Here is a 131,499-nt window from a genome sequence, read left to right on the forward strand (position 1 = left end):
TAACTCAGTATGCATTTTGGACAAAATGAAGCACAGAGTATTGTTGTTTTTGAAGATGAAAATGCAAGGAAAGAGTTTGTTTTCATGCATTAGCCATGAAGCTTCATAGACAATGAGGTGAAAGCACTTGGTTTGCTCTCAAATGATCATGCTTTATTCATGTATGTAAAGTGCTTCAGTAAAACATTTTACTGTTGTAATCATCCTTTGAACTCTTATGTCACGTCTGTTGCAAAGTTAATTATATTTCATTTGACTTCTGAACCATTCAGATAAATCTCAGGAGGGCTTTAATGGGATTGTAACCGCTTCACACACACACAGGCCAGGGGTGTGATCCTGGGGTGTGCAGGGGACGTCTGGCTTGTTGTCAACTCAGGGAGCTAATATGTAACCTTTCCCACCATCTGTCATCTCTCTCTCTTTCTCTCTCTCTGTTCCTATCTTTGTCTCTCTCTCTCTCTCTCTTTGTCCCTATCTTTGTCTCTCTCTCTCTCTTTACCGGTATCTCTATATTTCCCCATTTATTTTTCTATCTTTCTAAATGTATGTACTACAGTCCCACAAAGTACACAGTTGGTCTCATGCAGGCCTCACATATTGAAGCTCTTGCAGTTATCCCACAGTCCATCTGCAATGTTCCCCTCTGGCTCTTATCTGTGCATTAGCATTGACCAAACCTTTGGATCAAACGCTCTTACACAATAGAACAAAGCATTCCAAGGACGTCTCGACATGACTCATGCTGCGTCGTCACAAAAGGCAGCTCTCACATATCACCGTCTGATACTCTCAGAACAGGAAGCAGTTTCTGGGGGTCTGAGATATGAAATCATACTGCTAGCGACACTCTAGTATTGACAGTATGGAAAAGGTGTGTATTTGGTTGGGACTCAGTCTTAGTCTCCAAGCTACAGGCGGTGGGGTAGGGGTGTGGGCTGAAGGGCATCATGATCTTAGTCTCCAGGCTTGCCCACAGCTATAGGGATCCCATCTGTGAACTCTGCCTCCTCACAGCTTGAGCCCACATACACCCCCCACTGTACCGCTAATCCCGGACTATTAACATTGCCGCGTAACAACAGGCGCTCATTGGAACTGACAATGGCCTGACAATATCTGGGTCTTGACAAAATTCTCTCTCCTACAAGTGGCTAGTGTAATCACCAGCTGTGGTTTGGTGACTAGGGATGGGGAATGGGAAGCGGGGACAGGCTCTGGGAGGGATGGTTTGATGTTGGCAGGATGCAGAGGATTAGAGCCAATCAGAGGCTGTCTGGAACCCCTCATGCTTCGGTCAAATGGTGACACTCACATTTGCATAAGACGTGGTTTTGTGATACTTATTGCGACAGTTAAATGTGCCCTTATGCGTGTATGAGTGAGAGAGAGACAGCTCATAGAGACAGGACAGAAGAGAACTCCAGAACAGTCATACTTCTCATACCCTGCCTCATATTTCACATTCCATTGCCATGTATGGCAGATCTACATCAGCTGCACTTCCAGTTGGAAACTGCTCAGTGGTCTTAGATGAAAAGCGCTTTAAAGTTGTCTTTCTTTCCATGATATCTGACGACAGTTTGTAGCCCTGTGCATCTTTCATCTCCCATTCAGGCCCTTGATATGTAACTCATTTGCTTTAATAAAGTCTGACACATGAAAACTGAGGTGGCTTCTCTATTTCCCCCTCTTCCTCTCAGCTGTCTGACTCTGGATTCTGGTTTGTGGGCTGTGATAGGAAATGCCATTGTGAGAATTCATGCACATACAGTAATTGCACGATGCACACTCTCACTATGACACATTTTACTGTTTTCATACTGTAGCTAAAGTAATGTTGGTCACCCCATGGTCATGGAATTATTTTTCATATGTGTCATGGCAAGACTAGAATACACACTGATCCACACTGACTGTTTTCTTTCCTACACAGGGGAATTTGTTGAGACCTCCTTTGATTTCACAGTATACGTGTAAAATGATCAGGCCTCAATGAGACATAGTAAGGTAATGATGACTCTATTCCTACAATCTGGATACTTTCTCATCTGCCCTTCATACAGGCCAACACAAACCACAACAAGGCTGGATTTAACAAAGGCTTCTTTTACTTTGTCTGCCTCGGCCCTTTGGAGAAGCTGAGATGAGAGAGAACTGCTCAGAGAGGCCATGCATTTCTCATCCACAGTTCCCCAGGGTGTGGTAAGATCTCACAGCGAATGACAGGACCCCTGCTCATCTCATCGACAGTTTGACACAGATGACTCAGAGACACACACACACACACACATACACACACAAAATGAGAAATGGTAGTGATGTGCAGAGATGGAATAAAAGGCTTTCACTGAGAAAAACCACATGAAGAGCACAAATGAGTCTGAATCCTCTTTGTGTGTACATGTGAGAGACTCCTTTGAAGCATTAGATTAGATTTGGTCTGAATTCCTGATGGAGATGCTGTTTAATTTAATATAAGTCATCATAAGCTCCCTGGGCTTCCAGGAATGAGGTGAAATGTAATACTTGAATGGGTAGTCTCTGGGTCCTGTTTTGGGACTGTTTTGTGTGACCCACCCCCCCACACACAGCTGTACCAAAGGTGATTCAGGGTGAAACTGTGTTGTTCACTGGTTTCTACAGTAATTTGATGGTGTAACATTTAGGAGAACACCAGTGCTTTACAATTCTCATACAGTACCAGGCCAGCACAATCAATCAGCCTTGAGATGGTCAAGAAGGTAGAACAGGATACATGACCACAGTAATTACAATAACCCAATTAACCCAATCACAAACCTATGCTACTTGAATAAACCTATTTCACTGTTTGCCCTTTACTCTGTGTATGTATGTTGGGCAACCTCCGTTGGTTTATACGTGCAGTCACGTATAATACATCCTGGGTAGGTAAAGTAAAAACAACAAAGACAGGCTTGAGTGTGACTCTGGCTTTCCATTTCCCACTTCAATGGGGTTGCCAGGTTTACAGTAAATGATTCCCCATGCAGTTGCTCTCTGTGACATTAACCAAATGGAGTCATGGGTTCACTATGTTCATTACATAGAAAGAGAGGGGGACTGAGAAGTGTGAGAGCGAGTGAAGAAGAGAGACTGAAAAAGCAGAAAAAGGACGTGCTTATGAGTTTATGTGTGCATGTGTGTGTGTATGTTTGTGCCAAAGGGTGCATTCCCAGTCTCTGAAACATACCATGAATCAACCGGACGGCAGTAAAAGGACAGGAGTGTCTCTGTGTGTGTGTGTGTGTGTGTGTGTGTTTGTGTAGGTCATTGCTCACAGAAAATATAATTTATATTCAGTGAGTCACCAATAGTTACACAGGGTTGCTGCCCATGTCTAAATTGTATATCTGACCCAGGGTGTGTTAACCAACAGTGAAAAGCTACACACAGGATGTTACCACTGCAGAAACACAACCCACCACCATTTTGTGAAACTTGTGATTTAGAATGAGGTGTGAGGGGAATATGTTCTTAATAAAAGTGTACAGTGACTTCTAGCATATTTATTTTCGCTGGTGTGTGTATGTGTGTGTTTGTGTGTGGCTGCACAGTATGTGACAGATAGAGAGAAGACACATCCAGCCTATGTGTGCTGTTGCACGTCAGTCAGTGACTCATCTCTTAATGTGAGGCCACATCTGCCCTGCCAGAATGTTGTTTTCCCTCTGCTTACTCTCTCGACTTGTTCTCCTATCACCACAGACAAACAGTATTGATTAAACACATAATAGGAACATCTGACAGGGAATAAAGTATGTTGTCTCGACAAAGTACATCGTTTTACCTCCATCTTGTGTCTCAATAAAATGCAAAAGGACTATAGGGCAGACAGCGAGCTATGACAACCATCTACCTTTAGCAGTCAGCCAATGGATTTTGATTTAAAACCCTTGTCATCAGACCACTTTCTCATTTGACAACTCTCTGGACAGGAGAAGAGATATAATTAAAATATAAAGGGTTTGGAGGAGCGGTAATGATGCGGAAATGCCTAAGGGTGGAGGGAGAGGGGTGAATAAAGGGTTGTGAGGTGTGTGTGTGTGGGGGGGAGGGGGGGGGGGTTGACAGCTGTCACAGAGGGACAAACACCTCCCTCTGGGAGAGTGGACATTCAGAGGATAGGGGCTGGATTGGTCTCCACCAAACAGCTGCCACAGACCCGTCAATCAAAGTGTTATCTAAGCCCACATCTCAACTGGATAATAGGATTTGTCCACTGTTAGAGGAACACATAGCCATCCTCCTGGTATGGTTGGCTGATAAAGACACCACCCTCAATTCCACACTAATGTGACACAGCTGTGCACTGACCAAGTTTGTGAGGTTGTCAACATTTAACTCTGAGGATTGTGTTGGTATCTAAATATTTGCTTGAATACTTGGCATTGATACAATTTGTTAAGTGGCATTAGGTTACATTTCTGGATTCATTTTTAGACTTCAGTGATGGGCACACATTTTAACAACCTGGTTTCATTGCAAACATTTACAATTATGGATAGCTTGATAGCTGAATAGCTTAATGATTCTGAGATCAATTCTGGTTATATCCACATCAATTTGTTAGATTTTTTTAAACGAGAAACATTCTCTCAGTCCAGGGGACAGACTGACATCTAGTGGCCAACAAGGAAAAGCAAAGCAATTAAATAGTTTGCAACAGTGTATGTGTCTAAAATGGCATACTTTTCCATTCTATAAAATGTATAATAGTAAAATAACTCATTTGTAATATCTCAGAAAAGGTCTGGGTTGTTTGAACACAACACTTGTGATCAAATCAAATCAAATTGTGAGAGAGAAGAAAGGAGAATGGCCAGTAGACTCCAGCAGCTGCAAATTTTTTTGTCTTTTGTTTTTTGTTATTCATTTATACTTATATGTATTGTATAGCTTGGTAAGTGTAGGTACCGGTATGTTAAATATCTCAATTATCACAGTTACACTGGAGAGGATCACTACCATCTGCTGGAGCATTAGGGTTACTACAAGGATTTAATTTGTCAGTGCAGACTTCTTCCGTATTAAATAAAGTTTGGCTAGACCATATTTAGCTTTAGTTATATATGTTAGAGTGTTCTTATATTATGGAATGTTCTGTTGATTTGTTAAGTGACTTCATAAGAAAGATGTGTGTAATTACTGTTACCAGACCCTGAAAAGCTATTTAATTAAACTAAGATACTTCTGTAGTTACGTTTTGTGTATAGAATGGATAAACTGGAGTCTTCAAGTTAGCTTGACTCAACGTTATGATTTCTATGTTCCTATGAAGTAAGACTTAAGCCCAAATCTCTCTCATGAAATGTGTATGCTAGAACGCTTAATGCAAGCCTCAGTCAATGCCTGGGAAGCCAATGTAAATGTTCACGTCACAAGCAGGGTTAGCCAATTATGGGAGGGTCACTTAACCACCTCCACCATGCAGACAAAGCAATAAACAGAGGAAGCCCAGTTTGTGTGAGACAGGGCAGGGTCTATGACTGACTAAAACCAGCTGCAGCACAAACATCTGTTGCTCACCCAGTGGACCAATGCAATTATTTGAAGTCTGGCCGAGCCAGGACACAGGCTGATGTCAATTACGTCTAACTCTGTGGAGCATTTACATAAGGCCTCTGAGAGGAGCACACAGAGAGGTCTGTTTCCCAGTTTGGCAGTGGCCGTTACCTAGCTACACAGACCAGTCTTCAACACCTTCAGGAGCTCACAAAGTCTCCCAGCAGAAGAGGCTAAATCCCCAGGTTTGTGTTGAACAGGACTTCTCATTAACAAAACGGTGGATCCAGAATGATTCAGGCTGTTTGACATGTTGCCAGTGGGGGTTTCAAACCTTTTCTTAGGGGTGAGCTTTCCTTTAAAGGATGAGGATGACAGAATGAGTCATGATATTCATCTATGTGAATATATGTACCCATAGTTCATTGCTTGAAATATATTTTGAAACATACAGTAACACTGTAGAGCAAGAACAACTTTTGAAAAAATATTCTTCCTGCCAAACTTGACACGCTTGTACGCTTGTACACGGGTCAATATGGATTTTAAAAACCATGTTTCAGCCAGTTCTTGTTGACAGCTACAACATATCACCTCTAGGTGGCACAAAACACAGGGACATTGACAAATGTTAAAGTGAAAATTCTTCACACCCATTACCTGTTATGAAACAATGAAACCTGTATTTGATTCTGTTTACTTAGTTATTTTCGTTTTCGTTTTCACATGAAAGGATATAATATGTTTACAAGGTCAAATGTGTATGTGTCTAATCTGCAATAGATCATTGAAATGTACTGTTTTCTTTGCAAGGATGGAATTTAATCTCTATACATGCTTTCACAAAAGATCAATCCATACATGACTATGCTAACATCAATATGGGCATCTGTCAGTGGAAACAAATCAGTCTAAAATCAAACTCCATCTCACCAGTCAATCCTTCTCAGTTTAAACTGATTTAGGTCACCACCAGCCTCTGTCGCAAAATAACTGACATTTGTCCCACAGGTTACACTGCTCCAAATTAACTGGAAAAGAGAGAGTAAATTAGGAGGGGGATATTATCAACCTCTCCCTAGAGACATCCAAAATAGGTCGACCTCACAGTGGGCGCCAGGCAAGCCTGAAGAGGGGGCTACAGAAATATGTCAGACATTTAAGGATACAGCTCAGGCAGGGAATACAGACTTGTGATCTGCCTGAGTTGAATCACGTGCAGGGTTAATTGTGACCCCTGGCATAGGAAAATAGGCCGTACTAATCATAGATATATATATCTATGGTGCTAATGCACTGTGTGTATGTGTGTGCGTGTGTCTGTGTGTGTTTTTGGTGAGGGAGGCAGTAGTGCCTCCAGATTAGCAGATAGTCTGACTGATCCTTTTTTAATTTGGTTTTTCATCATTGTTCTTGGTGTGATAGTAGTGAAATGTGCATTAACAACATAAAGGTTGAGTGAGTGAGTGAGTGGTAAACAAAGAAATAGAAAGCGAGAGAGAGAAAGAGAGAGAAAGAGAGAGAGAGTCACAATAGCGCATTTGGAAGGCATTTTCAGATATTCAAATACATACGCGGAAAATGGCATGTGGTTGACATGATTAGAGCAGCCTGCCTTCAAACTGCTCTGGAAAATGCTGGTCTCCAAACTGAAAACACAAAAAGTTAAGGGAAAACAAACTAGATATCAGGTCAAACAACCTAAACATCGCCCTTTCCACACAAGACTGAATGCTGTCAAAGCCATAAAAACACTCGAATCACAGCTCCAAAGATACAATAAAAAGGCTTATTATTTCCAGGTTTTTCTATTTTTAGGTGAGTGAATTTGAGCCGTGGAGGGATAGGGGTCAAAGTTCACATATTTGCTCACAGTCTGGAATTCCTACAGCTTTTTTTCCATTACCAGGAGTTTAGAAGGAGGGGCTTCTGTCCAGTTTGAGTGTTTTATCAGCAAATGGCCAACACACTCTCACGTACTTATAGTTATAAGCGCACACACTTGTACACACACACAGCCAACACACACATATATACACAGACACATACACACACAACTCCCAATACCCCTCCCTTCACACTCCTGAGGGATATCCCGTCCAGAGCTAACAGTGTAGTATTTACTGCAGCTTATGGAACACATTACCTGGGCTGTTATCATGTTGTGCACAGACACATATTTAAAGTGTTATTTTTAGGACCATTTCCACTGGGAGCCCTCTTCCCCTTCCCCGTCCTTCTCTCCCCACTCCTCCCCCTGTATGTTTGAATACTCAACGGAAAGGGGCAAAGAGATATTTTACCCATGGCAAAGACAAGCCACCCTTCTCTGCCAATATACTGTAAATTACAATTTACCAGCTTTGTTTTTCTTCTCTCAGTTCTCTCTTTCCCTTCATTCTCCCTATTAAGGGAACAGTTAATGGACTATTTTAACCCCTTCCCAAATAACCTCTAAAATATCAACTCCTTGGCATACAACCACAGCTGCACTGCGCTGACTATATTATGTTAACTCTACTTTATAATAAACATCTGTCAGTCCAATCAAGGACTCAATTCTTGTAGAGTTCAAACAGTTTACTGCCCTGCAAGGGTGCTTGGATTACAAGGAATCATGCAATAACACTCCCTAAGAAAGGCCATTGTTTGAGATTGGATGGTCTGTTCCCATAAAACTAGTTCTATTTGCACATGACGGCAGTGAACAGTAAGAGAATAGTGCAGTGCAGATAATAAAGAGCACCCCCCCCCCCGCACACACACACACACATACGTATCATGATCACACAGTGCACTGACTGTGCTTGACTTGAGGTATATGGGCCATCTAATGTCTGAGAGAGTAATTGTGCATGAACACCTCTTGTATCATTCCAGGAACAACATATGCAAAACAGGAAAATATTTTGGGGGGCACTGTCATGACACAGCAGATGGACTACAGTGAATGGATCTTGGTCTTGCACCCAACACACTTACACACACTTACACACACACACTTACACCCACACACACATGCCAGACACAGCTGTGGGTACTTTGAATAACTTGTTATGGCGATAATCTCTTTGCTCTCTTCAGTAAAATGCAATGAGCCATGTCTCTCCCCCACTAGCTCACATCCCTGAGGCCACACTGGTGTTGTGGATTGCCACTGTGTTCACCCCCAGGAATCTCATTCTCATGCTCCCTGTATGGAACAGCAGTCTGTCCACCATACTGTCACCCTCTCACATCAGAAGACATCTCTCCTGTACTGTCATGCGACTGACTTCCTGACCTCTTTCCCTCCAAGTCTCTATTGAGTCCACCCCAAATTCAACTTGATGCACACAGTCTACGTTTGTAGGAGTGCACCTTATCTACAGCAAAGGTATGAGGAAAAGCATATATTCAATGAACTGTAGGTTGTTTTTAATGCAATTTCCTTAAATTTCTTGAAGAAATAAGAACATTTTGAGTTTAATCCTGCTGTGTAGGAACAGCAGAGACAGAAAATTAACAGCTGAGTTTACACATGTGGGCCCTACCATCTTAAAACGGCTATTATCTTCTCTTCAGAGACAGTGTTATACAGCTGAAACAATTCACGACTCATTTTATTAAGAAGCATGAATAATAAGAGGTTGATCAGTTGCTGGGGATGTATCTTGCACGTTGATGTGCAAGATGATAGCAATGCTATGTATTTTACTTTAAGCAATAACCTAAACACTGACAGCCGACATCACATCGGCTACTATTTGTTTAAACCCATCAATGAAGTAACTGAAGGTGTTAAAGAGAGTCTGGGAATAGGCATAAACCAACTACTACGTAACGCTTCCACACAGCGTCGCCCTTTTAAGAGATCTCGTCTTTCCATTCGCTTGATGACGTCAGGGCCGTGAAGGACTCCAGCCTATCCTCCTCTCTAAACAATCAAGGCAATGGTCCTGGCAGAGCCGTGCTTGCGAGGGAGACTTTTTCACTGCAAAAGCCAGGGAAACATTCATCGTTGAAATGAACCAGAGCCCAGCAGTCGCTGTGGATTAAAACGGAAACTTTTACGATGGCTCTAAACGTAAAAAAGTAGCTAAAACAACACCAGAACGGACCTTTAGCAAGCAACTAGATGCACAGGCACAGCTCATATGCGCGAGCCGAGCCATCTCAACCCTGGCTGCAGTCCCAAATCCTCAGTATTTTAACCGAACTAGCATCCTAAAACATTTTTCGACTTTTGTTTGCTTTCTGTTTTACACAGTCAAAGTCCGTAACAATCTTTACTCTAAACGAATTATGGCAGGGAAGCTGACAACACAAAGCACGGGAATACTGCTCGTGACAGCCAACGTTGGATCGCTTTTTGAAGATGTGAGTTGCTGCGACGTGTTGATGAATGCTTTCTATTACAATGTGTCTTTGCAGCCTATGTGAACCTTGGTCTGTTGTAGCTGTAGCGTTGTTGCCGTTTCCTCGCGGAGATTTTAACTGATCCACCAATCTGTCAGATAGGTTGCAGTATCCTACCGTAACCACCTTACTTGTTTGTAGGCTACGAGCATAATCACAACGTGGGCCCGTCTCGGCTCTAAAGATTTTCGTTTTGCTGCATGTCTTTTCACGCATTATGAAGACATTGGTTTGGGTTTCAAGAACTTGATTAACCTCGTTTTGCCATTGATGTTGAGCCGATATGTTAATTAGTCTCCCAGTTTTAAAGAACATATGTGTTAACTACCATGGCCTACCTAAAACATTCTTGTGACAGCATGCCATCTCCAACGGTTTGAAGAGACAACTGGAAGATCCTTTTGAGTGTCGCCGTTCCTCTTGATGTGTTGACTACCTACATGAATGTATCTCCTATCTTCCGATAAATGTAACATATTATGGTATCTTATCAGTATGTAATTCATAAATAATACGTCTGCACCACGGTAACCCCAAGAAAGTGAAACCATAAGTCTACACTCTCGAGTAATGTGCCATTGAATTGTAGATGTGTTAAACTATTCATTACTTAGCATAGGTATACTTAGTAATTGTAGGTATATATTATGTAAAAACACATTGTTGATTTTATTTGAAAGATAGCTTTAGAAATGTTTCCCTTCAATGATAACTCTCAAAACAAGGGCACCATTAGGCTATAATAATTTTAAAACCACCTGTTGATATGTGCTATATTGCAGCATGAGAGAATCTAAATGAAGTAACCAACTGTGTCCTCATGGCTCTTATTGTTAACATGGCAACTCAAACACACACTACAAATTAATCTTAAATACTCATCAATCTACAAGTCATGTAAAGGTTTTTGTAAATGCTTAAATTTAACATGGAACTGTCTAGTAATAATATCACCTAGCGATTAAAAAAATCTTAACATAGACTAACTTGCGGGCAGTTCATTCCATTGTTGTTATAACTGAGGATACTCTTTCTTCATTTTTCACTGTATCTATCTCTATCTCTCTCTCAGTTTCTGTTTTTGACCCATTTGAACTCTTGGGGCCAAACATGAGAGGGAAGGGTTTTCTCTCTAGTGTTTGTATATTAATAGACTGCCTGTCATGACCACTGAGCTTTGGATGTCCTATGGACAGCTTTATTTTTCCATAGGCTAGCCTACATGTTTGTGCTGTGAGACAAAATGCGCAGCGTTTAAGCAAACACGTATGTTTCTTTTAGAACAGATGCAGTCACCTTTGCACAAAATGTGTCCAAACTCCACACTGCTCATGGCAGCTGAATGGACTCTTTGTAGATTGTTGTTTGTGGTGTTGTGAGACAAATACAGAGCCTTTAAGAGATCACAAGGTTTGGTGTTTTGGTTAGATGGCCTTTACAAAAAAATACAAATGCTGATGGTGTTGGAGGGTAAGGTCAAAGACGAGGAACATTTGCCTACTCAAACTAGTTGATCGGCCTCCATAGAAAGGATATTAATTTATTTTAGTAGTGTAGTCCTTTCCCAGGGTACCCTAACACAGATCCAGTGATCCTCTCAGGGGACTTCTCAGGGACAAAAATCACACCCTCTTACAATTGTTTTCTTGGTAGAGACAGTGACCATTTGGCTGCCTGGGTCCCTTACGTTGTCACAGCCTGTTGTGTTATCATAATCATTCTCTTGTGGCAACTGGTAAATGAAGGTGGAGTTGATATAGCCTAACTGTAGGACGTCAGGTGGCTGAGCGGTGAGGGATTCGGCTAGTAATCTGAAGGTTGCCAGTTCGATTCCGGGCCGTGTCAAATGACGTTGTGTCCTTGGGCAAGGCACTTCACCCTACTTGCCTCGGGGGAATGTCCCTGTACTTACTGTAAGTCGCTCTGGATAAGAGCGTCTGCTAAATGACTAAAACGTTAATGTCTGTTTTTTAGTTTAATCAGCGGCAAGGGAGACGTGTCCACATTATGCTCCTCTGACTCCCGTTAATGTCAAACATTTATAATTTGAAAGGGACATGTGGCAAAGTCAAACATTCATGGTTAGGCATGTTCTCAAATTAAGACAAACACCTCTTTCGAGGTGCATTTCAAATGTAAAGGTCAGGTGTTAATCATTATTTACATTTGAGAATGTCTTGCACGCCCCTTTTTCCTATTTATTCAAAGTTAGCTACTGTGTTAAAGGAAGTTGCGCAAGTCTTGGTTGTTATAATGTCATACAACAGGAGTGGGCTGTTGCTGCTGGAAAAAGATTAAAGTTAATGAAACAGAAGTGATGAAAGAGAATAACAATCGGTATAATTAGAATAACCACCTATCTCCTTACTGGGTAATAGCCAACTCCGCCATGGAAGAGTGATGGCCTAAACAGTGTGACATAAAGGGCATAGGGAGTGGAGTGTTTTCTAAGGAGATAGTTGCAATACTGTGTTTTTTCTATCTGAACTCTGGCCAGGGAACAGAGGGCACCTCTCTCACTCTGCCTCCTCAGATATAGGCTAGTCCACCATGCAGTTGGGGCCCCTCAATGGAAATGGTGGAAATCTCTTTAAAAAAAATGTGTCCAAACTTTTGACTGGTACTGTACATCACAACACTTGTGGACTATTGAGGACTTAGTCGAGTAACAAGAGCCTTGGACATCTGTTTAACCACCTGTTACCGATCCGTCCGCCAATCTGTGTCTTTTCTTTTTTACTGTAGTCTGTGAACCGTGATGTCATACCCTAAATGTATCCAGTGCTCACTCTGGACTTCAGTTACCCTGGAGATTGAGGCATGGTCTTGCCATGTCGCCATTTTTGGCTTATGTACCTAGTTCTGGCACCCTGCCTCTGCTTGTCTGCACCCACTGTTGCTCCCTCTTTTACCCCCCCCCCCCACTCTCTCACTCTCTCACTCTATCTCCTCTCACACTCTCTCTCTCTCTCCTCTCACACTCTCTCTCAGGCATCTCTCTCTCTCCCTCTCCCTCTCTCCTCTCTCAGGCATCCTCTCTCCCTCTCCTTCCCTCTCAGGCATCCCCTAACAGCTCGTTAGCTCACGGCATCACAACGTCTGCTAATGGATCCAGACCCCAGTATGCTGGCATTTATACACAAGTAAAGATGGCATGAAATTGAGGAGAACACGTTTTGGATGTGTGCTCCAGCTTCAGTCCGAATGTGTCCTAGCCACTGTAGCTTCTCAGCATCTGACTGAATGCTGCCCGTTACGGAGCACAGCGTGTGTGCGCTGCTCTCCAGACTCTCCTTCACGTCACCACTATAGGTGGGCACTCTACCTCTCTGTTAACAATGGGACAGGAGCGTGGACATGGAATCATTCTTTTCTGGGGAAAGGGTTCATTGCATGGTGGGTGCTCTCTAATGGGGGGAGAATTGAGTGTGGAGGTTGGAGGATAGACTGGGATGCTGGGAGATTCAGAACAGGTGAATTAATTAGGCCTTCTGTCTGTGCCTGTCATGCTTCATAAGGCAGGTTTCAGATGATCTCAAAAGTCTCTTGGCTTCATCTGTCTTTGTCCTGCTCAAGAGAGCTCCTGTTTTGAGTTTCATGCTGCAGCCAGAGATGAACGTTTATGAAAGGCAGATCAGACGATGCTATTTTGATGCGCTTCTTCATTCTAGTTCTGCCCCCTCAGGTAAGGAAATTCGATTTTCAAAGTAGAAAATGGAGAGGGGTGAAACGAGTTGGCTTCCAAAAGCCAGAATAATCAGCATTGAGTTTGCAGAGTCCTCTGAGACTTTTCCCCCTCACCTGATTCCTCTCCACTCCCATTAAATTACCAGCCTGGCCATTACCATTTGATAATGTTAACTGTTAAATATTAATGCATGGCTCAAGGGTCTAGAATATACCTTGATGATGCTGTGATTATGTTGATTTAGCATTAGGCTACAGAAATTTGATCTGTTGTAGATTAGAAGAGGCAGTTGAGAAGCACTCTGCTGACTAAGGATGGGTTCACATGGAGCAGTCAAGCTGGTTTTAAGCATTTTAAGAATGGAATGGAATCGGTTGCTAGTAGCTTACTTCATGAAGATCGGTGTTTAGTTTACAGACAACTTTACATTTGTCTAACGTAGGGTAAGTCCTGTCTTGCCCATTGTCTCCAAGTGAGGCATTTAGAAACCTCTCTAGGACAAGACCTAAGGTGCTTGTTGGCTCAGTGTTTACAGGATTGTTGAAATAAATCATACCTAAATGAGTTGTTCTGAGGGTTAAAACCAATTTAGTAAATACCATCCCACTGCAGTACCAACAGCCTTGGTCATAATGAGTGTATGTCAGAGCCAGAACCCACCTCTGTCTAGAGGAGCCCACGGGCTGCTGATGGCTTCAATATGGAGGGCCCTTGAATGAGAGGAGGTGGATTTGTTGTGCATGGGAGGTGTTTCCTTCGTTCTCTGCATCATGCAGTCCTCTCCTCCTCACCGTGTCATTCACACACACAGCTTGAATGCATGACTCAGAGTTGTCACATTCTGGCTGCCAGTTGGCAGCTTTCTGAAGGAGACCCTTTCCCACAAAGCTATTTTAACCAGATACCTCCCTGTCCTCCTCTATGGCTCCCTTCCCTTGTGGTTTTCTGTGACCATGTAAAGTCTGAAACCTCAGTCCAGGATCCAGACAGCACCAGGCCTCGGTGTGAGTTGGACCAGTGGGCCCCTGGGACCCTCCCAGTCAGTCGGGTCACTATGCCCCTGAAGAGCAGTAGAACTGGACAGAACAGCCAGGCCTTACTGACTGGATGATTAGCTGACTTGAGCCAGGCACTGATGGTTAGGTTGTGTTTCAAACTCAAGGGAATAAATTGTCCACTCTCCCCACTGGCCAGATCTGCTAATCTGACCTATGAAAACAAGCAGGCAGTCACTGGACTAGACTGGTGTTTACAATAGTGGCTCAGGGGAGTGATATACACTCACTCACAAAGACACACACTCACAGGCAGTGTGTACTATTTCAACCTGTCCCAGCAGTAGGATAGGGCAAAGTCATGACTGAGAGCCTTCATGAACCTTCCCAGAGTTCATTGACCCTCCTCAGGAGGAGTTGATAGTGGGGTGAGTGAGACAATGAAGGCCGGGCCCCCGCGGACACAGATTAGGACCTGGGATACAAGTGGGAGTGTCACAGAGGAGCTGGCCGGCTTGGGCGCCTTCCAAGAGCCATAATTATCCAGAATGTGAAAGCTTGAGAGAGAGATGCCCCTCAGTCCCCAAGCCCAAGGACTCATTCATGGAGTCTCTGGTGGCAGAGGAGGACTCAGTGCTATGATAACCCGTGTAGCTCAAAGCAAGAGGCTAAATCAGCAATGTGGAAGCCTGCTGTGTTACTGTGTAGTACCGTACATGAAGGCTGTATTGCTCACTGCAGTTTCTGCTGCTCTTGTTCAGTGGTTAGCCTACTTCATGAGCCAGTGGGTCATTATCAGCTAATAGTACTACTTTACTCTGTGGTATCACAAAGACTATTTATAAAACTGTGTTTACTTACAACAATTAATCATACACTATTAATATACCAGATAAACTAGTAACTGAAAGGGTTATTTTTGGATCTTGGCTTAATTGGTCGTGTTTTTGGATATAGGACATGTTATGGGCTCACAGTAGCCTCGCGGCCCAGTCTTACATTTACATTTACATTTTTACAGTCTTGCCATGACTGTCATGTTGAGGAGAGTTTATTGAAGGAACTCCCTGTTTCAGCCAGGCTACACATGGTGTTTCACCATGTCCGGGCTTGCCTGCCATGCTATCCTCTATGTGAAAGTGGGTGAAAGCAAGGTTTCTAAAAGTATTGAGAGTTGTGGGTGTGTGCGCGCGTGTGTGTGTGTGTGTGTGTGTGTGAGAAAGAGCATTGTGCTGTCTTATTTGTGTGTGAGAGTAAGAGCTAGGATGTGTTTTTCACGCCTAGCTCGGTGTGATGAGCCCTTAGCCTTAGGTGACATCAGGGGCTGTGAAGGGAGAGTGAAGGCCCGGGTTAAGCTCAGGCCCTATCTTCTATGTCAAGACTTCCTGGTTCTGTGCGTGCTAGCATCCCTACTGTCTCGTGTCAGTGGATGTGAGGCTAGCAGGGGGGGAGGGAGGGAGGGCTGCGGGGATAGGAGTGGGTGTTTCATGAGTTCAGGCTGGGAGTTCACAATCCGGTGTTGTTTTCCAAAAGAGTTTGTTTGTCACTTGCTCCTTTCCTTATGGTTTGCACAAATGTACACAGTGCAGAATGTCACTCAGCAACTTCAGTCATGAATGTGCGCACGGAAACATGCACTTAACAAGACTTAGGAACATACTGTACCTGCGACTAAACGTAGAATTACAACAGGCTGTTACCCAGGTCTTTATAAGGCATCCTGTCCTGCACCAGAACTCTGCATTTTTGGCTCAGCTCCCAGACTTACCGTGGATCTCTGAAGGAATCAATCCATGCAGGCAACCTCCTCAAACCTGTTTAGGAGCGTGTTAGACAGCAGACTCCACTGAACACTGCCCAAGAAACGTTTCCCCAAGAAGCGTACTTCCTTCTCCCACTGAGACTCCTCTCTCTGTGTTCAGCCGATGACATACAGTACGTGTCCAAACTCGGCTGGCGACAGGAATGTAAACACACAAGTCCCTATATTAGGCAGGTAAAGGAGTACCTGTATGGGGTGTGTCCATGCTTGTTTAAACTTAGCGTGAGCAGCATGCCATTCAGTGGGTCTAAACGTCTGTGTTGGGAGGAAGGCTGTGCCCCAGTAGTATCCTCTCTCATGTCTGTGTACAGTATGCTGCTCCAGGGAAAAAGGGTTCGACTGGATCATCACAGGAAGTCGTTTTGACAAGAGCTTGTTATTGGTTGTTACCACTGTGTTGGAATCAATCACAAGCTAATGTTTATCAAAGGAGTCTGGCAGCCACCTCCTTCTCTGCTGTGTAAACTCAGATGTGTGTTTTGAAGAGTTGCAGTTGTGTGTTTGTCTCTCAAAGTGCACGTCCAGTCTTGTGACCACTTGCGATGTCAGTACTGGCCTGGCACCTTGGATGTGTTAAGGACACTTGGCAGCTTGTCAGTGTTACACACAGCTCTCTCTCTCTCTCTCTCTCTCTCTCTCTCTCTCTCTCTCTCTCTCTCTCTCTCTCTCTCTCTCTCTCTCTCTCTCTCTCTCTCTCTCTCTCTCTCTCTTTCTCTCTCTCTCTCTCTCTATCTCTATCTCTATCTCTATCTATCTCTCCTGGAAAGCCGACTTGTTTAATAAAGGAGCAGGCTCTTCCCACGCGGCTGCAGAAGACGTCCCCTCGCCTCCCGGCTTGCCAGCCTGGCCCCTGAACAGCCCCCCCTCTACCGCTCCACTGCACAACCACACCATTTGGTTTATTTGTCAGCTTAAGGAGGTCTTTTGTGTTCTTCTAAGAACAGTGCATAGAATACTGGAAATAAAATGTCATCAGTGTGTGGCTAGACAGTATTTGTCACACCCAATCAGTTTTCTGTGGAAACATGGATTGTCTGTGTTGGTCTCACACTCACACACACACACACACACACACACACACACACACACACACACACACACACACACACACACACACGAGAATTGTGTTTATTTATTCAAGAGCTTGTGATGGAGAAGGCTTATTGTCTCCACAACCATTCCAGTGTGTCTATTTCCCAGCGAGTCCATTGTTTTGTTAGAATGTGCAGTTCAGCAGCAGTATTGTTTTGTTAACATGGCAGTTCAGCAGCAGTGTTGGGCTGTGTTGCCAAGTTATTAAGACGAGCTTGATGTGCCCATGAACACGTTGCTCCCCATTTGCTCATGTTCCAGCTTACTTTACAGACTTCCTGGAGAGAAGTAAACCTTACTTTATACAGAACACCTGGACTGTGTTAGCTCATGTTATCATGCTATTTCCTTTACCTTTGTGTGTGTGTCACATCTGCTAGGTTGGACAAAGAGATGTTGGTGTGCTTCTGGGCCTGGTTTCCCTCAGCAGAACCATAACAGAAAACTCTCTCCGATGAACATTAGTATTACGCTGTTTGACGTTCACAGGTGCCCATTTAAGGGAAGCGGTTCTCTAATGGAGTAATCCACAGTGAAACAACGCGCGTGCACACACCCACCCACACACACTGGCTGTTGGCACTCCCAGGAGAAAAATCCCCCCACGGCTCCTGTTTTATGTCACATGCCTCCTCAAAGAAGTTTAGGACTTCTCCTATGCCCGTAGAAGACCACTGTGTGTAGCTGATCCACAATGAAGATGTTTACGATGGTTGCCAGTTGTCAAGTCGCCAATGCTTGGGGGGGTTTCCTCAGTGGAGAGAGTCAGAAATCACGGGAGCCGGCTGTGGAGGCATGGAGGGGGAGGGTGAAGGAAAGAAAAGGCTTAATTAGCCTATCTTACCTCAACTATGCCTGTTCTCCTCCGGCCTGGAGAAAAGCTTTCACGGCCTCCAGTTGAACACCACACTCAAACCAGACCTGCTCTGCTTTAAGGTCCACCCAGTGCTTGAACCCTTTAAACGTAGCACAACCCTGGATGACATACCCATCCTGAGCCTTAGCCAAATACAGACTAACTCAAATACTATTAAGTTGGGGAGTAACTTCTGTTGGGGTGGGGAGAGTTAGTGTGCTTGAATCAAAGCTTGTTCTGGATAAAGGTGGAAAACGTGATTTTTGTGATGTCTGTAGGCTGTCTCCAGGGAGGCATCGAAGGAACACAGCATGTACTGTGAGCAACCATACTGCTGACTGCTCTGCTGTGTGTGTGTGTGTGTGTGTGTGTTGAAGCAGAGCTACGTGCCTGTCCATGTTCCTCTGTAATGAAAACACTAACTCTGGGATTTTAGGGAACGTGTTTTCCATTGTGCGTGTGTGTGTGTCCGGGGCTCTCCCTTTGGCTTATCTCCCCTCTGCCAGTTTACTGGGTAACTGAGGGGGTTTATCACTTACTTCTTTACCCAACCTTGTTGACACACCACACGCCTGAATTTCCATTCTGGAGGACTTAAACAATACACAACCCTCTGTGACCCCCCCCCCCCCCCGGAAGCCCCCCCCCCCCCCCCCCCCCCCCCCGCCGCCTGTCCCTCTCTCTCCCTCCTTCTCCCCACTGGGGGCTATTTTTAGCCCCGCTCCACAAATGTATCTTTGTTGAAGACATCCTTTTATTTCATTAGGGCCAGTGAGGAAAAGGACCCCTTTGGCCTCGCCTTGGGAAACAGTGTGACGGCAAAGAATCATTCCTCAGGCTCATTTCTTTTTCTGACGTTGGGGATGGGGGGGGGGGCGTTAAAGGTTTTGGAGTCATTGGCATTAAGCAGAGATTTGGGTTGTCCAAACTATGCTTCCTTGTTCTCGCTTGGGAGGATTTCCCTCTGGACTCTGATTGGTCACCCCCCTCTTCTCCCCGCATATGAATGCTTTACTTCCACATTCCTGCTCTGCTTCATTGAGAAGCCCTGGCCCAGCACATGTTTTGTTGAAGCTTTATTCAGGGTTTTCATCCCGAAATGTTTTCTTTAGTGATTGTTTACTGTGTAAGGCCATCTCCTTGTTCTAGAAGGCCTTCCACATGTCCGTGGGGCTGATTCTCTAGATCTACAGATCCAGTTCACAGGACTGCCGGGTGTATGATACAGATCAGTTTCCATTTGATTTAAGGAGCAGACAGACGACACCCACAAACATCCACAGTCTCTCTTTCACAAAGACACACGCACGCTTTCTTTTTTTGAAGTGGTGCCCTCTCCATCTGCCCCTGGTTTGTCAGAGCCTCTCCAGACAAGTGGCCACCACAAGGCTAGCTGACTGTGCCAGCCGTGCCGGTGCTTGCCAGCCCAGTCCTCATACCAGCCAGGCAGATGGTGGGCCAGAGCCTGCATGCGTTCTTACTGGACGTTTTAGGTAAGGAGAGGCAGCTTGACTGGAACAAGATAAACGTTATCTAGAACAGTAGCACTTAAGCCCACCTGCAAATACTCATGTTGTCACGTTCAGGGTTAGCCCTGTTTGCTTTGGAAGTGCATGATGGAAAGCAGGTAGAAATCCTGAAGTTGCCCACTCAAGCCTCACTACTTGATGTGGTTAGATGGTCAGTATTTTGTGGAAGAAAGGGTACCTGACCTTCGACCTCCCTCAGGCAATAATAGAAGATTAGCCTACTCATCATCCATCAGTTAAGTATGGTATGTGTGTCTAAGTGGTCCAGATACTATACAATTGATTTACAGTGACCGCATATATGTTAAAAGTAAATATTAAGACGAGACATCTCGAGTTTTACAAGTTTACCTGCAGCTTTTCCATGCCTGTGTCACAACATGTCCAGACAGGTAATACACATTAGAGGAGCCTCTTTACAGGTGGCTGACTCTGAAATGATGAGCGTTTAGGATCCCATAATGTCAGGTCCCTCTGGGTTCCATCTAAAGCCATGTCCCCCTCTTCCCCTGAGTAGCCCAGTCTCCAAGCTGAGGCCTGGCTTGGTAGCAGACTGAACTGTTTGTTCAGTGGCCTAATGTCTTGCTTTTATGACCAAGGGGCTGCTAGCCCGCTCCGCTAGCCTGGCTATCGACTTGCAGCCGGTCGGTGTCGCACAGTCACATTAGCGGAGGTCCAGACTCTACAAGGTGACCCAGGCGCCTGGCGGACACGGCGTCGACGCGGACACGGCGTCGACGGTGACGCTACCCGTCTCAGATCCCAGAGGAGCAGGGTGCCTTCTTATCTGATTGGCTAGTGGTGAAGCAAAGTGGAAGCGGTGTGAAATGAGCCCTCGAATGGATAGCTGGTGTCCGTTCCACGTCTTTCTTTCTATCTGTCCGTTTCACTTTCTCTTTTTGGTGAGTTGTGTTACTGTCTCACTGCTACAAATCACAACAATGTTCTGCGCTGTGGTGTCTGCAGCAACAGTTGTAAAAAGGTATAGGCCGCTCCCTATAAAGTGTGAGCACATCGTTGAGGTAAATCCTTGTCTGTGTTCTAGTTCTTTCTGTTCACAGGGTCAAAACAAATCCGATTTTTTGACCTGCAATCGTTTTGCAAGCTGTGATAAACACTTACTCACAGGTTATCTGCTGTACGGACTCGAAAAGAAGCATAAACATTATGGCCTGTGAGACGTCATGGGAGGTTTCTCGCTGCTTCAGAAGGTACGAGAGGGCTCCAGGCTGACAGCTGCTGAGGAGCCCAGCAGGCTTCCCTGGTCTGGCGTTTGTCACGTTCCTCTCAGAAACTCCCGTCTGTCTCTCTCCGCCGGGTCGGCAGGGGTGGGAGTGGCTCCCATGGCGGTCAGCGTTCGTTGGCACAGCCGGGATCTCCGAGAGCGGCCTTTATGTACGGCGGCAGCTTCTTGAGTCGACCTCGACCTGGATCTCAGCCCCCCCTCAGTCATAAGACAACCCCTTTTCGCAACTGGTCGAACTGTGGCTATTTAGATTTAGAAGGTGTTTTGACTGGATGGTGCCACTGTGACACGATGTTCTTTCACCAGGATGGGACAAATCACACATCTGGCTGGATTGGGACATCAACCAGCTCCAGAGACACTTCTCCCTGCTACTCCTCTTTTTCCTTCATCAACCCATTCTCTGTGTGTGTGTGTGTGTGTGTATGGGTGTATGGGTGGGTGTGTGTGTTCTTTTTGGAAGGGTTTTACATCTGGAACAGAGAGATTAGACTGCACTTTGTCTCTGAAATCCTGTTTACGCCTCCCTCATGATGTTTAGTGTGCACTCTGCATCCTGTGTGTGTGTGTGTGTGTGTGTGTGTGTGTGTGTGGGGGGGGTGCATGTGTGTGTCTTTCCTTTTACTCTTCATCTTTATCTTGTGAGATGGCCAGGGTTGTCAGGGAGATGTGTTTAGAGGGGATGATCAATGAGAGGAGACCTCTGCCGTAATGGGTGACAGTCTGGAACAATCTGGAGTATTAATGAGCCTTTGAGCAGAGAAGCAGGCTGCCGTGCAAAGTGACAGACAACAAATACATGGATCCCTGGAAACAGCAAACACTGCAAGGGAAATAAAGGCTTTCTTTCAATTGACTTCGCAAGGCTTTGCAAAATCTGCAAATATGATATATGGAAGTCACTAAAAGTGTGACACAATTTGAAATTCTCCAGAAATGTAGGCTTGCCCCAACACTTTCTCAACTGTTGCTTTCTGTTGCATCTATGCGGTTGCAAAATGCCTCCATCCGAATTTCTAGCAGTAATGGACAAGTGATCTCATTATCTATAGATGGACATTCTTGGCTGGACATTCAAGGGGGGAAATCCCTTGAGGTCACTCATGACACATTTACATATAATCTCTCAAGTACCACATGATTCAAATATTTTTTTTCTAATCGTCTGTATTCTTAAACTTCTTCTGGAGTTTCCCCCTGCTCTGAGTTCAGACGTTCTTAACAAGTTTGTGTTCAGATGTGTAGGAAAAAATATAGGAAATGACTGTAAATAGCTTGGGAGGGGCCAGAGAGGGCCTGGAGAGCAGAAATGATGAGGGGAGGGTGAGGGAGGATAGAGAGATGAGGGAGAGGGTAAGAGTTCAGTGACAGGACCGGGCCATGGGAAATGACAGTCAGGCATGGGCACACACAAGCGTACACACCCACACAAGCATACACACACACACACACACACAAAACACAACGCAGAGTGAGCACTGAGGAATAAACCCATCCCAAAGAGGCCTTGACCCGGCCTGCATGACTGACCATGTCTGCTCAGAACTGCCCAGTGTGTATTCCTCAAGTGGGTCTTATCCCACTGAGCTAAAGCCACAAGCTGCTGTTCACAGCCAGCTCAGTGGGTGATTGGCTGAGCCTTACTATGGCATGTTGTTACTAGGTTCAGTCTTGGCACAGCAACTGGGAACCTTACGCGTTGTCTTTGGGCTGTTGAGGGCATAAATCAGGCTCTCCTGGTGAGGGCTGGCTGCAACCCTGTGTTGTGGAAACCCAGTGGTTTCTCTTCTGTTTGTTTTGGGAGGTTTTAAGCCGCGTATCCTTAAGGTCACTGCCTAGGGGAGCTGTCATTTTAGTGGTTCTTGAGGGATTTGGAGATAGATAGCCATCCATATTTTCATCATATTTATTTGCTACTAAGTCCATTTTGGACCTTGGCAGAAGTGGATGAATTGAGCCTGTTTTTGTGATATGGACACCATGTTGATCTTTCTGTTGGGCCTCACAGTACCCTGATGGAAAGAGTTAGGGGGGTGCTGTTCGCCCCCTTTTAATGGTGTCATGGAAACTGCCCCCCTTTCCTCCCTTTCTATTACTCTCATTGTGGATGCACCATCTCTTTTTCTCTCTTCTTCTCTCTTGCTGTCAGTCGGGTTCTTGCTCTATATCGCTCTCTCTCCCTTGCTCTCACTCTGTCTCTATTCCTCTCTACTTCTCCCTCACCCGTCTCTCCCACCCTCTAGCAGGAAGAACCCAATTATAGAGATATCAGGTCCAGGCAGAAAACGTGATAGCCTGTGAAATGTCTTCCGCGACACACAGAGACAATGTTTGTCCTTCGCCAATACAAACAGGATGCTGCGTGCAAGAGAGCAGAGAGCGATAAGAACCCGTGGCATCTTGAGGGGAAGAAGGCGGCAAGAGACTGTTGGAGGACAGAAGGCCAGAGGTAGACTATACGGACAAAGACGAGAGGACAAACTTGAAGGGGATGAGATGATATTAGATGAGTCAGAAGTGGGGAGAGGTTGAAGGAAGATGAAAGTGTGAGAGGGGGGGACTGGGTTGAGGGTAGATGGTTAGCCGATTGCTCACCAAGAAAGGACGTTTAATCCACTTTGTTACCTGACAGGGAATGTGACCTTTGCTACAACCGTACCACATAGCATCTCTATCTTTCTTAAATCATTTCCTGCTTTGCATGTCCTGATAGTGAGATATGTAGTTCACTTGACTATTTACCAAGAAATCTAAGAAGACTTGAAAGACCTCTTTTTCTGCTCTTCTGTGTTCTCCAGCGATGCGTGTGTTAGGTGTGTGTGCTATACGTACATGCGTACATGTTTTTCTGGGTTTTAGGACAGGAATAGCCCACATGTTTGATATGGGAGGATTATGAATCTAGGACACGGCATTGCCAAATAAGAGACCTTATGTACTCAGACTTGTGATAGTAGACATAATCACCTTCACTGAGGAGCAGATTATGCACCTGTTTCAATGGCCCTGTCTCTCTATTCATGTCAACTTTTGTTCTCTATCAATATTATCTCCTTCTCTCTGTCTTTCCTACCCCCTTTTCTTGTTTTTCATAATCACTCACTCCTCCTCCCCTCACCTTTCATCTGTCTATCTCCTGGGAAAGCCTGAAAGATGGACACTCATCCAACATAGCCATGCAGGCTCCAGTGGAGACTGGAGACCTCTGTGTAACTTGTCAAAGCCAGAGAAAGTGGAGCAGGCTCGGTGACAGCCTGAATCTCTCTTCCTCGCATGAATTATGGATGATTCCAAGTATGGCCTTGTTTAGAAATGATTTCCGCTTTGGAAATGTGAGCAGAACTAGTTTTTGAAAGTCAGCGTCCCCTTTTTGTTGTTGCCGGTTGTTAAAGATCACACCTGTTAGTTGTGACCTTGGGGTTAAAGTTGAAAAGATAATGGGTGTGTAAACCGTCATTTCATCTGTACAGATGATGAAATGTGTTTCACCTGTTAGAATTTCTCTAGGACGTTCTGTGTGCAGATAAGAGTTTTCAACTAAGTTTATCAGGTGCTTTTGGTTGTTTATTGGGATCAGGTCACATTTGGTGTACGTGTGTGATTGTGCATGTGCTAGTTATAGGGTCAGGTCATCTGTTTTTTGACTTTAGGATGTCTTGTCCAGTTGAAGGATAGGCTCTTTGTTTTCCAAGCCAGTGGGGGATTTCCTCCTCTCAAGACACTTATCTTCCTGGTCTAAGAATGAGCTTCCACCAATCCGCTGCTAACAGGGCTATTTTTGTGTGTGTTGACATGCTATTGTTCTTCAATTGGTTGGTGTTGGGAATTTTACATATGCAAACTTAACAGCTTTCTAAGGTCAATGACATAACATGTAGGCCTTTAAAAAGTAGGTGATTGTAGCTGGAAAACACTGAACATTGTTAAGTCAAAGTGTGCTGCTAATATCAAGACTTTAGCGATAACTTCAGTTTCTGCTCATTCAAAGCAAGATACTTAGCAGGGTAGTAGTCTCTAAACACAGGGATTACACCTCAGACCTTTACCTGGCACATCGTCCAAGATCTAGATTGAACCTCTCTGCATAGTTTGTAGAAATGTAATTCATATGATTTGTAAGACTTGGCTAGTTCAGCAATCCATACGCCAACACTTTTTGTCAAGATGCTAAGCAAGTTATAGGCCTGTGCTACCTGACACGTTTGACTGTAGTGATGACCAGACTTTGTAGTGCGGCTTTTTTTAAAGATCACTTTGCCTGAAATAACATGACAACTATTACACAAGCCGTCCCTTTAGAAAACCCTATGAGTCTGGTCATAGTTTTCACCCTCTGCAAACAATAAGTCTTAGCCAAGAGAGAATTGAACAATTACGTTAGACAAGTGTGATCTCCTTTTGTTACATGGACAGTAATACAAATAGCTTATTGAGCCAGAGAGAACTTTGGCCGAGGTATTTAGCTGTTTCATGGTGGGGCATTGAGTGAGTGTGAGAGAGTGGGGCTCAAAGGCAGGTAAGAAGGAAGTCTTTTGCGGTAAAGTGTGTCTTTTATTTTCTCTCATCATGGTTTGTAATTGTGTTGCTGCGGGCTCGCTGATCTAAAACCAAGATCTCTTTTATCAGTTGTACGCCATCTCAGTTTCACTATGTATTTGCCCTCACAAGTCCTCCCAAACATCATGCATTTCTGGTAAGTCTAATGAATAGATGTGTGGCTTCCAGACACTCAGTAGCCCACTGCTAACATTGCCCTTTTCAGTTCAGATACTGTACTTAATTATTCTTCTCCCAGTGGGCTTCAATACTGTCTCCCTAACAGAGCCTGAACATAGGACCCTCGGGCTGGAGTGAGACTGGTTATTTGCCTCTTCTGGTCAGACATGCTCTCTCAGTGACTGGTCTGCACGTGCCGACTCCACAGTCTGCACCCACGCTCTAACTCACACACCTCTCTCCACGGACTTTCACTGGCTTCAGTCATAATGCTAACACCTAGAACCCCTCAGTCTTTTCTTACTACGATGTTCTGTGACTAAAGTGGTACTGTGAACAGCTGTGAGATGTAGAGATCTTGAGGTTTCAAAGTTGTGCTTGGACTCAGAAACCTCTGGTGATCACTTAAGGGAAGGAGACAAACAAGTAAGCCTCTTCATACAAGCATGTCTTTTTTCCCCTCAGAGACTCTGCAAACTCTTTTTGATGTTTTTTTTCATCTTGCTGTGGTCTGCAGAGGTGTTATACAGTAGCTGCCTGCAGCATGTTAAGAGTGGGAGACCTAGCATCTGTGTGGAGTAACACGTGGGAACTAGTGTGAGAGAAATACTTAGCACTCTTAAGATCCTTTGTTTTCCCATGTCATTTATCTAGCCAGTTCAGCTTATTTTTGTCTTATATTAACTTTTTGTTCTGTTTTCCCAAATAATGGTGCCAACAAATTATCCATGGAATTTGAGCAACAGTACAGCTGTGTGTGGGCTGAGTGCTGTTTGCAGACTGTGAGGTGGTGATGCAGACCTGTGCTGCAACCACGCAGCTGCGGTTATTCTGAGTGCTGTAATTTCCTGCCCTGATGACACTTATGCTCCCAGCCCAGCTGATTGCAGTATTGATTCCCTCTCAGGGGGTTGTGAGTGTGACAGGCAGCCTATCCCTCCTTGCCTCGAGGAAAAGTATCCTCTGACTTGAAAACCACTAAGTAACCTAAGGTAGACCTCCAAAACCCCAGTCCCTCCAGGCCTCACTGTTGTGGGGGCAGGGAGACCCCAGAGGAGACAAGCTCATTCCAACGTAAGGCCTAATTTTAAACCCTCTCGAAGATGGCCTGCTCTAATTAATTCTATAATGAGCTGCCTTAAATTGTATTGCATAATTGAGTGGCAAACCCTGTTAGGCTTGTCACTCATTCTCCTACTTGACGCCATTCTGGATCTCGAGGAGAAGATGACTAGTCGAGGGCTGTTTGTTGTGCCAATTAGAGCTAAGGACCCCCCTCCAACGCCTCCCTGTGGTCTCTGCTGGTAGTCCAGCTGGCTCCCCCAGTTCCCCCCACCTCCCTCAGTCCCTGCCTCAATCAAAACCCTTCATCTAGGGAGGTTATTTTTAGACAGCCACATGCTCCCCTGAAAGCTAATAACCTCCTTTTTACTGGTGTGTCAACATTCACAGGCTGTCGATCTGTTAGAGATATAGTGTCACATCCCACATTCCGAACCACCGAGGCATAACATGTTGCTACCATGATACCCTAATTCAAGAACATTATATTCAAGCATGACTGTAGCAATTAGCAGAATGCAGTATTTCAATGTAGTTTATTTAGTGTGATTTACAGCCTAGATGTAGATTGGCATTTACAACACTGTTCAAAATTAGCTGCAAATGGGGCTTTTTCTTCTGCATGTTGAGGGCCTTTGGGATCTGTTTTTTGGAACAGCATCGCAGCCTAACAAAAATAGATTCCCACTGTGAACTTTTGAAGACACTGGTTTTGCTTGGGATGCATTCCAAACATTTGTAGTGATGGAAGCCATTGGCAACATAGGCCTATTGTCTCATGGGAAATTCTGATGTGACAAGCAGATCCTTTTATCCATGTCTGTATAGAGGGAATGAATTTATTGTGCCATGTTAGATGAGAATTGATCCTTCCTCTGGACAGCGGATTTCGGAATGTTCCGTAAAGTCCTTTTAAAGGTGTGGAGAGAGGCAAGGTGAGAGATGGTCTTTCAACTCAGGAGACTAGAGAAGATTACTGGGCAGACTGGACCTGACGTGTGATAAAGGTCACATCCTCCAATCTCCTTTTCCTGGACCGAGGACAACAGACTCACTTTCACACCTAGCCTCTACCTGGCCTCACACCAAGCTTCACACCTAGCCTCTACCTGGCCTCACACCAAGCTTCACACCTAGCCTCTACCTGGCCTCACACCAAGCTTCACACCTAGCCTCTACCTGGCCTCACACCAAGCTTCACACCTAGCCTCTACCTGGCCTCACACCAAGCTTCACACCTAGCCTCTACCTGGCCTCACACCAACCTTCACACTGGCCTCTCACCAGCCTCTCCCTGGATGCACTTATCCTCCACACACAAGCACAAAGTGATTATTGGTCTTCTGTCTTTGCTCATACCTATGTATCTAAGTGGCTTATTTGAGGACTTTGCGTCTGCACATTTGCTCTGCTCAGCCATTGCTACCAGGGCTGTTTGCTGCGGTGGCTGAATAGAGGAGGGGGAAGAGGAGGGTGTGGTGGGCGAGGTGGAGGAGGCAGCAGCCAAGGAGTCATGTGAAGGGATTTGACTTTGCCCTCGACCAGCCTGGCCTCTTTTATAGCGTAAAGTGCAAAAATAACTCCAGTAAGAGGCTTTTATTGCATTTCTTACACCTTCCTCTGACACACAGGATAAACAGCTGACACCTTCCACTATTTCACCCAGTCGTTGCTCAGAAAAGAGGGAGAAGGGAGAGAATTGGAGCTGGCCAGGTGTAAGGGGGTGGAGGCAAGGGTGAGAACTGGGTTTTTCTTGAGAACTTGAGATGGAAGAAAAGCAGTGGGGGGGTGGAGATAAGTAGAGTTTTAGGGCAGAGATTGACGTCAACCAAAACGGGGGGGGCGTGAGATGGACTGAGAGAAAGAAAATAAGAGGAAGGAGTCAGTGACCTACGAAGCAGGAGCAGGCTCATGTGGTGCCCATGTGTTTCCCAGCTGACCAGCGGGCCCTCTGTCTGCCAGAGCTCTGTCGTCATCACGCATATCTAGGTCCGCTCCGTCTGCACCACAACCGGAACACTCCGCCACGGAAAGGAGAGCTCCTCAGCGGGTGAGAAGAAGACCAGGGGTCACTCGTGACCTGTGGATTTTGTCCAAATATGTTTCCTTTTGTCCAAATCGTGTTTTTTGTTTTGTCTCCTGCGAAGAACAATGACAGTGGGTGGACATACCGTAATATCGCGGCGCCTTGAAGCAGTAGCTTGCTTGTTGACGAGTGGGGTTTTCCAGGGGCTCATAATGGATCACTGCACGCTGTTCACTAAACGGAGGTGTTCCATGTAATTACTTTTCACATCTCATCCAAACCCCAGTAAGCCTGCTCAGCAGGAGGTTGCCATTCTGTGGTCGTTCCGTTCCGTGGCTGCTTAAAGAATACACCACTTTGACAACATGAAAGTAGATCTTCACCAAAGCTTGAGTTGAGTCTTTAATTCCCCGAGTGGTGGGAAAAGTAGGCCGTCGACTGCACAAACGGAAAAAGGGATGGGCAAAGAAATGAGAGAGTGGGGAGGAGATGGAGAAAGAGTCAGAGCGAGCGTGAGGGCCCTAAAGAAAGGCCCTCGTCTATTTTCACTCTGCTGCCGGTGTAGCCCCGTCTCTAATTAACGGAAAATTAACTTTTGATAAGCTGTGGGAGGGCCGCGGTGCAGGACTGCAGATTTAGAGTGCTGAGGAGAGGACCCGTTCCTACATTAGGTCCGTTCCTCTCTGGGGCCCCAGCCAGCAGAGGGCCTCCGGGGGGCCCTGGCCCTCCTTAGGGCCACCCTACCAAGGTCACCGTCTGTTCCCCAGGACCTGAGCCATTGCGCTCGGCAGAGATGGGTCATCTTAATTAGCACAGGGCCTCTAGAAAGAGTTCTTGTCAAACTGAGCGTGGAGCCAACTTTAGCTTGTATGGACTTTCTTCAAGTTCTGCTGTTGTGGTACTGGGGGGAGAGACAATTTTTTTGGCTAAGACAAGAGGGTTTGTTTGTAAAACTGTCAACAGTGTGGTTTTATTGTCTTATTAGTGTCTGACAGTCCCCCTGGATGAGGGGGGGTTACTTTCTCGTTGGTAACACACTACAGATGTGGTCAGGGACAGTTGACACTTTTTTGGCTGTGGAGGTTCAACGATAAATTTGACTTAATTAGTCCAGTGGAGCCGCATGCATTTGGTATGTGTGTGTACATTGTTTCTATACACAGGGCTCTTTGAAATGGCAATCAGCGTTCCTAGAGGAATCTAAACAATGGAAAGACCTATAAATATACCACTGTTTAGCAATGGCCTGCCATGGCGGTTTGAACCGGTGGATAGTCGTGTGGATCCGAAGGTCCTGCAGCTAAAGACTTAAAAAGACTGGGCCTTGACCTTGTTTCAAACCCACCCACGCATACACGCACAGCACACACACCTTCTTGTTGAACATTCTTCGACTCATACAGGTGCACATAAAGGTACGCAGGTACAAGTGTTTTTACCACCTGACCTGTCGACAAATGAGGAAGGTGTCAAGGTTTTGTTTCTCGATTTTTGTTTTCTGTGTGACTGTGTCTCTCTTTCTTTCTCTTTCTCAGTATGACTAATGACAGGGTCCAGTGCTCATGTCCTTATATAGCCCTATGATCTGATCTGGCTGAGACTGAGGCTAGGGCTGGGACCATGTCTCTCTCTCTCTCTCTCTCTCTCTCTCTCTCTCTCTCTCTCACTCACTCACACACACACACACACACACACACACACACACACACACACACACACACACACACACACACACACACACTTTATATCACTGTTGTCTCTCTTTCTTTCAGACACTTCTTGTCACAAGAAACACACACAAACGGCCCTTGTTCCCTCCCAGTTTAGGCCTACCAAGTGTAGACCTGGAGAGACCCAGGTGCTCCCAGAAACAGCCACTATGCCCTAACTAGGTCACACATGGGAGACTGTGACTTTTGCCACCACTGTGTGTCAGAGAGTATCAGCTCAGCCTGTATTATAAGTAAAACCAAAGGACTTGTTCATGATCGAACTGTGTATATTACTCTAGAGAAGGAGAATTATTTTTTTCCCCCCCTCAGGTTGCCATAGCGATGTGGTATTTTTAGAGTGCAAGATGTAACAGTATGATGCTCTGTTGCTGATGTGACCCAGAGATTCAGAGCTGCAGGTTGTGTTGTAGGCAGGCACCACCAGTCCAGTACAGATTGGACTCCTCTCCACTGACTGTTCTTAATATAGTCTCCCTTTGCCTCGGAATGAACTCACACACGCCAGTTCATCAGACCCAGTTATCGACATGGGGAGATCTTTCCTTAAATGGTAGACTGCCCAAGGCTCTGTCTCTGTTTCCACCCTGCAAATGAAATGAAGTCCAGGGCTGGGGATGGCCTTTTAAAGTGTAGAGAAAGACAGATACATAAAGGGAAAAAGAGAGAGGGAGAGTAAACTGTGGAGGCTGTTGTTGACATATACCCAGAGCTAACTGCAGAGCCAGAGAGAGATTACCTGATCATTGAGAAAAGCTACTGGAGGTGGGCTGCTTAAACTCAACACCATCACGCACGTATACACACATGACATTTTTTCACTGTGTTATTGCCATTGGCTGACGAGCTTCATTTGTTAGTCGTAGGTGCCCCATCTGGAGTGTGTGTGTGTGTGTGGGGGGGGGGGGTGTTTGTGTATGTGTGTGGTGCGTTTGTGCGTGTCTGCTTCTGTGTCTGCTGCTACTGAAGAAAAGATGCCTCATATTGTCACGGTTCAGTAAATGTGTCGCATTGGGGAGTTCAACCAAAGTGTCAAAGAAATGTTTTGTCTAAGAACAGTGGTTAACGGAAGTCTCTCTTCTCTGTTTCGCAGCCTGAAAACCTCCAGAAGACATGGCTGAGAGAGTTCTACCAGGTACGAGCACACCGCACAGGAGACACGATCACATAGAGCACACCGCACAGGAGACACGATCACATACAGCACACAGCATTAGTATGACCTCGTTTAAACCTGTGCAAGAACCTGTCTAGCACACATTTCAATCCAAAGTCACTGCCAGTGACAGAGCTGGGAGGAGTCTCTGTGCGCGCCCAGTGGTGCCACTCAGGATCTGGAGACCAGGACCAGGAGATGGTCGTGTTGGGACACGATCTCGACACACACAGCTTCCCTGTGACTGTGTGGTTGCAGGACGAGATCAGCCCTGTCATGAGGCTGGAACCACAGAGCGCAGGCCAGAGTCACATGGGGCTCTTTTCACAATGTTCATAGTCTACTGTATGGATGCTTTCATGTGCGCTGTGAGCCCAGTGAATGCAAGGGGCCGATGGCTCATTCGACGGTCACGTTTTTGTCACTGGAAACGGAATCATTGCACTCCTGACTTTTCCTGTCAGCTTGGCTGCTTTTTGTATCGGCAGTTTACTGTTGTTTCTCAAGTCTGACAAGTTCCCACTTGCGGTGAGTGTGGGCCAAATATTGAAACTCTAGCCGTTGTTACGTTGTGCTCTATGAATGCACGATTATTAAATCTCCTGCAGAGAGGATCGCTCTAATTTGACTGCGTATTGTCTTAAGTTGGAGGAAACGCAAGCACCGTCGTATCGTTTGATCACACCACAACATTTTTCCACTGTGGCAGGGGAAGTGAGGCTACCGTCGGTTTGACAGGTGCTCGCTTTGTGATGAGAAATAGAGACGGGCATCGACAGTGGCAGAGATAGGGACACTTGCAGGGGGGGACAGAGGCAGGGGGGGACAGAGGCAGGGGGGGACAGAGGCAGGGGGGGACAGAGGCAGGGGGGGACAGGGGCAGGGGGGGACACGGGCAGGGGGGGACACGGGCAAGGGGGGGACACGCGGGCAGGGGGACACACGGGCAAGGGGACACACGGGCAGGGGGACACACGGGCAGGGGGGGGGACATGGACACAACGAGGGGGACATGGGCATGACGGAGGGGGACACAGGAATAAGTGTATAGACAGAAAAGACACCAAGTCATCCAGTCACATAAAGAAGCATTCCTACCATTATTCCTGTAGTACCACGGGTCATTTCTGGCGGTGCTGGTCATGGCCTGCTGGCAGTTTGCCAGGGTCCTCAAATCACAGGGTACTGCCACAGGTCACCACTAACTGTAAGAGGATTTAGCCCGGGCTTATCCTAGGTTAACCGCATGAACACACACACTGTCACACCCACTGCTGCGCAGACTGTCTTTGCGTTGGCCTGGTGAGCCGAGGGAGCGCTTCGATGAGGTGTGACGGTGGGCATCAGCCGTTGACCTTAGAGTTGCTCCAGGGTCAGCCTGGTCTCCTGCCTCTGGTCCCTGGGGGACCCTGCTGGGCTGTCCTTGTCGGTGGAGGTCATATCCAGGATCTGTTAAGCTTAATTTATACTTCGGTCGCGGACACTTTTGAAATGGTCGCCGACGAAAAAGAAAAAAGTGTCGCTCAGGCTGCTGCATTTATACTTCGGAAAACAGTCGCCTGTAGAAATTTCTCCTGGTAGGCGACACTTCTAAGCGACGGTTAAAAGTGTCGACCGAGACGTCATTTCTGTCGGCGACCTTTTCAAAAGTGTCTGCGACCTAAGTATAAATTGGGCTTTAGGTGGAGGTGGTGACTCTCTACCACATAGCTAGAGGATAGGGCAGTTTGAATGACCTGCCTCTGCTATATTAAGGTCATCTGAGAGCGTGTATTTATCTGAGTTCTCAAGCAAACAAGTTGCAATCAATACTTTTAGACCTTTGTATCCACACTCGCACAGTAAATCATTTGTCTCACTGAAGGTATTTTATCACTCACTGAAGGTATTTTATTTCTCTCAAATGGTTTGAACAGGATGCAAGTTAACTAGGTTGGGCTAAAACAAACAAACAGATTTGTAATGTGTTGACACACAGGAACAACTTACATCAAATGTGTAAATGTGAAAGTACGTTGAGGATTTTTTTTTACACACAGGAAATGTGTGTAGTGGGTTTGTGTGTCAAACCAGCCCTGGGCTAAAACACACAGAAACCAACATGCATGTACTTACTTACTATAAGTCGCTCTGGATAAGAGCATCTGCTAAATGTAAAATGTAAAAGCAGCATTTCCCTAACCAGGATCATTTGACTCTCCTCTTATAAACAAGAGCAATGCCAAACATATCTGTGCAAATACTGTCTTTTCACCATTCGTTTTTTCATAAGTTGTTTTAACCATGTGGTTTTGTGACAAACATTACACACCTGGCCATGTTTGACTGAGTCAGGTAGTCGAGACGATGGTTCAGCTGTCTGTCTGCTCGTCTGATGGGTGCATGGACACTACTGAGTCTCACCACTCAGAACTGGGTCCCCCTGCTCTCAACCACAGCATTTGGAACCCTGGTCTGGGCCCTACATGCTCTGACGGGTTGATGGCCTCATGATTTAAATGTTTGTTTTGATTTGTATGTGGGAAAGGGAGGGGAAGAGAGACAGACACAGATGGGGTAAGAGATGGAGAGAGAGAGAGAGGGAAAGAGAGACAGAGAGAGATGGGGTAAGAGATGGAGAGAGAGAGGGAAACGGAGACAGAGAGAGATGGTGAATTGAGAAGCAAAAAAGGAGACAGGGAGAGAGGGAAAGAGAGAGGAAGAGAGACAGACAGACAGAGAGAGAGATGGACAGAGTGAAGGGGAATAAGGGGGAAGGGTGACAGAGAGAGAAAGGGGAGAGAAAGGAGGAGAGAGAGAGAGAAATAGAGAGCTGTGCCCCTGAGTGAACCAGCAGGCTAATGCCAGCTCGTTGGTGGGTGACGTCATGGAAACCAACACGCTCTGGACTGGCTGGGCTATTGGGAACACCACCACTGACTGAATGGCAACATCATCTGCTTAGGCCCCACTTGATTTAACACAGACAAACACAAGCTTACACACATTACAGATGCTCTACTAACACAAATTCACACTTCACTGTACCCATGCTGTTTTCTTTATTAGTTACTGGTATCAGTGCCATTAGTCATTAGTAGGACAAAATTGGTCAGAAAACTGCATTCTAGAACCACACTGCATACAAACACACTGGAAAGTCTTTACACTTGGACTGAAACATTTATTTACATTTACATTTATTCATTTAGCAGACACTTTTATCCAAAGCGACTTCCAAGAGAGAGCTTTACAAAGTGCATAGGTCACTGATCATAACAACAAGATAGCCAAAAAACATCGCGAGTAGCCAAAACATGAAGCACACATTGTGAACAACCAAAGTGCCAAAGGGAAGAACCATAAGAGCATGTAGTTAAACAAGTTACAATTAAACAACATGAACCGCTATAAGTGCAAGTGTAGCTGTGGAAAAAAGCAAGCAACAGTAATAAAAACAATATATCACAGCGAGAACAAAAATTTAAAATCAGTTACCACTAACCACAAGAGCACCTAGTCTCTAAGCAAGAGTCATTGTGATCCTTGAGGAAACTAACATCGGGTCAAGCGAACCATTCCTAAGTACCGTTGTACTCACGGAACAAGTGCGTAAAGAGTATCTTTATTTTGGCGTAGTTGAAAAAAACTGGGCTTCTGTGTAATAGTCGGTGATTCACTTCCATCCTGGAAAGAAGAGAGGAAATAGTTTGAATTGGTTTTTAGAGGTGACAAATAGCGCCTTTCTACACTTGCCAAGTGTGCGTCCAGTGTCTATTGTTTGTGTTGAGCTCCATTGTTTTCTTACTGATTCTACTCTTCCAGTAAGAGTATGTGAGTATGTGTCAGAAAGGCTAGTTAGTTGCTCCTTCTGGAGGAAATGAGGCACATTCTTAGGACTCATATTTAGATTTGGATACGTAACATGTTACACACACGCATACATAAAGGTTTTTACATTGGCCAAACAACCAAAGCCATGCCCCTTAGCCTTTTGTAGTGTATTTTTAGAAACATCCAGCAAATAACTCATCCATCAACCCACTTCTTTAGCATAGGAACCGGGGGCAGGCGTCCCCCAGCCTACAAATCCTCCAGGATTTATATCCAGATTAGGGTGGATATAAATGGGATTTTAGTGTAACAGTCTCCTCCTCCTCTAGGATTTGTAGGCTAGGAGACACCCTTCCCCCACCTCCTGCCAAAGACTTGAGTTTCTGTCGTTGCTTGGTGCTTCCTTTTCTAAAACCTCCTTGTGTGACTTCCTGTTGTATTGGTAGTCATGTCGATAAGTATTAAAATGTGGTCGGATTGGTTGTTCTTACAAGATGATGGTTGGGTAGAAGAGGGAATGTAGAGCTCAAGCTGCTACTTCTCCTCGATCTCTTCTTCCAGCAGTTTCTCTCTCCCATTTACAATAATCACAGTAAACTAGGCAAGATTTAATACCTTCAGTTTGAAACACAAATGTGATACTAATAGAGCTTATAGTAAGTACCTTATCACAAGTATACACTCTGATATTGAGTTGCAGTTGAACAATCACACCGTTTATTTGCATTGGAAAGCACTCTTACTACCACGGGCCAGTGGGTTATCGCCACTACTTTGTCTGTGTCTGTCTGTGTCTCTCTCACTATCTGTCTCTCACCTTTTTCACTTTTCACACTTGCTCTGTCTCTCTCAGATCAGACAGCCCTCCATCCTTCAATCACTCACTCACTCACTCACTCGTTCTATCAATACTCCTCCCCCTCCACCCCCCTTACTTCATTTTCTTTGCATTATTTTACACCAATCAGAGAGCGTGTAATAGGACTCAGCCTCCTCACATTACTGCTTATTAAATGCCCTCTGTCAGGATGTTCCTAAACACATAGGCCTGTTGTAGACTCAATGCACTGTGTGTTCGTGCTATTTGCACACCTTTGTATGTTTGCATTGCTGTTATGCTTGAATGCTGGTTTGTGCAAATGTTTGCAGTGTGGAAAGCATCAAATGGACAATCAATCCATTAAAAACAAGCCAATTTTAAATGCGCTAATCACAACGCAGACTTGTGCACATTTACACACACACACACACACGAATTGCGAGGTGTGGCGCTGATGCGGCAGAGCTGAGCTACAGTCATACTGATTCACTGTAGCCTGCTGCTGCCTTCCTACATTCAGGCTTCCCCAGGGACACCATCATAATCTAACTCTCTCTCTCACACACACACACACACTAACGCATACAGACACACGCACATACAGTCACACACAAACCCTGAACGACAGCACGCGCTCGCGCACACACACACACACACCTCTCAAATCCACACTGCTATTGAGAAGTAGGCCACCTGATGGTGGCAGAATATGATATTGGTAACCTCATCGAATCGATCCTCATTCACGATGACGGTCTATGATGATGACTATCCCTCTCTTAATGTCACTGTTGTTCGGCCATTTTGTCGCAGTATAGTTGTTAGCATTACAGTGCGTCCCTATACTGACAGGTCAGACAAGGAGCCTGTGGCTGAAATATTCTGACCATTCTGACACGTTGTTCCATGGCTTTGTTTGGCCATCAAATACAGCCTCCTAGTCCACAATCTTAAGTCAACTATTCCACTGAAGCGGGATATACCGCCCTCAGGGACTTGGGTGCCCCTTGGTATTCAAACACTGTCAGGATGGTAGAAGAGAAGTGTTAGGTAGTGGGAGGAGGAGGAAGTGGGGAGGGAGAGGGGGGGTGTGGAGGAACACCTCTTTGTCAAACATCTCACTGTCCTCACAACATCCTAGATGGCAGCAGAAGGGGCAGCGTCACTACTGTGCATGGTGTGTCTCAGAGGGAGTTCCTCCTCGTCAGCCAGGCTTCCTGGGTCTTAAAGCTGGTATGAGTGTGTACACAAGTTTTATAGCCTGGCATTTTACTGCCTCTGTGTTTAGGGCTATTAATAAAGGGAAGGCTATGGTGAAGCTTTAATGAACAGAAACACATATACCAACCGACATACTGTGCTGGGGCAGTTGTTTGGGGAAATCTTAAGGTGACTAGTGGGGCTTTAGTTGTTTTGGTTTTTGTAGTTTTTTTTACCATTTGTTTGATCAGACCAATGTTTGAATCGTTGATTTAATTAGTTTCTGATCTTGAATGTGTGTGAAGCTGGTTTTATGGTTTGGAAAAACAAACAGCATGCTGTACACTTGAGACACACACTCACTCACTCACACACACACACACCCACACACACACTGTATTGGTTAACTAAAGCTCCTTGAAGCTCATGACCTTTTCAGTTGAAGCTGATAGGTTCACTAATCTTTCAAATTTGAGAACCTGTGTTTCTACAGCCTGGTTCCTGGGTCATCCAGCTAAGTGACAAGCCATGGGTTGATGGAAAATCCATAGTGTTATTGCCATACATTACTTTGATTTGATTTGGCCTGTAGTGCATAATGCAACCTGGGGTCTTGGGGGTCGGTGGGGTAGGCCTCTGGTCCTGGGGCTGTCCCAGGCCTAACACCCCCAAGGGGGCAACATATCCTGGGTGACATTGATCTACGGCCCCTGCCCACTATCCACCGGCCAACTCGTGAGTGCCTGTAATTCAGTTCTCTATGGATTTTCCAATAATGGGTCGGCACCTTGGAACACTCGTCCAGTGCACTCACAAACACCTCGTAGTGGAGGTGGGGTGAGGGGGGGGAGATGGGGTGCATGTGACTCTAGAGCGGCCTTTCTGGTTATTGTTACTCATGGAAATTATTTTCTTTCCACCCTCTTAGTCAATTTGATCATAATCTTAAGCGAATGAATGAATAAAACGGCTTATTTTCCACCACATCATATTAAACCTAGTTTTGCCATTCAACCTGGGTCTGCATTCAATCTCAACACAGACCATCCGTATGTCTCTGTGTGTAAGTGTGTGTGTGTGTGTCTGTCTGTGTTTGTGGGTACTGTCACGTTAAAGCTGTAACACGGCATGAAGACATCACTGTAGCCCACCAGCTCCCACCCGTGGTGGTCTGAGCTGGTGGGGGGTACGAGCGAAGAGATCAGCGAGCTCCATATCCTGTTAACCCTGTGCCCTTTCCTCCTCCCCCATCCCAGACTGTCCACACACACAAGCCCCACTTCATAGCTGTGCACTGTCAAGAGGTCGGCGGCAAGAACTACGAAGCTTCCATGACACATGTGGACTGTTTCGTCAAGTAAGTCCCCTTCAATCCTCGTGTGTGTGTGTGTCACACCACATGGCGTTCTGAGGCTGCATCCACTTTCCTTCCATCTCTGCTAGAGACAGACTGGTGTCACATGATTATTACTCCCCCTCTGGTGACATTTCAAACACGCCACATACATTTTGAAGTTTGAATGTTTCTGTAGGCTAGGGTATGTTCGTATGCAAAGGAAGTTGCACGAAAAACACTGACATTCAGATCAACATCTGTTATTTGAGGCGTTTTGAATGTTGTGTTGTTAATAGTGAAGGTATGGTTTCAAAGTGATTGTCGATATAATCCTAGTAAATACGTTGTTTATGCAACTGTGTGTGTTTCCTCTATTAGAGAGCTGCTGTCCAGTGATGCCATGAAGGAGTACAACAGAGCCCGCGTCTACCTCGATGAGAACTACAAATCCCAGGAGCATTTCACAGTGAGTGCCACTACTCGCTGGTCCATATGCCACGCTGAGACCTTGTTCCTGCTTTTTGAGGGAAGGGTGGGCAACATCAAAGAGCACTTAGTTCAGCCACTGTCAATAATATCCATCACAAAGTCATACCAGATCATGAGTAGCAGCTGTTTTGGTGTTGTAGGGTTAGGGTAGACAGGTTTTTCCGGACATGCAGTAATTGTGCAGAACCACAAGATGGTGCTAGGATATTTCAAATGTGACTGAATTCTCCGAAATCTGCAGTTCATGACTTCGATACGATATTGCTGGGTAAATGTTTTCGTTGGATAGCACATACCTGTTTGCTCTCCAATCTTCATACCATCCTGCCTTACCAAACACAACAGGTCATTGCTCATATGTAGAAAAATGTCAAATTAAAAGCTTTTTATATTTTGTAAGTTGCATAATATTTTAATCAAGTTGCTACAGGCTTTTGACCAGTAACTTTTTTCCCTCAGTAAATCAGTTTGGTTTAGTCCTACTTTTTATGCCGTCACGTTTAGAAGTGGTGATATCACAGAGGCAGTTGCATGTGTTGGCCTCTTGGTGGAGCCAGATACTCAGTCATGATTCCAGCTTCAGCTGGAAGTCTCCTTTTCAACATTCAGCCAATTTCTCTCTCTCTCTCTCTCTCTCTCTCTCTCTCTCTCTCTCTCTCTCTCTCTCTCTCTCTCTCTCTCTCTCTCTCTCTCCTCTCTCTCTCTCTCTCTCTCTCTCTCCCTCTCTCTCTCTCTCTCTCTCTCTCACTCTCTCTCTCTCTCTCTCTCTCTCCTCTCTCTCTCTCTCTCCTCTCTCTCTCTCTCTCTCTCTCTCTCTCTCTCTCTCTCTCTCTCTCTCTCTCTCTCTCCTCTCTCTCTCTCTCCTCAAGCACCCACTTTATAACACTCTTTATTCAGTGCAGAATATGGTTTATCAGTAAATTTACCAGGAGACTCAGAGCAGGTGAGAGTTTAAGCCGCACGCCACAGAGGGAGCCGAGCAGATGAATTGGTGGGATTTAGATACTGACTACCACACAGTGTAGTCGTGGCAACTTGAACAGCAGCAGTTAGGATTCTTGTCAGTATCTGATATCACCACGGTACACTGCTCCCCTCGACAACAAACACTCATAAATCACACCGTCCCCCGAGACAAATCTGCTCTTTTCATAAACATATTAAGGGACGCATTACAAACGTTGGCCTTTTGTTGAAAATAATTAACTCTGTGTATCAGTGAATTGAAAACGCTAGCTGCTTATTTCAATTTGTTTCAGACTCACATTTACTTTTTAATTCCCACACCACGGACACAGAATGCAGTTGTGCCTCTGTAAATCAACTTGCGGAAGAGAGACACCAGATGTGTCTTGTATGATGTTAGATATTGGAATCTCTGGCGTTTGTAAATATGAAGAGACTCCTCACTCAGGGCCTGCCATTTAGCCTGGATGACATCACTCGTATTTGATTTTGCAACATTCAATTTTTCTCTGCGGGAGGTAGTTGTTTGTTGTCTGTTCCGTCTGTCAATTCTCGGATAATGTAAGTTGACACACAGCGTGTGTGTCGGGCTCTGGGTTTGTGTGTGAAGGTGTGTTTTCTTTGGAACTGGCATTTGTGGTGTCTGTGTTTTCTTTGGAACTGGCTATTGTGTGTGATCTTCTCTGGAACAGTTTGATTACATTCCAGATGGAAGCATGCTCACCAAACGGCTAGGTGAATGTGTCAGAGTCAAAGAGGGCTGTACACCCAGGAGTCAGGATATCACAGAGTAGGGACACAGGTGGCTCTGTACTGTCTCCTGGTGCATCCCTCACTACCTCAGGTTGTCAGGAGTCAGGTTGCCTCTTTTTCTGTCTCCCTGTTCCTCTCTCTCTCTGTCTCTGTTGGTCTCTGTCTCTCTCGGTCTCTCTCTGTCTCTTTTTCTGTCTCCCTGTTCCTGTCTCTCTGTATCTCTCTCCCTCCCCCCCACTCTCTCTCTCTGAATCCTACCTGCTCCCACCAAGGCCCGGACAGAGCAGGACAGAGCAGGACAGAGCAGGACAGAGCAGGACAGAACAGGACAGAACAGAGCAGGACAGAGCAGGACAGAGCAGGACAGAACAGGACAGAGCAGGACAGAGCAGGACAGAACAGGACAGAGCAGGACAGAGCAGGACAGAGCAGGACAGCTGGTACATCTAGCTGTGTTATCTCCAGCCAAGCATGGTTAATGTTGACAGTGGAGGGATCCAGGCCAGCCTCCACACTTCTCGTCCCCGGGGAGATGGGGGTGTAGTGGGGGAGGCCTTGAGTGACACGTCCCTCTCTGGCTACGTCCAGGCCTGGTGTTTTACAGCCCTGTTAAGGTATACAGCAGGTAAAATGTCAATTAGGAAAGCCCGCCCTGATAACTCAACTCCCAATCCACTTGTTCCAGGCCATTAATATTTATCATGGGCCCAGCCCTGGGGCCTCATGTGGAATGATGTTCACTAATGCGTATCATCGCCTGACACGCACACACTCACACACATAATACACACACACACACGCCTGTACCTGCATGCTTCTTTCTTTGCTCATACCTTCCTTATGGGGGGAACCTTTACAAGATTCATTGAATGCCCCTGCACTTTCTCTCACACACCACACACACACACACAGACAGACACATCCCTACATCCCCCCCGTACACTCAGCCCTCAGTTGTTCCAGGGCATTTTAATGGGAAATTAAAGGCGTCTTGGTCTACAAGACAGGAGTGAGAGGCGGCCGAGAGAGGATAAATCAGCCTCTGAGGTCTGACAAGCAGGAAGCTGCTTCGTTACCACTGTGTGTGTGTGTGTGTGTGTGTGTGTGTGTGGTTGTTCTCCTCCTAGCAGCTGTGGCCCGTCATGTCACCTTAATCAGTTTAGGTGGTGTGTGCTGGGTGCTGGACCTGACGGCCACTGTGTGGACGCTCTGATTGGATTTCCCCTCTCGCGCTGGAGAGACGCAGAGGGCAGGGGGGTGTTGTCACCCTGAGAGACGGCACTCTCCCATCAACTCTGTCTATCCAGTTAGTTCCCACACATGCACAGTATACATGCATAGTATACACACACACACACACGCACACACACACACACACACAGAGCGAACAAACTGTAAATGTAGGCCAACATGCACACAATCCACAAACACTGCAATCACTTTGGCTTATCAGCTTCAGTTTATTGTTTTTTCCAAGGTCTTCACGGTCTACACAGTGACAACAACAGGCACACGCAGCATTTAGTAGTCTTAGAACTTTATCTCCTTTTTTCCTCCTCAAAAGAAAGTACTTCAGTTCTGCCCCACGGTGATCCACAGCAGTGGTTAGGTCCAGCCACAGGCTCTGGCTGTAGCTGGGATAAAAGAAGTGTGTGTGGCCCTTTCCTCCCCGGGCAGTCTGGGATGGCGTGGCGGAGCGTGTCGTGTCGCGTTCGTCTTCCCTCAGTCCCAGGCTCGGTTCCAGCCGTGTCATGGCGCTGCCAGCGGCACCTTAGCCTGCCGCAAGCCCAAGGCCCTAATTCCTCCCTCCAGCAGCACGCTCTAATGCAATCATCAAACCTGCACCCCCGACGCTCGGCTCAGCCCACCACGGGAATTTATGAACACTTAGTGTCCCTCTGCGCTGACAGGGGCCTCCCTGTGTGTGTGTGTGTGTGTGTGTATGCGTAACGTGTGTTAGGGAGTGTGTACTTATGCGTTTCGTTCCAATTGTGTCACCTACACTCAAAGCGTATTTCCTCGACGCTGCCCTACCTACTTTTATACGAGCCAAGAGGGGGTGGTTCCCTGCTTTACCCTTTTAGAAGCCATTTAGACACACATACGTACGTGCGCACACACACACACACACACACACACACACAGAGTGGGGTCAGAGTGAGGGGGTCGCAACACTGGTTTTACACACGCAGGTTAACGAGCGAGACTTTCGGGGCAGATCCGCCCTCCTCCCCTCCCCCCCCCCACACGTTCTGCTCTCTGTGCGTTCGTGAGACTGTGCCGAGAGCATAAGCAGGTTAAAATATGGCTAACGAAATCTAAACGCTCTTATTTCAATATGGTGAGAAGTACAGAGCAGACCGAGGCAATTTGAATGGAGTAGATGTCAGAGCAGTAATATTGTTGGGCCATAACTCTACCTCGCCATCACTCATGCACTCAGGGCATGCACATAAGTGCATACAAACACTCACTCACCCTCGAGCGCACACATGCACACACACGCACACACACACACACACACACACACATACATACTCTCTCTGAGGATGTGTTGAGCGACAATCAATGAATCTGCCATCAGACGTGAATTATGAGGAAGGGAGGGCAGACTCTGGCTCCCTGGAATATTTTTTTGGTTGAAAATGTATATATAATTAATGGATTGTGTACAGACGCAGAGAAATTGATGCATTTATTACAAGGAGCCTAATCTACGAAACTGAGTCTGTGCCCTCCTCCAGCCCATCACCACGATGAGCATCTGACATACTGTAGAGACACACACACACACACACACACACACACAATCCACCCCTCATAAACTGTGCTCTGATAAAGTGTTTGTGTATGGTGAGATTGGTTTAGTGGGGGCAGCAGGATCTGACTGGGGAGTAAATCAGCTCTGTCATGGAGGTGTGTTTTTTAGGGTGTGTGCGTGTGTGTGTAGGTTGGGGTGGGGTGGTTGTTTGGAGGGGGTGGGGGGTCGACAGGCACAGATAATGATGTGATTCCAGCGTGCTGCCCCCCCCCCCCCCCCCCCCCCCCCCCACCATACGTTATGATGTGTTGCCCCACGGCAGGCGAGGGGGGCAGAGTGAAGGTGAGCCTGTCATATCGATCTTTTTAGCGCTAAAATATGAGCCACTTTACTCTGCTCCCCAGCGCGGTGATGTGAAAAATAATAACTCGGACCCAAATTAAAAATATTGATCGCCGAGGAGGTGTTGAGAGCAAATAAACACCCTCTGAAGGATTTTTTTTTTTTTACTTTCCTCCCTCCCTCCCCCCCCCCCCCCCCCACTCCCCCTTCCTAACCCATCCCCAAGAGACAGGGCAGGGTCAGGGATGCTGGTTGGCCAGACTGTAAATACATCTGCCCATCTCATCTCTTCTACATCCCCCAGAATCCTTAGCAGCATCTCACTCGACTGCCTGGCTATGTTCCCTATTGTTCCCTAAAATGAGCCAACCAGGAAGTTGCTCCTCCATCCACTCTGCTGTTGATTGATTGGGTCTTGATTGCATAATCTGGCTTCAGCTGGGCTCAGTTCAAGTCCCTCAGTCATAATTTTTTGCGCATCTGAGCTTGACTTTTATTTCTTGCTGTTTAACAGATGAGCTGCCAGTGGGCCATGGAACGGGTGGGAAAACAATTGCCACAAGGTTAATTTCATGGCCTGCTCCCATGCATTTGTGATCAGGCAAGAGGTGTCCCCTGTCTGGGTCCTGATGAATGGTCGGACATACCTAGTGAGCAGGAAGGAAAATGAGAGGGGAGAGGCCATGCATGTGGAAGGCCACCACGCTAAACCGCCTTGCCTCGCCGCAAATCGAAATAAGAATTCTCTGACACGTAAAAATTGGAACTCTAATATTCTTTGAACGATGTCCAGTTTTCATTGACGAAGAAGTGACCTAATCACTACCTATCTCCCCCCTCACACAATTCTGACCTGGGTTAAGTAGTTTCAATACCACATGGTGGGATGATGTCACAAATCTAAACCAAAATTGACAACTTCCTGGGAATTCTAAAGAACATGTCTCTTTCATAGTCAGGTTTGTAGATATTTCTTGGAACTTACAGAGGGGGTTTAGAACAGAAGCCGTCTCTGTGGAGAAAGAGAGAGAGGCATGGGATCACATGCTGCATACTGACATCAGGGAGATGATGGTTGCCAATGGCGATGTCTCCGGTTCCACGGTCCTCCTGTGGGGAACGGTCCTCCTGTGGGGAACGGTCCTCCTGTGGGGAACGGTTCTCCTGTGGGGAACGGTCCTCCTGTGGGGAACGGTCCTCCTGTGGGGAACGGTTCTCCTGTGGGGAACGGTTCTCCTGTGGGGAACGGTTCTCCTGTGGGGAACGGTCCTCCTGTGGGGAACGGTTCTCCTGTGGGGAACGGTCCTCCTGTGGGGAACGGTCCTCCTGTGGGGAACGGTTCTCCTGTGGGGAACGGTCCTCCTGTGGGGAACGGTCCTCCTGTGGGGAACGGTTCTCCTGTGGGGAACGGTCCTCCTGTGGGGAACGGTTCTCCTGTGGGGAACGGTCCTCCTGTGGGGAACGGTCCTCCTGTGGGGAACGGTTCTCCTGTGGGGAACGGTCCTCCTGTGGGGAACGGTTCTCCTGTGGGGAACGGTTCTCCTGTGGGGAACGGTCCTCCTGTGGGGAACGGTTCTCCTGTGGGGAACGGTTCTCCTGTGGGGAACGGTCCTCCTGTGGGGAACGGTTCTCCTGTGGGGAACGGTCCTCCTGTGGGGAACGGTTCTCCTGTGGGGAACGGTCCTCCTGTGGGGAACGGTCCTCCTGTGGGGAACGGTTCTCCTGTGGGGAACGGTCCTCCTGTGGGGAACGGTCCTCCTGTGGGGAACGGTTCTCCTGTGGGGAACGGTCCTCCTGTGGGGAACGGTCCTCCTGTGGGGAACGGTTCTCCTGTGGGGAACGGTCCTCCTGTGGGGAACGGTCCTCCTGTGGGGAACGGTTCTCCTGTGGGGAACGGTCCTCCTGTGGGGAACGGTCCTCCTGTGGGGAACGGTTCTCCTGTGGGGAACGGTCCTCCTGTGGGGAACGGTCCTCCTGTGGGGAACGGTTCTCCTGTGGGGAACGGTTCTCCTGTGGGGAACGGTCCTCCTGTGGGGAACGGTTCTCCTGGTGATAGCTACTCTGTCGTTGGTATTGATTCTCACCACAGTGTCGCTAGTGCTGGCGCTAGCAGTTCATTTGCATGGCCCAACTGACCCAGGCAGACACTGGCCATTATATCCCCATTAGCTAATCTCTCTGGTTTGATTTCCATAATCCTCCAGCTATAGAGGCCTCTAACAGCCTAGCACTCTACAGAAAAGACATACCCCCTCCTTTCAGCAAGCTCCCCAAAGACCTGCGATGCAACATTGACACACACACACACACACACCGACTTTGTCTCCCTTAAAAAAAGATATAGTAACCCTCTCACAATTATAAACACTAACCCTAACATATTCTAAGAATATACATATTCATACTCACTGTAGACATCTTATCTTGCACCTACTTTGTTATTGTACTGATGATATTCCTATCTTAATGACCTGCGTCCTGTTGTCTGAGTAACAGTTTCTTGTGTCTGTGCATCTGTGAGTGGACGATGTGATTAGGATGTGTGTGCCAGGCTGACAGGTGTTGATGTGTGTGTGTGATTCAGGGTGTTAAACAGCTCCTGTAAGGCGCCTTTATTAACATGTGGATCAGATTGTTTCTTATCTGCTTATGCAACAGATTACGCCCTCAGGAACGGCGTCATATATTTCACCCGCTCCCCCGCTTCCACGTTGTGTTCATAACGTTGTACAGCTGGTAGTGATCCAATTGATTGTTCTCTCCGTTTCCAAATGTCATTTTGATTTGTCTGCTTCTGTAATCCATTTGTTGCTGAGTTGACCTGTAATTTTGCTGATACGTATTCGTACTATGTCATTTAGCAGAGATAGCGTGCTAGTGGAAGCAGTGCTATGGATGAACTGTCCATAACCAAGGAAACCACACCTTCCTGTATCTCCTTTCCCTAGATGATCCCACTTGCCTTGTCCTGTTGCGGAAACAGCATCAAATTGATCATGTCTCCAGCGTCAAATTGATCTTAATCTCCTTTGCTGGAATTGTCCTGAAGTGACAGTTGGCATTGATTGCCATGGAGATCTTGCCACCCACAGCCTCTCCAAACGAGCTGATAATTAATAAGGCCTGCTCCACAAACACCATCTAACAGACACCATGATGGATCGGACTGCCTGGACGCTCGGCTGCGAGAAGCCCCCCTCTCTCCAGGTCTCTGCCAGGCCCCCAGGTGTCCGCTGGAACACCTGATCAGAAATGCAGAGCAGCGCCCCAGCTCATTAAATACCCAAAGGTTGCCTTTGTTTTTCACCGCACTGTTTTCTGTCTATTCCGTATTGGCATTGTCATTTAATAATTCATGGGGCTGTGGCATACTTGGCTGTCGCAGGATAGGAGCACTGAGAAATACAGGACGAACTAACCACAACAGTTTGTCCTGTAGTTCAGGGAAATATTACCAATCATGGTATGCATTTGAGCATTTACCAGGGCAAATCTGAGTAACTGTACATAGTACTGAAACACGCTACTCTGCCAAGAGGAATATGATGGAATGAGACTGTTAACCACTCATGCAGGAAAAAGTCTTATACTATGACAGTAGACCGGTATTATGGACACTGGGTTGTACAAGCTTATTGTGGTCAGCTGGAAGACCTGGTTTCCATGGGAATAGCAGTGGTGGGCCGTGGGGGATTGGACAGATCCAGGAGTGATCCATCGGCCTGTGCAAATGGCCTCCCTTAATCACCACATCCACTCTCTGTCTGTCAGCGCCCGCCTCGTTAGCAGCGAAACGTGAGATATGGAAGTGTCCTGAGCCGCGGAGGAAACTCTGTTTGGCTTCTGAGCTGGAGACTTAGTGGAGCTGGATGGGAACGTGCTCTGTGCAGGCTGTTTGGGGTTTCCACAGTGGAGGTGAGATTTCCTCTGTGCGTGTGCGTGTGTTTGTGTGTGTCCTTTGGGGAGTTGGCTTAGAATTCCCAGTGTGGCCCATAAGCAGTCAGATTGGTGTAATTGGTGAGTCCGGTTGGTAGGAGTTTGTGGTTTGGGGTCAGTCTCTGTGCCTGTGGCCGTGAGCTTCTGTTAATAACACTCTACAGTGTGATCATCTAATTTCCCCTTTCACTTACACACCACCTCACACAGATAAGACAACTGCCTGAGGTGCTCTGAATGCACGCACACACACACACACCCACCCACCCACACACACACACACACCCACACACTTAAGGAAGGTTTACGTTAGAGCCCATTTATTTCACTCAAACTATCACAATGACTCTAAATGGCCTTTCAAAACCGGGCGAGGAGGGGGACAAAAATAATCAAATCACACAATTACTGCTGGGCTTCATTTTGGAGTTAAGTGCATTTTTATTGTGTAACTTTTCTCTCCCCCCCCCCCCCCCCCCCCCCCCTCCCTGCCACCCCTTTATTTTTCCTCCTTCTCCAGCAAGCGTTCCCTCCCTGCCACTTCTCATCTAATATCGCCATAATTGGGTTTGGTTCTACAAATCAAATTTCTCCAATTGGGTTATCCTCCTCTGAAATTGGAGAGGTCCCTTGGCCAGCATGGACGGAGAGTTAATCTGCTTTTGTTAAGCCCCCCCTCAGTGGCAGCCACAGCAACAGGGGCCACGGTGCAGTTAAAGCATTCGCCTGTCACTGTGGACACGCACATCTCTCCCCCCCTCCCTCCCTCCCCCACCACCACACCCACCTACCTATCCCCAACCTATCTTAGACACACGCGCGCACACGCCCCAAAACCACCCCCATATTCCTCAGGTCCCCCCGCTTGTGCAAATAACGACATTTGAATCGAGCATTAACGGCCTTAATTACTTTAAAATTGTCATTTTAATTTACACTGATATAGTATTGATCACACAAGCAGAGATTAAGGCCCTCAGTGGAGCGGATGATGTGGAATTAAACAGGGCCGGGTGGCCCCCAGGGGCCTGCAGCCCTGTCCTGCCGCAGCCAGAAGAGGAATGATATCCCCTCCTAATGAACTGGCAGCATGCGCCGACATGAATCTCAGGCCCGGCGGAGAAGGAGGGAAATAATGGGGTTTGGGGAGCCATGGCGGGTTATTCATTCACTGCCATGCACCAATTCTCTCGTGATTCATCCCAGGGACCCTCCCAGGCAACCTGCCACCGTGTTTGCCTGCCACATTCTGCCCGGCTGACCTTTCTCCTGGCTAAGTGTATATATATATCCCCCCCACCCTCAGCGCGCACGTCCACGTCCAGGCAGGTGCCACGAACGCCACACAGCCTCGTGGAGGGGAGGAGGGGCGGGGGGGTTTGCCGGGGGAGGAGGAGGGGGGGGGGGGGTTATCTTCAGGGAGCCATCAGTGTCTAATCCAAACATTCGCCCTCGGTGTAAGTGTCCATCGTCCGTGATGCTCCCTCTCATCCTGGCTCACATCCTTTTCCTTCGTGTGAAATTGATCTGAGCCACCGCACAGCATGTCACGTACGGCTGGTTAATATCACAGGAGAAATCGTTAGCCTAAATCCCAGCAATTTCTCAGCCAGGTCGAGGAGGAGGATAAGGGATTTCTTGAGCTAGCCTCTTTGTTGTTGGCTAATTCTAGTACACGAGACAACCTCTTGACACCTGTCCAGAGAGAAACAATCTCACTTCACGTTCAAGTACATTCAAAGGGTGCCACTTAAAGCTAGGTACCTTCTTGGGATAAGACTTCTGTTGTCTGCACACAAGAGGGGCTTATAGGATGTGTTTCAATACAAGAGCAGATTTATCTGTGCATTTTACTAGATTATTAGTAATTAGATTGTAGAAGCCATACTCAAGTCACTTCTGCAATGCAGAGAATTGTCTGTTGCAGATTATGCTTTTGTTAAAGAAAGATTATTCCTCTGACTATTAACTATTGCCAATAACTGCCCACCCTCACTGTCAGATATCGCAATTGTAGTTGTAGGAATTTTTCTTTGCTTTGAGGTAAAGGTTAGTCCCAAGTTCTGTCCTTGTAAAAGTTTACAAAAACCGGTCCCTACAAGCCAAAGGTCCCAAAGCAGATTGAAAATGGGGGAAGGGGGAATGGGGGGGATGCGTGCACGAGGGTCTCCTTTCATCGTATTACCTACCTCACCTAGGTATCGAGGCGTGGAAGCCATTCCAACGATGAAGGGAACAAACAACACCTTTCTTTTAGCGGCTGCCGTATCTACCTATGGCGGCACTCGCAATGTCTTCAATACACATAATGGACTTGGCAAAGGCCCGGGGGTGGTCGAGCGCACGCCTCTCTACTCCACTCTGTCATCCAATCACCTTATTCTAATGCTCTTGCATTGTTTAGTGAACCAGCTGTCCATTTACATCAGGCCATAAGCACAGCTCCCCACCACAGAGGCACTTAATAGAATTAGTAGGTATTGTGCAGCACATTTCAAACACGTACCTACTGCGCCCGCTCACTTTCCCAACTCCCGCCCCCCCTGCCCACTTCTTGCATGTAGCCGTGCAAAGCTGGGCCGCTTCTCAATGTCGTCACATGGTGTTATATTTTTAATCTCTGTGTGTTCAACTGGCTATGAATAAGGGGAGCAATTTTTTGTTACGTCCGCATGGTCGAACATTTGCGGTCATAGGCAATGTTTCTTTTCCTTTCTTTTTTCTGTCTTGTCACTTCAATGCTGTCTTTAAAAGAATAAATTAGACTCACATGACACACCCCATGTGAATATAGAAAGATGAATGCCTATAAAATAACCCAAAATTGTTTTAGCCCCTCATATCCTAACAAAATTAAACAGGGCACATGACAATTGATTCAGAATGGCTCTTAGAGCGGGTCAGGGAAATGAACAATTCCTTTGTCCCCTAGCCGCCACTCCTGTTAAACTATTGGCCATAAAAGAGCCGTGCGCTCCCAATGAGGGGGTGGGATTTGGGCAGGTCCAATAATGAGGCTTTTCTTTCCCGCCCGGGCCTCATCCCAATTGATTTTTGTCAGGAAAATTAATACAGTCTCTCCAAGGTTCCGGAGGTCAGCTGGAGAACGGGTCCCTGCAGATGAGGGGCGTCGCTGGGTGGAAGTAGAACAGCGACATGGTGCTGGGGAACTTGTGGAGCTTCCCTGATGAAAGCTGCGGGGGCTTGGTTAGAGGGCGGACCAGTCCAGTTTATGATTCATTGTCTGGGTGTTGTTGTCAAGTACAAAATACATGGGCAAGATATTTGACCCTCCAAAGTCGAGACCACTAGTCAAGACAAACATGCCTGCCTGGAATTGAGGGAGTGAAATGTAACTTTTTATGTGCAGTAAATCATTGAAACAACTTGATTTAGCATAATTTGCACATAGCAAAGCTATGGAGGTTTAGACTAAACATATTGAGCTGCAGGAACCTCTATGTGAAACTGTGTAGGACATTGATTTGGTTTCTTATAAAGCCGTATAAAAAGAAACAACGGTATTTCAGTAAATAATGTTTTCCCAGTGGGCTTTAATCTGACGCAAAGGCTTCCCCAGTCAACAGGCCCGATGCACAAGTTCACCCACAATGCCTTCTAGTGTGCACCACTCCTTAGCTAATTACCAGCTCATTAAAGAGTGCTGTAATTAGATTGGATGTTATGCTCTTTTAGTTAGATTCAACCCTCTTAATTTTAACTGCCTAATTACATTCCTGTGCTTTACGAGAAACATCTTTCAAAGCTGGCGCTTGGCCGAAGATGAAGGGTTTTCAGAGGGTCCCCTGAGTATTCCCGAAACTGTCTACTGTGTGTCTCCACTTGTCCCTCTGTGGAAGATGCATGTGAAGCAGTATGTTCCTATGTAAACCCTACTACTGACTTTTGAATGGTATGTCACACACATCAACAAAAGCCCTCTGTTTAATGGGGATGTGACTGCTGCAAGGACAGTCAAGGATGAAATAGATTCATATTTGTTGTCCGGAGACGCAGCAAGTTATCCGAATCCAGCATAGACATACTGTAACCTCTTAATCTAATCATACACAGTGCCTGAGAGACATCTGTCCTGGTCGCAGACCTTGGGGTCCCCCCTTGAACAAGGGCCCCCTGAAAAATCCTCTATTCTCCCAAGTGGTGAGTGTTTTTATTTCCAGGAGAGCAGACGTGGGTGTGTTGCCACTCGGGCCCCTGGCACAGGTCCTCAGCCCACTCCCCTCTCCAAGCTGCCTGCTGAGGGGCCCAGGAAAGGGCCGGATGCTGCGGCTGTACTTATAGAATGAACATCTGCGAATGAAACGTCCTCCCCTGCACCGTTTTGGTTATTTATTATTATTGTAATAATACAACCCCCCCCCCCCCCCCCCCAAAAAAAGGCCCCATGACATAATTTCTGTTATCTAAGAAACTGAGGCTGCATTTACATTTGGCTTTTCACACGGGGTCCGTGGAGCTCTTGGGGCGATGCACTGGAGTATAACTAAGCTAGCATGGAGGATATCCAACCATTTAAATCAAGCCCCACAAATTTTACATAACACATCATCGGCGAGCATCGGTTTTTACATAAAGACAAAGAGGACGACAAAGAGCAAGTGGACTGGGTCTTAGCCAGAGACGAGTGGCTGCGTGTGTTTTGCCGGCTCCTCTAAAGCTTCACGGTCCTGTGGTCACTGTTTGTGCTCAGAAAACGCCTCCGACTGATACCCAGAGAGAAAGCTGCTTATTTCTCCCTCCCTTAAAAAAAAAAAACAAAAATGATTTTTTTGCCTCTGTACTTCACAATGGAACAGCACTCCTCGTTTTATGGTTGGTACCATTCCATCCGGCCGTTTGAAATGGGACCGGACCTCGCGCCCAATAAGAGACAGCATCCTCATTTCTGATCGCGTTTGACTAGTCCACTGTCATCGAAGTGTTTTATGAAAGGCTGTAGGTGCTAGACGAGGTTGCCTTCGTTTGGAAGAGTTGTGTGTATATTCAGGGAAGAGGAAGGGTTGTTGATGCGATGGGGAACATTCTAATAAATCCCTCTCCGAAGGGACAGATGGATTCAGCAAATATGCTTCAAACTAATATATTTCATTGTGGAGCTTGGCAATAGAGATGTATCTCATTGGACAGCCAAGGGTACCACTTTGTCATTGCAAGGCCACATGGGCCAGCCAAAGCCAGTGGGGGACAGTGACCAAATCAAAGCTGCCTCCGGCCACGCAGTGACTGATCACCTCCCCAGGTGACGTCACAGCCCTGACAGCTATCCCAGCATCCTAAGCGGGATGGCGAGGTGCTCAATAAACATTATTGATAAGCAAGTTGCCAATGTCAGTGGTTGGAGAGAGGTTTGTGTGTGTGTGTGTGTGTGTGTGGTTGTATGTCCCGTAATATATTAAAATGAAGTCTGTTACACTTAGTAAGCTATTGAAAAGAAAAGAAAGTATGCTGCCTGCAAGCGCTTAAAACGAAGTCCGTTGGTTGCTGTGCATATGTGATCCTAATCCAATAGTCTATCACAAATGAACCTAAATGAATAAGCGAGATATTAAATCACATAATAATCTAGATTGATGAACTGTCTACGACAACATTAGTAGCTTTGTCTAAGAGAATGAGGAAAAATCTATGGACTCAAAGACCTGTCATTTGCATGAGCCTCTTCTCCCTAATGGGAACTATAAAAAAAAACGTTGAAATATTCTTTTTGATTATTGGACATCCATAGCAAAATATGATTTACATTAATGAGCATAAGTATATTAAGGCATTTTATCCCCCAGCATCCGAAACAATTGAATAATGGCCTTGGCAGCCATGCAGGCGCAGAACAAAGAAGGAGAGGAGGTAATGTCATTTTAATTACTAATGGAGGCCTCAGTTGTACAGCCTTTGATTTTTGATTCTTAGGGCCAATCTAATAATGTAGATAATATTCATCATCTTTGTAACCTTTTAGTAAGATGATCTTGTTAGCGCCAGGCCACATATTTACTTAAATAAAGTAGTTATTCACCACACTGGCCTTTTAGATCAGTGGCTTGTTTGAAGATGTGGGTTGAAAAGAGAGAATTTCTTCTCATAAATATTATGTATTTTCATGTCACTTAAAAGATGGCTGCAGCAGCCAGAAACTCTTGCTTCAAGTTTGTTTTTCAATGTTGTGATGTGTAATTTCCGCTGCACCTCATTGTAATTGTTTTGCAAGCATAAAACAGCTTTAACCAGAAATGTAGAAGCATCTGTCCATTAGCTAGCATACTGGCTAACTGTGAAGGGTCAATAGCATAACAGGCACCACAGGTGTAATCTAATTAGCTTCGATGCCCATCTTTTATAACCTCGTTAAAAAAAAAAATGCTGAAGTAGCACTGCTGTATTAGCAAATATGCAGTTCAAATATACAAACATGAATCTTTTTTTACGGGTCCCTGCTAACTTACTGGAAATGAGGTTTCATGTAGAAGCTAATAAGTAAGTGTATGTCAGAATAATGTTTTGATTCAAATGAATGTAATGGGTACTTTGAGTTCAAGGATAAATCAAGGATTTAATCAAAAACACACATCAAAATGGTTATGCTGTCATTTTCTGATTTTTTTTTTATGACTTTACCTTAACAGGAGGCATCGAACCCTTTCAATTCAGTTAACAAACTTCTCAATCTGTATTACAGCGTAGAAACCAATGATGTTGTACAGGGAGAACGGGCATTCTAAAAGGCTCTTTTAAAAGTCTGAGTCACATCATGCATTCCGTTTCTCATTTTTTTCATCTCTGTTGAATGTCATTGCCATGACAGTTTTATTGCTTTGGACCCCTCCGGCAGGCAGGTTAGGGGAGCGACGGTACGACTGATGAGCATGGCAGGAAATTGGCAGATGGAAGCATCCATTTCACCGCTAATTAGAGGGTCCACCAGCCTGCCGACTGACAGGGTTCAACTGGGCAATGTAGTGGCTGCCAGCTCCCATCCCGCACGCTTTATAAAACGCTCTTTAATTCCCAGGCACAATATCATTAACTTTGTAAGTGGATGAACACAATGGACAAGCAATTTAATTAACTTCTACCATTGGATGTTGGAGGGGAGACTAAATGAAATTAATGCACAATATTTCCCAGGGAAGCAGCCAACCTTGGGAGTGGGCTGGATTGTTGGCAGGTCAGGCTCCTGCCGTGGTTTGGCCAATTACGCCTTGTTTAGACCCATCCATAATATTTTACTCCAAAAGAATAATAAAATCATCGGTTTGAAGATCAATCATGCTGTGCATGTTGCTCGCGTACTGGGGGATTTTAGAATAATGAGCAGGAGGCTCGGTCCAGAAGATCTCTATGGTACCTACGGAATGGTAGCAACTCTTGTAGGAGGGATCAGAAAAAAACTTGCTGGCAGCAATTTAAGCGTTTGGGTATGGGTTTTTTTCCAATGAGGAAATCAAGACCCAACTTGTGTGCGACATAAGAAATACAGTATGGAGATCTTTTATTGCATGGCTTTACTTTTATATCTGAGGTCTCGTTTCTGGCTGTCTGAAACTCTCCACACTGTCAGCCTCACCCCTCAACCTGCACCCCACCCTCCCCCCATAGACGTGGGCTCCTTCAGGGAAATGATCGATGGAGAAACGTCCAGCCTCTGCTTTCAAATAAGAGGAGAAGAGAAGTGACAGGATAAGTTTTAATGAGAGTTTTGTCTGTGTATCCAGTCAGGCCCCAGCACCAGCCAATGAATAATAGACACAGTGGCTCAATACTCTGAATACTCAATCGATGGGTCTGCGAGTGGCACACGTGTGTGTGTGTGTGTGTGTGTGTTTGTACGTACGTGTGTGTGTACTATGGCTTCTCGATCCGTATCTCTGTTTTGAAAAACGGAGTCCTTCTCTATTGACGCTTCTCCAACCGGGTGTGTTTTCACTGCAGCAGATGACAAACACCTTGTTTGTGCAGTATTGGAGACTGGTGCAGAGGGCCTTCTCACTGTAACACTGCATGGCACATGAATACCAAGTGATGTCTCCCTGGACCATCAAGCCTGCTGGGTAAACCAGGGTTTAACCCCCCCTCACCCATCCCCCCACCCATAAACTTATCAAATGGGTGATGTCCCTGGATCATGAAAGACATGACATGATAACTAAACACAGTGATATGATCTATGGCATCTTGGAGATGACGGATCATACCATGGCAGGTAAAAAAAAACGGATCTCCTTGGCAACTAATGATGAAATGGTTCAGACATCAGTCAGTCTCCATGTTTCTGTGGAAGCCTCTGTCCTGGCCGCATGATGATGCATCGTAACGTTGGTCCTTCATGACGGCGTGTAGCCGACCTTTAACATCTGAAGACTCCATTCATGTGTGTGCATGTTTAAACGACACACCTTTATATGCTGCCGTCTTGAAGTGTGTATTTATTCGCACTGCTGTGTGTTATTTGTCTGTGTGTGTGTGTGTGTGTGTGTGTGTGTGTGCATGCATGAGTGAGTGTCTATCTGTGTGTGTGTGGGTGAGTGTATGTGTGCGCTATTTGATGAATGGCAAATTTTCTGTGGAGGGTTTTTATGAAAACAGAACCGGGCCCGTTTTCACATTTCATCCTCGCTGTCTAGAGGACTAATATTTTAGACGGGGAGAGCGAAAAGGCCTTTGGAGGCCCTAGGGAATTTGTCTCTGAGCAGGGTACAGTACAGCATTCATAACACGCCTAGTCACATTGTCCCTCTGACAGCACTGTCTGGGTTAGGGACACACCAGATCTGTCTCTCTCCACTAATGTATCCCTCAGAACCCTCTCATCATGTTGTCCGTGCTCTAAACACTGCTCACATACCTTAGTGCCAGGGGCTTGAGGCCCGGGATGGATTCTCTGGGAGACAGGAGCAGAAACTCTCCTGGGACAGACCGAGCTCCCCCGGGGCGGAATGGAGGTTAGACCTTGCACAAAATTATTACTTTTATGTTTGCTTTATGGGTCATTTTTCACATTAAATGCAGAAAATCCATCCGAAGGTCAAGGAATGCGTACTTCTTTCGCTCTGTCCCAACTCGTTTTTTCGCGTGCGGGTATTGATGAAGCACTCAGTGGAGCAGGCCGTGCAGCGAGGCGATGGCCCTCTGGTCGCTCCGTCTCCTCTCGGGCTACAGGGACGACTGGAGCTCCGGTCTGCGGGGGGGTTTGGGAAATGTCAACTGCATGTCCTCTTTGTCTCTCTCTCTGTCTCTCTCTCTCTCTCTCTCTCTCTCTCTCTCTCTCTCTCTCTGTCTCTCTCTCTCTCTCTCTCTCTCTCTCTCTCTCTGTCTCTCTGTCTCTCTCTCTCTCACACACGCGCACACCCAGGAAGACGTGGGCTTATTTCCTTTGAGTGGTGTGTGTACAATACAGGTCCTGATAAGAAATCGCATTGCCAGAACGGGGCAATAAAACCTGGCTTTTATGGTGCGCTTATTGTCTTTCTGTCTACAATTATGGCGATTACTCATTTTCCTGCTGCCTCCCCCTGGCCCTGCAAGTCGGCCTTAATAGAGTGCATTTTACTAATGGAAAATTAAGTAGTGGCCATGGCCGAGGGGTTTATAAATATGTAAAATATACTTTTAATTATTTCAAGTGAATCTGGCAGGTAATCAATAAAAGTGGGACGTGACAAACATACGCTTGACACAGGCCATTGTACAGCAAGTGGTTCAAGATAAGGATGGGCTGTCAGCACAGCCCTACTCTTATTAATATTTGGAGCCTGTCATGTCGAGAGACAAATGGATTAATTGCGGCCCGCTAATATAATAGATTCTTCATGAAGAGTGGAGGGGGAGAGGGAAAGACGGTGAAGCAGCCAGAGTTTGAGCCCCAGCGTCATATAAATATTTACTAGGGTTGGGGGTTAAGTGGATTCTTATGATTACATAGATAGTCACTTAGGCACAATTGTTTATCATTTATTTGAGAGTTGATTAATTGCGATTTGTTTAAAGGCATCATATTAAATCCAGTTATACTCCTGGCGTTTGCTGGGTTTGAGGAGTAATCAATGTGCATTGCGCAGGAAGGAGTCAGGCTGTCTTTAATACAGCTGTGAGGCCTGCTGCTGCTCTCCTGCTACACTGGGACTGGAAATAACGAGATACTTTTGATGTTTTTATATTTTCAATTTGATTTTCTGTGCACGTCAGTGTTTATCTTGAGCATAGTTTTAATTCTCTAATCATGAAAAAACTGCTGGTTTAGTAATTGTGGTGTTTTTATTAAATGCATCTTTATTTCTTGTCACAATTGTTGCTTTCTTTTGTTAAGCTTTTCCTTTTTAGTCATTTTGAGGAAGGAAATTACCACCACAGATAAAAGCTCTGTGACACCAGTTGAACAAATAACGCAGATTTTATTTTCATCCCTTGTCTTTATCATTGTCATCCCTGTCTGTCAGTGGCAGTTGGAGGTGAAAAAGAACATAAAGAAGCACAAACACAGATAAACAAAGGGGTCTTCCTGGAAGCTCCTCCACTGCGCATGGAAAGTTGACCTTGAGTCCCTCTATCTCTCTCTCTTTCCCTCCCTCCCTCCCTCTCTCTCCCTCCCTCTTTCTCTCATTTGATGCCGTTCATCTGGTTCCTGTCCTCCTTCAGAAGGAGGGGAAGAGACTGAAGGAGTGCAGGAGCTTGCTGTGGCTTTGGGTCACCAGCCGCTGTTCTCATCAATTAAATGTGCGACAGTGTTTTCCTGTTGGATGAACTTATATGTCAAGGAGATGGGCAGGACCTCATGTTTGTGCTTTTGACAAATCAGCAAATGTTTAATCTCAAGATGCGCCCGGACTCATAAATAATGCAGGGGACGGGCGGCGGGCGAGCCTAGCCTAAACTCTCTCGCTCTCTCTTCACGAGGGTGTCTGCGCCTCAAAGGGACGCGAGAAAAAGACTGCAGGGTAAATCCTCCGCTGCCGCCCTTCCTCTCCTCCGCCCTCCGTCCCCTCCACCCTCCGTGGAGTCCTTGCACGGCTCCCTGCGCCCTTCCCCGCCCCGTCGGCTCTCTGCCTGGGGCCGCACGGCTGGGAAGACGGGGGAACCTTCCCTCCTGTCCAGGGAGGTGCTCTCCGCTTCGCACTGCCGTTTCCACCTCATTCAGTCCTCTCTCCCCCCCCCCCCCCCCCCGCCTAATAACTCTTCTTCACCTCTCTCTCTGTCCATTTCATCACCCATTTCACACTCCTTCTCTCTCTTTTCGTTCCCTCCGTGCCGTGCGATGGGAGGATAAGGGAAAAAAAGAACACACCAGGAGGACCCATGGTAGAATGACCACAAGGCGAAAGCTGCGCTGCCTGAAAGACACAGTGGGATTGAGAGCTGGCTTTCCCGCCACGGCCCCAGATGTAAAGAGGGCAGCAGAAAGCAGTGTAGCAGACTGTGAACCGCATCAAATCCCCCGGGCACCATTCCACCTCTTCCCACACAGTTTGTTTGGCTTGTCCACAGACTGGGAAAGTTGACCGATTGTTCTCTCAGAAAATTAAGATTTTAATCCTATTGAAGTAAATCTTTGGTTATTCAAAACTCCATCTGAATGTGTTCTTTGAAAGGCTAAAATGGGTTATTCTTCACGTCGGGAGGCTTTGAGATGAGTGTTGGAGTATGCGCTGTTGAGTATACAGTATTGATGGTGCACTACTCTTGATTGTGTACTAAACACTAAATCCTGGGCTAGTGACCTCCTATTAAAGGAAGCAGTGTCTGTGACCGGTTATGGGGGAGTGGACTCAGCCAGCAGGGGGATCTTTTTCCAAGGAGCCAAAGTGTTTAAACCCGAGTTCCCTTTTGCACGTCAAAGCTCTATGGAAATTGAGCCTTTTACTGTATCACCACAGATCTAAGCTCCTATTACACAATGGTATTATGTGCTTCTGCGTGAATGTGCTGGGGTAACCAAAATAATCTGAAAAGGTTTATGAACAATTCTTCTAATCTCATACCCCTCTTTCTCTTTTTCTCTCTCTTTTTCTCTCTTTCTCTTTTATAGGCACTAGGAAGTTGCTACTTTCTCCACGAATCCTTGAAAAACATCCACCAGTTTGATTTCAAAGGTGAGTCCAGTCCCCGCCATGGCCTCAGCATCTCAAGACCTCATGTCGTTCTATCCAACCCCCCCTTACACATCACACCCCAACCCCCCCTTACACATCACACCAACCACTTACAGCCCGGTCCTGGTTCCATCACCACCAGCAAGCAGAAGATTGGTCCGGGGAAGGTAATGTAGCAGCAGGAGAGATAGAATGGTAATACTTATTAATATTAGGATTTAATTCATGAGATTTCGGGCCTGTGGTAATTGTGTACGGGGGTTATTGGACAGTTACGGCGGTCTCATCAGCCGGTGGTGTCAGAGGGCCCGGGGGTCCGGTGGAGCCGCTAATTAAAGAGTGGATATAGATGTAGGAGGGCCGTCGTCCCATTAGGCCCGAGTCAGCATTAGGACGGGGCTCTCACCCCAGTGAAGGACAGGCTGAGGGGACAGACCCTCAGAAACATAGTACACACATACAAGTAGTCCCACATACGGTCCACATCCACAGAAAACTGAACCATACGTTCACGCTGGAACCCTGTTCAAACTGTGGAAGATGTTAGAATCACCATCTCCAGACATTTAATTCAATCTCCTCGCTGTATTTGATGACGAAATGCGCGTTCAAAAAGTGGTATAAGATTCAAAAGGATGGTTCCACTAAGCTAAATCTGACAAATGTTTTTCTTGAGGGAACTCATTGTTTCCAGCCTCTGTTTGTCCCCAGTGTGACTCCAGCGTGTGTTGCATGCTCCCAGGAATGTTTGGATCCCATCATCCTCCTCCAGACTTAATCTGTTCCCACCGCAACAAACCCACTGAGAACTCCTTGAAGATATTTTCAGTCTGTAAATAGTCTTAAACGACTCAAACAAAAGGCTCTTTCTGTTACATCAAAGGCAGGCATAATTAACACAGTGGGATCCAAGAGACCTTTAATTGGCGTGGAGAATCTGTTGCTTCCTCACCCTGGCAGACTCCAGAATACTTCCAATGTTCTCCAGCAGGTGGAGCAGTTGTCTGAAGAAGGCCCGGGGACAGGACACACAGCACAACCCTGTCATTTCAGGCTCCTTACACTCTGACTCATGGTCCCTTAAAAGATGAGCTTTTGTGGCGGTGACACTCTGTCTCCCTTTGTTTCATTTTTTGTTAGCCAAGAAATTCAAGAAGGTGGTCGGGAAGGAGATCTACTCAGACACACTAGAGAGCACGGCCATGTTGGAGAAGGAGAAGTTCCCTCAGGACTACTTCCCTGAGGTGGGTCTGACTCTCTGACTGCTTCCTCTGTTTCGCCGCCGTACTTCCTGTTGATCAGGCAACTTCATAGTCCAGAGTGGTGTGTGCAATAAACCTGATTTAAAAGTTCAGTTGAGGTATTCATGTTAACTGAAATGTGCCCATACAATTGTCAACTTGAGTTTCAGTATTATGGACTTTAGGGGATATTTGTGTTTACTAAAAATCTTTCTCTTTTTTGAACTTTAAATTAGATTTTATTTATTATTTGATTTCATCTCATCAGATTTGAACAGAACAGAACTTTTAAAACATTGTAGATTCTTCCATATACAACACACTGTATATTTATTTATCTTCTAGAATGTTTTGTGCTATTTGCAGAATGCTTTTAATCTTGAGTTTTGAGAAAAGTCCAGAAAAGCTCTTTTCAGTTTCATCTCTTTCATGTAACACCTCAGGATAGTCTCCCCTCCAGGAAGCACACGGTGCTTCTGTACACTCAGTTCAACACGTTTTAGATCTTCTGTTTGAGCACAGGCCGCTGTGCTCTGTGGAGCGGTGCGAGCGTGTGTGTGTGTGTGTGTCTGGCTCCTCGTCGGGAGGGAGCAGTGAGCTCTGCTGATATAGTAATAAAGAGAGACAGCGCTGTGGTGTCATCCCCATACTCCCCGCTCATCTGTCAACCATGCTCCGACGGACACCTTCGCAAATATATGCAAAGGAGATGGATACGGCCCCCTCTCACAGACGGCTCCCAATTTCGTCTTTTTCACACGCGCACCCTCACGCGCGCATGCACGGTCACGCGTGTGCAAACTCACTCCGTCTTGCGCTAGCTCTCATAGCACGCACGCACACACACACACACACACACACGGGCGTATGTGTGCACTTCACACCCACTTTGGGTTGCCCGGTTTGCATGTCGTAGAGGATCTAATACCAATTACATCGATTAAAGGGGTGAAGTCATTTCAAACGATAGCTCCGAACTCTTGTTCTGCATTCAGGGGGACAAGACAGGAAAACAACAGCAAAGTTGTCACCTAAATGAGGGAGGGGTCGAGCGAGAGATGGGGCAGATAGATGGGAAAAGTTTGGCCTGTGATTTATGCCTCTTTCCCGGCTGGGTTATGAATCTGGGATGATGCTCTTGAGAGCAGCACTCCAGATAATGTTAGCCCATTTAAAAAGAGCAGATTTGTGTAGTCTATCAGGCCCCGCTATTCCCCCACCCCCCCACACACACACACTTCTCACTGCCGGCCCCGTAGTGAGAAATTGGTTGTTATCATAGATCACAGATACTGCTCAAACCTCTTATGAAAGATGAATTAATTTCACTAATGCTTTAATGCAAAGCTCTCATGAGGGAGGCAGGCTGGCGATAACCCCTGCCTCGTCCCCTCTTCCTCCATGGTGATTTATGCCGTCTTTTAGTAGATGAAACCGCCTGGATTCGCCATCCATCTGCAGCCTTAAGGAATCCTATTAACAGGAGATCTGGGACAAGACGGACCGCCACACGGGCCGGACGGCTCTCTGGGCCCGTGTCGCCGGCTTGTAAAACTACGCTCGGAAGCACGGACTGAAGTTTGAGCAGCCTTTGTGCAAACAGTTCTATATTCAGCCAAATCAAAAGCTCGCCAGAATGTGGGGCATAGCTCCCCGTCACGGGTCTTGGGTAACACAAGTGATTCTTAATTTGGAGTTAAGTAGTTAGGTCGGGAGGATGCCTTCTGTTGACGTTTGTAATCAAACTGATATTTAAGTCAGGTGGCTGAGCGGTTAGGGAATCGGGCTAGTAATCTGAAGGTTGCCAGTTTGATTCCTGGCCGTGTCAAATGACGTTGTGTCCTTGGGCAAGGCACTTCACCCTACTTGCCTCGGGGGAATGTCCCTGTACTTACTGTATGTCGCTCTGGATAAGACGTCTGCTAAATGACTAAATGTAAATTAGTCATAAAAAAAAAATTAAACAGTTGAACGTGACAGCAGACGGTTTAGCAGGTTAGCGTGAGACTACCTGGCTTTCCCTGATTGGGCGTTACCTTCACAGTCGGCCATTAACAGCTTGTGACAAGGCCAGGGCCGATGACATCATCATGGTCAGGGAGTGGATGTTTAGGGTTGAGTGGCAGGTCTGGTTAAAGAACAGCTACGCTAACTGACCAAATTCCTGGAATCTCTCGGACCGCAGTGCGGTTGAGCGGGTATGCACCGAGGTACTGTTCTGTCTGGTCGGCACTTGAAAATACATTTGACGGGCACACGTTAGTGCTACTGTGGTAATGATATGTTCAGGATCTGACCTGCCTACTCATGCCTCCCCGCTTCACACAGACAGACACGCACTCCCACACGCACACACAGACAAACGCGCGCACACACAGACACACACGTACACACACACACACACACTTGCTCTTCCTCTCTCGCTCCCTGTGTTAAAGCTCCTTGTTTCCCAGGAGGGCTAGACAGGAGCCTCCTGACCTTACGAGTTCTCCAGGTTGACTCAGTGGAAATGACAGTTCCTCCCTCTATGCAAAACCCCAGCCCTGCCTCCAGACCCGACACTGTGAGTTATGGCTTTAAGTGGAGGGGAAGGGGGGGCTGGCCGTCATTAATTGAAAAGCTGAATAAGAAAGGAACTGGACAAAATAGCGGCCACATTTCTTTTGAAAGGTCGACGTGATGGATTTGGCGGCCTGTCATTTCTCGTTGTTCCGTCAATCCTTTCAACCGGCCGTGAGCATTAATATATTTATTTTGTTTGGTGCAGCAATACATGCTTCCAAAAAACATTGCATCAGAAGGATTTGTCATTGCCTTATATAAATAAAGTATACGAGTGAGACCTTAATGTCCCCTTGCTATTGATTGTTTGCACGGAAGTGGAAAAAAAGAAAGACAGGCTGTAGATCACCATCCATGCATGCTGGTGTTTGTGGTTTGGCACCATGGGTTTGCTCATAAAAGCATTGCTGGTGAACCTCCCATACCCTTTTAGTGCCCTCTGTGGTATGATTACATGGTGTTGTAACCTTGGTGCGGTTTTGATTCATATCCATTGTATTTCCAACCGGAGCGCTCAGAGCCAAGTCCAAGCAGTTAATGAGGTTGGAAAGTTTGGATGTTCAACTTGACCCAGTGTCCCTGTGCCTCTGTGTCTTTCATCTCTCTCTCTCACACACATACATACATATACACATACTGGTCAGTGAGCCCTATAAAGCCCCCCCTCCCCCCCCTCCCCCTCATAACAGACCCCCCCCCCCCCCAGCCTGAGGGGGGATGATGGAATAAAGATAAATGCAGAGGGGGGTGGACTGCATGGGGCCAGATCAATCAGGGTTTGTGTGTATTACTTATTACTCACAGTGCATTTCTGTCACGGGCCCCCTGTAACCCTGTCCTGCACCCCTTCTGGTCCTGCACACCACCACCCCCCCCACCCCAAAGCCCAGCGTTATTTATAGCTGGGGGTGGTCTCTGAGTTGAGGTATAGGAAAGGTCATTGGATAAAAACAGACAGGGAAGGGGGGTGCAGGTTTATGGGTGATGGGGCTCCTACGTCTGACATTTGATGGAAGTGAAAACTTCCTATGGACACAAGTGGGCTGTTCATGGAGTGGCTTTCCTGTAATGGGGAATCTATTTGATGCCCCCCCCCCCCCTCTCTCTCCACTCGTCCTGTCCTGTCTCCGGATTGGTTGGCAGCCCTGGATACGGCTCGCTCCGCAACAGCCTGTTCATCACTGTCAGGGGACAAGCCGCCGTCCTGTGGAAGGTCAGCCGGTGTCACCCCCAGCCTTCTGACCTTTACTGCTCAAGCTCCCCCGCCCCCTGGTCTGGCCCCCATCAGAACCCCCCCCCCCTGGTCTGGTCTGACCAGGGATCATGTTTGAGGGAGGGATCTGATAATGGTACCTTCTAAGCAGATTAAATTTAACTGGACAGCACCTGTGCCAACAGCACTGCTTCCAGTGTCAGCTGGTGTAGATGATAGTGTTGTTTTGGTCTTATCACTAATAGGCCTTCCAGGTCAATGTTTGTGATTGTATTGGCCAGCTAGATGGAGGTCAAGGCCTGGATCATTGTGGATGATCTCTCATGTTCTCTTCTGTTGGAAAAGCAGAAGTTGTCTGGCTGGCTGGCTGTCATTATTGGTCATTGGTGAATCAACGTAGGCGGTTTCATTAGAGTTCTGTAGGAATGAACAAACGTTAAAGAGTGCATGTGTGTGCTGTGACACTTACTCATACTTGTAACTGTGGTGCGTGTGTGTGTGTGTGTGTGTGTGTGTGTGTTTATGAGCAAGCATTGAGAGGACAGATCAGTCATACATGGAGAAGACGCGGCCGTCAGAGGAGTGATGGATTCTAATGCTGTGATGGTAGTTAATGGTTGTTTAAATGAAACCTCAGATTAAATCTCTGTCTGGCTGTGGTAGTACACCATGGATATGTCCCTATGGGGGGGAAGCTAACCCACGTCTCCACTAGCCTTTATCCTCCTCTTCCTCCTCTCTTCAATGATTCCCTTAAGTCATTACATTGGCATTATGTCAACACTTGCAAAAATTGACAAGCAGCACATTCGGTCTGAACCTTCCATGCCGCTGGAAGAGCATACTGTTTAACTACATTTACTGAATGTAAAGTGAACCAAAACATCTGCTAGCCACGTCAATATAAATGTGATTACTGAACAAATTTCCTTGAAACATATGCTGCGTTTTGTTGGATGTATTCCAATTTAACATATTTTTATGCATAATAATTTTCACTCCGAACATTGTTAGAATTGTAATCGATAAAAAATTAGAATCGAATCCAACTACCTGGGACATACACACACACACACACACACACTGAATTCAAAGTCTCAATGTTCGATAGTGCTGTGTAATTGGAGCCATACATTCCGCCAGGCGGTATGGATTAATTCAAGTATGCTAATGTAATTCAATTTGATACAGTTAATCTTGTACTAATGCAGATTGAAGGATGTGAGGCGCAATCAAATACCTCTCAGCCTTTAATTTGCATCTAAGTTTTTAAATAAAATTAGTCAATTTGTAATTATGTGACCTGGGCCGTAATTAGTTTATTCATCACCGTGGTTAACTCCCCATTAGGGGCCTCAGAGAAGCCCTTATTTATTTGTTTATTTCTGTATTCAAAATGAGAACGCTTGCAGCATCAATTTGTCTCCTCATTTAATAACCAGCTTCATGGTGAATCATGTGCTGCTGTGTGAGATCTCTGGACTTGTGATTGGATAATCCACTCAGACCGCAGCTCTGTGGACTGCCCCAGGACCAGGTGGCTGGAGAGCTCTGTGCCTGATGTGAAACCACCCACTGGGCTACCAGCTGCAAGTAGCTTTCAGATGAGATCAGATTGAATTTAGATTGAATGCTTCTTGATATTGAAATGTGATCCCAGGTAGTGATTGTCTTTACAGTTTTATGATGGTCCCATGACCTCTGTTGACTGATGGCAGTGGTGGTTAATACTCTGTGTGTTCTCTGTATGTTCTTCCATGCTAACCTGGAGTATGTGTCTCACTCTGCTGCAGTGCAAGTGGTCCAGAAAAGGCTTCATCAGGACTCGATGGGCCCTGGCTGACTGGTGAGCCCTCCATACCACAGCATAGTCAAACTACATTTCCCATGTTACCCTCACCCTGTTTCCCCCGTCACTCTAACTTTGACGAGCTACACTTTAATGGTCTGGCAGGATCTGTCACTTTGATTTTTACTCGCGATCCATATCGTTTCTCACTGGGGGCTCTGCTAATCCCTTGTCTTTGTAGACAGCCGAGAATCCTCTAGAGAGAAAGAGTCAGAGAGAGAGAGGGAAAGAGAAAGAGAGGTCTACCTTGACAGCATGCTACAGGACCAGGCACGATTGGGTTAGGCATAATCACGTTAGTCAAGCAGTTGCATATGACAGATGACAGAAAACATTACCTGCAATTGAACTTGTGGAGGATGAATACAAACCTTTGCTTTTGGTTTGAGTAGAGGAGGAGGGGAAGGATTGTAATCTAATAGAAGGATGACATGGGGACAAAGGGCTAAAAACGTAACACTCTAATAGAGGCTCAATGCTAGACAGGGAAAGAGTGAGAGAGAGGTGAGAGGGGGAGATACAATTATGGTTTGGGCAGTGGGGAGGTAGAGAGTCCACTACTGACAAGATCAACAGGTAAATCACCTTCACTTTGTCCTTAGATACTGGGCTTTTAGAGGCATGTTGTTGGCTGTTGTCAACAAAGAGAGAGTTGGGTTCATCTCCTAGTTTGGTCTGGATATTCGACTTGTCCACAACCAACTGGGAACAGCCAGAGCCGTGGGCTTATCATTCACAACAACCAATCGCTGCTCTGTTGGTAGATCTCTACCTGTCTGTGTGTTTTGATGTTAATCAGCAGAGGACACAGTTACTGTATATAGGCTTCCAATTTGAAACTATTCTCTTCCTCTTTCCTCCTTGTAAATGGATGTTGTAGTGGATCAACTTATTTGGTTTCGAATTTTGGATCAGCGTCACTGTACCAAAACAAGCCAACTGTAGGTCTGCTTGCTCATGCTCTCCCTCTCCTCCTCTCTTCCGTCCTCACTCTGTCTCCCTCCTCTATCCCCCATCCCCCCTCTCTACGCCTACTCCCCAGTGCCTTCGACCTGGTCAACATCCACCTGTTCCACGACGCGTCCAACCTGGTGGCGTGGGAGAAGAGCCCGTCTATCTACTGTGGGACCAGACAGAAGGCTCTGGGCTACGTCCTGGACAGGTACCGCTCTGCCCTCCGCCTCCTCCTCCCATCCTCTCCTCCCCTCCATCCTCCTGTCCCCCTCCGCCAGACTGAACCACACCCGTTCTGCATCTCTCCGCCCCTCCCTCCGTCCCACTTCCTTTGATCTGGTGGCTCGACTCTTTGGTTTCACCCTTGACTACATCACCGCTCCCTCTCATCATCCATCCCTCTCCCTCCTCCATTGACAGGGTGAGTTTTCAGCTTGGTAGCTGTTTAATCAAGGCAATAGGCCATCTTGCTGACGCCACTCAGTCTCTATATTCCACACGAGGGTCTTCATATCCTAGAAGGAAGGGATGAGACCTAAGCTTTCTATATATCAGAGGACTCATACCATGTAAGGCAAGATTGAGCTGGAGCCGTTGGCTATATGGGTACTTGTTTACTTTATACCCTAGAAGGCAGGAGATCTATATACTACAAATCTTCATTATTTGTCCTTCTACCAGCTTCACAAAGCTGGTAGAAGCTGATCTTGATACTATTAAATCCCTCTTATCATTTCTTTATTTGAGCATCCAAGTTCTCCCTCGGCTATCAATTCTTCTTCAATATAAGAAATCCTCATGACATCCATCCTTGGCATCCTTACTCATGCTGTTCCTGACTCTCTCCTCTCCTCCCCCCACGCACCGTAGGGGCAACAGACTCACCCTGACCTTTATCCATCCTCTCCTTCATCCATCCTCTCCGTCCCTTCCCCTCCTCTTCATCCTTCCCATCCAGCCCCTGAGCACTCCCCGGCAGAGAATCCTTCACCCTTTATCCAGGCTCCCCCCCTAGTCAAACATGAGAGCCCCTTCTCAGGCCATGCTAATGTGATTTATGGGATATCCATTTACAGTGGGGGGCAGAATGATGTAGTGTGCTAGGGCCACCCCTGCTCTCTACCTGGTCATGCAAACACAGAATAAAATCCCCCAGCAACATGTGAGCCCCTCCATTGAAACAGCATCAGAATGCACGGCGCCTCTTATTGCCTCCACTTTGAATAACTACATGCATATAAGGGTGGCATATATTATCAGGGCTCTGACACTCGTGAAATACGAGACGGCCGCTTTAATGTTTCCTCAAAGATCATATTTTTCCCCTCCTTCATTCCGCGTTTGATGAAAGAATGGTCTGCCTTTAATGGACGGGGAAGTGGGAGTGTTTTAGGAATATGGCAGCTTTTACAATTTTTATGAAGCCATAATTTACCTGGATTTATGGGCAGCAATGACGTTTCTAAAGGACCCAGCTTGTTGCTTACATTGAGGGTTTTGACCGTATTTTTCTCCACTTTTGTCGTGCTATCGAAGTTGATTTATTTTTAAAAGTCACATCGTAAATAGCGCTAGCTAGATGGCACAGTGCTGGGGGTTGAGGGCGTTGAATGTTTTTCCCGCTGAGCTGAGGGGCTGTTTCCACGCTCCCACACTCCAAATCCCTCTTGTGTGTGTCGGGGAAGATGTCCTCCTTGCTGCTCATTCTTGGGTCCGTATCATTAGAACGCTGACAATGGCCAATGGATTTGCACTTCCCTTTTTTAGGTAGGTATGGGGGGGTGGGGTAGTTTCTGACTAGAAGCAGGGGTGTTAAGGGGCGGGGTGGGGGTAGGTGGGGGGGTGTTAGAGGTAGGGATACGGTGCATGTTCAGGCTGGTATGCCATGAGGAGAAGGGGAGGCATCGCGCCTCAACTGCTCACTTTGGGGAAACACTCAGGCGCGGATCCGGACCGCTAGAGTGAGAAAAATGCTCGCCGAGACTCGGGTGGGGGGGGTTAGGGGTTGGATGTGTGTGTGTGTGTGTGTGTGTGTGTGGGGGGGGGGGGGTTGGGGGAGGGGGGGGGGGGGGTACTGGGCTACACAAAGGGTCCCCAGCCTCTGTAGGGGCAGTGAATAATGGGCTGGTCCTTTCACAGGGGCTGCTAACCTTTTGGCAGCCACCAGCGAACTCCATTCTCCTCCACCGATCAGGGAGGACAATGCAGCCAGGACCGGCTTTGAATGAAGCGCTACCACCAACAGTGTTCCCATTCAGACGCCGGGTTGGGAACCATCTTTTTGGCCATTGTCCTAACTCTGACTCCTACCCCCAGAAAGAGAGCAGGAAAAGGGAGAGGGCTGAATATCCATAGCCCAACCTCCCCCCTTCTTCCTTCTTTCTTTCTCTTTCTCTCTCTCTCTCCCTCTCTCTCTATCTCTCTTTCTCCATCCCTCCCTCTCTCTTCCTCACTCGGTCTCTCTGAGCTCTAATCTCTCAGTGAGGGGAGGCCAGGGTGGACGTGGATGGTGGGGAGTTAGTGGTTGGTCTCCCCACAAGCCGGGATCCGAGGGCGCTGTTGGTTGGGTTGCAGGAGCCTGGTGGAGCAGCAGGCCTGCTGGGTGAGCTCCGCGACTGGGCCCTCCCATGTCCAGCAGCTTCTTATCTGAGGTCTGGGGCTTAGTAGTGCAGCTTACGGCCCATTGAGAACACATCTGATAAGCCCTCTTCCTCTGTGGCCCTTTTAACTGCTAAACGGTGTTTATCTCCAGGCGGCTACAAGGCCCCCCGGGGGAACAATGGTGAGAGGGAACAGCGTTTAGGCGGCCAGAGATCTCCATTGAGTCCCATCAAGAAAACAAGCAGTCCTTTAGCCTGGGCTAATGCGCGGGCCACTTCTGTGAGGGCGAGGGAGGAGGGAAGGCTTTTTGAAATGCAGCCCCGGCTTGTTTTTGTATACCTAGTCCTCTCTCTTTAATAGTGGACATATGAGCACCCACATAGGAGGCTTTTTTTGTTGATTTTTGCCTTGATCTTTAAGGATCCTTGTTTTAGGATTATGTAAGGTGTTTGAAGAATTGTTTGAACTTTATGCCGTGATGTGATTTTGAAATATTCTGTCTTGAAGGATGATCTCTTTGAAGTCCTGAACTTATTATCGGCAGAGCTCCCGTCATGGTGAAAACCAGCTTGTGTGTATGCAGTATAAAGGAAATGCTTAATTCATCTAGGTACAATTGATCTAAGAGAAATTCCAAGAGTGGCGTTCTACTTTCAAACCTTCAGAGCGAGAGGTTGATGGGAGTCCAGGCTGCCAAGAGGCATGTGAAATCATAGAATATGAAATCAACACACCTTTTCCGTCCCCCTCTCTTCCTAGAGGATCATCTTTTGTGTATTGGGGTTTGTTCCTTTTCCCTGGCCCATTCAAAGGGCCTGCTCTGGTTCAGGAGAGAACAGTTTCACATTACAACTGTGAAATCCTGGCATAAAGGAGGCTTTGTCGCCCCCTATTATTTTCACACAGATATAGTCCATTGTCACACAGCTGAAGTTAATTTGATCAACATTGGGGACATTTAACTGTTTTGTTCCCTGAAAAGGCTTGTTTCATGCTCATTTTCGGGGCATTGAAAAGCAATGATTGGCAGAAAAATAATGTTGCCGTTAACAATTCAGAGCAATTAGTTTCCCATGGGGAGGCACTGGGCCGAACTGGCCGCCACACAGCGATTCTTTGTCATTTTATGGACGGTCATCAGTCAACTGTCAGCTTGTCTCAAAGAGCTCTCCAATCTAAATGTTTCCCTTTAGGCTTTTCCCAGAACAACAGACTGAATGAGAGGCGAAAGACAAGCCAGTTTCCAGGCAATAGACATGTTCAGCTGGAAAAGGCCTGAATGATAAGAGATCCTTTTGCGAAGCCGGGAGAAATTTGTGATGCAGGAAGAGTAAGAGTAATGCATGTGTGAATGCAATAAATACATAATGAATCGTCGATCAACAATGCGGAATATTTGTTTTTAGTTTATTGCTTTTGAATGTATTTAAGCAGGCAAATGGGTTGACAGTGAGACTAAATAGCTTTGAACACACAGCTGGTCTGCTTGGGTTAGCTGAAACACTCAACGAGACTGTAGTGTGCGAGGTGCAAGTTGGGTGTGTGTGTGTGTGTGTTTGGGAGGGGGTGGGTGTTAGTGTGTGACTCTGTGAACTGCCTCCTCACCCTGGGAGGCCTGGGGCAGCAGGGGTTAATCCTCTCCACTCCCACTGGGCTCTCTGTCTGACTACAGATCTCTCTCTCTCTCTATCTTTCAGTCTCTATCTCTGTCTATATCGCTCTCTGTTCATCCCCATCCCTCTCCTGCACGGCCCTACCCCCCCCCCCCTCTCTCTCTCTCTCTGTACACTTCTTGGTGCAGGAGGCAGAGTGACAGATGTCGGTGTGACTGTTGTCAGTATCTTGTAAGGATATGGATAGTTTATGCCTTGGTGAATCCCCAGGTGTAACCAGACTCGCTGTGAATAGATGCGTCTTCCTCTAGACCCTGTCATCTGAGCGGTTGAGACGGAACACTAGATTGCCTTAAACCACACACCACTACCCGGAGTGAACTTCCTGTCCCCGCTGGCTTGTTCGGGGGGCTCAGTCAACGGCGTCGTGGGTTTGACGTGGCCCGGTCGGGTTGGCTTGTCCTCTAACCTCTCAGTGACCGCGCCACCCCCCCAACCTGACTGGGCGGGGTGGGGTGGGAGAGGTGGGGAAGGAGGGGTGGTGGTCCTTAGGGGGTCACGGGTCACAGCGAGGGCCACCCCCATCCCATTCACCCAGACGTCAAGCAGCACATTCTTCACAATGTTAACATTCTCCCAAATCACTCACAATGGATGCGCCGCGAGAGATGAGCAGCATTGTGCTGTCGAGTCGTGCAGAGATGAATTTGACTGGCCAACTAATGGTAAGTCGTCCCGTGGTCTCCCAGTGACATGGACCCTAGTAAGACCCGCTATCACAGAGCATAATCCTGGAAGCTCGTCCATTATGACTCAGCCTAACTGTCAGTCATACTTAATCATGGGACTGGTGTTGTGTGTGTGTGTGTGTGTGTGTGTGCATGCATCCAAAGGACAGACAGACAGACAGCCTGGAAGACTGACAGATAGATCGAAAGAAAGAGTTGCTATTTGCTCGTACGCGGGTACACATGTGTGCGTTCTTGCATGTGTGCGTTTTTTATGTGAGCAGGGAAGAGTGTGTGTGTGAGAGGAATGTGCTCCCAGTGCTTTGTGGCGAGGCTGTAGGGGGCCTGGGAGCAGAGTTAGGGGCCGTCTTATAAATTAGCGGCTGACCCCCGTCTTTGTGTGGCCCCAGGAAGGCCTGATTCACGGCCCCCCCCCTCTCAGTGAGAACGGCCCCTAAGAAGAGACTCTTTCAGGGGTGTCACCGCGCGATGAATTGGCTGGGGGGAAGCATGTTTATAGACTGTGTAAAGGAGTGCGTCTTTGTGGGGGAATGTCGCTGACACTGTTACAGTTTGCCTGAATGAACTGTGATGACGCGCCTAATGGGGCCCCAGCTGGGGGGGGCTAGCAGGGGGGCACCTAGGACCCCCCACCTCTGTCCCATTCACGCCCAGTCCACTGTGGCTAATGTGGCGATTCTTCGGGCCCCCCACAAAGGCCAAGCAAAAGTCAACTTTCACACCAGCGGGTCACCACGAGTGCTTTAGGAAATGATCGTGTAAACAGAGTGTTACCTTCTGACCTGCGGCTGATACCTTAGACCCGCAGACAAAACGGCCCGGGCCCACGTATTAGACATGGCTATTAGCGGGATAAAGCTGTGGGCTCTATCCCCTTAGGGGGAGAGACATACACACACACACACACACACACAGACAGACTCTCTCTTCCTCTCACTCCCACACCACACTGAGGAGCGAGGCATGGTCCTACCCAACGCTGTCTTTTCCTTCTCGCTCTTGCTTTCCACTTCTCCTCTCCTCCCACGCTCTCCCCCCTGTCCTCCCTCCATCTTCTCTCATGAGGCTCTCTCTCTCCTCTCCTCTTCACCCTGCTTCCTCCTCTCCCCGCGGCTCAAGTGCCTCCCGTGGGAATGCCCTCATCTTTACCTCACCCCCGAGATCAACGAAACAACATGTCTTAAAGATATTGCTTCCATCCGAGATATTGAAACAACATTTAGGGCAAGACAAAACATTGATTTGGATAACATTTCACGTTTTAAATAATTGTTGCTCATACTTTTCAGCCATAGATGCATAATGTACATTATCTTCATTGGCACACAAAGTCCAGCATACATTCTTTTGCCAACACATATATTGGATTTTTTCATTTTATTTTTTAATTCACTTATTTTCATCCATTTCCTCATTTCAAATACCATCTCTTCTTATGTCCAGTCCTTCAGCCCCTTTTAAGTGGGGAAGGTCATTTATGACATCATCAGTGCTGAGTGTATTAGTGTACTAAACCTCCTATCCCTTGAAGCACTTGGCTGAGAGACAGGTGCATGTCCCCCCACACAACAAGCACCTTTCCCAGCCTCCTGTGCCCCTCTTTACCCCCCCCTACCTCCCCCAGAGAGAGCCACTGTGTGTGTGCTTTTACGACTGAGGACCAGGAAAAGGACCCACCACGGAGAAAAAGAGAGAGAGAGAGAGCGGGTGGTTGGGGAAGAGTGAGACTCTTTTTACTGCCTCATAAATATATTGTTATCAGTGGCTGGGGGAGTCGAGGCCAGAGATTTATCCTCCCCGATTAGCACAGCAAGCATCCTGAATCATTAATTACGCACGGAGCAGGTCTACCTTCCTTTTAATTTCTTATCTCTCGTCTTGTAGAGGGGCCTCTTCTAAGTAAATGATTAGGTATGAGAGTTAATTATACCTCGCTTAAGGTGCGTTTGAACCTCTCTTGGATGCCGCTGCTCCCGCGAGGCTGGTCTGGATCTGGAAACATTCCATGACACGTCGAGCCGGACTCCATGAATCCTCACCCACAGGCTCTGCTGCTTTGCTAAATCTTTACTACATGTATAAAGTAGTGCATGTTTCTCTTTTGTGATAAACATTGTTTTTTTTTAAAGCTGTGCTAGTAAAAAAAATTCATTTCCTAAAGCCCATTATAGAACAGAGCAGATGGTATATTATACTAGTAGACATACAGTATCTAGTAATTAGTGCTCTTATCTACTGGATTGAATGAGTCACTCCCTCGTACAGGTGTGAGTACCACCAGGTGGCGCTGTGCACTTCAGAAATGACATGAGGCCCAAAGGCCACCACCAATCAGATAACAGTCACCAGCACTCCACTGAGATCAACCTAATAACATGTGGTCCCATTGTTTTACAGGATCACTGACCAGCGGTATGAGAAACTACCATATTTTGTCTTTGGGGACTTCAACTTCAGGTTGGATTCGAAGCAGGTTATTGAGGTAAGAATTCTGTGCGTGAGTGTGCGTGCAAGTGTTTGGTGGGTCATGTATGTCTGTGTGTGCATGCTGTGAGAGTTCATGAGTAGGCGCTCGTGTGTGTGTGTGTGTGTGTGTGTATTTGACTCTGTGCGGTTAAATTAGCTTGAGGAAGAAAAGCGGCCCTCCAGAATTATGGCTCATTATTTGCTCCTCTGTGGCCAGCCCAGCTGTGTTTGCCAAGCAGCCCTCCAAGTGCATTGTTATGTTACGGTGCCGTTCCCTCTCTATCACTCCCTTCCTCCTTCCCCTCTCTCTCCCTCCTCCTCCCCTTCTCTTGGTGTAAATGAGGCCACAGTGGCCCAGTGTAGTGCAGTCATTCAGCATTCCTCATCATGAGATAGGGGGCTAGGACAACAAGCCATAAAGACCTGACGCCACGCACACACCACGGCGGGCCCTGTGGGGACCGAGGACGAGACGGAAGGAGAGGGAGAGGGTGGACTCTCCCTGCCAGACACAATAGCCCCTCAAATCACCAACCCTGCTCAAGGTGTCGGCATTGTCGGTTTGGGAGCCGAAGCTCTTTGAAAGGCGGAGGAAGAGGAGGAGGTGGAGCGCGGGAGGTCTTTGGAAAAAGGAGCGTCTTGCTCAAGCGGTTCAGGAAAGACCTCGTCCTGTGAGGTGAGGGGAGAGGGGGCCTCGTGATGTGAAACGCAGTTCAGCCATCCAGCCACTAGAGGGGCCACTGAGGGTCACACGCGCTCATTCAACCCAAACCGTAATCGTCGGCAGATAGTTGGGGGGTCATAAGTTGGTGCGCCCTCATTCAAGCCGCATGCGGCTTTGGCTCAATGATTGCTGTGCGTGACCATAAGATGTTTGTTTTTGCACTGTGCCTATCATTCGCATTGATTGACGGAATTCTATCATCTCCCACGGTACATTGGATTTCACTGGGATAATTGGGTCACATTAGCGCTGATCATGTGAGAAATATATGAGCTGCTTTTGGAGATAATAAGCCCACCGTAGGAGCGGGACGAGCAGATGCTGCAGAACACTGGGACCATTGAGAGGGAAGGGTCGGGATCCGACCATCCTCCCCCCCAAACCTGGCTCCCTTTCATGATGATATTTGATGACTAGGATGTAGTTAACCGTTAGCGCGACTGTGATGAAATCACAACATGCCATGTCGCGGACATTAGGGGGTGACAGATTCCACTTACAAAGTCATGTGAATGTCACCGTAGAACGTCCCTGTGTGTGTGTGTGTGTGTGTGTGTGTGTGTGTGTGTCTCCCCCTCTCTCCAGTTCTCTGTGCTAGGTGAGTGTTGGCTGCTGTCTCGGTCTCTCCCACTCTGTACAAATGCTGGCCCAAGGGTCGTGACCTTTTTTTCCGGGGACATGCGAGGCTTGCACCGGTGTGTGTCCATCTCAGAAACACCCTTCCCTTTCTCATGCATCTCCACACACACACACACACCCCTCTTTCGCTCACGCACACACAGAGACAGACCCCTCTGTGTCACACACACACACACTCACAGACACAAACCCCTCTCTCACACACACACACACACAGATACAAACCCCTCTCTCATGCATGCGCGCACACACACAGGTCCCATCCTCCAGTTGTTCTGACAGATGTTTCTGATTGATCTCCCCTGCTTGAAGGGGTGGTTCCGGCACACAGGGGGCCTCTTTACACTGAAGAGACACTCAGGAAGTCAGAGCCGTGGGCCATGAAGGACCCCCTGGCTCTTGCGCGCACACACACACACACACACAGAGTCCCATCTCCTTCCCCCTGCCTCCTCCAGAAGGGTCCTCATAGCTGCTAAGCGTTTAACGGGGACTCAAGACACAAACGCGGGAGGCTGATGTCATCCGGCCGAGGCGCTCGTTAAAGAGCCAGCGCTGGCTCGTATACTGTAAAGCAGTCGGACTCGGGTCCCCAGAAGGCTGATTTAATGGTGGCTTGGACGTGGTCGCGGAGGAAGCTGTGATGTCACCGGTAAACAAATGGGTGCGGGGTCCGCTCAGATCTAACTCACAGCCTCAGAGCTGTGTCAACCCTTTAATGACAATTAATGTCAGCAGGACAATTAGTGCACCTCCAGGAGGGTACTTTACTGTAGATGGGCCACTAGTGTATCGATCTGGCATGCTTATCTGGAGCTTGATTCAGACAGTCAGACACATGTTCTCTCTCTCTCTCTCTCTCTCTCTCTCTCTCTCCATCCCTTTCTCTCCATCTCTCTCTCACGCACCTCATCCTTTTCAGGGTGCTTGTACATACTGGTTGGCAATGAGGAATTAGAGGATACTTTTGTCAGTGCCTGCCCACACCTCTTTATAGCGTGATCCCGTCTGTGTCTATACTAGTCACACAATCACACTGGACATTCTATGTCACTTCCTTTTACCCAGCATGGCGAATGGATGCGGAGGAAGTTGTGAGTGTGTGTATGTGTCTGGTGGTCTTCTGCCCCCTATACGGGAGGGGGGGGGGGGGTGGACATTGTCCCAGGGTTGGACACAGGTGGCAGATTCCTGGCATGCTTGTGCAGCAGGATCAGTAACCAGAGGCTGTGGCCGGCCTCTCCGTCCCCCCTCCGTCCCCCCGTCCCCCCCGTCCCCCAGGCCCGGTCCCCCCATTAATTGTGTCCGACAGAGGGAATTGGCTTCAATTGACCCCCATTCAGCGGCCCTTTGACTGGGGGACAAAGGACACAGCCACGTGGAGACTAATGCTGGAGCTGAGCTGCCTGGAGGTCCCCCACCACCACTGTCCCTCTCTCTCCCCCCTCACCCTGCATCTTTCTCAGGACCCAACACCCAGGGCAGGGAGAGGGGCACAGAGAGGGTTAGGGCTCTGTGAGACCCGGTTAGGGAGACATTCAGGTGTCTGGATGGGGGGGGGGGGGGTTTGGTGGAGCTGTAAGGGTAATAGTGGGTGAAGAAGGTGGTTTGATGATGGGGTTTGCCCGGTCGGAGACGTTTGGAAACCTGAACAGCCTATTGAAACGTTTTTCTCTGCCTTACAATCCGATGTCTCGACACGTCTGTCGGATTGACGTTGTGTTGAGCCCGCTTGGCCCGCTGACCACTTCACCCAGTTTCCGAGCGTCACCACAAAAGAGACGTAGGCCTACAGTAAATACCAGATTGCATGATGGGCCTTCGTTTTAGTGCAGCCCTGTGCCCTGTGTGTCCACAGTTTACCACAGAGGACAGTCTGGAGCCAAATGACCCCCTGTGGGGCAGGACATCCTGGCTGGGATGGGATTTGAAGAAGAGGTGCATGATGGTCTGCCATGTTGGGGGGCCCCAGAGGGCTGGCGCTGGCTGTAAATCAACATGCTCAGTGACGGCCGTGCGGCTCCGTGCCTGGACTCCAGTATATTTAAAATCCCTCCTAATTAAACTTAATAGAATGTAAATTTAATATCTGCAGAAATGGTGTAGCCCCTGGCCGAGCTGATCCAATCCTGCGATTGATAGGGGCCAGCTGGAAGGTTAATTGCTGACTTGATCTACTGTCCCCGTGACACAGCTTGTGCCTGTTTTAATTGGAAGTGATCTGAACACTACATGGAGCCAGATTTCATTACGGTAGCCGCGGGCTAATGCTAACGCTCGGCCGTGGGAGCCGGGCCTCAGTAGCGCCCCCTGTCTGTGTGAGGTGGGACGGTGGGGGCTGGCCAAGGCATCAATCTTCCTCCCTTTGTCCCTGGCCCCTTTCTCTCCCTTGAGCAGCATGAAATTAAAGGTGGGGCCGTTGGCTCGAACCACACCAAATGAATGCTGTAAAATGCTCATTAATGACAAGTGGGGGTAATAAATATTACATTTTTCATGCTTTGAAGTACAGTGCAGCTCGCAGTCCGTGCCTGTCAAAAGTGTGTCAGTGTAGTGGGTGTGTGTGTGTGTGTGTGTGTGTGCGTGTGTATTAGCAAGGCATTGTAGTCAATGTGTACTTATACAGTACAATATTTCTGTGTAGTGTTCCCTAATTGTGAGTGTGTGTGTCCACAGGATGCACACTATTGTTCAAGTAGGCTAGACAGGGATTAGATGTTGTTCCTAGCCATTGTCCTGGCTCGTGAACTTGTGCTGGCTAAATATTTTTTGCCTCTTTTCCCTTTTCATCCAGGCTTTGATGAGCATGTGTGGGTCTGGCTTGCTATAAATCAAAAGCCAGCCAGTGTAATTAAGTGTACACTACATTAGTCAGGCTAATTAATTTTGGGGGCCATCCATCCATTAGCCAGTGGGCTAGCACTGATTGGGCCTCTGTTCTGTGGGACCTGCCGACACCAGGGACTGTGACCCTCCTTGGCTGCTGTCCGTTCCCCAGACACACACACACACACACGTATACACACATACACATTTCTTAATTCCCCAATTCCCATATCAGCAGAATCTCCATAATTCGATAAAAGAAAATCGCCGTCAGGACCTAGACATTGAGATATAAACCCTAATGATACCTCAGTGTAAAATCCAAGGTTACATATCTATTAGTGCATCTCTTATGGCCACAATGAAGTAGTCCAAAGAGAGTGATTTAATATAGCTAATCCACCTTATCTTGTGTGTATGGCACGGTCTCACAGGAGGGTCTTGGTGTATTTGCTGGCCTGTTTAAGCACTCGATACCAGTGTAGCTCCAGATGAAGATGTTCCCCGGTACAATACAGTATCATTATGTGAAAAGAGGAGTCTAATTGGACACAATAAGGCCCCATTATACCAGAGATAACCCGTCTAGATAGAAGGAGATTATACCCACTGAACAAAAGACACTGTTCTCTCTTCCTCTGTTTGCTTGCCATACTAATGAATACAGAGAGAGGGTGGGGGGGGGGGTTGGAGGGGCAAGTTCAGTGATGAGGGTGGAACGCAAGCGATGTCGCTTTGATCGGAGTGCCGTCCCCGTAATTAAAAAGGCGCCCCGAGTAGAGGGGACAAGCAGGGGCTTCTGTTAGTCTCGCTCATTAACAACCGCTCGTTTGAGGACGGCTGCAGCGCTGCAGACCCATTGTGCTGCAGGCTGGAGCGACCGGCAGCTGGACGCGCCACGCCAGCGGTAGATGGTGTGACCGGGGGGTGAGGGCAGCGCCTGGCACCGGTAGCCCCCGCTTGCCCCCTCCACCCCCACTCCCACACTGAGATTGTGGTGCCCCGGTCTCTGAGGCTGGACAGGGTTTCAGCCCTGATGACCCCTCGCATCCTCGCTCCTCATTGGCTGTGGCTGGCTGGAGTGGACACTTTTACTGGCCACACCTCTGGTCGCTGAGGGGAGTGTCCTTCACTCACCTTCCAAGGCTCACTCACTCGACATGTCTCTCTCGCTCGCTCACTCACTCGACATGTCTCTCTTGCTCGCTCGCTCGCTCGCTCACTCACTGTCACGCCTTCACACATTCTCTCCCAATCTCTTTCTCTTGATCTCCCCCTAACTCCCTCTCTTTCTTTGAAAGCAGGCTTTATTTTTCCTCCTCTCCTCAGCCTTTCTTCCGTCTTCCTCTCCTTTCTCTCGACGGACTCCCAGCATTCCACAGCTCTGATCGCTGGTCTTTAACGGCTCAGGGAAGGCTTTTCACACACCACAAAAAGTAGGAGCCAAAACAGGAGCAAGCAGTTTTGTCTGGAGGAAGGGAGCTTTGGTGTTTAACTAGGTCAGGAAGTGGATTATACAGGGGGTGTTGGCTAACAGAAAAGAGTAGAGAGACAGGTAGACAAGAAACAGGCAGGCAGGCAGGCAGACATTATGAGTTGAGTTGCTGCCAGCATGACGTTGTGTTCCGGGATATCAGGCTGTCAGTGTGTACATGGGTGTAGACCAGACAAGCGTTAGCGTGTCTGAGGAGATGAAAGTGCTTCCGTGATAACAGCTTTACACAGTAGACAAGGTCCCACATATTTGCTTTGAAAACAATATAGTTAAGTTATGGCTATGCCCACTGATTCAGTACAATCCCAAATTTGATTTACGGACTCGTTTTATCTGTCTGTTAACTTTGAATAACTGCGGCGGGTAGCAACAAGGTCCTTACGACCTCTTCAAATAATTCCGTCCTGATCTTAACTGTTTATCTCCAGCAGTTCATTATATGGAGGCCCGTCCCCAGCTCTCACCTCCACCTCTGTCACAGTGCAGCTTGGCCTTGCCTTTGAAATGGCTCAGAGGAACAACAAACCGCTTACAGTGGCTATTTTGATTTAGTCCAAACGAAATGTGGCATAAACTGTGGAGGATAAGGCTGTCTTTGTGCCTGGCGCATAGTGGCCTGCTTGTATGATGTCAGTCTATTTTTGACTAATGCAGTCCGCTGCCGTTTGCGGGAGAGAAAACAACAATAATCGTTTTTTTCTTGCCATGGATTGTGACCGGGGTGCCAAGCAGGGTCCCAGGACGGTGCGTGTTGTCTCAGGGTTATGTAATGGAGACGCACACACACACACACTCACCATGTCGTTTCTACTCTGCCGTGGAGTTTACATGAGGTAGTCAACATGTGGCCTGCCTCAACCCCTTGTCAGACAGTAATTGCATTCTGTATTAGATCAACATGTCATGTTAGATCCAGTTCCTAGAGGTCACATTTCAAGAGAAATTACATTGTTAAATCAATCTTATTATAGCACACATATCAAGCATACATGTTTATGAGAGACTGGAGGGAAAAAACGGACCAATGTCACTTTTTATGTAAGCCAGCATATATTAAGCGTATAATAAGAATTGAAAGAAGGCATGAATACAAAGCTGATGAGATGTCATGATTCAAAGAGCAGCTCATTGAGTTGTTTGTCAGCTAGCGTCGGTCCCAGGGAGGTGGCCCACAGAAGAGCTCTTTGTCACCCAGCTGTAAAGCCAGCCTTGGCACCCTGGGCCTTTAAACAACTCTGGCCAGCAGAATTAAGAGTCACTCTGCTCCATTCACAGCCCAGCACAAATATCCCCATCATATTTAAGAGGCCCATTAAGTGGCACATTGAGAATTCATGGGGCTCCCCCACAATTCCTTCCTGGGTGATTTATCTGTGACGGCCATATTGCTCCACTCTTTCAGAGAGAGGGGGGTGTGCGGGCTCCTCTTTTTGTCTTAAAGGAGGCCCAAAACAATGCGTTTCAGGCCCATTCCTCCGACAAGGCCCTCCTTTCAGGGGGCTGAGAGGGCCGGGGCCGGCCTAACATCTGTTTGTGTCCCCATCCAGGCGGGACCCCAGCACAGCGCGCCTCGGCGGCCCCCTTCTCCTCGCCCCGGGGGTCTTTGTTCCCGATTTCATGCTATCAGAGGGGCAGCATGTTTTCCTGCGCCTAGCTGTCAGGGGCATAAAGGGCCCGCTGCGGGGTCACACCGAGAGGGATGGGCATGAAAAATTGGTAAAATGTATCACAAAGCCCACCCACAAGACGGTTGCCTAGCGCGTCGTGGCGGGGCTGTAGCCCTCCACCTACCTCTCTCTGGCCCTTTCCACCACCACCTCCCTTCCTTGGCTGAATTGCTCCCTCCCTCCCTCCGTCCTAGTATAGCCCCGCTGGACAAGTGCATCATTTAGATGAAATGGTGCAAACAAATTAAAGGGTGGAGCTCTCCAAATGCATCATTGTTCTTTGTCTCCGGGGGAGGGCTTTGTACCGGGGTCCTGGGTCCTCTCATCGCACTGTACGCTGGGAGGGGATATAGGCAGCCGTCGGCCTGCATGAGGAAGGCATCAAGAGATTGTGAGAGCCTCCTTTGTTTTTCAGAGCAGGATAACTCTGTAGGAGCCGTGTACTAAGAGACTTATCTGACGTTTCTGGGATTCTTCAGCATTGTCCTTACCCTTATTACTTACATTATGGGAATTATTGCATTCATTTATTGATTCCTATCTGGACTGGATACACATGATCCTTTTTGGGGGGGGGGGGGGGGGGGGGGGGGGGGGGTTCCAGTAGCGGCCCAGAAATCTGAACCTTAAACATATTCATGGGCCTTCCAGGCTTCAGAGACCGTCAGTCATAGGGAAGCTAGATCATAACCTCTCAATCCGACGGGGACTATTAGAGTTCCAGAGACCAGTCCCAGTGAGAGCCCTGGCCTGGCCTGACCTCTCCACAGAGAACTGGATCAGAGCTTCATTCGTTGTTCAGCTGTGATCAGTATTGATCACCACAGTAATGAACTCCACCATCTCTTCTCTTTTATTGGGCCAACACTAATCACTAAGCACTGGTCCTGATTCCTGATTGGGTTTTCGATATCCTCCTAATTGACCCAGCCGACAACAACCCTAACCCCCCTCCACACGGTCGTGTGCACACACACGCACACACACTCCTGCCTGTTTCTTTCAATTGATTGCCAGCTAAAACCAGTCGAATTTATTGTGATTTAGCAGTTTGCCCGGAGGCCCTTAAGTGATCAAAGCCGGTATTCATCTTCTATCCATAGCAGTCTGTCTCCTTTTGATTGTTAAAGTGTGCTAATGAATGTTCTACAATCGTGGCTTTATGATTTGATTCCTCTTTAGTTATCATTAAACAGGATTTATTTGCCTTTAGCTGTGGTGTGAAAACAGCATTCACGGTGGAAACATGGATGTCTGTTGCTAACATTCTCTAAGCTGCTGTTCGGAACACAAAACGGCATCTAACCACATTCAAATGAAGCACAATCTCAATAATGGAGGTTGCGCCAGTGAAAAGCAAGGGTTTGAGTGCATTGGCCTTTAAGAGGAGCTTTGGGGAAACTGGTGCGTTAAACAGTCTTGCAGACATCTGCCGCAGTTGGTTACAAACTGCTGACTTAAAGTGGCAGGGGAGGTTTTCAGATTAAATCTCTCATTAGGTTCTCTTTGTACAGGTGGCAGTAATGTGTCAAGAGTTTGGCCTGAGACAATGGCCTCTCTTACCCTGCCTAATACGCTGAGGAGTGGCTGCCTTCGTTTTACTGCTGCTACTTTCTACACACACTCACACGTGCAAACACACACACACAAACACAATGAAGCATCTGGTGGCCTTTTCCTGTTAAGAACTCTCTATTTAGCTATTGTGTTTCTAGTATGTGTGTGTGTTTCTTTTCAATTTGTGAGTCTTAACCTGTGTGAAAGCTGTATTGTAAGCAGTTTTTCCAAGATAATGTGTTTGTGTCTAAGTTTGGTATACCTTGAGTATTTAGACCAATGGTATGGTGACTGCGTATCTGCATTATTTGTGTATGTGTGTGAAATTAAGGGAAGGTGGGGGGGGGGGGGGGTTGTCCAGCATTCGTGTGTGTGTGGAACCCCCAGTAGTGGGAGGTCAGGGGGGTCAAAGTGATGAATTTTTATGGGCCTGTTCCCTGTGTTTCAGCCCTGTCCCTTTCTCTGCGCGCTGCACTGCCTCTCAAAGACAACCAAGCAGGGCAATTTGTCCTGCGGGGCCCTAGAGAATGGGCAAGCAGAGGAGTTAAATACCAGGGGGGATGAACACACACACACATACTCACACAGACACACACACACCCACACATTCACCCCTCCATCCTGTTGTCCTGGATGATTTGTGGCCTGTCCATTATCCTCTTGGAGAGGACAAATGCGTGCAGGACAAATGCAAGGTAGCACAGGGCCAGGAATGGCAGGCCTCCCAAAGCGGCCCATTGTTTTAGAGAAGTTTCCCAGATGTTATAATGCCCAAGATAAATAGGGCATAGTGTCATTACCTCCATTTACCTCCAGCCCTCGTTTCACGGTGGGCGTGGCCAGCTTGGAGACCCCCTACATCGAGTCCCGCCATCCAGCCAGCTCCAGCTCTCACATTCTGTGGCGAGTGTGTGTGTGTGTGTGTACACGTCTGTGTGTGTGTGTGTGTGGTGGGGAGTAAGCACAGACGAGGCAGCAAGGGGTCAACCCTCTGACTTGTGATCAGGGAGCACCCTCAGGCTAACCCCCTCTGGGAGTCTGGGTCTCCGTGGCTAAGCTAACGCTAGCATCTCAGCACTACACTCAATCCCAAGAAGAAGAATCCTTTTATCCATCTCACATTTTGTGGAACACACACACGTGCAGGGAGTGGCAGAACACACACTGGCCGAACACACACACTAGGGCATCCGCCTCTGCGTTTGACCCATCCTGGTGTCCTTCCTCCCAGGAGCAATGGGCAGCCACATCCGCTCCGCCCAGGGGCCAAGTCCTTTCGCACACCCATATCCTGGCCAGGGACATACAGTCCTGCAATCTGGGGGGGTAGCCCACCTGAGCACCGACAAGCCCCAACACGGTAATTGAATCCAGGACCTTCTTACTGGACACCCCCATGCTACCACTGCTCCCGCTTGATATGTGTACTGTACGCGTCACGCACATGCTAAATCCTAGTAGTGACTAACTCTTGCCATGGCATTGATGAATCCACAGTGTTTAGTGGGATTAATTAGCAAGCATGAGAGTGTGTGGAACTTCCTGGCTGGACTCCAGAAAGCTGGGGGGGGGGGGGGGGGGGGGGGGCTGATTTACAGGCCAGCTGTGTAATGGCTACAGGGGAAGACAGCAAAATTTGTTTTCCCCCACTTTGGACACCCCCTTTGCCCAAGGGGGCAGAAGTCTCAATCATGCATGCGAGGCAGGGCTTGATGAAGGGAGGAGGGAGGAAGGGTGGTGACAGGAGAGAGGAGAGGGAAGCGCTAAGCGCCTCGCTCAACCTGCCAGCCGCGTTGGCACCTCGTGGGGATGGCTGGCAGCCCTCCTCAGGACGGCGAGAAAATAATGGCAGGCCGTGACAATGCCAGCGCCCCGGGTGTCACAAAGGGTAGCCCCGTCCCCTGTCTGGTAATGGAGAAAGAATACTCCACTAAGAGTCCTGTCTTCTTACTGCTCTCTCTTATTCTCTCTCCCTCACTCCCTCTCTCTTCTCTCCCTTCACTCCCCTTGTACCTAACTCTCTCTTTCTGCCTCTTTCTCGCTCCCTTCCCTTAACCTCTCTATTCCTCCTCTCACTGCCTTTTCTTTCTGCTACCTTCCTTTTTAAGTGTGTCCCTCTGTCTCTCCCTCCCCTTCCACCTAGAGATCGAGATTTAATCGCTGATCTCTAAAGGCACTCAGCGAGTTATTATATGGGGCAGAATGATTGTATCGTGAACACTGGGCTGGGAATTGATCAGCAGGGACTCGCTGTAAGAGGGTTGAGGGATGGGAGTAGGGGCCCTCTGCCTGGCCCACGTGGGCAAAACCAACCCACAGGACAGCTGGCACTCTCTTTTGGAGATTCTGATGCTGCACACTGTACCTAAAGGGAGGGATGCTCTGATCGACCACATGGCGTTTGTGTTGGGGTTAAGTGCCGGTTGTGTGGGACAATGTTGTGTTTAAGTTAGGATCAGGATCTCCTCCATCTGTTTTTAAGACAGGATCAGTTCCAGAGAAGGAAGGGACACTGTGTATGTGTGTGTGCGTGTGTGTGTGTGTGTGTGTGTGGGGGGGGGGGGGGGGGGTGAAGTGGGACAGATTAGTTTAACCTCTCTTCCAAAAGAGAGCAGCTGGAATAGTGAGGTCCTTTCAGATGTAGCTTCCTTCTCCGACAGTCATGAGATTACTCTATTCAAGCTCTAACCGTCTCCCAAGATGCATCACCACAACCTATCGTGTGTGTCCCCCATCCCAGACTCCTGCACACAGCACTGTTAACTCGACCTGTGACCCATAATGCAAAGCGCCAGTGGGAACAGTGGTAGCAGAGCGTGTCAGCAGTGAACACGTCCAAGACGTACGCTGCACAAACTCGTTTTCCCAAACTTTTCACTCCTGATTTCCATCTCGCTCTCTCTCTCTCTAGCTGTTTCTCTATCCCTCTCTTTATCCCTCTTTCTCTCTATCACTCGGTTTCAAATGAAAATTGCAGTCAGACAAGTTACGTTAACGTCATTTCGGGGGGTCAATGAGAGCATGTTCCGGCTTAATGTGTTTAGGCGCGGGCGGTTTGATGGGACACTTAAAGAGGAAGCTTTGTTCCAAGCCCCCCCTCCCCCTTCCCCCTCCACTCTCCACCCTCCCAACACTCACATTGCCCCAGCTCGCCATTACCACATGCATGACCCACAAGCCCAGGAGGGGCTGGCTGAACTCGTGGTCCACATCCTGCCTCTCCTCACTAGGCGAGCACCTGGGCTTCCCTGGCAGAGGGACAGCCTCTCCCCATTGACCTAAGGCCCTTAAACAGAGGCATGGGCTTCTCATTTGTCCCTGCTCTTCGTTAGAGAGAGAGGTAGAGCGAGGGAGCGGGGGATGAGCGCAGGAGGGGAGCCAGCGTGGGGTGAGATGGGAGGGAGGTTGTTTTTAGCTGAGGCATCCCAGGACGACAGGAGAGCGTCCGTGATCAATGGCGTGCAATCAGCCGCCTCAGACTGCTGAGACACGCTGATCAGTCATAGTCAATGAACACATGAATGAATCAATCTGTCATATGTCAGGGTTCATCTGCCAGCGAGCTTCTTCTCCACCACTGGGGTCAGACATGTATGCCGTGTAGAAGTACACAGTGGACCCATCTACTGCACCCACCGAGTTCTATTCGGGTCATTTTCATTGTAACTTTATTTCCGACACACGGTATGTTTCAGTCGCCCCACGGCAGGCTGAGGACGGTGGTCTTTTCCCCACGCGTCTGTCCAAACTGACTTGACGTGTCTCTAGTCATTGATGTTTGTCTGTGTTGGACTTGAGGTTCAGAGTCGGAGGGCAGTTGGCACAAGGTGTGATATTCATTCCTATCCATTGTGGACAAACAACCTCACTTAGTATGATCTCATTCCCTTATTCTTTCAGATGAAACCAAATAAAAGTGTGTGTGTGCGTGTGCGTGTGCGTGCTTGTGCAGGTGTGCTTTCGACAGAACATGAGGTGGGGATAAATTCATGTAAGCGCCAAGTAACATTGACCCTTGTGTTCAAACAATGTATTTTTTTCCCCAGGATTGTGCTCACTGGATTATAGAAATAATTTGAACATGAATGGAGAGTCCATTCCTGTCCTTTTAGATATCCATGTTTTTTTGGCGGCCAATAAGCTGTATGGCTTCCTGCCTTCAGTGCCGAGTATAAAGTGGTCTGGGGATTTCTGCTTGGCTGGCTTCAGGATTTTGCAAAGCCGACAGAAGGGCTTCTGGAAGAAAAAGGGTGCCAAGCACTTGTAGGAGCTACTAACATGAAAGCCTCATTTGAATAAGTTCTGTTTTTTGTATTTTCCGTTCTTCTGGGGCATGATGACTCGATCTTTGTTCACTGTTGTTCGCCGTTTAATTCCGATGGCTGTGTCGTCTCCACACAGCAGGAAGAAGATGAAGAGTGCCGTTTGTGCATGTTTGTGTGTGGTGATGATCACGGCGAGAGGATGAGAAATGATTTTTTTTTTTGCCTGCAATTGTCTTCCCTGAGTTGCAGCTACAATGACTTTTTGACAGGGAAAGTATCTCTGCCTTGCCCTCCTCTGGCTCCTTCTTTGGCCTATTCATTGCACAAAGCTGCTTAAGCGCACTTAAGCGCATTAGCATTTGGATGCCAGGGGACCATATTGACCCTGCATTTGGAGGGCCTAAATGAGTGAAAGATGGAGCGGTTTGTTAGGGCTTTAGAAAACAGCTTCTGGAGGGAGGGGGGGGGGGTGCGCGTGTGTGAGTGTGCGTTGTCTGTGTGTGCGTATGTGTTTTCTGTGTGTGTTGTCTGTGTGTGCGTATGTGTGTTTTCTGTGTGTGTTGTCTGTGTGTGCGTGTGTGTGTGTGTGTTGTCTGTGTGTGCGTATGTGTGTTTTCTGTGTGTGTGTGTGTGTACCTGGAGGGGTCGTTCCACTTTCTCTTACCGGGTGTTTGTTCTAACCGGAGCAGGGTTTCAGGGGCCTAGCCGGACTGATTTGTGACATTTCAGTCTAAAGGGCCTTTAGCTGCCCGTTATATTGGCTTGACCCGATTATCTAATCTGTGCTTTGAATTTCAATCAGGCCACTGTCTCTGCAGTATGGTATGGGAACCACTGGCTGAAGGATTACCTCATTCAACTGTCTTCAAACACAGATGGTCGAATGTTTAACTAATTGTTAAAAGAGTTCACAAAAGGGAATTTAACCATGCACACGGTCCACAGGGTCACTACACAGAGCAGAATAATGGGGGGGACAGTGACACGGTGCATTTGAGGTGGTTCCTCCAAAATCATTCAAATGCTTACCGTGTGTGTGTGCGTGTGTGTGTGTGTGAGTGAGGACTGGAGAAGGGCCCACAGGCTGTGTTACGGCGCGTCTGTGTTACGGCGCGTCTGTGTTACGGCGCGTCTGTGTTACGGAGCGTCTGTGTTACGGAGCGTCTGTGTTACGGCGCGGCTGTGTTACGGCGCGTCTGTGTTACGGCGCGGCTGTGTTACGGAGCGTCTGTGTTACGGAGCGTCTGTGTTACGGCGCGGCTGTGTTACGGCGCGGCTGTGTTACGGCGCGGCTGTGTTACGGAGCGTCTGTGTTACGGCGCGTCTGTGTTACGGAGCGTCTGTGTTACGGCGCGTCTGTGTTACGGCGCGTCTGTGTCTGCCCTCTAAAGAAGTGTGGACGTTGATGTGTGCCCATGTGTGAGTAGGAGGGACCAGGCATCCAATTTATCAATTGATTTATGACCAGCCCTGTTCCCAGTTTACACTACAATCATTTGTGAGAGTTTCTCATGTCTAAAGTTCTGTCACTAAGCACTCGCCCTCTCCCTTAACCTCCTCTCTCTCTTTCTCTCTCTCTCTCCCTCTCTCTTTCTATCTCTCTCTCTCTCTCTCTCCCCACAGACTTTGTGCACCTCCGCCACCCTGCAGACAGTGAGAGCCGCCGACACCAACGAAATCGACAAGCTAATATTTCGGGAAAGCGAAAACGATCGAAAGGTACTGTGAAGCGTCCACTAGCATCCAGGAATGCGGCGTCCTGAAAACACGAAACCCTTTTAGATTGAATACAAATACAGTTAATTGTTCATTAAATACATTCAATCACATCTGTGCTAATCCCCCCCCCCCCCTCTCTCTTCCCCCGCTCTCCACCTCCCAGGTTTTACTTCAACTTGAAAAGAAGCTTTTTAGTTACGTCAATCAAGACGTTTTCCGGGAAAACAACGGGACCTCGGTGAGTCTCTGCCTGGCTCCTCTCAGCCTGCCACTCCAGCCTGGCTCCCCTCTGTTCAGCTTGTGTCCCACCGTCCGGGTCTCTGTCGAGGGGGGCGTTCAGGGACGGCAACAGTAGGCAACACTTATGAACGAGTGCATGGAAAGACCTACATGAGCTCCAGCTGCAGGGTTAGATATGTGGATTTGGGGCGGAGATAAGATGATTAAGCGGAGACTGTGTGCGCCATTGTGTTTGGGGGAGGGGGGAGGGGGGTATAGATTGATACCAACTACCACCCTCTTTCCTCTCACATCATAGCCACACTCAAGCAGCTGTCACATGACTCATACATAACTTCCTTCCAGAAGATTCCTTCAGAGATCATGATCAGATCTGATTATGTTTAAGTGTCCACCATGTAAAAACTCCTCATATGAACTTCCCCTTTAATAGGTCTCTTTATTACACAGTGGGCGATTCAGAGCACACAAACCACACACTCACAAACACACACACATCACAGATAAGCTTTGTGACATCTAGTCTCAGGTCACGAAGCATCCTGAATGGACTGTGTATGAATGCAAGTGGTCACCTACAGCAGGAGGTCTCTCGTGGGCCCGTGTGCATGTCCTCCTGTGTGTAAACGTGTGTCAAACTAAACGAGCGTCCGTTTGTGTGTGCTCCAATCTCTGTGTATCGGTGTCTACAGCCAGCTGTGTATGTGTGCAGTAGGTTCCTGAGCTCCTCCCCTCCCCTAACCTCCCCTCCCTCTCCTCCTCTCCTCCAGTCCTCTCCTCCCCTCCCTCTCCTTCCCTACCCCTCCCCTCCCTCTCCTCCCCTAACCTCCCCTCCCTCTCCTCCCCTCCCCTCCCCTCCCTCTCCTCCCCTAACCTCCCCTCCCTCTCCTCCTCCCCTCCCTATCCTCCCCTCCCTCTCCTCCTCTCCTCCCCTCCCCTCCCCTCCCTCTCCTTCCCTACCCCTCTCCTCCCCTCCCTCTCCTTCCCTCTCCTCCTCTCCTCCCCTCCCTCTCCTTCCCTACCCCTGTCCTCTCCTCCCCTCCCTCTCCTTTCCTCTCCTCCCCTCCTCCCCTCCCCTCCCCTCCCTCTCTACCCCTGTCCTCCCCTCCCTCTCCTTCCCTCTCCTCCTCTCCTCCCCTCCCTCTCCTCCTCCTTCCCTACCCCTGTCCTCTCCTCCCCTCCCTCTCCTTCCCTACCCCTGTCCTCCCTCCCTTGCTTTCTTCATCCCCCTCTCGAGCCTCCTGGCAAGATAAATGGCGTAATGGGGCATCAGAGATAATCTGATGGTCATGGTCTAGTTAAACACACCGTGTTATGATCCTTATAAAACAAACTACCTTTCCAAAAGGATAAATGTGCTCCCCCCCCACACACACCCCTCCTGAGAGAGAGCGAGCAAGATAGAGAGAGAGATAGCCAGAGAGAGAGAGAGAGGGAGGGGGAAATCCATTGCATCCTTCATCAACTACTAGACTTGTACCGGCTTGACAGAAATTTAATTCGAGGCAGCTCTTGAAAATAATTATTGTATTTTGAGAGGAGTAATCATTGGACGGGACATGATTGAATGTGTCCATGCCTATTGACTTTTGCTATGATTAATAGGTTTGTTTAGTCGATATCCCCATCGAAATTGTATAATTAATTATCCCCACCGCTGTCAGGCCGGGCACGATGGAGAGCCCTGATGAGTATTTGGGAAGATTAAATTTTCCGGTGGCTCAACGCGGCAAGGGGGGGGGGGCGCACTGGAGAAGGGGAGAGTTTGCTCTGGTAGAGAGATGGGGGGAGGAGAGAGGGAGAGAAGGGGGAGGATGCTTTACAGCCACCCCCCCACCCCAAACAAACCCACACTTCCACCCACTGTGCAGAGAGCGTCCACATCCTGTACCTCCTCCCCTTGGGCCCCTCCACTCTCTATTCTCTCTCTCTCTCCCCCCCCCCCACCCTCCTCCTCTCTCTGTATCATTGATTTTGTTTCAGTATCTCTTTATTGTGACTTTATCAGTGTGGTGTCCGCAGACGGGGTGGGGTGGAGGGGGATGTGGGGGAGACGAGGAGAGGGGGGTGCGGAGGGTTGTCCTGTTGCGAGTGATGAACTTTTCTGTCAGGGCCGCCTCCTCCTTGTCATGCTCGAGGTGTGCAGCTGCGGGCATTACTCAAGCGCCCGCAGGACTTTCAAAGATGAAGGAAATAAAGAAATAAATGAGAAACTCCTTCCCTCGCTCTCCGGCTAAACTTTCTTTCATATTTTACCTGTCAGGGCTCTTAAGTGGTAGTACACCAGCATGCTAAATAGAAGCTGACCTTACTGGATAGGTAAGCGTTCAGACTGAGGAGAATTGGCCCCCAGACTGTCTCTTAATGGCCAAGTATTGATATATATATAAATATACATACTCCGCCTCATGGCTTTCTGCCTTAAATATGTGCCTCAGTCATAGGTGTGGTGAAAAACGCACGTTTTGAATTGTTTGAGAAAACAAGCTTCGAAGGCCGGGAACAGGAATACCAACATAGGTCGATTCTTGTTGTAAAGTGGGTGCTGTTTTTGCGGTGTGGGGAGCAGATTGTGGGTGTTTTCCACTGGGACGGTGTTGGCTTGACCCACTCAGCCTCCCCCTGTCAGTGACAGTTTATCGTTTCCACACCAAATAATGAAGATCTCATAAAAAGAAGGAAAAAATATGGCCCTCGCAATGAAAGCCAAGTGTGAGGTGTAAAAATCAAATTAAATGACCTTTCACCTCCCTGTTTATTGATGGTCTTTAATGGCAGCAGGTGTTGTCGAAGGGACAGTTGACAACGTGTAAATCAAAGCACAATTATGAGCCCTGGCCTGCTCTGGCTGGGTCAGATGGCGAGTCTGGACAGTTTAGTCATATTCCCTCATTCCCCGCCACTCGTGCCGTATAACAATCACAACCAATGTGATTTAGTTTTGCGCTTGTCCTGGCAAAGTAAGAAATCTGAACCCTGACGTTTTTTTTTTTTTGTCAGGCGTTTCCTCATCTTTCTCCTTTCTACGATATTGCCAGAGCTATACTGCCACCCAGCCCCCCTCCACAACTTCAAGGTCATTTCTGGCTGACAAACTACTCCAGCTTTATAATGCGATGGGGCCTTGAACCAATATAAGCTGGGATTTTTTACTGCTGACCTACCAGACCAGCAAATCATTATGCTTAATTGACCCGGGATGAAATGTAGTGTGAAATTTCAGCCCTCGGGTTTTCCAGTCCCCTAAATGAATTACTCAACATTCACTTAGGACTCCTCACACGTGTGGAAAACACACGCGCGCCAAACGCATCACGGAAACACCCTGGTGCTTTGTCGCCCCTGACGCTGCTCATCAGCTGCCTCTTAATAGGTGTCACTTCGCAAGGAAGGTACTTTAGCTCATGGAAACACACCTGTGCACACAGAGGCATGCTATTGTTGTTCTTTTTTTTCGGGTACATAAAATGCACGCGCACGCACATACTAGCAATATTGATGTCATCAGTTAGAGTTGTATTTAGATGTACAAACACAGACTCAAACATTACACACACTCGCATACTCTGTCGGCTCATGTTACAGTATATCTCAGATGAAACACTTTATAACACTAGTGTTCAACCCCCTCCCCCCCTTCAAACACACACACACACACACACACTCTCCTGGGTGTCCCTCTCTGGGAGCGTGTCATTGGGAGGGTGTGTGTACAGCAGAGCGTGGGGCTCGTCCTGCTCCCCCCATCCCTCATCCACAGTGCGGGAGCCTCTCCCGTGACCCCGCATGTGTGAGTTTGATGAATGTTGCACATCTGCCCTCCTCAACCTCCCAGACTCCGTCTGCGTGCCCCACTGCCTGGGAAGTAATGACCACTGTTCTACACCACTGACACACACAGACGGGCACCCACACGCACACACACACACCCACACGTTCACTCGCACATACAGGCGTGCACACGGCACCAGATGCACGGATGCCAACATACCTCCCCCCCCCCCCCCCCCCCCCACGAGCGCACAACCTCGTGACACGCTTCACCCGCGAGCATTCGCTCATACACGCATGCATAAACAGCCACGGACACACGTGTATGGAGGTCGGTCAACCTTCTATCCGGACCGCTAACATATTCATAGGAGCTGTGGATGAGTGGCTGTCGTTGTGCCACTGTAGGAAGACAATGGACCAGTGCTCGGACAGGCTCCCTCCTGTCCTGGCCCTCACTTGGTTGTTGTGGATGTCTCCGCCATCTTGTCATTATCATCCTAGAATGAGATTGCATTATGTTCCAATCACCACATTGTTTCGTGTTGAACAACAGGGTAATGGCATCACTGTCAAGTCAGCTTTCGGATTCCCTGACAACCTCTCACAAGCTGAGGGGGAAGTCTTCATTAGACTGGAATTGTTGTCTCGTGTCAAACTCACGCTGAGCGGTTCATTTTACCGCCAACAGGAGTGTAATTTCCTGATTCTAGCCTGGCTGACAGAAGGGGCGGGGCCAGTGGAGGGGGGGGGGGGGGTCCTCTGGGGTTCGGAGTATACCTGTCAGTCTCTCAGAGGGGCAGCCATGCAGGTGGCCCGGCTACCTGTTCATCTCCCACATAATTAATGTGTACAAGGAGCTGCTAATTGCACTTTTCACTAATGATTTATGGGTTGTGTGTGTGTCCGTGTGTGTGTGTATGTGCACAGTCAGAGGGATTGCAGCTGGGGATCGAGACATGATTGATGAAGAGTGTTTGGATCCACTGTCAGTGTGGACAGACATAGAGACAGACCCCCACCAGGACTAACCTAGAGGGGCCTGACACACACACACACACACACTCACAAACACACACAATCAGAGAGATAAGTATTCACTAGTGCATCGCTATTCTGTACATGGCCACGTTAAATATTGTCATTATTGTGTATGTATGCTGTGAAGTGGACACTCTTAGACGCGCACGCGCGCGCTCCCATAAACCGTCTCATAGTTATTCACTCAGTGAGTGATGACTGACATGAGGGATATTACTTGCTGTAATAAAGAAATGAACCCTTTATTTATGACTGTCTCTCCCCCCCCCCCTTTCCTCTCTTCACAGCTTTTAGAGTTTGACAAAGAGCTGTCCATGTTCAAGGACCGACTGCATGAGCTGGAGATATCCTTTCCTCCCAGGTATGGAACCCCCGCAATATTTATAACGGCATATGCAGTACTCTGTCAATCTACACACCTTAGAGAAAATAGAATTCACAGGACATATATTCATATCCACCCCCCATTTATGATCTTTATTTATGTCCTTAAATTGGTGTAGTTGAGAGGTCAGCTCTTACAACGGGGCACGACAACCCATTGGGCCATTAACATCTTTAGGCGAAGTGAATCCATCGCTTCTAAGTGTCTATTACCCTAAAGAGTCCAACTCTCATTCTAGTCTATGGCCCGGTATATGACCTGGTATATAACCTGGGATATTACCTCCTGTTTCTATTACCCCTCATAGGACTATTTAGTCTGTCCTTGAAATGGCTGTCCACATAGCTATGGCTCTCACAAACTAACTCGTAAGTTCGTATAAGCAGTTAGTCATTCTATGTACTGTTTGGATGTTAGCAGACTGTATGTCAGTCCATCATCATCTTCTTACTAAGTCGAACACACAACATTTGTTTCAGAATTGGCCACCAGTAGAGCACATATCTTGACTGACAGTTCAGAAAGGGCATATGGGTCCATTGTCTCAGCCATCATTAGAATTAGACCTTTCTGTTCACCCGCAAAGCCTTCTCGCTGAGCACAACAGCAGTTCTATGACGTGTTTTGATCTATTAATGAAGCAAGCCTTCACTATCACTCAATCAAGCCTCATTGCCGCAGGTGGGTGTCATTTGGGCCAAACACGCTTTTGATGGTTATCAATTGTTTAGTATGATTGGACGTGCTCCCAAAAGACTCCCCTGTATGCGCGTGGAGGCGCATTGATATTCCGCCGCGGTGGGAGTTGGGGGCGGGAGGCTGGGGCGAGGGGTTCGCTCTCCTCGTCCTCAAACAAATGCATTTGCAATTAGCCCTTTCAGAGGAGAGGGAGGGCAAACAGTCAGCCATGGTGGAAATATGTTTCGGCGCTCGCACGATAATGGTGTCTGACCTTTGCCGTCAGTTGTGACTCAATCAGTGCAGATAATGAAACGCTGTAATCAAACAATAATTACTTGATAAACTGCTCTAGTGGCGGGCGCAGGACCGGTCAGGGACTGTGTGTGTGTGTATAACTGAATTAGTATGTGTGTGTATGAGAGATTGAGCAAGAGAGTACCTTGGTGTGGGTGGGTGTGTGGGTGGGTGTGTGTCAAAGTTCCAGCACTCACTGTTTTTAAATGACTCGGTGTCTTAATCAGGGACCCCATTTACATCACTTTGCATAAGTGACAGGTAGATTTATTGTCCTTTTAAACCGTGTGACTTTAGCACCTATCTATCCATATAATATTGAATCATCTCACTGCGAAGTGAATGAACAAGCTGCCACCCAAGAATACAAATTATTTTCGCATACTTGGGAGCAGGATGAATCAAAGTGATGGAAGCCGGGAGCAGCATATGAAAGCTGATTTGATCTACTCACCAGCCTCCACAAGCCATATCATTGTCAGTGGTGAATGAGTAGAAATGGCCTAGTTAAACTTAAACAGCCCCGCTAACCCGCTCGCCACATACACACACTTAACACATGCTCACACACACTTAATGTGGCTATATATACATACACTACACACACACACTTGTCTCCCTCCCCCTGTCAGATGTGTCTTGTGCTCGGTGAGCAATCAAGCCCTCAATGATTGTTCTCCATCACGTAGCTTTCTCCGGACCAGCCCCTCACCATCTGTGAGGTTATTACTGCTCTTTACACAGGCCATCAGAGGCCCTCCCTCCTCACACACACACACACACACACACACACGCGCACACACACACAAATGCAAATACACCCACACACAGATGCTCGTTTATGTTTAGTCTATAAATCAATACTGTGGTCACTCATTTTCAATCTATAAGTTAATTCTACTTGTTGTCATCTGGGTAAAGTGTAATGAATAGACACACTGTAGGCCTATTGGTACATTGTTGTCAGGTGCTAAATTAGGCAAGATTTCCAATGATAAAGATATACCTCAGACGTACATTTTTGACGGCTGTATTCTTCTCTAATTGATTTGAAAACAGACAAAAGAACATGCGTGGATCCCTTCTTGCATCCACCAGGTTGCAGCAGAAGCTCAAACGGCCATAGCCAGCGTCTCTGTTCCATTTTTAGAAAGCAACACAGTCGTGTTGTTGGCATTTCGGGGTGGGCTTCAGAGAGGTTAGTAGGGTCTGTGTTCCATGCGTTGTTGTGCATGGTGTTTACATTCATGGAATGTGCTACAAGCTGTAAATTCATATTGCTCGCCTTCAAGAAGTCGTCTGTCAGAGTTGCGTATGACATGTCTAAGCACTCAGCCACCGGCGTGTGGAATGTGGCCGTACCACGCCAGAGTTGGACCTGGTGCCAGTCGGCTGCAGTGTGCTGATAGGCTGCGAGACCGGCCGCACACACAAACACGTATCCAAACGCACTCGTTCAGGGCTGGACTCGCCATGTATGGTCAAAGGTAGAATCTGTTGGGGTTTGGGAATTGGAAGGGGGGGGCCACAGTCCTTTTGATATGAGTCTATCAATCAGAACCCAATCACTTTTATCAAACTCAATTACAGCATGCTGGCCCAAAACAGCATCAAGGAAAGTAGTTGTATCAGGGTTTAGACCTGTCATTCAAGGTTTTACATGGCCATTATCTTTGTCCAAAGACAGCCCAATCGCCTTCCGACAGAAAATAACGCTCTGCTATATTACAATATTTCTGATTTCATAGCTGGAATGGCATAACTGAGGTAATCTCCCCTAAAAACCTCTAAAGATCTAGAGTAAAATATTCATGTATTTTGATTGATTTAGGAGAATGCTTTTAGTACTGCCCTTATCCGATTTCTTTACTCTTTTTTGCGTAAAGATCGATGCAAAAATTGAATCGGGAGCGCGGCAGTGGGAGAGGCAGTGGACAATGAGGGATTTGTGGAAGAATGTCTCCCTGCCCTAACTTGGTTACAGGGAAGGAGCTCCAAGGAAGATATTGAGGGACATCCGACTGGGGATATAGAACTCCATCAATGTACAACTCTGGAGTTCACTACAGAGAGGAAAAAAGAACTGTGGGGGGGGGGGGAGGAGATTGGGGGGGGGGGAAGTATAGAGTGGAGTGCACAAAAAAAGGTTGAAATATGGGAAGATGCTTTAGAAAGAGAAAGGATGGCTCCAGTCCCATGCTTCTGTGTTTGCCAAGTCTAGACGGGGGCGGGAGGGGAACCGGGAGAGAGAGGCAGCCGGGGGGGGGGCGGTTGTAAGGGGGGCGCTGATAAACAGTTCTCTTCACCGTTTGGTGTTTGACAGGAAGCTGGGGAGCGCCCTGTGGACCAACCTTGGCACGTTAGCATACATTTTCCAAAGGTTGCAGCTCTATGAGGATGGGCTGAAGAGTGACTGCCTCTGGGAACAGATGCACCGTTCACACAGCAAGGCAGAAACTAGACCTGGGTCTGGATGATGAGGTTGAGCTATTCAGGCTAGTTTTAGAGGCTGGTGCTAGGCTAAGGCCTAGGGCTAGGGCTAAGGCTGTGGGAAGTAAACACTAGAAAAAAACTTTTGAGGGAGGACAGAAAAGCTTTTGGCCCAGTGACATTAGTTTGTCTACCTTTGATAAACTCTCAAAACACTCAATCCACCTGCTCTGTGACCTGCCTGCAAAGGACAGAGAAAGATTTAGTTGTTGTTGTGGTTTTGTTCATTTAGCTTGATGCATGGTCTTACCTATAATATATCTTACAGGAATTTCCACTAGACAACTAAGCGCTCCAGACTATAGCCTCTTAAGTAAGATGTCATCCCATTGGACAGCAGAACAGGAAGCTTGCAGTCCACTGCACAGTAACTTTCATTGTATAATGATGAAGACCGTTCAGTCACACACCCTAGGCGCTGAAGTTGGAGAAGTGATGTCACTCAGTGGGAGAGAGAGGGAGAGATGATGTGTCCGTGTATATCCTGTACTGGGGCCTGTGTATGTTTGAGTCAGAACCATGTTTATGCGTGTGTGTGTGTGTGTGTGTGTTTGCAGACACACGTGTGTGATAGATAGTCCTGGTGTGGCTAAGTGAAGGAGGCCTCTTGTTCTGGTCAGGGCCAGTCTGAAAGCTCCCCTATCCTCTGGTGAAGGCGCGTGATTCAGTTTATGGAGTACCAGATGTCCTTTAACGGCTGTTACATTGAAGGGAGAGAGAGAGAGAGAGAGAGAGAGAGAGAGAGAGAGAGATGGAGGGAGAGAGAGATACAGAGATACAGAGAGAGAGAGAGAGAGAGAGAGAGAGAGAGAGAGAGAGAGATGGAGGGAAGAGTGAGGTATTCCAGCAGCAGCTATTGTTCGTTTGAGTGCAGCGGCCATCGGCCGTTATCAACAGAGAAGGAACATTGTTTTACAGTCACACAGGCATCCATCATTCTAGCGGATGGCCAGCTATTGAACATAATGAGGAGCTATTGTGGCGATGATAGCTGGATTGTGCATGTCCATGTGTCTCTGCCTCAAGACCTAGGATGATGCCAGAGAGGGTTCTCACTCTGGGCAGGAGAGGGTTAAATAAAAGACTTCCTGTTTTATTGATAAGGATGGTAGATGTAGTCCTTCACTGTATGAGAGAGCAACTTGTGGCATTTATAGGCTGTTTGTACTGTACTGTGCCAATGTTGTGTCTGAGCTCCCCAAACTCTGCAAACTCAAGCAAACAGTCATGGAGTTTTATTGATAGCGCTTGGTGTCTGATCTCTGTGAATGAAAAGATTGTGTGTGTGAGCGTCCACGTGTGTGTGTTCATGTGTGTGTGACTGTTTTGCCAAGCCTCCCCTGACAACGGTAAACAAACATGACTGAGGAGGAGAAGAGTGTCTAGAAACTAAAGCGCTCACATAAAGACGCTCTAATCTTAGCCAATCCCTGCATCCCCTCTAACACAATCATGTGACCCTGCCACTTCCTGACCCATGATCCCTGTGTCATTAATACTGTACCTCTTATCTCTGGCTACCTGCCCTGCCTATATTCACTAGTTTATATTGCCCTCATTAAATACCAGGCCACTCAATGGGCCTCTGTTAGGCTGCTTGTCACCTATTTGTCATTATGTAGAACAAGATAACAGCCTTCAGAGATAGGGAATGTGAGCCAGGGGCCCAGTCTGCAAGGCGCTACCCAGAGCTGAGAGACCCGATCCTGGGGTACAAAATCCAATGAACCCTGGCTTTCTTCCACTCCAGACTGGGTGAGGCTGCTCCTCAGTGTTGCTCAAACATGCTCTAATGACAGCCACAGGAACCCTGTGTGAGTGATGTCAGCAGACAGTCAAACATTAAACCCCTAACTGAAACTGCAAAGTGGCAGCTCGGATCTAAGATGGATTCGAGAGACCGCAGATAGAGTGCGGCTAGTTTGGTTTGTTAAACGTTTTAGATCAACACTTGTATTATTGTTTTTGTTGATTTTATGTAAAGCACTTTGAGCTGCAATTCTTGTATGAAAAGTGCTATATAAATAAAGTCTTACTTACTAACGCAGCATGGAGGGATCAGCTCGTGGTGACTAGGAGGGGGGGGGGGGGGACTGCTCCCGTTTGGAAGACAGTTCACTTTACAGCTCCACAGTTCAGCAGCACAATCAAAGCTATTCAAATGGTGTCGTCATGCAAAGTGAAGACAATAAGGTGATTTGCATGGGTGCAGATAAGACTGCACCAGTCATAACATAATGACAGTTTGTGGTAACGCGAATGTATTAATTCTTTATCACTATCAATATTGAGACAGTATATGGTCGATGTTCTTGTCAATTTTTTTATACATCAAATGTCCATAATGGATTGATAGTTCATAATGTAAATACACACACGCCACTAGTGTTGGTTTCCGCACCAGGTGCAGTGTCCCAAGATCATTGGGATTGGAATTAGGATGTGTGTGTGCTGTCCATGTACGCCCACACGCACACACACATACAGGTGGCCGATTGTTGAGTTTATCAGCTTGGCCCATTAATTAGCGTAATTAGTCTTGCCTCAGGCAATACGGACCCGATAGGCACTGACCGAGCCCTGTCCTCCCCGCCCACTTGCCCCGTTTACCTTCAGATAAGTTTGTGAGCGCGCTAATCGCTCACATTAATCACTTGGGCCCTGAGCGCCACTCCACTGTTTACCCTTGCATTAGACTTGTTATCTGTGTCGGGCCCATCGGAGGGCGCGGCCTAGAATCTGGAGAACAAGCTGGCCGCGCACGGACATGGCACCAAACCACCACTTAGCCGGCCATTGTTGAGTATTGTTAATTGCCTTTTACGACTTTGTTGTTTTGTCATCAAAAAGAAATATATGATTATTGCTTTGTGTTCTTTGAGTGTGCAGTGTAGGTTTCTTATCCAGGGGTTTATCACGCAATGATAGGATGAAGGGATCACTGGATGTCAATTAATCTCTCTAATGTCGAGTTGCTCCCCCCCCCCCCCCCCCCCCCTCCCCAACCGTGTTACTCAATGGAAACGCTTCAATCTCCATCCTGCTCCACAGCTGGGCTCAGAATGGACTTCAAACACAGGGAGTCAGCTCTGCTGTCGGGCTGGTTGACTTAAGGAGCCTTCTGGAGAGAGTCTGTGGGCCACCCTGAAGACTGCATGCCTCCCCGCTCTCTCTTTGATGACTTTGCTCTTTTCCACCTCCCTTCCCTCTCCTTTCTGTCTGATCCCTCTTTATCCCCTCCCTTCCATCTCTGTGTACCACTCATCCTATTCTTCCTGCCCTCTTTCAACCCGGCGGATCACTTCTTTAGCCCTCCTTTAGCATAACCCAAAACCCCCGCTCGCATTTCCACAAGTGTCATTAATGCTAATTGGGGGCTGGGAGCTTTGTAAAGGAGCCCTCTACAGGTCTGTTTGTCTACCCAGCAGGGAGCCCTGCAAGGCTGGCCGGATGTGGTTTCTCTCGCCCCCCCCAACCCACTCCCCCTGCCAATAACCCCCCCATACACATCAATATCTCTGCCTAACCTAGCCATAGTCACCCACCACCATACTCCCAGACCCTGGCTGAACTGTAACCTCCTGTGGGTGCAGCTGTCCTCTGGTATGGTCCTGTTTACCACTCTGTTTGTTTATCTCAGCAGAGCCTGTGTGAGTGACACCCTCAGTCCACCCCTCCATCATGGCTGCCATGCTACCATGTTTGCTATTGGTGTGAATCACTGGCTAAAGAAGGTGTTTGTGTGTGTGTGTGTGTGTGTGTGTGTGTGTGTGTGTGTGTGTGTGTGTGAGCTGTGAGTCCTCACCACTGGGAAACCTGTGATTGCCCTGTGGTTAGTTAATCAGTGAGCCCAGGTTCATCACATTGCGTCAAGGCTTATATATGCTTCTGCGTTTTTCGAAAAACGGACACATGGGAACGCCCTCTTCTCCGATGAACGCCCTCTACGAGCTCTCCGTCAACCCTCGGAGAGCCCCGGAGAGCTCGACGTGCACCTCCTGAATTTTCTAACTATCCGTCGTGAGCGACGGAGACCCCCTTGGCTGTGATTGGTCAGTATTAAGAATCGCTTGCATCAGGGGCGGGGGTGGGGTTGCCGGGATAAACAGGACGAACAGAATCCTTTGACCGCCATTGCTGTAAGTTTTCACAATTCATATTTCAGCTTAACAGTACATGTAAATCAGCATCTGAATTAAAATGTGACGATAAATGGGCAATGTAGTTGCTGAAAATGTGCGTATTTTATTGATGAAACGGCTCATTTGTAAATTTGCTCCGACTTCTCGATAACCTAGGTAAATAAACACTCCACGACGATTTACAAAAAACCGTTGCGCCACCTACTCTTCTGGCGGTGAATTGTTTTCAGCCCCCACAGCCTACGGAGAACCATAAACGCAGTCTATCCGTCCGTATCCGTGCGTATCCGTGCGCCCGCCCATCCGTAAACGGAGACGCAGAAGCATATTGCGGCCTTCAGGCTGCATATAGCTAGCCATGTGGTTGTGAGAAGAAAATTGGATGGTATTACAGTATGTGTTGCCCAGCCCTCCTTCGATGAGTCTGGGCAAACAAATTGGATTGGTGGGGTGTAAATCTGATGGCATTTGATTCGGGGTCGGCCCACTTAAATCATCCGATTGTTCCCGCTGTTACCAGATACAATCTCCCTTGGCCATTTGCCACAGACACCCCTAATCTCTTTTTGATGGCTGCGTGGAGATGGAGCTGTACGGATGTACATGTGAGAGAATCTCCTCCTCTGGCTCTGTCTCTCTCTCTGTCGGTTTCTCCCTTGATCTGTCTTTCTTCCTCTCTCTTTCTCTCTCTCTCTCTCTCTCTCTCTCTTTCTCTCTGTCTCTCTGTCTCTTTCTCTGTCTCCAGTTGGCCAGGCTTCCCTCCATTAGAGCAGGAGCAGAGAGATAGAGTCATCCACGTGTATTTATTTCAAACAACAGAGCGGTTTGCCCAGATGATCGCTAGTGTCAGTTTAAACCCTAAAGCTGTTTCTCTAATGAAGCCAAATTGCCGTCTCGGTTTCAGCTAAATTGCCTCAGTGCTTAATCTGAACATCAGCTGTTAGAACAGCAAAAGCGATGTGGAAACGACATCATTAAACAGGTTGTTCTTTTTTTTTTACTGTGTAGCTTCTAAAGTGCTTGTATGTGTTATCTTAAGAATGGGTACTATGTCATCTCTTCTGTCAGTGATACAAATGTCCACGTGTGTCTGTAACTGGCATGTGTGTTTGTGTGTGTCACCTCAGTTATCCATACAGTGAAGATAGCAGTCGGGGGAAGGAGTACATGAACACACGCTGCCCTGCCTGGTGTGACCGTGTCCTCATGTCTGCTATGGCCAGAGACCTGGTCCTCAAGGTGAGACTGTCAACCTCCAACACCGTTACTACACTGGATTATACTACTAGATGGCTAAGTAATTAGCCACAAAATGTTCTCACGCAATTGATACCTCTTCACAGCTACGTAGTTCTGAAACAGTTAGGACTACTCTGTTCAGGTATTGGGTATTCTCTCTCTATCTGTCCCCCTTTCTCTTTGTCTGCTACTTTCCCCATTCTATCTGTTCCTTCTCTCGCTTTACCCACTCTGTCGCTCTCACTCACGCTCTCCCCTCTCCTCCCCTCCTATCTCTCTTTCCCTCCCATGTCAGCCTCCCAGATGGAGGGATGAAGTGTGTGAATATTCATTTGTTGCACTAAGCCCAGGGTCCACACACACAGTATATATATCCCGGCTCTTATAGAGTGCCAGTCGGCCATAGCCGCTCTATAAATCTGGAGGTCCCTACACTCCCTCTGTCTCTCTGCTTTCTCAGTCAACACTCTGGCTGTGGGCCCCCACCATACCCCCTGGATGCAGCCATGCGGTGTAAACTCCAACCAATCTGTCCTGCCCGGGCCCCCCCCCCCCCCCCCCCCCCACCAACCCAAATATGAGCAGCAGTTTGAGATCCAGCCTGTTCCCTTCACTCTGTTGTTTGCTGGATTACTTCAAATCACCACAGCCCTGCAAAGTTGGTTTCGTATCTCACCCCTTGTTCACATTTATGACTTAAGGGAAGATGAGGCGGAGTTTTGAGGATATGCAAGACATTCAAGAATCATCTTCATGCCAGAGCCGTACTGTACGGCCTTGTCCTCAGACAAAGAAAGTCCCTTTACCAAGAGGGCTCCTGGCCTTCCTTTATCGTAAACGTCCTTCCCAGCCTCTCTTCCCAGCCTCTCTTCCCAGCCTCTCTTCCCAGCCTCTCTTCTGACTTTCTGAGGCCGTCCAGCTGGAGGATTTAGATTTTAGCTTTTGCCCGCCAGCCACTTTCATTATTAGGAGAATCAATAACATCATTGCATTACTAAAATGCAATAATAATGTGTATCTTGGAATTGGCACAATTAAGCTCTTATATACTGCTATCTAGAATGTGTCACACTTCGAGTGAAACACTCTGTCTGACACGCACAGTACACGCCTCTTAGCTCTGCCTGTGTTTGTTTTTCTCAAGCACCAGTTAATTGCTTGTAATATAGGGAACTAGGCAGACTCCCCTAACAGCCAGTTTTAAAGTGTTCACAGATTGGCTGATGATTCACTGAACACGTAGACACACACACACACACACACACTGCTCCAGCGTTACAGATTGCGGAGACATGGGCCTGTAAACAGCCCACCGTGTGGCATCATCTATCATGCCACGGTCGGTTAAGTTGCCATCATGTTATTTTCTGCTTGCCGAGCCCTAACACGCCAAAGGTTGCCCGCTGCCTGCGCCGCGCCTTGGCGGCAAGGGGGGGTACGGTAATGAATGTTCAGCCGAGCGAGCGCTCCGTTGCTGCCAACGGCCCCCGGTAATTTGTTTATCTGTCTAAAGATTATGCAGCCCGAAAAAATCCTCGATTTTATACAGCCTTTTGTAATTGATGGAATCCGTGTTTGATGAATGTATCAGAGGCTCTGTGAGGCAGTGGCGTGGCCTGCGGGGGGGGACAGGACAGCGCTGGTTCTGCTGAGTGGCCCCCCGGCAGAGAGGTAGAGTGAGGGAGTGTATCCAGCGCACGCCAGCGCAGCGCTGACCCTGCCACCCGCAGGATTGGTTTGAAGTTCATTTGGATTGAAGTTTGTCGTTCATTCCTGAAGCTCTCCGTTCTTCCTTGTCATGAGAAATTGCGGCTCACCTTGTCACAGCTGAGGATTCGCATGAAGCGCGCTCGTGTGTGTGTGTTTGGTGGTGGTGGGAGGGGGAAAGAGGTGCTTAAAAAGTCCTTAGTTCTAGCAGAGAAATGTGATTTATACTCTGGGCTTCAAGTTCCTATCTCCGTGTGTGACACTTTCTTTGTGGGATATTGAAACATGATCCACTCAGATACGGTCTAAGCGCGCTCGCTCGCTAGGCAAATATGCTCTTTGTAACTGATTTCCTCATAGTTCATGTTTATTCACTGTATGAAGACTTAACTGAAGGTGTACTATTGAGTTGGCTTAGATTCATTCACCTTCATTCCTCTATGGTTAGTTATGGATTGATAATTTCCTGTATTGCACATTACATTTGAATTTCTATTTACATTCTAATAAAAGGTACTTAGCCTCTTGCAAAGTGGAAATTGAGTAGGGTGGGAACTGTCTACAGAAAATCGGAACTATGACATATTCCCGCGGAACGGTCTGCTGTTGCTGATCATTCTTTAAGTTTCATGGTTTAAATGAGACTTTTATCCTTTCTTTCGCAGCCTGAAAACGAAGAGAAGTCGGTGGTCTATGACAACGTAGGGCCCAACGTCTGCATGGGGGACCACAAGGTAACATAATTGTCCCTTGCCAAGCTGTATGCGTGTGTTCGTGCTGCTTCTGCAGTTAAAAAAATCTACACTATTTGGATACATGGTGGTACTGTGTCTAAAATTAGACATAATTAATCATAAGACAACATCATTCAAATGTTGTAGTTTATTTACAGATATGTAAATATCTATGGTCTTTACACCTCTGTATGGCTTATCATTATACCAAACGCCTCGTGTTGGGCGGAAGAAGGTGTTTGGACATGCTGACTGTATAGACAGCCTTTAACAGCCGGCCTCCAGCCTGTCTGCTATCAGACAGAGGGGTCATAGGCTGAAAGAGAGGCGCCTTAAGTCTGCTCCAGGTCTACTGGCCTGTTGGTCTTTCATCATTACCTAGTGTGGCACAGAGAGTAGTGTGTGTCCGTGAGGTGACCCCGCGCACCTACAGAGACTCCCGCCAACCAATGGCCCCGAACCACACGCTCCCGCTAAAATCACAGTCTGCTATGTTTAAAAAATGTCCAATGTAGTTAGCATACAGGGGAAAATATGCAGACCCTGGTATGTGAGTTTTAGCTGTGTGATTGTGTGTGTGCGTCAATTTGGCCTCAACCGAGGGCTTGTTTCTATGCTTTTCTTGTAATGAGGTTCACTCCATGCATGTTTGTTTTCCCCTGACAGCCTGTCTTCCTGTCCTTCCGAATCCCAGCGGGGGCAGGTAAACCTAATGCAAATAAGCACAAGTGTTGTGTCGTGCAGTGATATCGTGGTAAATATTTCTTTCTTTCTTTCACTATGATTACTAGTATTGTTTAATCATTATTAGTATAATATTTGCTTTTGATTTGCTTGCTCTTGACACACCATGACACTTAAATATCCTTGTTCTGACCCAGTAATTCTTATGGGAAATTTGTGTTTGTGTGTGTGTGTTTTCTTCATTTTGTCAGGGAAGTGGTGCCAAAGGGTGGAGATATTTCGTGAAGCGCCTCTGTGAAAAGTAAAACAGAAGACACAGGACACCAAGACAGACACACAAAGACACATACAGAAGCGCACACACACTCACACACACAAGACCCTATACAGACCTTTAAGAAGTGCTGGGCAGTCACAGTGGTTGGAACACCTCATCCATATAAAACTGATGTTTTTTTCTCTCCACAAAATGCTTCAGTATCTGGACTAACCCAACTGAGAAATACTCAGATATAACACACCTCACTGACCTCACCATTGCAACAACCCCTTCCCCCTTCCCAAAAAAAGGATGGACTTTTCCATGTCACAGCCTTGTTGCCAAAACTCTAATAGAATCAATCCTAATACTTTATTTTAGATACCATATTTGCAAGTTTTAGGTATGCCTCTACATATAGAAGCTACTTCCATACAGTATGTAAGATGTTTTAAAAGTGCAATGCAAAAAAGTTGTATATCTATTGTTAGGTTTATTTGTACATTGGACAGTATAACATAGAGTTGTTGATGGTTTTAGTGCCGTTCTCTCTTCTGACCAAACTTCGTGGTCTTTTTGTTAGAATAGATAGATATTTTCAGTTAATTCTGATGATTTGTATTTTTGTTTTGTTTTGGAGTTGTTGTTGTTGTGTGCATAACACACTGCCATGCCTCACACATCAGCTGAGTCGCATTTTTATATACTGTAATTTTTAAAGAGATAATTTATCATTCTTACCAAAATTGTTATGCTGAAGTGTGGATACAATGAGACTGCGCGGGTGTTCCTGCAGCCATAAGGACCTTAGTATTTAGGAATTTAATGAGAAAGAAAAATAACTGTTCAGCCAACATTTACATAGCCTATCCAAGAATGTTTTAAGCAGTGCCATAGACCATGCAATTAGATAAGATATTGTTTCATATAGCAGTCTCACATTATTTCATGATTATTCTTATTCTAACTTATTTCAATGTAATAATATTATGGTTCTGAATGTGATGTTTTTAGATAGGCTCGGGTATCCTTACAAAATGTACACTTTTTGTCTATTTTTGTTACTGCATTATGGTGCCAAGTATTGTACACAGAAATGAAGTGTGACGGTTAATATAAAATACTTAGGCTAATTCATATTGATAGATAAAGGTCTTGATTATAAATTGGAGGGAAACGCTAAAGACGAGAAAGACCAGGAAGAATTGCTTTTTAATTTTCTATGTAGCCTTCGGCAGCCTTTACTTCTATGTTGCAAATAATTTCCTCTTACCGGTCGTTAGAGCATTAAACAGCGATTAGGAGATGCTGTTGATGAAACGCCAACGTTTCCTTGTATTGATTTAATTTACTACACTACAGAGTTCACAGACTGTGTGAAGCCGTTAGATTGATCCTTGAATTTTTCCATCTAAATCACCGCAAGTGGAAATGATTTTGTGCCTGCTGCAAAGATATGTTGTCTTGACAATGTGATTTGGTTCGTAGACCAACCTGCTTGTTTTTCCCGCTGGTCACGTGATAGGAGAAGCCGCAGTTTGTTCACTCTTAAAGCAGATAGAGATTCTACCCCCTGAACGGCATGGCCTCTAGTGTTGGTTATGCGGTTCTCAAGCAATAAAACCATTAGAACTCACTGGGGTGTTTTGTCGTCATTTCGCCACATCAATTGCATAAATTGGGGATCTTAGCCATTCACTGACTTCTCAGGCCTTCTTGATCAATGTACTGGCAAAATGTGCCTGAATAAAGGCCTACAATGTAGCCACAACTAGTATGATAAGGTAGTGCATATTTAACCGATTACTTTTTTGTGTAACTGTTCAATTTGATGGGCTCCAGTATATGCCTGCTGTCATAAAGTTTAAATTGGCTTAATGGACCAGTCTGTAAAGCCTAACTGCAAAAGTTAGCTTAAAGGTGCACTAGATCAAAAAGGTATAGTCTAACCTATAAGCAAAATAATTCATAATGATTTGACAAGCGTTGACCATTATCAATAATAAGATCGATGTCAATGCAAATTAAACAGGTCGAGTTTAGAGAATTGCTTTTATGTAGGCCTCGGCATATGTTTAGGCCTTATCAAACGTCTATGGCCATGTTCTCTTTATCAGTTGTGATTTGTACATTCTGAAAGGTTTTTGAAGGTTTAATTCGAGGATCTGAAATACAGGGCTACTTGTAACCTAGGCGATATGCTGAATCTACTTATTGTGGATGGAAACAACACGAGCGCTTTAAATAGCTCTGAAGTAGTAGGCTATGCTATGTGTTATCCTAAAACGGCGCAAATTGGGGGGGAAATCATAAAAGTTGCAAGAAAACTTTTGACCTAATGGGGAGTAGGCTACGCCTAACACTCTATTAGGCGTAATAAACTTTATAAATAAACGTTATACGTTTATATTTTTCAGCCTACTAGGCCTATAGCGTACAGGTAGCATAGTATGCCTATATTCATTATTGACTGGTTCATTTAGCATTTCAAAATAATGCATTCGTTATTTTATGAGATGTTTATTTTCTATAGGCTGTAGGCTAAATTTGTGTGCCCCTCGCTGATATAGGTAGTGATATTATTAGTCATGTCATGGGGTCAAGTTTCATTGTAGGCCTAAAATTGAATTGTACAATTGTGTTTCGAACTATAACGTAGTCTATTTACGATTAAGGATCATATAAAAGTAAAAGTAAAAGTTTCGAACATTGCTGGATATTCCCCGCATGCATTGCAATATGTGAGTTAGCCAGAAAACATGCATACACAGCCTTAAAACATTGAATTAATAAGATGCTTGCGTGAAAGACTAACTTATCGAGCTTTGAATTATCACTAAGAAATATTCACTGAATCAAACGTTACTTTTTATAAACAACATAAGCATCTAAAAGTGTATACTCAACATATTTTTATAAGCAATATGGCCCCTAAATAATTGCAGGAAAGCTAATAGCGTAGGCATATAGACAATTTGAATAAACTCAAACCATGCAATAAACAAAAGCTTGTTAAATAATTTATTCATAATACAAAGTTTTTTTCTTCCTATACCTTCGCGGAAGCAATAATACTCTCTTATTTCAACATAAACGGTGGTCCAGTTTCCTCTTTCAGTTTGATAAGGTAAACACGAACTCCTTCAAACGATAAAAAAAAAAGTGTGGATTGATATCAGTAAAACAAGCATTTACATAATTTACAACATTTGCATTTATACATTTTGTTCCTGTACTGAATTTAGAAAGATATAGTATGGAGAGATGGGCGACATTATTCTGCCAAAATTAAGCTGTAGGCTATTTAGAGGGTATACGCGTTTCAGAATTGCGGGAAAAGTTTGCCATGTCTTGTTTACATAGGTTTAATAACATAACTTACTCAGTAAAAAATATATACATCTCACTTACATTTTCTTCTGTACAACACAAATCATTCAATCCAACCATCAGCGCCCTTCTCTCCTTTCGAACAATTTATACCCTGGTTAAATTAGCTTTAGAAGCATCGTGGAGTGTTTTGAGTCTCTGCTTGACAGGTTGTCAAAGTCATCACAACGTGTCGGAGCTGTTACTGCAAGGGCTGATCAGGGAAAGGTTGGTAGCCTTGTGCTTTTTCAGAAGTCTCGTAATTTTTTCGTCGTCTGAATTTGGGTCCAGAGGTTTGTTGTATTCATCATCGTCCTCATTATCCGAACTTTCCTTCATCTTCTCTGTCTCTGAGTCATGTTTCTTTTTTGCAGTTGCCATTTCTGCTGCGTGTCTCTTTCGCCATTTGGTTCTTCTGTTTTGAAACCATACCTTTTGAGAGAAAGAACACCAAATGTTAGATCCTTGCTTGCAGGAATAATCATGTTAGATTGAATCTAATCTAGAAATATAAAACCTTTTATAACTTTTTAACATCTTTAAAAAAAGTTGTAACAACGTTAACACTGTAGCCCAGGCTTTTATAGAAGGAGTTAGGCCTAATATCTGATACGTTTGTCATTATTAACATAATAAGGATGGTTACTGCACATTTCAGTAGCCTGGGAATATACTATATACATAGGCCAAGCCAACTTTAATTTTTGTTGCAAAAGAAGGGCATACAAATTATTACCTTGACTTGACTCTCAGTCATTCCTAAAGAGTAAGCAAGACGGGCTCTCTCTGGGCCGGCAAGGTATTTCGTCTGTTCGAATGTTTTCTCCAAAGCAAAGATTTGCTGTCCAGAAAATGTGGGCCTTGAGTGTTTTTTCTTGCCGTCCTTGTCGAGCATCATACTAGCTTGAGCTGAAAAAGATGTGAAAGCTTGGTCAAATATACGTGAACAATTATTATGACTGTCCTAGCCTAGGTGTTTTGGGATTTACAACGGATTGTAATTTAATTCTGGTTAAGGGTTGAGATGAGCCTCCACACTGCATTATAATAATAAGCTCATGTGCATGTACCAATCTAAATAGTTAGCCTAAATAACCAACAAGTTCCTCTTTTAAAGTGCCTGTAATGCCTAACAGCCTCCTTAATGCGTGGCTTAGCGATTCAGATCCACGTCACAACATATCGACGTATAAAAAGTTATAGAAGACATTTTAACGCAAATGAGAATTGAAGCTACAAGAACAACAAGAGTGTTTCAATCATTTTTTCAAATTAAGAGTACTTACACGGACAGGAAACCCGAGGATCCCTCCAAGGCGAGCTCTGCATCACCCCGGGCCAAAATATGGGTGCTCTGCCCGGGAGCTCTGTTAGGGGCTTCGGGTACCGAGAAACCGCTGCTGGGTTGAAGTACATTCCTGCAGTTGTGGCCAGTCCATTTATCCGGGGAAAGCCCGAGAGCAACTGTCCAGCAGTGGTGATAGGTCTCCCCAAGATATCACTAATTCCATGTGGAGTCCCAAGGGGAATCTGTGAGTTCAAATGAGTGAGGCAAGGCGCCTTGAATCCCGGATTCTGCAGAGTGTAAGGGAATAGAGACGTCTTCATCTCTGTCATGTTGTGCAATGCTGCCAGCGGTGTACTGCCGAGGACGAAAGCACTTTGCCGGTTAGCATCCATCTGCCCAACAGCTAACATTTGTGATCATGAACGACCAAATGTGCGTAGATAGAATTGTAAATAATAAGTAAAGTATAAAGATAGGCTACTGAACGAATCGATACACAGAAAGGCCACTTCTGGCTCTTCTCAAGAAGCCCAAATCCTCGATATTCTGGAACTAGTTGAAACTTGAGGAAACTCACTTTAAAGTAGGCTAGGCTACAGAACTTCTTTTTTTGTAAAGTCGCAAACGTGCTTGATCAAAATGACTCCGTTTCAAACTGTCAGTAGTGAGATAGCTGCATGTGTCCACAACGAGAATCCACTCGGATGTCGGAGGATCTGATGATGTTTTTTAGTGGTTTTGATGGTGACCATAAGGGTCGTCTTTCTTCGTAAATTGACTCGAGCTATGGCGTGGGTGAAGCGGGATGCACTGATAACCGCGCAGCCACCTGCATGCGCATATTTCCCATTGGATAACGTTGAGTGAGACCGCTTTCTGATTGGAGGGCAAGCACCCAGTTACTTTACATGCGCGTCCCTTGGACAAAGCCATAGTCTATCAAGATCTTTTTGTATAGGGCTACTAATGACACATCGCATTGTAGAAATCATTGTTTCAAGATTTGACAAAAAGATATATTTACATTATAACCTATTACAGCTGACAATGTAAGTACATTAAACTCAATATGCTGAACGATGCTTTCATTGTTTCGCATGAAGTGATGGAGATTGAAGATTAGATTGCACATATCCTGTAGGACACATCCTCTGATCATTACGAGACCGTTTGAGGATATTCCAGGATATGAAGAACTGTCGTATAACACTAAAGTTTGAATTTGTTTATAATGGATTATCTTTATTGGATATTGGTTCAATCTAACACATTACGATTTTCTTTTCGGCCGATTTTGCTCTTTCATCTTGTTTGATCAAATGTGTGTATTAGGCGTGTTTTAGATATATTTGGGGAATTTAGATTGCTATTGTGTAATGCAAAATAGCCTAGGCTACTTACTGTTATGACAATAAATAATTTATTGGAAATTGAACACGTTGTTGTTTTATTTGTTGTAAATATATATTTTACAGTATTAATACTTAGTTGGTTCTATCACACACTCAAGAACATCAGATTACTCTATGATAAAAATGTGCTTGGAACGTCTTGTGTAAACTCAATGGAATAGACATTAGAAAGCAAATATTCATATTGTTGTATAACCTATAGGTTTAACTCATAATGTTATTCTTGTATTTATTATCTGCATTACTTATGTTAAAAAATGGGTCAGAGAATAGCGCTTGAGCCGAGACGTCATCAAATTGAGTGCTGCATCTTGCCACAGCGCTAATATTTTATGGAGATGTGAGAATGTTGTAGAGTGAAATACGGCCACGTTAGCATTTGAAAGGGTTCAGCAAATGCACCTTGAAAATTTTATAGCAATGAGAATAACGTTCAACCATCCCCCCCAACCCCCCACCCCCCCCCCCCCCCACCCCCACCTCCCCAACACCCCAATTCAAAGTGGCCATTCACTATTAAATAGAATCTGAGATTCTGTCATTATTTGCTATTGGGTGGAGAAAAAAAATGAAATTCTATGAGGCTATGGACACTATGGTTTAGGACAGAACAGTTTTTGGATATTTTTGTTAGTTAATTTGTGATTATATTTAGACTTGTCACAGTCAAAATGCCAGGAAAAAAAACTATTGTTAATTGTGTATAATACTGAATTGGTATTTGGTAACATTCGTTTCCATAGATATTGAACGTTTCAAAACGGCAATTGAAAAACAATCAGCATGAGAATAGCCTACTAATTTGGAAAAATATACAAACTTTCATGCATTCACAAAACTGTAATCGAAATGAATAACTGCGCATTGGCCTACAGTTTCAGACATGAAGATCATATCATATTAACATTTTTGACATATAAGAAACTAAAAAAGAGCTTATATCATCGAAAATGTTCAAGTTAAATCGACTTTAACATATTTTCATGTGGTATTTTGTAAGAGTTTAATAGGTTTGCTTTGTTTTCATATCAATCATTAATTGTCTACTGATGGATGTCTAACTCATTCCCAGCCATATATACGATAGGTCTTTAAAATTCCTTTTTGCAAAGAGTCCATTCTATCACAATCAGATTCTACGCCTAATTCTATTTCAATATACTAGTTTAGTTTCTCTTCTTTTTATTCGGCACATTTTAGGGCAGCAGAGCCGTGCCTTGCAAAGTTAGGCCTCTGCTACTTTTAATAATCCTGATGTGATTTTTAGTCTATTTAATAAATTTGGTTATTTTGTCATATTCTTTTATTATTACCAAAATAAGTAGCTTGCACCCGGACACACGCAAATCAAAGGGGAAAAAAGCGACGAACTGTTCTTATCTTTAGCTTGTTTTCAAAAAGTTATGCTTGTCACTGGAGAAAATCGTATAGGCTAAATAAAAAATGCGTTAAATGTAAGAGAAGCCTTGAAGCAGTGAGATTATGAATAATGACTGATTACCTATCTCGACTGCAATTAGGTTCACTAATCAAAATGTAGGCTATCTAGAGTTTCAATGCTAACTCAAATTAAAAAAAAAGTAAGTCAACTACTGAACTGAAATGGAGGATTGAATAGGGGCACGTGGAGATAATAGTTTCCAAGAGCCCTCTAGTGGGCCCACCACAATACCCCCCATAACAATTATAACTACTTATAACAATTAGTACTACCAAGTAAATAATTGTGGCCAAGAACAAAAAACAAGAAAGGTAATGAGATAACAACGAAAATTAATAAGCCTGATTTGGGAATGTACAACTACCACTGCTAATCTAAAAATGGTGATTACAATTTAAATTATCATATGAATACTCTGTTTTGTTATGTAGGCTTACATGTAATTTTTTGGTGTTATTATTATCATCATCAGTGCCATTATAGGCTAATTGATAAATGTGTAGACTTTGATTTTGAACTTTGTCTATTCTTTATCTGTAATAGCCTATGAACATAAGTGTTCTGTAATCATCAACCCGATATTTAATGAACTTATACTTTCATTTAAATAAGACAATCCTCAAGCACAAGAGCACTTTTTTAATTTGGTGATTAGAGTTTAGATTTGATGATTTGGCGCCTACATTTGTGTCAACAAACTTGGCCATCGAGAAGAGCTAGCCATAGCCTTCTAATAGGCTATGTAAAACGGTGTTCCTAAACCACACAAAATCACATTTTATAGATTTACATCTGCGTCTATTTTGCATAGATTAGAAAAATGCAACTACAGCAGGGGTTAACAAATGAATGTACAAAGACTAGTAAGAACGAATTTATTTTTTCATAACAGATTATTGTATATGTTTCCACACCAAACTGTTTATCAATAGTCTTGGTACTTGTCTACACTTTTGAAGTCTGTGAAATTAATTAACTGTGTGTCCATTCATATGCGTCAGGGCCTAGGCTACTCCATAACTAAGATAAGTGCGCTCTCTGGTGGTGAAAAACCTAGACTACGTCATACAGGAAGGACGTGGTCTTTATGATCTAAAGTATAAAAATAATAATCCTAAAATAGATATACCCATAGAAGTGCACCCCTGGAGGTAATGAGAGACAAATAACTATGTTCATTCATTCAAAATCCAGAAATCTGAATGGATCTGTATGCATGTTATTATTACAGTCTCTGCCAACCATTCTTAAATCAATTACTTCCACTTACGTCATAAAAAAGGTATGCCAATATTAATATATATAATATATATATTCATATAATATATAATTTAAGTTTAAGTTTAAAGTTTATAAAATAGTATGCTATGAAATACACTTTCACACTGATAAAGAGGATCGGTGTGAACTAAGTATGACCACTAGATGGCAACACATATCAAGGAGAGAGCTAGACATACGTGTTGACAGGGACAGGGCCTGAGACAAAGTCTGAGACAAAGTCTGAGACAAAGTCTGAGACAAAGTCTGAGACAAAGTCTGACACAAAGTCTGACACAAAGTCTGACACAAAGTTTGAGACAAAGTCTGATATGTTGGATCAGAATAGCATGAAATAGGTCTGCATTCTCCTTTAGCAGTCACAAAAAAATGCTACGGAAGTGTAGTACAATGTATTTTTGTGTGAGCGGTACCAAAAGAAGTAATGACATAATTACTAATAAACTTAAAAATGTATTCCAATAAAATAGACTTTAAAACAAAAAATGTAAAACTCCCAAGAAACACTTGCCAAGAAATTGTTGATTGAAAAACATACTTTGAGAGAGCTGATGGAACACAACTAACCATTTGTGTTCAACTTAGCTGACATCTGTTTTTCGTCTCTACAGAAACTATTCACCTCATCAAAATAGGTTGTTTCCTCTACACTCCTTCGGGCTGTGTTTGTTTACATGTTTGCTGTGTGATAGAATTGTCAGAGTCAGCACGCAGGGTCTTTTCAATGCGGGAACAAGTCAGGTAGGGAGTCAGGTGTCTGAGCGGTTAGGGAAGCGGGCTTGTAATCAGAAGGTTGCCAGTTCGATTCCCGGCCGTGCCAGATGACGTTGTGTTCTTGGGAAAGGCACTTCACCCTACCCCCCTCGGGGGAATGTCCCTGTACCTACTGTAAGTCGCTCTGGATAAGAGCGTCTGCTAAATGACTAAATGTAATGTAACTGTAGGTAGCAGCAGTATTACAGGAGAGCTCCAGGAACAATAAGATGCGGGTTGAACTGGAGGGAAATGAAAGTGCTGGGTGGTTCCGCCCTGCAGTTGATTGCCAATGGCTCAGAAAACATTGTTTTGGTCAAGCTCTCAAGTCAACAATTTGCAGCCTGCAGTCTCCTAAGCCAGATGACCGGGCACAGGCTTGGTGAGAGAGCCCAGAACCATATCTCCAGGGATACAATAGGATCTATCATTATCACACCGGAAATTTTCCATAGATACCCTCCTCTGTGGGCCTGTTAGTAAAGGCTCTGCCACTTTATTGCTTTGTATTTTCGACTAAGACAACAACCTGAGAAATGGCTCCCCACGATGAATGAACTCTGTCATCTCCCCTGTGTGTTTCATTGCAACTGCTCCTCTATGCTGTTATTTCAAAAGAGAAATATACAAGAATGTCACTTTTATTGGCTCAACATGGTAACACAATCTTTCTTCTAACTGGAAAAACATATTTGTTGGAAAACTTCAGTCATTACTGTACAGTTGTGTCTGTGCACGCCCTTTAGGTTCCCAACCTGACTAATGTGCAAGTAATAGTGTTGTGAATCCACAAAATCCATGAAGTCACAGAGATGGAAAAAACTTAAGATAACAATGTTGTGTTCAGATGCATCCCTGTTGTTACAAATCCTTGGTAGAGAGCCTATCTTACCCTGTAAAGGTCTGATAAAAGATTAAGGGCACGCGTAGTAACTGATTCATGAAGCTGATAAACTTCATTTGTTAACTGCTTAAAACCTGGACAACTGGTACCAAGATGTCAATCAAGAAATATTAACCTTTTATGAAAATGTTAATTTCTCAAAATAGAGAACGCTGAGAATATCTGGAAAGTTCATTTGTCAGTGGTTTTCATGGAAATGATGCCTGTATGATGTGTCCTTTAGATGAGTCATCATATTTTTTGTGTGAATTCAATTGTGTAGAAATACAGTCCCCTGAACACTTTTAGCCTGCTTCACTGGACTCCAGGGATACTGTGTCTTCAGAAGCAATGTGTGGGCTGACATGTAATAGAGCATAATGCTTTAATTAACCTTTTTATACCCCCTTAGAGGTGAAAGGTGTGATCTGTTTGTGAAGTTTTTTTAAACATGATAATAATCATGAATAAATTAGGCATATGAAGTGAACTACATAAACTTCTCACCCCGGTGAGCACCTTTTTGCTACGGTTTCCAGGTTGAACAACATGTTTCCACGAAAAGGGAAATGTTTTTTTTCCGTGTTCGAGGTGTTATCCAATCGGCAGGGACGTGTATATAAACCCTGGCCTATTAAAATGGTCTTCTCAGATACCAGAGCTGTAGCAACCGAGTGTTTCTATTGGTGTTCACCACAAGTTTTGTTTAAATTAACGCTTTGCTACTACTGTTGGGGCAGGGGTCGATGGAAGACTGGGCCTTCTACTCCTCCAGCCCCTTGACTGTGGAACTCTCCACCTCAATAACTAAGAGCACCCCATTCAATAGATGGCTTTTGCTACTGATAACGAGTTTCTCCTTCAGAAGGCTTATCCTTTTTAGCACTTACATACTGTGTATGTACTTTGTACTGAATGTACTTTCAGGCATCTATTGAGTGCTATAAATTCACTGCTTGAAGTTGTTTTTCTTTTTAAAGCTAGCGTCCTGAGATTGCCTCGATAATGAAAAGCGCACTATAAATAAAATATATTATTATTATTATTATTATTAAGGAGGGCAGGAGTGTGGAGTCAGTGTCTGAGCCCTGACTACCAATGCCATAACCAAGATTAATGCAGAGCAGATACCAAGGGTACACATTGTGTGGTTTACTGATGAGCAAACTTGAGAATCTCCTTAGCCAGGTTGATAGATTGCCTGAACGAGCAAAGGCCTGCTCTCTTCTGGCCACTCTGACACATCCAAAAATCTCCCAGGGTTACTGACTTGGTATTTGAAATATTGAAGACTTTGAGGCCATTTCGAAATAGACATGAATATACTTAAAATGCTTAAAATGCTAGACTGGAGACAATAGCAATTAGTTTGGCTGGCCAGTAGGCTAGCTTTAACAAAGCAAATAGGAAGGGTATTTCAACTTAAAACAGATGAAGGATGAGCTAAGAGGTTCATCAATATAAAGATAAATTAGTCCAGTGGCAAAGTTGCATTTTTAATCGTTCGGCCAAAATCCATAATTACCTTGAAAAAGAATAATTTCCTGAAACATGCCTGCTCACATTATCAAAGTCATCCATAATGAGCAGGTTTGCAGGGACTCTTTTTTTTCTATTTTAAAAGCAATTAGCATACTTGTTAATGTTGATCGATCGATAATATAGTGCAATGGCACAAATGTTGGGTGGTTAGGTTGGATAGTCTGCAGCAGGGGTGACAAGGTTGTCTCAAGAGAACAGAGTCCTAGCCGTCCTCATTCCCGTTCCTTGCTGCTCCGTGGTCAGCTCGATGGCTCATTTGCTCCCTAATAGAGATGAACTGGTGTTTACGGGTAGTAAGGGTAAGGGTCCTCAGCTGCCTGGACGCTGGCTGCCTGCTGGGACATGGCCTCAGGTCATCCACCATACCCGCTGTAATTAATTACTCTCATCACAACACGTCACTGAACAGAGAAATGAATGGCAGCCTGGCAGCTTCCTGATTCAGGCCTCAAATGAAGACATATAAGCAAGGAGAATGATGAAAGTCTAGAGCAGCCCTCCATCGCCATCCTGGTAAAGTGCTTTTAAATAGAAGTTTAGTGCTTTGCAAGCATAATATCTGTCTGTTGCTAATGTTTTTTATTATATAATTTGTCTTTTTTTGTTTTTATTGTGTCCTGAATTTGATCCAGCAATACACTGACATTCTGTCATTAGCTAATCAGAACGGACATCGGGCCTTTCCTGATCTCCCAGTTATGGGCTACTAAGTATTTGAGGTTGAAATCCTATCAGACCAGGGAAGGGATGGTGTGTTCACTCCCTACGCTTTGATTCAGTTAACTCCTTGTAACTGGTTTTAAAGGCCCTGTCTGGCCAGAACTAAACCGTAGTCCCAATCGGAGATCTCTCTCAAAGTCCTGGTGAACATGAATATATATTAAAATAAACACAATTAAGAAAAATAAATGGTATATCTACAGCCTCTACATGGTACTAAGTCGTATAAAATATACACCAAGAGATCAATGCATGAACACTTCAAGCCAGAGTCAGTGTGAATTTACTGAATCATTAAGATCGTACTTCCATACTTTTGACTGCTCCATCTGTGCTCTTTTATCAATTCCGTTATGACTTAATATTGACTTGGCGGATCCTTCTTTGGTGATGGCAGAGTGATTCTCTAGTTAGAAGTATAGTTCATCAAACATGTGGTATAGTTCTTTATTACGCTGGAACCAGACCACTCTGGAACACATTGTGTAAAGAAACATTAAAACTAGATATTTATTTTGAAACTAAAAACTTGTCACAGGGCAACAACGGAACTATGAACGGTGCCAAAGAAAATTAAACCGTAAAAGTCCTACCAAACCTGCCTAACAAACCGAACCTATGACTACCGGTAATTCCATTCTCTATGGTGAGAGTCTCCAGTCAGGAGTATGGACATCATAGTCAGTATTGTTTCATTTCTTCTCAATAAAATAATAACCTTGGAACCTAGCTAAAGCTTTATTTGAAGGACAAGATCCCTTATGTTTTTTCCATCCCAGTTTTCACAGACACCCACCCACACCAACACAGGCTACTGTATACAAATACACACACACACACACTGACCTCCCCCCCCCCCCACACACACACAAAACCACACACACACACAATAGCATCTTCTAACCCAAATCCAATAAAAATGTATTTCCTGAAAAGTGAAGAAACATACATGACCAAGGAGCAGCAAAACATACTTTACACAATAATGCATGTTGCAGAGAGCCAGGACAGCCACAATATCAAAACACTAAGAACATCTATAAAATCTCTCCCACTTAATTGATGCAGCTCAAAACCCAAGGCTGGATCAGTGTATCAGCTATAGAATAGATGTGCACTTGGTACCGGATTGATTTACTCCCTAAGAGAGCATGCGAGCACGCAGCCAGATCGTTCAGATGGATGGATCGATTCATTGTCGAGCCCAGCATGGAACATAATATGTGGGACTGACCATGATCAAGTCAACATTGTAAGTATACAAGCCAGCAAAATATCAAATATGTGAATGCATCTTATTTTAGCTCAGCTATCCATCATACTTGTTTGGTTGGGGATCAGTGCATGGTCCCAGAGTGCGGATCTTCTGCAGGCTTGAATAATCTGGTATAATCTGGTTCAGCAGATAGTGGGATCACTGGTGCCCATTTCCTCCTCAGCTGGACACTAATGGAGATGCTTGTGTGATGCTTTACTGTACATACAGTACACATTCACACTTCTGCTTTTGAATTTCTGACCAAGAAGCAAGGGTGGCACGGCCATGGTAACCATTCAAGGAGATTTTTGTGTTACTGCTCCTTTCGGATTTCACTTTAACTGAAGACTGTTCAGCCAGTAACCCAGGAATGTTTTAGGGTGTATGATTACATTCAAAAGCCATAATCCCTGAACTGCTAAACCAATCTAGAACCTGACAGTCTTTTCAATTCTGAATAAGTGAGCAAGCAACAGTGAAGTATATCTTCCATTAGATTTGCCTTAGGAGATTTTCAAGGCCCTCATAATTGGTGGGAAAATGTATCTCCCTCGTACTTTGACAAAGGAGATACATATCCCATTGACTTCCATTCATTGATTCAGCACTTTACGCTGCCAAACCATAATAACAGAAACGATTATCAACATCAAAAAACATACCCCAAATAGATTTGTAATTGTAATTGCCAGATAACTGCAGGAGAATTAGGGTTTTGCTTCCTGCAGTATAACATGTGATGATTATTATTATAATAATACCAGTGATAGTACAAAATGAATACAGATTATTATTTTGCTTTTAATCTTTAAAAAAAATCCAGTCTAGTAGCTTGCAAATCCCTGATATTGTCTTAGAAAAAGGATAATTGAATCAGTGTGTCCACAGTTTTACACAAAATGCCATACAATGTCCAACAAAATCCAAGTTTGTGCAGAAGATCAAACTGAACCATGAACTTATTTTCTAGAAATGTTGGCAGAGAAGCCAACTCTCCGCCTGGATGACAGAGCACCACCTCCAGCTGAACCTTGCCAAAACATAACTCCTCATCATCCCGGCCAAACCCTCCATCTCACACGATCTCTCAATCACCCTGGGATCGGCGCCGGTGACCCCTTCATCCTCTGCCAGGAACCTGGGGGTGACCATGGATGACGAGCTCTCCCTCACAGCCCACATTGCTGCGGTCTCCCGGTCGTGTAGATTCACCCTCTACAACATCCGGAAGATCAGGAGATACCTGTCTGAGCATTCCACCCAGCTGCTAGTCCAAGCACTTGTCCTTTCAAAGTTGGACTAGTGCAACTCGCTGCTTGCCGGTCTCCCAGCATGCGCAACCCGCCCTCTCCAGAGGATTCAGAACGCGGCGGCCCGTCTGGTCTTAAATCTACCCAGACGCTCCCATGTTACCCCACTCCTCATCTCCCTCCACTGGCTTCCCATCACGGCCCGTATCAGATTCAAGACTCTGGTACTGACCTTCCGAGCGATGAACGGGACTGCACCCGACTACATCAAGTCTCTCCTCCAGCCTTACCCCCCCCCCCCCCCCCACCTACAGTCTTCTTCTGACAACCGTCTGGTGGTCCCACCGCTCAACAAGAGTGTCCGGTCCCAACACAAGCTCTTCTCCTGTCTGGCCCCCCCAATGGTGGAATCAACTCCCCACCTCCATCAGGGACACTGACTGTCTCCCCACCTTCAAGAAAAGGCTCAAGACGCACTTGTTCCGGGAGTACAACGGCACTTAGGAATGCTTGGCTGGACCTGATGTTAGTTTCCTCCAGGATCACAATGACTCCGATTGAGAGACTTGTTGCTCTTGTTGGTTAGTTTAAACGGTTTCAAATTCTTGTACTCGCTGTGAAATATTTTACTGTTGATTGTTTTTTCTACAGGTACACTCTTGCACTCTTGTGGGGAGTTTCATGTTGTTCAATTGTAACTTGTTTAACTGCATGTTCTTATGGTTCTTCCCTTTGGCACTTATTTGGTTTTCCACAATGTATGCTTCATGTTTTGGGTGCTCGCAATGTTTGGGGCTATCTCGTTGTTATGATCAGTGACCTATGCTCTTTTGTAAAGCTCTCTCTTGGAAGTCGCTTTGGATAAAAGCGTCTGCGAAATGCATAAATGTAAATATACACAAGAGAACGTCCCATTCTAGCCAGTATGATGACTGCAGTGAAGACATCAGGGGAAGGTTTGACCCTGGCCCATTCAGAGAGGCAACATTATGTCCCCCAGATCTCAGTCAGACTTCTCAACAATGTCAGAATGACTGGTCAAAGTGACCCACTGTGACAAGCTGCATGTGAAATGGCCAGCTTGTGTTGCAGACCGAGGGTATGGGACCCACACGCTATTAGAAGCCCCCTGCAGGAGAGCTGTCAGGGGGAGATCACTTACACCTGGATTTCCTCATGAATTCTCATGAGACCTGCACGCCTGAGTCTCTTCAAGGGGCCGTTGCTTATTACTGAACCATGTATTTTCCCTTCTCACATGCTGCTGCGTCATTCCTCCTGTCTTAGAACCCACCCAACAGGAAGAAAACACTATGATGAATTTCATACATTTATGAACATAAACACATACATGCACACAGACCCACACATAAACAGGACCCATGCCCATAAGACTTAACCATGTGCTTCTAACCATGTGCTTGTGCCTGCAACTGTCCTTTAAGTGATTTTATGGTTGCCAAGCACATTCGTGTTAGGTGAAATAGGCAGACTTCCTTTGATTTCATGCAGAGCGCGATACAACCTTGGATGAGTGCTGGGAAACAGTAAAAGGGCAGGACAGAGGAGGAACTATGGGCATTACACTCTTTTCTATTTCCTCGAATCTGACATACAGTGTAGAAGTATCTCATGAATATGACAGATGGTAAGATGTGCAGATGAGACAAGTGTCTAGCTTTACGGAACACAAAAGGAATATTCAGTCTATTAAATCAAGTCAAGCAAGTGAAACAATGTCCATGAATTATATATTTTTTCTCATTGCATGACATTTTTCTATCTCTCTGTCTCGTGAAAATAACGTTTATTTATTTCACCCCAGCGGTAGTTAGTTTTTCTCTGGACAGATGGATCAATAGACAGAACTAAGAGCAGAGAGAACCGAAGATGAACTTATATATTTGTAATCATCTGAGTGAGTCGATGAAGGCAGTTCTCTCGACTAATTTTAACACAGGATATCCACTCGGCCGGTTCATTGAACCCATAACAATAGCCCATAGCTCTTCTCCAGCTCCAGGATTGAAGTTGCCAATCTCTCATCTCTCCACGGTGCTCCTACCTTTCACTAACGTACCTACCGGCGGCTTGACAGAGATGAGAGGTCTGGGGATAGGGAGAAATGTGGAGTATGTGAAGATCGGCAGATTGAAGGACATGCTGGGTCCCCATGTGGCATCAGAAGGAAGACTGGGGGAGGGAGGGGGATTCTGAGGTGCCACATGGGTGATATCAACAGCAACACGTCAACATCTCCCTGGCCCATTTCTTTCAAGTCTCCAGGCTAACAGCTGCGACTGGCCTGATTTTCTGAGAACTGTCTTGTCCACCCCATCCCCAGCCTGTGTGTGCCCTCTTTGACATTGCTGGAGTTGAATTTCTTCTGTTTTTCTATAAATCGTATCCAAGGCAAGCTAGCTGGAAAACCTTCACTGTCTGATCCTGAATGGTACAAGGAGCAACGTGAATACATCGGAAGTGTCACAGTTTCACAGGGAAAGAATGTGAGCAACTCTAAATTACCTTTAGAGTTGGAACAAATACATTAGAGAAGCACACAAACACACACATGCACACCTACACACACATGCACACACACCTATACTGACAGAATAATGATACAGTAAATCTGGGTGACTTTCTGGAATGTGTGCCTGTGTAGGGGACACGCATCAGGGTGCATACGGTTTGGGTGTCCAGCGGCGTCGAAGGTCCCCACAGACAGCCAGCTGCTCCAAATCCTAACCCAAGGCCACACTCATTTAGCAACCATTTGGTCTGCCCTCCCCCCTTGCTAACCACATGTCCACATGGGCAGCTACCCCACCCACTCCCTCTCTGGTCTCACCTTCAAAATCCTCTATTTATAACTTTTTATATGTTTTTTTGCACGCTAATACACAACACTACAGCAGTGCCAATATGCCAATAAGTTCAACACTGGTGGGAAACTTTAAACTATCAACAGTATTGCAGTGTAAAGTACCCCGTTCGAGGAAGTGTGTAGGATTATATGGGAGAGATGAATGGAGCTACGTTTCCATTGCAATAGGAAGTGAGGCGACATTTGCTGTTTGGAAAGGTTATGCCACTATGGATGTCACAGCAGCCCTCTCATGATAAAGGCTGCTCAACTGTCATTTTAAACTGAATGAACAGTTTTAATATTGCGACTCCATTTTAGCATGGTCTGAAAGGTTATTACAAATGAACAGTTTAGCATCCAATGACCTTTCTCAGCATGGCTGTAAAAGGTTACTATAGTTTTATAGGACGTTTGCATGTTATCATTGTGTCAAATAATGCATGAAGCAGCATACAATTTCAAAGGTGTAATTAGCATACATATGGACTCTCATAAGGTGCCAGTTCTGGGAATGGGATTAGGAGAGGTTTTGTGTAAACCCTTTATAGAGAGATGAAGACTGTTGTGTGATTATCACTGACCTGTGTGACCTGCTGTAATGAAATTCTACTTTGTATGTAAACCCTTCTTTGTTAAATATTTAAATGTGACTACACCCATGGATGAGAAGTGAACATAGAGAATAACAATGACATGTATACCTTTTAATTATATTTTCCAATTTCATTGAGAGCCAAATGATGTATATCCTATGGTCTGTTATATTGGTATGATCAGATTCTTATTCCATCCTATCTTCACCTGGCTATGGCTTCTGCTTCCATCTCCTCTGGCACTACCATTAAACTAATGGGGGGGTGGGGGGTAGATAAATGCCAGTCCATTTCCTACCTGCGATACCTTCCTTGAAATGTTCTGACTGACGATTATCTCTGTCTCTTGATGGGGGTGTCTGGGCGTCTCATGTGGCAGATAAGAGACATGCAAATGAACCTGGGCGACGTCTGCCTCTGCCCAGGAGAGAGGCAGACGATTAATGCCAACCAGAGGCGAGCATATGAAAAAGGTCCTGGGCTGAGAGTCATCAAAAACGAGTCACCCAAACCTTATCCAGCCTTACCACCCCCACCCACCTATACCACCACCTTCCTGCAACCCCCCACGTACAAACACAAGGTGTCTGACCCGGTCGTTTGATGTTTAAAAGGTCCGTGGGGATGAAGAAAATTAGCTGGGGTTGAAGGTGGAAGGACGATATTGATGCTCTGTCATAGGTCATCGCTCTATTACACACCTAAGGCAAGTCAACAGTGCTTACTTGAAGGGAGATGGCCAGACAGGTTTTGATTGGCGCAAATTCAATTTAGTTTGAACTATGTTAGTTGAACCGCAGGTGGGGTTTAGGACAGGCCTCTGAAGTTGCCAGGAACAGACAGTTTTTAGTTTAATTGACATGAGAGTCATTAGCATTCAGTTGCTAATTATTTGTCTTGTGCATGCTTAAAAGATGTACGCAGGATTTTCTGCATATGACGCCGGCATGCAATAAAAAGTTGTCTGTGACTTGATCAGACAAAATAAAAGAAGATCTATTTGTGATTCTGAATTTGCTTTTAGGATTCAAAGACCACAGTTTTACAGAGACCAAACCACCATCAAAACATTTACATTTAGCAGACGCTCTTATCCAGAGCGACCTACAGTAAGTACAGGGACATTCCCCCCAAGGCAAGTAGGGTGAAGTGCCTTGCCCAAGGACACAACGTCATTTGACACAGCTGGGAATCGAACTGGCAACCTTCAGATTACTAGCCCGACTCCCTCACCGCTCAGCCACCTGACTTCCTGAAAACAGATCTTTCCTTTAGTAAAACCTGTAAAGGGCTCAGATAAAGCGTTGTCCTGGTTTGGTAAAAGAATAGAAGTTCCATTCTATCCACATCTCACACACAAGAAGTCGATGAGATTACGTTAACCATTCTTACAAGCCAAAAGACCAGAAAAAAACCCTCATAGATTTTACTGTTGAATCTGAAAAAGATACATATGGTGGTCATGCTGTCTTACACATTTGCGAAAAAGCTGATTGATCCCTTTTTGTATGTCCTTAGAAAAACAACAAATATAAAATCAATAACACAATGACCTGTGATGACATGCACATTTTCTGATTGACCTGTCTTTTTCACAGTCTTGATATTGATTGATGGAATGGTATTGACTGATGGTCGTAAAGACCCTCTGAGGCAAGGTCTCGAGGTCTTCATCTTTGTGATGAAATCCTTTGGTTTGGAAGAAAACGCCAAACAACCTCCTCTCACAAGCCTCGCTTGTGCACTCAATCACTGTTCTGTCCTAAGAAAACAGGTAGTGCAGTATTTAAGAGAGTACTTAAAGTCCCTGGGGATAAAATACAAAATACTTTTGATCAGTCAGATAGAGTTCGCCTGACACTGGTCACTATCTGAAAGCTTGTGGATATCAACAAGAATCCCAGCTACAACCATTACCCAGCCATGGATCAGTCCTGGTTTCTTGGAAGAGCACAAAACTGACAGGAGTTGATCAAGGTCATCTATAGTCAAAAGTGGCAGATGGGAAATATCGATAAACTATTTAATTCTTGTGCAATGAATTCAATTGATAAACTCTGATTGAACTAAACGACCAGCCACAGATCATGCCAGGGTCACATCTTGAAGGGAGGATGGTTGGCTGTAATCACCTTCGGATTACACCACAGTTATTTGCAAAGCCTAGTTCAAACCAACGTGGACTCTGCAGAAAAAATGCTCTGTAGTTAAACAAAAACCCACCTTAGCTTACGGAGTGAACATTTTAGACATATTACATTTATGAACTCTGTTGAAATGATAATAGCCTAACAAATAACAGCACAAACTTCAGAGATTCATTGACACTATTTCACTCAACATAAGATTCCTGCTGCATAGTTCAGACATCACACATCATGCAATGTCAAATGCAACTATATCTTTATATATATGAAATCCCATGGTTTATACTAAATGTATAAAATACAGTAAAACATTTTTTTTTAAACTGTCTAGGTGCTACTGTACAAGAAAAGGCATGAGATTATGTTAAGGAATGTGGGAGGTGAGTTGATAAAACTAAGTTACCACAGGTCCTCCTCAAGTGGATAAGGCTCATGAGGTAACCAATAATCAATTTTCTCCTGGAGAGAACAGATCTCTGCGCGTTCTAAGTGAACATCACATGACGTGTGGTTACTGTCGAGATACCTGTGTAAAGTTTGGGATGACTGGATGGAAATCCAGTTACTGTGAGAAAATATTTAATGGACCCTGAAACAGAAGATGCACAATTATGTGATACCGAGCACATTATGCCAATTTCATAAAAACACTTCATCAAAAAGAATGTGTTTATGGTTGTAGCTGAATCACATCTGCAGAAGACCATTGAATGAATAATTTAACTGGTTACAAAGGTAAATAAAGATAGGAATACAACAAATAGCAATCGTTTCAGACACCCTTCATTCACTGACCCTGTGCTCATCCGTTGACCATGAAGATGTATGGAGACAGAACTGCCCTCTCCGCTCAACATGTCCTCTACGTAGGATGTCACCTTCGGCCTCTTACATTTCTATCCAATCCCAGGGCCCAAGTAAAATCAACCAATTCCACAGGTCACTGGTTGGCTGCAGTAGTCTACATGCGTGGAAGTCTGGTAAACATGGGGATCATCATATAGATTGTTCACTCCTTAATAACTTAAGTGGTCATCAGAGCTCTGATGATCTATCATTGGACGTGAACCTGGAGACATTTTGTCAGAAAAACATGCAAATAAAACAATCATTTCTGTGGATGGGCATTGAAGTGTGTCTGGGCTCTATTAAGAGGAAATAGATTAAAGACAGAGCAGAGCTGGGAAAAGGCAGGAGGGAGAACTGAAAGTTAAATAATATCAGAAGTTGGACACAATGTAATCTGCAACTGTACAAAAAAGTAACTTGTCCGCTTTCAGTGTAGCTATACACATGACCATTTATAAAATATGGTTATTTGATATATTTGACTATTGCAAGGCAATATTGTCAGAATATATAAACTATCTAAATGCTCACATAACCACTGATAGCAAAGAATCGTTAGCCTATATAAAAATATCCTGAAAAGTAAATAATCTAATTTAATAGATCAATTAATGATACCCTACTTGATTAAATAAATAAGCAAATGTTAACGTTATAATCAGGGAGTCAGTTGGCTGAGCGGTGAGGGAATCGGACTAGTAATCTGAAGGTTGCCAGTTCAATTCCCGGTCATGCCAACTGACGTTGTGTCCTTGGGCAAGGCACTTCACCCTACTTGCCTCAGGGGAATGTCCCTGTACTTACTGTAAGTCGCTCTGGATAAGAGCGTCTGCTAAATGACTAAATGTAAATAATACCTTTTTTACTCTACGGACGCCACATTCCTTAATGGCCCAGTTCTAGAAAGAAAATAATGAAAGGACATGCATTACTGTGTCAATAGAACATGTACAGTAATAGGTTTAGGCAGCAGACTGTGGTCCATGAAGAACGGGTGGGCTAGAAAAGTAAAGATTGCTTTCTCTCAATACCATGTCTGAAGCAACCATTAGTCATGTAATGCCGTTTTATTACTGCAATTTCTACCTTGCGCCTTGGTCATTCATACAGACCTTATGCACAGTCGACAGCAGTGCGTTTGAGAAACTATTGATTGTAGTTTTTTATGCTGAGATGTTACCCTAAAGTTTGAATTAAAACAACACAATCAATAGCATTCAGACAATATGAAGCCATAGGGGTAAATCCAAACACGGAATGAATCAATCATTGACAGAAAAATATATTTTGGTCATAAATTTAGGGTGAATTACTGTCAGAGCATTTGCGCCTTTCTCTTAGAGCATGGACACATGGAGACCAAGCTGTCCCTCTGCGTCCGCGCACGTCTGACAAACAGAAAATTGGAGGACTGCGCCTCGCGTTTCCTTGAGGGCAGGAATTCTGCTCGAACTGCTGCGAGTCGACTACGGGCTATATAAGAGCTACAAAATGCTGCTCCTCAACAGTCACTCATTCACTTGCTGGTATGGGTTTTCAAGACATCGATTCTGCCCGCACACACTCACTCACAAATAATTGGTGTATGTTGCGCAGTGCTTTTGGTCTTGTGGCTTTGCTGTGGCTTTTCTTCGAGATGTAGATTGACTCTTTGAGCAGAGAGAAATGTACTGGATTC

General features: G+C 46.1%; 2 protein-coding genes across 4 annotated transcripts; one reads left to right on the top strand and one right to left on the bottom strand.

Moving 5' to 3' along the window:
• The first annotated feature begins 9,465 nt into the window (after nucleotides 1-9,465).
• Nucleotides 9,466-109,802, top strand: LOC136943624 (inositol polyphosphate-5-phosphatase A). 2 transcript variants are annotated; one of them, XM_067237018.1, is made up of 16 exons: nucleotides 9,466-9,885; nucleotides 31,780-31,821; nucleotides 38,932-39,032; nucleotides 39,390-39,477; nucleotides 60,296-60,359; nucleotides 61,500-61,603; nucleotides 67,169-67,221; nucleotides 68,267-68,386; nucleotides 75,539-75,623; nucleotides 90,404-90,499; nucleotides 90,663-90,737; nucleotides 95,839-95,912; nucleotides 104,671-104,782; nucleotides 107,155-107,223; nucleotides 107,890-107,977; nucleotides 108,159-109,802. In XM_067237018.1, the coding sequence occupies exons 1-15, from the start codon at nucleotides 9,811-9,813 to the stop codon at nucleotides 107,968-107,970; spliced, it is 1,239 nt and encodes a 412-aa protein (XP_067093119.1). In that variant the 5' UTR covers nucleotides 9,466-9,810; the 3' UTR covers nucleotides 107,971-107,977; nucleotides 108,159-109,802. The 2 variants fall into 2 exon arrangements, with proteins under 2 accessions (XP_067093119.1, XP_067093118.1); XM_067237017.1 differs by having other exon boundaries at nucleotides 107,890-107,926.
• Nucleotides 109,803-111,179: 1,377 nt separating this feature from the next.
• nkx6.2 (NK6 homeobox 2) lies at nucleotides 111,180-113,548 on the bottom strand. Of its 2 annotated transcripts, XR_010876683.1 has the most exons (4): nucleotides 112,822-113,548; nucleotides 112,272-112,444; nucleotides 111,578-111,967; nucleotides 111,180-111,307 (listed from the first exon to the last, which is right to left on the bottom strand). XR_010876683.1 is itself a non-coding variant. In XM_067236714.1 (3 exons), the coding sequence occupies exons 1-3, from the start codon at nucleotides 113,231-113,233 to the stop codon at nucleotides 111,719-111,721; spliced, it is 834 nt and encodes a 277-aa protein (XP_067092815.1). In that variant the 5' UTR covers nucleotides 113,234-113,548; the 3' UTR covers nucleotides 111,180-111,718. The 2 variants fall into 2 exon arrangements, 1 of the variants encoding a protein (XP_067092815.1); XM_067236714.1 differs by having other exon boundaries at nucleotides 111,180-111,967.
• Nucleotides 113,549-131,499: the final 17,951 nt, after the last annotated feature.

This window comes from Osmerus mordax, chromosome 5 (genome assembly GCF_038355195.1).
Source record: "Osmerus mordax isolate fOsmMor3 chromosome 5, fOsmMor3.pri, whole genome shotgun sequence".
Taxonomy (NCBI): domain Eukaryota; kingdom Metazoa; phylum Chordata; class Actinopteri; order Osmeriformes; family Osmeridae; genus Osmerus; species Osmerus mordax.

Coding starts and splice junctions, on each gene's coding strand:
- LOC136943624 (XM_067237017.1), top strand. CDS start 9,811: ATGGCAGGGAAGCTGACAACACAAAGCACGGGAATACTGCTCGTGACA. Junction 75,624..90,403: donor ATTCGAAGCAGGTTATTGAG/GTAAGAATTCTG, acceptor CTCTCCCCACAG/ACTTTGTGCACCTCCGCCAC. Junction 107,927..108,158: donor CCGAATCCCAGCGGGGGCAG/GTAAACCTAATG, acceptor TCATTTTGTCAG/GGAAGTGGTGCCAAAGGGTG.
- nkx6.2 (XM_067236714.1), bottom strand. CDS start 113,233: ATGTTAGCTGTTGGGCAGATGGATGCTAACCGGCAAAGTGCTTTCGTC. Junction 112,445..112,821: donor TCCTCGGGTTTCCTGTCCGT/GTAAGTACTCTT, acceptor CATCTTTTTCAG/CTCAAGCTAGTATGATGCTC. Junction 111,968..112,271: donor TGACTGAGAGTCAAGTCAAG/GTAATAATTTGT, acceptor TTCTCTCAAAAG/GTATGGTTTCAAAACAGAAG.